Genomic DNA, 114,375 nt, shown 5'->3' on the forward strand with positions numbered 1-114,375 from the left:
GGATTTTTGTAGATGCTAAAGGACATGGAGAATAAGCCCCAAGACATTTCCCCTATCTGCAGCTGTTCCCCCTACCTGCCTCCCTGGGTACAAGGAGACATTGTGGTAAATTGGAGTTTTTGTCATTTAGAAGGCCAGTCCTCCGACAGAGGCAAAGCAGGAAACAAAGACATAGAGGGAACTCTCACCTGACCCCCACCTGCCGGAATCAGCTGGCCCCAGGACAATAGGCCCCAGGAACTTCCTTACTTGCCCTTCTGTCCCACCCGCAAAGAGCCTGCCAAAAGTAACCGACCAACTCATCCCATGACCTGGGCCTGCTGTAAAACTCATACCCTCCTGGTGGTGCCCTGCCCCCCGCCCCGCCCCAGATGTGCTTCTCCAGTGCTGAATAAAGCATCACTGGTCTGTTGAGGTCAGCCTCCATTTCTTTTTCTTTTTGTATTGTCTTTCATGTGCTTTCAGATGCTTTTTATAAAGTTGAAGAAATTCCCCCATCTCCCCAGTCTCCTGAGAGTTTTCTCATAATTATGTCAATTGATATATGATTTCTCTATTTTAGCCTATTGATATCATAGATCAAATCGATTATTTTCAAATGCTGAACCAGACTTTATATATCTGAAATACATCTCACTTGATCGTGGTGTATGTATTATCAATGTATGATCCTTTTTATGCAATGCTGGGTTTGATTTGCTAATATAAGTTTATAAGAGTGATTTTGTTTGTTTGTTTGTTTTCAGTACTGGAGATTGAACCCAGGGCCTCACATACATTAGGCAAACGCTCTGCTGAGCTACATTGAGCTACATCCCCAGGCTAACTGCTATGGATTTGTAGTGTGTCTGTTCCTTTCTATCCTTCAGAGCCTTCCTATGCTTATGTTATTTTCAGGGCTTTTTATTTGCAAGCAAGAGGACCTAAGAGAAATAGAGCTATTTCATCTTGATGGAACTAGAAGTCCCACAGGTTCTTTTTTTATGTCCATGTACTGTTATGTGAATGTTTTGCAATGTATTTAATCAATTTCCTGATGAACACTTAGATTCTAATCATAAGCCAGTATGAACAATGCCACAGTGAATAACTTTGTGCATTCCTTATTTTACACTGAATGGTATATATTGCTGTTGTAAATTCTCAGAAATGAAATTATTCTGTTAGAGAGCATATATGTTTAAATATTTTATATTTCCAAATTCCCCTGCATTTCCATAGTCCTCATTCTCTTCACTTGAGAGACATGAGACTGCTTTGACCTCCCCAGCACAGAGTGACATTAGGGTTTTTGTCAACCTGATAGTGAAAAGTGGTAGGTAGCTCGGTGTGCTTTAGTTTGCATTTTTGCCACAAGTCAAATTGAGTGTTTCTTCCTATATTTTATTTTCTGTGAATCATTTGTTTTTATCCCTCATCCATTTTTAGTTACTGTTTGTTTGTTTTAATTTTCGGAGCTCTTTACATATTAGATTAGCCCCTCATCTATGATGTGAATTTCAAGAAAAATTTCCTCCAATTTACTGTTTGTCTTTTAAATTCACTTATGGTATTTTTTACTATGCAGAAGATTTTTTTTTTTCATTTTTAGTCAATTATCTCTGGATTTTGAGCCGTAAGTTGGCCTTTTTCACACCCTGAAAAGATTTTCCCTGTTTTCTTGTAATATTTGTACTTTTAAAAATTTAATTATTTGATCCATATAGAAATCATGGATCTAAGGGCTGGGGTGTGTGGGGTGTGGCTCAGCAGTAGAACGCTCACCTGCTATAACCAAAAAAAAAAAAAAAAAAAAGAAGGAAACCATGGATCTAATTTTTCCCTTATATCTATCTGGTTATCCCTTCAACTCTCTTTAAAAAGTCTCTTGACGCTTCTGATGTGAAATGCCACCATTATCATATATTTATATCCTATATACATTTTGAGTGTATTCTGTGCTTTCTAGTATGTTCAGTTGGTCATCCAACTATTCATGCGTCATCACAACCCTATTTAAATTGTCATGGCCATGTAAGTTTGAATGCTTGATAGGGCTTTCTCACTATTTTTTCTTTTCAGAGTTTTCCCTGTCTCTCTCCACACTTCACCCAGAACCAGGGGTAGAACCCAGGGCTTCACATATGCTCTACCACTGAGCTACACCCCAAACCCTCTCTGTTATTCTTTTTTATTTGTCTCTTTAAAAAAAATATATTTTAAAATTGTAGATGGACATAATACAAGTTCAAAGCCAGCCTCAGCAAAAGTGAGGCACTAAGCAATTCAGTGAGATCCTATCTCTAAATAAAATACAAAATAGGGCTGGGGATGTGGCTCAGTGGTCAAGTGCCCCTGAGTTCAATTCCCAGTAAACGTCCCCCCACCAAAAAAAGGTCAAAAAAGGACTGGGCTCAGTGGTAGAGCACCACTGGTTTTAATCCCTAGTACTACCGAAAAGAAAAGAAATTAAAAATCACCTTGTTTCCTGGGCACAGTGATGCACACCTGTAATCCCAGCAGCTGGAGAGGCTGAGGCAGGAGGATCATAAGTTCCAAGCCAGCCTCAGCAACTTAATGAGGTCCTAAGCAATTTAGCAAGAACCTATCTCAAAATAAAAGATTTTAAAAAGGGCTGAGGACATGACTTAGGGGTAGAGCACCCCAGGTTCAATCCCCAGTACAAAAAAAAATTTTTTTATTTAATTAAATATTTAATTAAAAACTATAAGTCTGTTGGATTCTTAAAGGCATCAATTGAAACATATATTAAAAAGCAACCTCAGGGGCTGGGGTTAGTTAGTTCAGTGGTAGAGCGCTTGCCTAGCACATGTGAGGCCCTGGTTTGATCCTCCACACCACATAAAAATAAATAAAGTAAGGGTATAAAAACTACAAAATAAATAAATAAAAGCAACATCAATTCCCTCCCTACTCTTATACCTTTATAATCTTAACTGGGGTGTATGTGTGTCTGTGTGTGTGTGTGTGTGTGTGTGTGCATATATATATCTGGTATATGTGTATATATATACATACATACACACACAAACACAAATATACATGAAAAATGACGTCTTTGCATTATTTGGTTCTCTTATCCAGGAGCATGATATGTTTTCTTATTTGTTCAAATCTATTGCTGTTATAAATGAGATGTTTTCTTCCATTATGTTTTCTAGCTGGTTGCTGTTTGCACATATGAAAGCAGTAGTTGTTACTAATCCTTTACCATATTATTTTATTGAATTCTTTTTTTTTAAGAGAGAGAATTTTTTTAAAATATTTATTTATTTATTTATTTTAGTTTTCAGCAGACACAACATCTTTATTTTATTTTTATGTGGTGCTGAGGATCGAACCCAGCGCCCCGTGCATGCCAGGCAAGCGCGCTACTGCTTGAGCCACATCCCTAGCCCTGAATTCTTTTATTAATTGATTGTTTTAATATTTCCAGTTACATAATCCTTTCCTCCAAGTAGCAATATATTTGTCTTTTCCAAATTTATGCCTAATAAGATGATGACCTATTAAGAAGAAGCCTGGCAGCCAGGTACAGTGGCCCATACTTGTAATCTCAACAACTTGGGAGGCTGAGGTAAAAGGAGCACAAGTTCAACACCAATCTCAGCAACACAGGCCCTATCTCAAAATAAATCATAAAGAGGGTTGGGGATGCAGTTCAACAGTAAAACGGCCCTGGGTTCAATCCCTAGTACCAAAGAAAAAAATTAAAAAGTGACCTCAATTCCCTTTTTATTTTTTTGCTACTAGGGATTAAATCCAGGGGCAACTAGCCACTGAGCCAGATCCCCAGCCCATTTTAATATTTTATTTAGAGACAGGGTCTTGCTTAATTGCTGAAGCTGGCTTTCAACTCACAATCCTCCTGCCTTATCTCCCAGGAAGCTGGGATTATATGCATGCACCTTTGTCAGCTCAATTTCCTCTCTTGTATCCTTACAAGCTATCTGGAAAAGAGCTCTTTCAATACTTTATCCATAATAAAGGATGCAAAGGTCAGAGTCAAGATTAAGAGGTTTAGGTGTACAAAATTCCAGTCTTTGCGTGTACTGGGAAGCCTGGTCACACAAGGGCCTGTCTACCTTCAACCCCCATTACTGCTGCTCCTCAAGAAACTGAAACCGAAGTTTTGAACTGAAACTGGATTCTTGGCTTCTGCCGGCGGGTGAGGTCTGTGTCAGGCTGCAGAGCTCCGCCGCGGATCTGTGTTGCAGCTCTTAATAGCGGGCCATGCCCTCCTGCGTTGCCGCAGACCTCAGCAGCTCGCGGTCTACTGAATCCTTAGAGTGAAATTCACAGACCAGTGAGCCTAACAGTAGGGTTCATTGAAAACTAGAAACAGGAACAGGACTCCTGCAGTACAAATGGGGACCACACAGCCGATTTTCTACCTCTGAGTAGCTAGTCTAGCGGTTTCTGTACCACGTGGTTCAGTCTCATTGGTCCAAACTTATGCTAATTAGGACTTGCAAGCGACTAACAGTATTGGTCAATTCTTGAGTCCCAACTTTCATTCAAGTCTGTCCCACTTCCATTTTCCTGTGGCAGGTCAGGAAGTGGGAGGTTGAGGTCGTAGGATGGGACTGCAGGGATGCCCTCAGTGCGCTTCTGCAGCAGGCATCCCTACTGTGTGCAGGCCCCAGGGTGACTTGCCCTGGTGACTTGTCCTTGCCACCCAGGCTGACACTTCACCACTCCGCTGATCCACTGCCACTTCTAGGCACACACCAGTAGGCCAGCTGTGTGGTTTGCAGCTGGGGAGCCATGTCAAAACCAGCTCAGAACTCCTGTCAAATCCCAACCCTTACTAGTCCTGACTGAGCTGAACCAATTTAACTAGAAATCTAACCAAGACAGGAGAGGAGGAGAGGGAGGGTGGAAACGCTGGCTTTCCTGAGTTTACACAGTGGCTTCCCTCAAAATCTTCACACCAGAGCTTGCAGCATCTTCCCACAGTCTCAGGAGCTGGGAGAATCTACCAGAAAGAAATAAAACCTTTACTGCAAATGTCCAAGATACGATGCTAAATAAAATATTCCTGTTGCAAATAAATGCACCAAATGGGCCTGTTTTATTTTGAAAACCATTAATATATGCTAGTCCATGCCCAGAAAGAGAGATCTAGAGGGGTATTCATTAAGATTATGTTAATAGCAGATATCTCTAGAGGTTGTGGCTATAAGGAATATTTATTTTCTGTGTTTGTGTCTAAAATATTGTTTCTGTATAACAATCGGGTATTTGCTTTTATCATCTAAAAGGGAGAGAGAAAGGATCTCTAATACATACTAAAATGTTTACGAATGAAATGAGTCTAAGATTCACTTCAAAGTATTATAGGAGGAAAGGAAATGGGTGTGAGAGATGAAACTAGACTGGCCACAAGTTGATAATCACTGAAGTTGAGTGATGGGCCCATGGGTCTTTGTTACATGATTCCCTCTACTTTTGTATATGTTTGGAATTTTCTGCATTGAAAACATTTTTAAAAAGGGATGATTTTATAGCTATAGTTTTTTTTTTTGTTGTTGTTGTTGTTTTTGTTTTAGTTTAGTTTGTTTGTTTGTTTGTTAGTACTGGGGATGGAATCCAGGGATGCTTTATCACTGAACCACATCCCCAGCCCCTTCTTATTTTTTATTTTGAGATGGGATCTCACTAAGTTGCTGAGGCTGGTCTTGAACTTGCAATCCTCCTGTCTTAGCTTCCTAAATTACTCACATTATAAGCATGTGCCATCATGCCAAGCTCCACATTGCAGTTTTTTTTTAAATATTTATTTTTTAGTTGTAGTTGGACACAATACCTTTATTTTATTTATATTTATGTGGTGCTGAGGATTGAACCCAGGGCCTTGCATGTGCTAGGTGAGCCATCTGCCACTGAGCCACAACCCCAGCCCCACATTGCAGTTTTTTAAATTATAGAATTTTATAATATCTCATTGGTGTGCAATGATACTTAAATACCTATATATAGTACAATTCATGTGGGGAAAAATTTGGAAGGATCGAGTGATCATAACAAGCAATTTTCTGAGCACTTTAGAGTTAGTTTCAGGCAGCATCTCATGTATAGAAATCTAGAATCTTTTTTTAAAAAATGATATATTTAAAGCTATCTGCTCTAGGTCTTTTGGAAATTTAAGTCTTTGCTAGCCCTGTAAATTCTTTGATATACAGTTGACCTTCCATTTCTATGGGTTCCACATCCATGAATTCAACCAACATGGATGAAAACTATTTGGGGAAGAAAACGGTGTCTGTTCTGAATATGTAGGCTTTTTGTGTGTGTGTCATTATTCCCTAAGCAACACAACAACTGTTTACACAGCACTTACCTGGCATTAGGTATTATAAGTAAGCTAATAATTAAGGCTATATACCAATACTATGGCATTTTATGTATGGGACTTGAACATCTAAAGATTTTGGGGTTCTGGAACCAATCCCCATGGATACCAAGGGATCCCTGTACTTGCTATCAAAGGGTGGTATCTGTCTCCTCCTTATTTTTTTTTAGTTGTTGATAGACCTTTATTATATTTATTTACATGTGGTGCTGATAATCGAACCCAGTGCCTTACACATGCTAGGCAAGCGCTCTACCACTGAGCTACAACCCCAGCCCTGTCTCCTCCTTTTAAACATGGGCTTTTGACTGTTTTGATCAGTAGAGTATAGCAGCAGTGATACTGCATGATTTCAGAGACTGGATCACAAAAGAACATGTGACTGCCATCTTGCTCACTGGCATTCTTGCTCCTGGAGCTCTGAGCCACTGTGTAAGAATTTTGACTCCACTGTGGCTGCCATGCTAGGAGGAAACCCAGCCACCTGGAGAAGCTGTTAACAGGCTCCACTGAGCAAACAGCCTTTGAGTCACCTCAGCCCAGGCTCCAGACATATGAGGAAAAAAATTTCCAGGCGATTTCAACCTTCCGCCATGCAAGTCTCTTTTGATGAGGCCCCGAAACACCAAGAAGTTATCCCCACTGTGCCCCACCTGAATCCCTGATCCTCAGAACCTGTGAGCAGAATAAAATTGTCTTTGTTTTACATCACTGAAGTGAGTTGATTTGTTATGCAGAAATAGCTAGAACTTTCAGACTTTTCAATATGTGAGATTACTGCGTTTGGTTCTTGTGGTTTAATACATATTTGTAGTCTTATTTATTTATATCTTAAAGTCAACCTACTCTTTTCATTTAAACATGCCTTTAAAGGGGAAAATCTCTGGCTGGTGTACATTTGTAGCCCTAGCTATTTGAGAGGCTGAGGCAGGAGGATCCCTTCAGTCATGGAGTTCAAGGCCAGCCTGGACAACATAGTGAGACCCTGTCTAAATAGATAAATAAATGGGATATCTTTAAAATACTTTTATAACAAATATTAGAAAAAAATGCTACTAAAATCTAAAAATCATACTTTCCACATGTCAACTAAAATTATCTTGTGGCCCACCAGGGGCAAAACCCCTTCTAGGAATTACTGCACAACACTTTTCTTCTGATCACAAAAGTCTCTTTCTTCTAATTTTTACATTTGAGGATACATGAGATTCCCTTTCCAGCTTATCTCTGTGTGTCGCCCCAGAAGTCTCACTTCTCTGAAGAAGTTCACAAATTTCATTCCTCTGTAATGCATGCAGCAGTTTGGTAACCCATGTTAGGAGCTGTGAAGGGTCTGAGATTTCACTCTTCCTGCAAGTTCATCAATTAGGTTGTTTCTGGAATGCTGGCAAAAGACACAGACTCCTAGGTCAGAGACAAGGAAGTATATTCGTCACAGAGAAAGCGTAGGCAGAGCTTCAAGTTCTGCCTGATTCCTGGTGCTTCCCAAGTCCCTAGGAGGTAGTACAGGTGGACCTTCACACAAGGTGAGCTGTGTCATAGGAGAATACTGAGCTTGGGGAAGCTACCACTTTTACAGTAAGCAGTGCAAGCCTGATCTTTGAATGGAGGAAGACATGACTTCATTCTTCAAGGTTGCTTGCTGCAAATACAACCCTGAAAAATGACCTGAGTCAAGGGCAGCCAGGAACTTTTATTCCTGGCACATCCAGCAAGAACACACAGGGGGTGCTGGAGTTGTAGCTCCATGGCAGAGCGCTTTGAGGCACTAGGTTCCATCTTCAGCACCACATAAAAATAAATAAATAAATAAAAGGTATTGTGTCCATTTACAACTTAAAAAAAAAAAAACATACAGGGAGGCTTTGGAAGTATTACTGGGTTCATCTCAACTCTAATTGTTAATAATAAAAAGTGTACAGTTGGCTCACTTCAGTACTTTAACTTTTTTTTTAAAAAATATCTTTGTCTATTAATTTATTTTTATGTGGTGCTGAGGATCAAACCTAGTGCCTCACACTTGCAAGGCAAGTGCTCTACTGCTGAGCTCCAGCCCAAGTCCCAATACTTTAACTTTTATTGGTAAAATAACCCAAATGTTGCTGGGCTTCTCTAATTTGTACATTTGAGGGAAATCACACTAATGGCTGTGTCAATGTGTTATTGCTATCATAATGCCACATAACAACCAAATTCAAACTGTTGGTGGCATATGACAGTAAGCATTTCGTTTAGGGTCCTGAGTTTCTAGTCAGCTGGGTGACTCTTTTTCACTCCACAAGTTGGCTGGGGTGGTTCTGCTCTGTGTATCTCCCGTCCCCCTCCTGGGACCAGAACACACTTAGCTCTTGAAGAGGATAGAATTGCAAGAAAGCATGCCCAACTCTATAAGCCTAATTCAGGCCATTGGCTTTGTGTCTGGTGACATTCCATTGGCCAAAGCAAGTTTCATGGTCCAGCCCAAAGTCACAGGGTGAGGAAGTATGCTCCACTCATGGAAGTGGAAGGCAAGAGAGGTAATGCTCCTGTCATCCAGCTATTCTATCAAAAGCCTGTGGTTGGTCTTATCTTTTTTTATTCATATGGGACCTCAAGCCCTCTTTGTAAATTCTTCCTTGTGATCTACCTTTAACCCCAAAGTTCCAGAGTAGAGCCAGGAGTGGTGGCATACACCTGTGATTTCAATGACTCAGGGGGCTGAGGCAGGTGGATCACAAGTTCAAGGCCAGCCTCAACAACTTACTGAGGCCTTAAGCAACTTAGCAAAATCCTGTCTCAAACAAACAAACAAACAAAACTAATAATAATGATAAAAAAAAAGAAAAGCAAAGGGCTGGGAATGTGGCTCAGTGGTAAAGCACCCCTGGGTTCAATCCCCAGTACCAAAGGGGAAAAATAAGTACTGAAGTAGAATTAAAACTTGAATAATGAATATTCACATGATGGGTGCCTTCCTCATTTCCCAGAATAGGGCTTTAGAGCAATTTATAATCCTTTTTCTTAATTAACCAATGTTTTCCCCAATAATAAAGAAGAAATAAAATATGGCCTTAGAGTTTATGCTTCTGAGCTCCCTCCTTTGCCCATCGGGCTAGATCCTGCTCTTGAAGGACTTGATAGTAACTCCAGTGCTTTATACTCAGGCTTTCGCAGGCCCAGGAGACCTTCTGTTTGAGAGGAGATGTGTATTGAGCAATTCCTCATAAAGAGTGGCTTTGTTCTCGGTTTATGGTTATATAAGGTTATAAAAGGTAATAAATTAATTTAGAAATGATTCAGAAAGGAGAGCGAGAATAGGAACCAGAACATTCCTAAAACATCTATTTTCTTTGCTGCCTTGTATAACTGAAGAGAACAAACTTGGGGAATGGGCTTTACCAAGAGGTTATATAATAGAGCTCCTGACTTAAGTTGTTGTGTTATGGTGATAGGTTTTCCCTAAACTTTTTTCCCCTTATCCCTGGAATGTGTGTGTGTGTGTGTGTGTGTGTGTAAAGAAGAATTAAGCCTTAGATATGTGTATTCTTAGGAGTCGCTGCAAGGTATTTCTTACATGCCCCAAGACCAATTATTAGCAACTATCTCTGTATAGCCACCCTGTTCTTGTCAAGCCCCTGCCTATGTCTGGGAGGCCACCTGAAGGCTCCTCCTCTTTCAAGATTGGTCAAGGGTCCTTTGTTGGAAATGACATAAATCCAATAGCAACTAGTTAGGGCAAGAGAGGAGATTTATTGGTTCACATAACCAAACCATGGACAGTGCAAGGTGAACTGATTCCAGGGATGCCTGGATTCAAATATTCAAATTCCATCAAGGCTTTTCTTTTTTCTCTACTGCTCTTTGTTTGTTGTAGCAATTTGTGCCTATCACAGATGACCTTTCTTCTCAGGGAGAGGAGTATGAACTTTGGCAACTCTAGAACCACAGCTGTCTGGCTTTAGCAACTCCCAGAGCATAGAGAACATTTTCCCCTTAGCTTTGATGTAAAAAGCTACAAGCTCATTGGCCTGGCTGGAGTTAAATGCGCATGGCGTGAACCAACAATGTCCAAAGGTGGCAATCATCAATGTGGCCACAGGGAAATCACTGGGAACAATGAAACCACTTGATTTGTATGAATTATAGTGCTCCTATGAGAATCACCCAGAGGGTAGCAAGCCCTCTCCCCAGTCTGCACCTCAGAAGGCCCATCTGTACATTAGGGTAGGAGGGGGTGATCTGGAAGTCCCTCCCACAATGACAATCCATGACCGACCTTGCTATAAAATAGCATACTATTCAGGGAGGCAGTTCCCTTTCCCACTGTCTTTGGTGGCCCTCTGGCTTTGGTCCCTGTGGCTCAGTGGCTGGGGCAGATTAAATGCTACCAGGTAGCTGTCTAAAACCAGGCAGCAGCTGCCCAGCTTTCTGGGGAAGCATTGTTGGGAACACGATTGCCCCCTGTCCCTGAACTCACGGGAGGGCAGGTTCCTGGCCAGCTTTGCTGTAATTGTGACTCTGAGGCTTGGAGCATTTTGACCTTGACATGAGGGTTGGGACTTACCAGCCTGAGTTCCAGAGCTGGTTCTGCCATGCCACCAATCAACTCCCTTCTGTCATTCCCTTGCCTTTTCTTCAATCTGCCCCCAAGAGTATTTCTAATTGCCCAGAAGCCTAGGGAGTGATGTGGAGTTTTCTGAAGACTGGCCCTTTGTCAAAAGATTGTCACTTGCCAGGAGTAGTGTCGCACTCCTATAAACCCAGTAGCTCGGCAGCCTGAGTCAGGAGGATCGTGAGTTCAAAAAACCAGCCTCAGCAAAAGCAAGGCATTAAGCAACTCAGTGAGACCCTGTCTCTAAATAAAATTCAGAATAGGGCTGGGGGTGTGACTCAGGGGTCGAGTGCCCCTGAGTTCAATCCCTGGAACAAAAAAAAAAAAAAAAGATTTGTCATCTATGTTTATTTATTTTAAAGTAAGCTAAAATATATATGTGTGTGTGTGTGTGTATATATATATATATATATATATATCCTTGTATCCTTGTTATGAGTAATTCACATTTGAATTAATAATTTTCATTGACAGGCTAAATATGAGTGTGCGTGTGTGTGTGTGTGTGTGTGTGTGTGTGTGTGTGTTATAGAGAATTGAACTCAGGGTCTGGTGCTTGCTAGGGAAACACACTTTACCACTATCTACACCCCTAAAAGTCTGTCTTGATTATGTGGAATGAAGGAACTTCTACCATATATGTATATTGTATATCACCCCCTAATAGAATATATAATGGATGCAACATTTAAAAAATAGTAAATAAATGATGTCTCAGGGTTTCCTCAGATCCACATCTTGGGACAAAGATTTGAGACCAAGTAGTTTACTTGAGGGATGAGCCGAGGCAACAGAATTTGAGTGGAGAGTGAGAGACAGAGCTGCCAATAAGTCATGTGTGTCAAAGCAATTTACCACTGTGAGTAACTGGGACTTAATTCTCCTGGGACCTCTGGAAGACAGTCAGACACACACTCTCGGGAGTTATCCTGTATGATGGGGAAGAACAGCAGTGTCAGAGTCAGCTCTTCAGCTGTCATTGGCTAAAGGATATTTCTGCAGTTTTACATCTCTAGTGTTTCTACTGTGTCCAGTGAGTGGCCAAGCTTGCTCCTATGGCCCAGGAACCCTCAGGGTCATTGCTGTAGTAAATAGCTTTGGAGTGCTGAGAAGATATAGGTGGGACCTTGGCAGAATTTTTATTCCTCTAAACTATGACTTCCTGGGGTCTATCCAACCCTAACACTGAATCAGGGGAAGGGAGGGTGGTCTACATGTAGGTCCCTGTACTGTCTCTGTCCTCTCAGGGAACATTTCCAGATGATGGCATGACCTGTGTGGGGACTGCTGATACCCAGACACCAAATTGAGTAGAAGAAAGGGTAGAGAACACCAAAAGGGCTGAAGGCATAGCTCAGAAGTCGGGCATGGGCTTAGCTTACACAAGGCCCTGGGTTCAAATTCCAGCACCCAAAAGGAAAAGAAAGAAAGAATTGTCTACATGAGCGACACCATTTTAAACTGGAAGAGATTAGATTATAGTCAATAATCAGTTTTATGTTTTTCTTTCTCAGTAAAAGAAAAAAAAAGGAATAAGAAAAAAATTTAGTTACTTATAGAAAATAAAGAATCTTAACTTTGTGTTGTGTGTGTGTGTGCGTGCGTGTGTGTGTGTGTGTGTGTGTGTGTGCCTATGAGTTATAGAAGGTAAAGTTCAACATCCTCACAAATATGATCTCCATGAGGACAGGTGTCTTTCTCTTGGATCATTACCATGTTCGTGGCATGCAGCACTGTGCCAAGCACATCAAAGATGTGAAATAAATGTATGTTGAAAAAAACCCGCTCTAGGTTTTCTAACAGTGGCCTTTTTCCTACTGAGATCCAAGTCATCTAATTTCAATTAGTTTATTACAGCTTCATCCAGAGCTGGGCAAAAGGGCTGGTATTTTCTTTCAGACAATTAAGTGCTTTTAGTAGAGGGCCATGGGGTGAGGGGCTACTCTCTGAGCCCCACACAAGCCCAGCTGGCCTTTGCGGAAAATGGCTTGGTTGTCAGAGCACTGGCTGGTGACCGAAGGGCTGGTGTGTGTCCCTTTCACTGAATGCCCTCTTAATTTGTGTAAATCATAGCTGGGCCATCCCTTCCTGCTGCTGCTGCAACTGTGGCTGCCTGTCTTGAAGGTTCATTGTGATCAGGATGAAAAGGGCTCCTCCATCCCTTAGGAGTGTCTCCAGTCGTAGAGTGGGATCCCAGTCCCTGCAATGTCCCTTTCTAGTCCCGTGACCTTAGGCAAGTCACTTTCCTTTTCTGAGTCTTGGATTCTTTATCTGGATGGGGCAGCAGCCTAGAGTATGGCCTCAACACTGCAGGGCCACACATCTCTTCACCTACAAGGATCCCCTGGATGATGTGGCTCTGGAGTCAGCTGGATCTGGATTCAAATCCTGACACACCTCTCTCTGACTGTGTGTGACTATGTGGCTTTAAATAATTCACTTAACCTCTGTGATCTGCAGTCTCTTCTTTATAATTAACACACACACACACACACACACACACACACACACACACACACTCACCCCACATACTATCCTAAGCTGCTGAGTTTGAATCCTGGATCTGCAGCTGGCTAGTTGTATGACCTTGGGCAACATAACTTCTCTGTTTCCTCATGTAAGAGGGAGTAATGATAGCATTTTACTCCTGGTTTGCTCTGAGGATTAAGCAAGTTAATATATAGGAATCCTTTTTTTTTTTTTTTTTTGGTACCGGGGATTGAACTTGGGGTATTTGACCACTGAGCCACATCCCCAGCCCTTTTTTGTATTTTTGTATTTTACTTAGAGACAGGGACTCACTGAGTTGCTTAGTCCACACCTCACCATGGCTGGGGCTGGCTTTGAACTCGCAATTCTCCTGTGTTAGCCTCAAGCCTCTGGGATGACAAGTGTGCGCCGCTGTGTCCAGCTTATAGGAAGCATTTAGAACTGTACCAGTTCAGATAAGCGTTGCCTACCCATCTCAGTGAAATGTTAAAACCCACCTTGGGAAGAAATCCAATTTTTTTTTTTCTAAATTGAGGTTAATAATACACACAGCATAGGTGGTTATGATTATAAAAGGTAACGCAGGCAAAGTAACAATAGTTAATATTTATTGAGCACTACAGTGAACCAGATATTGTGCTGTGTGAGTCAGAAATGTGCTTGACAGAAAGAAGAAAAATCAAAAGTAACAGCAGCACAAACACAGGAGGCTTTATTTATCTCCTATAACAAAAAGTCTGAAAGAATCCAGGCTCTTTATTTGTGCTTTGCCATCCTCATCAAGTCAAGTCTTGTTCTCGAGTTTTCAAGATGGCTGCTGCGCCTCTGTGCATCACATTTGTGTTCCAGCTAGAACATGGAGATAGGGGGCAGAGAATGGAGGGTAGGGAGAGAGGGAATGCAAAAGGCTGAAGACTGCCAGTTGAGTACTTTCCTTCCTCCCTCCCTCCCTTCCTTTCTTCCTTGGAATTGAACCCAGGGATGCTTTGCCAGTGAGCTACATCTGTAGCCCTGTTTATTTGGAGACAGAATCTCACTAAGTTATTGATGGTGCACTAAATTGCCAAGGCTCAAACTCATGATCCTCCTGTTTCAGCCTCCTATGTTTCTTAAAACAAACGAACAGACAAACAAAAAACCAAAATACCTCTTCTGGTACACCAAGCAACTTCCACTCGAATATCATTGGCCAAAACTATGTCCCATGACCAACCCTACCTGCTAGAGTGCCTAAGAAACCAAGCCAGGAGAATGGCCAGGGAGGCTGGAAACAATTGGAGGCAGCTGATTTATGGTATCTACCACATAATGCATGCTCCTATCTAATCCCCACTAAATCCTTGAGAGACCAGAAACATGATTGCTGTTATAGATGAGTAAACTGAGACTGGGAGGCAAGGAAGTAGCCTAGGGATATTCACTTCACAAGTGGCAGAGCCAGGATTAGAACCCAGGTCTGTCTGACTGGATGGTCTGGGCCCTTCACTATTATAAGATGCAGCAAAGATTCTACTGTATGTCTAGCCCACAGTAGGTGCTTAATGGGTGTTAATTCCTTTCCACTCCTGGCCCTCCTAGGAGGCTCCAACTGTATTACAGAGTTGAGCCTGGGTCTCTGTGTACCTTTTCCCTGCAGACAGGGGATGGGAGGGCTGAAGATGAAAATCTGAGGAAGGAACAACGACAGTCACACCCAAGCCCTCCCTGATATTCAGGCCCCGTGATGGGGGTGGGATAGGCAGAAAGAACCATTCTCTGGGTGTAGGACAGGGGTGGGATGGTAGGCATCCTTTGATGCTGGCATAACCTTTGGCAAGACATTATGAAATAACGTAGTTAAAGGGTCTCAGATTAGTAGCCTGAAGGCTAATAGGTGTGTGTGTGTGTGTGTGTGTGTGTGTGTGTGTGTGTGTATTAATTTATCTCACACAATATTGTTTTAAATGCAAATGACTATTTTAATGTTGGGAAATTTCACTTCGTAACATATATTACTTGCCTTGCTCAGGAAAGACAAATCTGTTAATCTGGCCACACGGAGTCCAGATTCCATATGGTCATCCTTAGCTGGAGCTGGGCTGTATTCACCCACCACGGTCCCCCCTGGCCTGCCTCCCTGGTCTCTGCTATATGCCTGGTCCCTGTGACCACCTGAGCTTGTCTCTCCACTCACTGAACAATTGGAAAGGCTGGGGCTCACAGTGGGAGGTGATTTGAGTGGTGTCCGCTCATACAGCCACCAAAAGGGCAGCTTCAAACTAGGCCGCTGTGACTCCCAGCCCGGCGCTTCCACAGCCCGGCTGTTTCTGCTTCTTCATCTGGATGAGAGCTCCAGCAGTGGAAGGCAGCAGAAGGGGCTGGCTCAGACATGTGAGTTTGGCAGCTCTGCCTCTGCTTGGGTGGGACTCTGCTGCCTCCCTTCTTTAGGCCTCAGCTTCCCCACCTGTAAAATGGGGGAAATAACAATTCCATTCTCTTAGGAGAGAAAGGGCTTGAGGATTCTATGGAGCTACAAAATATAGTTGAACTTGACTGCTGTTTGGGTTGTTTACTGCTAGGTGACACCCTGAGACTCAGTGGTTTAAAATAATAACCATTTGATTTGCTGCAGATTATTCAGGCTGGGCCGGGCGCAGGTGGGCAGTGATCACTGTTGTGGCTTCATATAACTGGCAGGTTGATTGATGGCTGGGCTTCTGACTCCATGTAGTTTTTTGTCGTTGTTTTAATATTTTTTTAGTTGTCGATGGACCTTTATTTTAATTATTTATGTGTGGTGCTGAGAATGAAATCCAGTGCCTCACATGTGGTAGGCCAGCGCTCTACCACTGAGCTACAAGCCCAGGCCCCAAACTCCATGTAGTTTTAGGGCCCTTTCCCCCTACATAGTCTCTCTAGACTTCTTTTTTTTTAAATTCTTTTTTTTAATATTTATTTTTTAGGTGTAGATGGACACAACACAATGACTTTATTTTTATGTGGTGCTGAGGATCGAACCCGGGTCCCGCCTGTGCTAGGCGAGCGCTCTACCGCTGAGCCACAATCCTAGCCCCTAGACTTCTTAAATAGTTGTCCAGGGTTCCCAAGAATGAACATTCCAAGAAGACCAGACCCCAGTGGGGAGCATTTGTCAAGCTCCTGCTTGTATCCTGCTTGCTGATGGCCTGTTGGCCAGTGTACAACACTTGGCCAAGCCCCAAGTTCCTGTGGGAGAGGACTACATAAGGAGTGTGAATGTCCAGGAGCTTGGTTCATTGAAGGCCACCAAAATAATAGTTTTCTGCAATTATTCCTGGAGTCTAATGGCTTAAGTGAAGAGGTGGGCCTTTACCTGGAGTGTGGCAGAAGGAAGCAGCTCACATGGTGGTCAGGAAGCAGAGACAGAGTCCACTTGCCAGATATAAATATATACCTAATGCCACACCCCAATTCTCACCTTCCTCCAGCCACACCCTACCACTTCAGTTACCACTCATTTAATCCCTATCAGGGGATTAAATCATTGATTGGGTAAAGACTCTTACAACCTAGTCATTTCTCCTCTGAACCTTCTTGCACTGTCTCACACGTGAGCTTTTGGAGGACACCTCACATCCAAACCACAACATGTGTCCATGTGTGGAGAAGGACTCCATAGTGGGCAGGGTTGTGCAATGTCCTGATTGGCCAGATCTGGTTCAGGTGCCATCAGAATCCTTGATGGATTCAAAACCAAAAAGTTTTCAGGCCATCTGATCAAGAAGTCCTGAGTGAGGTACAACAAGTAAAAACATCTGGGTCCAACATCTGGCCATGAACTCTTAAAATAATATGAAGAGATTAGGCATGATAGAGATCCTCCTGTAGAGGCAGGAGAATCACAGATTTGAGGCAGCCTTAGCAACTTAGCAGGACTCTGTCTCAAAAAATTTTAAAAAGGGGCTGGGGTGTAGCTTCGTGGTAGGGTGCCTCTGTGTTCAATACCCAGCACAAATAAGTGAATGTAATAAAATAAAATAAAAATAAATACATAAAAGAGAAGTCAAAGCCAGGTGTGGTGGTGCACGCCTGTAATCCCAGCAACTCAGGAGGCGGAGGCAGGAGGATCCTAAGTGCAAAGCCAGCCTCAGCAATTTTGCAAGGTGCTAAGCAACTCAGCGAGATCCTGTCTCTAATAAAATACAAAATATGGTTAGGGTGTGGCTCAGTGGTTGAGTGCCCCTGAGTTCAATCCCCAATACCACCCCCACAAAAAATTAAATAAATAAATAGAAGAGAAGTCAATTTGGAGAAGCAGAGAATAAAAGATGGAGGGTGTCAGGTGTTACCTGAACAAATGCATCTGGGAGACCAGAACAAAGCAGAATTAATTGGGAAGTCTCTGGAAAAGTGTAAAGTGTGTGTGTGTGTGTGTGTGTGTGTGTGTGTAAGAGATTCTTCTGAACACTGGGAGTGTTGTGGGGGTGGAAGTCTATATGTATCTGTCATTTCCTGGGCATGCAATCCTTTTTGAATAAGATACTTCAGAAATGGTTTTTCTCATTAAAACAAATGCCAAAGATGCAATGCCTTCCTCATTTATATTTCTTCTAATATGCTTCTGCTTGAGCAAGTGAGCCCTTAATGTCAATTTCAATTAAAGCCGCTGCATCTGATCTCTGTGGTGCAGCTCATGGATGCAATGGGGGGGGGTGAGGGGGAAGGTCATTGGGAAGTGGGAGGAGGTGCCCCTCTTGTTAGGAGCTTGAAGGCACTGGTGAGGGAGGCATTGGGAGGGAAGATGTGGAATGATCTGCTTCCTACTTAATGGAGACCATAATTTAAAGATGCCAAGCTGTCTTTTGTTTGATTTAAAAACAAAACAAAACAAAACAAATATGGAGATGCAGCAGGAAGGCAGAAAATAAGGGTTCTGAGCCAGTGGGGAGTGAATGAGAGACATACCTTGCTTTGAGAGCTTCTTCCATAACTTTGAGTTCTCTAGCCACCAGTCACAGGGCAAGGGACAGTATGCTCTTCTATCTGCTGTTCTGGGGGGGTTCTCTGATTCTACCATATGCATCTTTTTTCTTCCCAGTCAAGATGGCTCAAAGATGGTAGTCTCTCATGAACACATCTGTGAATGGTCTGAGCTCAGCATGGAAATGGGATGACCCAGAGTTTGGCGTGGGGGTAGCAAAGCGAGGCTCAGGAAGAGCGTTTCTCTGTTGTCTATTTTCCTTTCTTCTTTTCCCTATCCTTGCTTTCCTTTCTTTCTTCCTAACAAGGGGATTTATTCAGGAAAAAGATATAGATTTATGTCATTCAAGAGATAAGCCTCAGGAATGATTCTCTCCTCTCTGAGAAATCAGAGCTCTTGCTTTCCATTCTCTTCATCATCAATAACTATCATTCTAAGAGCTTACTGTTTCCTGAGCACCTTCTATGTGTCAGGGGATACTACGTGCATTATTTCTAGACTTCACAATAACTTTCAAGGTAAATGTAATTTATGCCCATTTTACAGAGGAGAAAACTGGGGCATACAAAGCTTGAGGATCTTGTCCTGTAAGTAGCAGGATTGGGGTTTGAACAGAGTCCTATTCATCTGATTTCTGACTTTGGTGTCATCGATGACTGAACACAAGGAAGGGCCAGGATCCTGGCTAAGACTTGCTAATGGATGCACTTGAAATGAGAAATGTTTCCTATTCAGGTCCTAGACATCCACATTGACAAGAATTAAATAGATTTTAACCTGCTCTACATTAGGAGTCAAGATGCGAGGGCCTCACCTGTTCTGCAATTCTTTTGATCTGCAGCTTTCAGTGTACCTGATGTATGTTTCCCTCTGTAAGCTTTAGTTCTCTAGCTATAGAATGGGCAAATTGGACTCAGCATCTCCAAAGATTAATTCAGCTCAATCTAAACTGACAGCATTTATGGGGACTTCCAGAGTGACAAGGGTACAAAAAAATGGACAAGACAGGTTTCCGTCCAAGGTGAGCTGGATATATGCTCTAATAGTTATAAGTAAAGGACAAGCTTGGGAGGGCAGAGCATCTCACTTACACTTATCCAGACTCTGTGTTGGCTGGAGAGATGAGGTGGGCTTCATGGGGGAGGCATCAATGACTCATGGGATTGAAAAAGAAATACTGGAAAATATGGAGGTAGAGATGGGAGGAGGCTTTTCCCATCCAACGTCACAGTGGGCAGAAGAGTCACCTGGTTAACCAATAAATGTATAAGAAGTAACAAATCATTGTTTTGAGCTAGTTTAAGTTTTACGTTGGTTTAGTATAGAGCAATAGATAACAGAGACCTCAAAGGTGCCTGATGATAGACTTTATCCTAAAGACCAGAGAATGCCAATTTTCAGAGCACAGTCTACCATAATTGGCCTGCAGACAAAATTTATTTGGCTCTTATGGGGCAATTTGAAAATGTTTGAGCCAATATTTAAAAATTGGGAAATTTCAGATGAAAATTCAGATTTGGAGGGGCTCTCTTGAAAAATCCTGCATCTCACCACCTAAATCCTAGTAACGGCTGGCTAATTGGCCCATATCTGTATGGTGTGTGCTCTCCAGTTCACTATGTCCCTACTGTCCTGCTCCTAAACTGCTTTCTGCCCCCTGTAGGCATCTGTATTTTTCATCCATGTTGTTGGCATGGCAATGGGAAGCCATTAAAGGCTTCTGAGTAAAGGAAGGATGAGAGTTGCGCAATAAGGAACACAATAAGGTGACTCTGGGTAGGTTAAAATAAAAAACCTATTATTTAATCTACTCAGACCCATGCATCACATCTTATGGCAAATGCACCTTCCCCTTCTTTGACTGTATGGTTCTAGCTGAACTGCTAAGATCTCTTTATATGTCCCACCTCCCATTCACAATGATTGGTTAAAGAGTTGTAGTTGGCTTAATCTGGTCCAATCAAAGGGCCTAGCCCTCCAGTCATAGATGACTGGTCCAGGGATGGTTACCAATCAAAGTCCTTCCCTAAAATTTTGTACTTAGGACCAGAAGCAGAACACCTCGTTTGCTCTGATGGAGCAGCGGAGAGCTGTGAGTGGTGACAGCTGTTGCAGCTGAGTGTCCAATCTTGAGAATAGCTCACATGCAGAGATGAAAGACAAGATCTGGAAGAAAGAGTCACAGCAACATTCAAGTATTTGCTCCCATCCCCTTGGCTCATTTTCTGAGTTCTCCAGCCGTCCTATCAATTCTGGGAACTGCTCATATATACTCCTGATTAATTTCTCTTATGCTTCTGTTAGCCTGACTTCTTTTGAATTTGCAATGGAGAAACCTGGCTATACTCCGGGCTTTGAAGCAATACTGCAGGGGCTACTCTTTACTCCAATCAGGTAGGAGCAAAGAGAGGGTTTATTCCCAAATCTCAGAGCAGGAAAGAGATGGTGCCATCCACACTGGAAAGTGCATTATTGTCCTGGGAAGTATCTATCCATTATGGTTTGTATTGGGGATTTCTCCCTCTTCCCTTCCTTGCCCCAAAGTTCATTTTAGGCAAAATGATAGATAGCATTGTGAGGGCTGTAACCTTATCAGTGGATTAATCCATCTGATGGATTATTAATGTGAATGGACTACTGGGTGGGGCATAAGCAAAGTGGGACATGGCTGGAGGAAGTAGGTTGCTGGGGGCATGCATGGCCTGGGAACTCTGTCTGTCCCCATGGCTTTCCTGCCTCTTTCTCTCTGCTTCCTGGCTGCCATGAGTTGGTCAAAGGCAGATGAGGAAGACAAGGTGACTTTGCAGGTGACAAGCCTCTGTCTTTTTCTTTTTAACATTCCTCATCTCCACATGCTGATTCTCCTCTCCCGCTCTTCTCCCTCCTCCAGATGGGATTCAGCTTATAGGGATTCAGCTTGACCTGACTGCTGCCATCTTTTTTTTTTTTCCGACAGCAGAATTAATTTTGGGGGGGGTACCAAGGATTGAACTCAGGGGCACTCAATCACTGAGCCACACCCCCAGCCCTATTTTTTTTTTTTAAATTTTATTTACAGACAGGGTCTCATTGAGTTGCTTAGTGCCTCGCTTTTGCTGAGGCTGGCTTTGAGCTTATGATCCTCCTGCCTCAGCCTCCCAAGCTGCTGGGATTACAGGAGTGCACCATTATGACTGGCCGGCAGAATTAATTCTAATGATGGGGAGAGAAAAGCGGTTGAATGCATGGTTGGGGCTCAGACAGCCCTGGGTTCAAATCCTGGTTGCTACATGTGTTGAGACATTGGCTGTTACATTTCCTCATCTGTGACATGGGGACAAAGCTGGAAGTAACATTGTGGGATTGCTGGGAGGGTTAACAAGGCAGTTGAACCAGATTAGTTTGAAAGCACCTTCTGTGCAAACCTTCCAGTGATTCCCATTTTCTATCAAGCTGAGTATAAAACCAGTTCCCTGTATATTTAGTTTTCTCAACTCATACCTTCTTCTGCAGAAACCTCTAGCTTATAGTCCTGTCTTTTTTTTTTTTTTTTTTTTTTGGTGGTGCTGGAGATTGAACCCAGGGCTTTGTATATGTGAGGCAAGCACTCTACCAACTGAACTATATCCCCAGCCCTCATAGTCTTGTCTTTTTCTGTTTGCTGTTCCTTCTGTCTAGAATACCCCACAGCATTCTGTAAACACAATTCCTATAAAAAGTGAGGCACTAATATTTCTTTTCTTTTTTTTTTCAGAGAGAGAGAAATTTTTAATATTTATTTTTTAGTTTTCGGCGGATACATCTTTGTTTGTATGTGGTGCTGAGGATTGAACCCAGGCTGCATGCATGCCAGACGAGCGTGCTACCGCTTGAGCCACATCCCCAGCCCAGGCACTAATATTTCTACCTGTAGAACACTACACATTTTATTGGAACTAAAATTCAAATTCATGGCTTTTATTATTATTATTATTATTTGTGTGTGTGTGTGTGTGTGTGTTGCTGGGGATCAAATCCAGGGCTTGATGTGTGCTAGGCAAGCACTCTACCACTGAGCCACATTCCCAAACTCATCTGTTTTAGTTAGGGAGTTACAGTTCCCAGTACAAAAACCACAAATAAACTAATAAAGATGTGTTAGTTCCTGTTAAAATTCAGAGGTGGGTCAAGCTTCAGAATGGACTCTTTTTTTAAATTTTTAGATGGACACAATATCTTTATTTTTTTTTTATGTGGTGCTGAGGATCGAACCCAGTGTCTCACGCATGCCAGGCGAGCATGCTACCACTTGAGCCATATCCCGAGCCCCGCAGAATGGACTCTCTAGTTCAATTTTTCTGTAATGTTTTCTTAGTTCTGTCTTCCTCCAAAACTTCCATCAGGTTTTGTCTTCTGACTGGCTTTCCTCATGGTAACTAAAAAAAAAAAAGAAAAAAAAACAAACTTTGGCTGCAACTGTAGGCACACTGCACCACACTATGTAGAAAACAAAAGAATATTCTTTATTGACCAACAGCCCTGGGTCCTTAACAATTAGGTGGCAAGACAGTATAGAGATTTAGCATGCAGGTTCTAAAGTTGGACTTAATATTATCTCTTAAGTGTATGACCTTGGGAAAGTTAATCTGTGATACTGTTTCCTTTTCCATATAATAGCGATTATAATAGCATCTTCTTCAAGGCTGTTGTAGGAATTAAGTAAACTTGAAAAGCAGTTAACAGACTTCCTAGCAACTAATAAATGCCCCATACATATTGGCTTATGTTGCCACTGTATTTCCTTAGAAACATCTCCTTTCATACTGTAATCTTCAGAGATTCTTCTGGAAATACTAAGTCTTCCTGACATTTCTCTGTTGAATTTGTAGTTAATCATTCAACAAATATTAAAAGAAGGACTATTGTTTTGGGCTCTGAGGAATGAGCAAAACTGACAATATCCTGCCCTTGTGGAGATTACATCATAGTTGAAGGTGGGGATGGGAGAGAGACAATAAAGAAATACACACAATAGGGTTATGAAGAAAAATCCATCAGGAAAGGGTAGGAGGAAGTATGACATGGAATATTGCTATTTAATTTATTTATTTTTGTGGTACTGGGGATCAAACCCAAGGCCTTACACATACTCCAGGCAAGCATTCTACCACTGAGATACACCCCAGCCCTTTTAAAATTTTGAGAGTTGCCCAGGCTGGTCTTGAATTTGTGATCCTCCTGAGTAGTTGGCATTCTAGATGTGTACCACTATGCCCAGTGGGATGCTGCAAGTTTAAGTGTGAGCCATTTAAGGTAAGTGAGCCATATCAATGTCTTAGAAAAGAGAATTTGAGGCAGATACTTGCTATTGCAAGTGCAAAAGCCCTGGGGCAAAAAGCCTACATTGTTATAAAAAATGGGATAGAGGCCAAAGTGTGGCTGGAGCAGAGTAGGAAAGGGTAAGACTAATAGGGATAAAGTCAAAGAGTAGCAGGTCACACAGGATTTTGTAGAACATCAACATAATCTTCAGTGCCAGCTAGGGAAGGGCATCACCTGCACAGGCAAATTTTGTAACCAAGGCCATAAACTGAGCAAAGTGACAGCCTTAATTTTTCTGGTGGTAGGGCTGAAGGGAGGTCAGAGAACACTTCTCAGAGGAGGTAGTTCCTAAACTGAGTGCTGAAGGATGAATTAGAGGTATCTGGGCAGAAAGGGAGGAGAAATTCAAATACGGAAAATGCTTACAGTAGAGAATGCTGAAAGATTGTGATGTACTTAACTAAAAATGGTAAGGCTAGTGTGCAAGGGAAGAGCCAGGGAGTTACCAGAAAGTAGGCAGACTAGGCTGGCAGGGGCCAACTTTAATTGATTGTTTATTGAACACTAGGTATGTGCTAGACATTGCACTAGTTCTGGGAACACAGTGATGAAAATTCCTAGTCTCATAGAACTTATATTCTAAAGGTGGAGAGACAAAAATACATAAATAAACAATCGACAGAACAAAATGTCACACTAGAGAACACCTTTAGGAGGGGTATTTAAGAAAGACCTCTCTGAGGAAGAAATATTTAATCAAAGACTTGGGGAAAGAATATTCTGGGCCTTGCTCTTCTGTATCACCATCTCTCTAATTTGATTTCTCTTCCTTTTAAAATAGGACATGGAGGTCATCAAATAAAGGAAGGGCAGTTACTATTGCTGGTTTGCCAGAGTCAGGACTCTCAATTCAAACTGCTCTGTTCTCAGAAATTTCACATCTTAGGCAGGTTCTAAGAGAGGCAATGTAAAAATATAATCATGAAACTACAGATGGGAAGACGCATGGAGAAAATCACAGGTCAGAAGAGGTATGGTTCATTTCCAGCCCCCATGGAGGTCTATAGCTGGCAATGGTCCTTTTGTACTCTAAGAAGACCCCTCCAGCTGTTCTGAGATGTTAGAGTCTGGAACTGTTTCAAATGAGATTCCTATAGGGATAGGCTTAGGAGTGTTTAGGAAGAATCACTACCCACTCGGTCATACAAAACATCACCACCTCAGAAGAGGAAAGCTACTTGAACATAATTTTTTTTTTTTAAGTAAGTGGAATCTTCTCCCTGGACCATCCTCACCGCGGTCTCTCCGCCTAGCCCCAGCCTTGGCAGCGAGGAACGATCCTCACCCAGTCGGCGAACCGCTTCCTTGAAAGTGAGAGGACCTGGCGCTTCTCCCCACCAGTTCTTTTCCGGATTCCTCCCGCACCGCAGCCAGCCCACTGGTTAGGGCCTTATCTCCAAGCCTCGCCCACTTTAAGCACCACCCTCTCATCCCTCCTTTAGGGCCCGCCTCCTTCCGGCTCCTCCCCAGATTGGCCACCTCAGACCCCCTCCTCCCTGCTGTGCTTCCGGGCCCGCCTCCTCCAGGCCAGCTTCAATCCCCCCCAAAGCTTCTCTTCGGCTCCGCCCACACCCTCCTCCCTTCAGAAGGCCCCGCCCCCTTCCGGACTCTTCTTCTGGGCACTTTCTCTCCTTAGCCCCACCTACTGCTCCTCCTCCTGTGGAGCGCTGCTTTGGCTCCTCGGTCTCCCAGGAGATCTTCTACACCTATCTGGCACCCCAATTCCCGGGGCATCACCACGCTTTCGCCTGCCCCGCCTTCAGCTCCACACTGGTGTAAGCGACTCCCTTCCCCACCTAGCCCCGCCTCCCACCTCCGTTCCACCCCCGCCAGGCCCCGCCCCAGCCCCGCCTTTCTCCTCTTCCCCGCCGAAGCTCAGGACCTTTCCAAAGCCAGACTCAGAGGGTGGGGAGAGTTCTTGCGCCTGGGGAGCCGGGGTTTTTCAGGGGTTGCGGACTCCTAGTGTTTGTGTCACCGTGTCCTTTCCGGGAAACAGAAGCGAGAGGGAGGGAGAGCTCAGGGCTAGGATCGGAGCGGCAGGCAGGGCCGAGGAAGGGAAGCCGCTCTGGACGCCCCTATCTCCGCGCGCCTTAGTGGTGCGAGCCAAGGGAAGGACTCACGGCTGCGGTGCTCGCGCCGCTGTCAGTGCGGCGGGGCGCGCGAGCAGCGCGGGCGCAGGGCGCAGAGCCGGGAAGCTGAGGGGGCGGTCGCGGTGGAGACTCGCGTGCGTGTGCTCGGTCTCCTCGCGCGGCGGCTAGGGCCGCCTCCTTCCTCCCTCCCTTCCGCCCCCGAGTGCGGCGGCACCGCCTCCTTCCGCGCCGCGCGTCTTCCTCCAGACCTCTCGGCGCGGGTGAGTGGGGGCCCGCGGGCGTCTTCTTCAGCGTGCGGGGGATTGTTCCTTGTGCCTGTTCTGTCGCCCACCTCTTAAGACGCGCCGCTGCCTATTTTTAGAAACTCTTTTTTTCTGCCATTCGGGGAGTCCCGGGAGCCCGAGTAACTCCAGGCCCCCACCTCCCCTTCCCCCTCCCGGGTCTGCCACTCTGGATTGGCGGCCCCGGCCCACCAGTGCCGGCTCTTGGCCTCCGTGGCGCTCGCTGCCCGCTTCCTTCTCGCGGGCCGGGCCTGGGCCAGGAGTTGGCGGGGTGGGCCCGCGCCGCTCGGAAGTTGGAGTCTTTTGTGCTCGCGCCCCGCCCCGCCCGGCGAGGGGAGGAGGGAAGAGAGCGGAGGCCGCGTCGGGGAGGCCTCGGGCGGGGAAGGCCCTGGTCCCAACCCCTGCCCCGGGCTTCTTCCGGCTTTCCCGCCCGAGCTGGGTCAGCCAGCTCCCCAAGGCGCGCAAAACTGCCCCTGCTTGGTTCCCGAAGGATCTGAGCGTTTTGCCCCCCCCCACTTCTGCCTGTCCTGGGCACGTTGCACATCTCGGGATCTGAGAGGAACAACAGGCCCACGAGCTGGGGCGGTGATCGCACTTCACCTATTCCTCTTGGCGGGGAAGCCTCGGTTTGCTCCTCCGTGAAATGGAGTAAAGAGAGAAACTAGCCTCGCAGTGTTAGTGTATTCAGGCAGGGAAACTAACATGTGCGAGAAGTGTTTAATACCAACAGGTAACATTTAATGAGACTGACTCAGGAACTTCATAAACTTGTATCATTTAATGCTAATAGTGGCCTTTCAGGGTTGTTCCCAATTACAGAAACCGGCGCAGAGAAGTTAATTTCCTCCAACTCACCGTAGCCACAAAAGTGCAAAACAGTGGTGCTGTAACTGCTATTTCCTGGTGTATGTGTCATCTCTTAAGTACAAAGGATATTTTGACTTACTCTTAGGTCACATCATTTAGAGATACAACTCTGGGTTTTCTCTGACTCCTGGGCCGGTGTCCACTGTACTATAGATAAAATCCCAATTTGCTGCTACTAGAGCTTCAAGGGAAAGGAGGTGGGAATGGTTTCTTGCTGATATTGCTTGTATAATTTGACGGAGATTCCAGATCTCAGACACAGCTGAAGTTCTCCGGCATTTGGCTAAAGTCTGTAAACAGTGAAGTCCTTCCTTCATTTTGCTTAGGGCTTGTTTTTCTTCCCAAGCCTTGCATGTCATCTAGGTTTAGATTTGTAGATCCTAGTTGGGAGAAAGGGTTGGGTATAGCTCAAGTCTTCTTTTTTAAATTTCTCCTATTTTCAGATAAGGCCCAGAGGGGTTAAAGTGAACTAAAATTAGCTTTGGCAAGTGTTCCAGTTTTCCAGTGTATTTGATCCTGGTTGTGGGGAGTGTCTAAAAAGTAGGCTGAGAAGTTTTTCTGCCAGATCTTGAGGAATCTCCTGATGTTTGCATTATTTTTTTGCCACTGGTTGGTCTGCTACACGACACCCACCCCCTGCCTAAGATTTCTAGATTTAGGAGTGATGGTATATAGGAGGCGGCATATAGGAGTTTCTTCAACTCACAATAACCACAGAAGGGCAAACAGTGATGCTGTACTTTTTATTTCATGGTGTATAAGTCATTTCTTAGCAGAGAAGATATTTTGACTTAGTGTTAGGTCACATCATTTACTTACAGACAACTTCTTACAGACTGGTCCAACTTTCATCTTTCTCTTCTTCCTACCGATTAAACCTTGGAATGGGAAGTAAGTTGTCCAAATTCATAGCCTGCCTTAGGGACAGTCAGAACCAGAATCTCTAGTGGTCTTGCTCCCAGTCCAGTAATTTTCACATACCTTACCACCTCTTCAACCTAAGGCACTAAACTACTTATTAAGGGCTTAAGACCAGAAACCCTGAATATGGAAATACCAAGTAGTTACACCCACTTTCTGTGCCATATGTTAAAAGGCCAGGTTTTGTACAGGTGTACCAGTTCTCTTAAGTTGTGACTTTTACATTGTTTATAGTTTACAGTACTCTTTTGTTACCACTATCTGATTTCTAGTTTTGTGAGTTTGCAGAACATGGTTTATGTCTCCTTTTTAAAATTTTTATATTTATTTTGGTTATAGATGGACACAATACCTTTTTTTAAAAAATATTTATTTTTTGGTATAGATGGACACAACACAATGCATTATATATATATTTTTTTATGTGGTGCTGAGGATCGAATCCGGATCCTGCCTGTGCTAGGTGAGCGCTCTACCGCTGAGCCACAATCCCAGCCCATAATACCTTATTACCGCTGAGCCACAATCCCAGCCCATAATACCTTATTTTATTTATTTATTTTTATGTGGTGCTGAGTACCTCACACATGCTAGGCAAGTGCTCTACCACAGAACCACAACCCCAGCCCTTATGTCTCCTTTTAACTGTAACAGTGGAGACATACATAGCAAGGTTAGGGCTCTTGTCTTAGATAATGGAATTAACAAGTGTTGAAGATAGGATATTTTCATGGATGGAAGATGCATCGAACTTGCATCATGTACTGAGCCACTCATTGTGGCCCTCTGAGCTTCAGTTTCCATATGTGTAAACTCTCATAGGATTGTTGTGGGTCTATGAAAAAATGGATGTCAAAGGGCTTTGTTGAGTACTTAACATGTACTATCAGTCACCGGATTAAGGACTTTATGTGGAACATATCGTTTAATCCTTAGAGCAACCTATGAATTGGGTACAGAGGCTACATGACTTGCTTAGGACCCTGTAATCAATAAGTGTCTAAGCCAGGGTTCAGACTGCAGACAATGTAATTTTAAACTGGTATGCTGTAAAAATTGTGTGTGTGTGTAGGCATACTTAAATTTTTTTTTTTTTTTTTAGTTGTAGATGGACACAGTTTTGTTTATTTACTTTTATGTGGTGCTGAGGATCGAACCCAGTGTGTCACACTTGCTAAGCAAGCACTCCTGAACTGCAATTCTGGCCCCTACACATACTTTGTGTGTGTGTGTGTGTGTGTGTGTGTGTGTGTATGTGTGTGTTGCTGGGGTTTGAACCCAGGGCCTTGTGCATTCGAGGCAAGCACTCTACCAACTAAGCTATATCCCCAGCCCTACACACTTTTTTAATTTTACCATTTTAACCATTTTTTAAATGTGCTATTCTGTGATATTAAGTACATTCACTTTCTACAATCAATCACCATCATCCATCTCTAGAACTTCTTACATTCCCTAGCTGAAACACTCTACCCATTAAACACTCCCTAGTCCCTTTTCCTGCTAGCCTTTGGCAACAACCATTCTACTTTCTGTCTTTGAATTTGACTACTTTAGGAAACTTGCATAAATGGAATCATAGACTCCTTGTCCTTTGTGACTGGCAGAGCTGGTACTCTTAATGCCTTTTTTCATCTCTAGAGTATTTGTAAATGCAAAATGATTATTTTCATCTGCAGTGGGGTGTGGCATTAAGCCCTAGAGCAGGAATCCAGGCCTGGTTGTATGTTTTAACCCCTCCTCCTCTGGGGTTGAAGTTCCTTATTGCTGAAGCCTTTTTGGATCTGCTAGTTCCTTCTGTATCTTCAAAGAGATCTACCCTTGAAACAACTCAGATAACTTCCTATCTTTGGTCTTGTTTGCACCTGCTTTTTGACCACTCAGGATCAGAAAAGCAGCCATGGGGCTGCAGTGATCAGGAATAGCAGTGCTATCTATGACAGCAGCATGAATCAAAAACTATTCAGAGGCTGATTAGTGGATTACTTTTATGATGTGCTCCTTCTCTGTGTCCCCTTCTTTCTATAAAGGTGCATAGGAGGGATTAACATTTGGGTTCTTAAGAGGGTATCAGTGGATTCGTACTGCTTGCAGGTGGTTAAGGTGAAGTTAGATGCTGCATTTAACCTTTTAAAATTCCCTTGTTGAGATTCTATTTCAATGGATGCCTCATTTGTTACTGGAAAGTTTTCCATTCATCAAATAATTTTAAAGCATCTATCAGGCATGGTATTAAGTTGGGGATTTAGATGCATACGGCCTTGTGGGGAAGACAGGCAAGGAAAACATGCATATGAGAAGTGTTGTGGAAAGGACCAGCATCATGAGAGCACAGAGAAATGATATTTAACCCAGTATTGGGGGACCAGGGAAGTTTTCCTTGGAGAAGTTGGCTAAACCTAGATGCTGAGAAGAAAGTTGGTGTAAGCCAGGAAAAGAGGTGGGGAGGCAGCAATAAGACTTTTCTGATAGGGGCTGTGGCCGTGGCTCAGCTGTATTGCACTTGCCTGGCATGTGTGAGGCATTGGTTTGACTCTCTGAACCGCATATAAATAAATAAAATAAAGGTCTGCAACAACTTAAAAAAAAATGTTCTGATAGAAGGAACCTCAAGTCCAGAGATAGTGAAGATAATAGGTGAGATTTTTGGCTATTCATTATATTTAATAAGTACTATACTAAACATCTTTTCTTGGGGGAGGTTTACTGGAGATTGAACTCAGGGGTGCTCAGCCACTGAACCACATCCTCAGCCCTATTTTGTATTTTATTTAGAGATAGGGTCTCAGTTGCTTAGGGCCTTGTTTTTGCTAAGACTGGCTTTGAACTCTCCATCCTCCTGCCTCAGCCGCAGGTATTACAGAGGTGGGCCACCATGCTCCACTCTAAACATCTAACAGGTTAATTTACTTCTTTCCATAACCACCCTGAGAGGTAGGTACATTTATTCCTATTCCTGCACAACCCCAAAGACTGCTTATATTAAGCCTAGAAAAGCTTAGATTTTCTCCAGATAATGTCGCCTACATGTACTACTGTATCCCTCTCTTTTGTTCTGTTTTGCCTTATTGGGGATGGAACCTAAGACCTTGTATATGCTGGGCAAGTACTTTATTACTGAGTCATATCCCCGGCCCCTCTCTGTAAGTCTTAAGGTACTTCTCCGCTAGGAATTGGGAAAACAAATATGAGTATAACAGCCTGAGGGACCTTATGTTCCAAAGGGGTGCTAGATACGGTAGCTAGGAGTTGAGGAGAGGAGTCAGGGAGAGGATAGTGGCAGAGCAGGACAGAATGGGGATTCTTTATTAGTAATAGGAGTCCGGAGACCCTGCCCTGGGCTCCAGGCTTTTTGTCAGGTGGCAAATGTCCAGGTTTATTCATCTGAATAAGAAGGGAAATAATGACTAGATGACCCCCAAGGTTCCTTCTAGCAATAACATTTTATGATTCTAGATGATGATTTAGACAATATATCTCTAAGAGAGGTAGGTATTTCTCCCTCCTTTCTTAGTGTTGGTGGGTAGGGGTAGGGATGGAGATAGCAAGCAGGTTTTCACATGAGTGTAAAAGCCTGGTTTTGTTCATTTTTTTTTTCTTTTCTTTCTTTTTTTGGTACCTGGGATTGAACCCAGGGGCACTCAATCACTGAGCCACATCCCCAGCCCTATTTTGTAATTTATTTAGAGACAGGATCTCACTGAGTTGCTTAGTACCTTGCTTTTGCTAAAGCTGGCTTTGAACTCACTATTCCTCCTGCTTCAGACTTGGGCTAGATAATCTTGGATGATATTTCTATCTTTTAGTAGTCTGAATCTCTCTCTTTTTTTTTTTGGAAGTAGTAATAATTCATCTTTGGAAGGAGAAAGGACTTTTACTAGGACATTGAGAGTATCTCAGAGGGTTAAATTCCAGGTTCATGGACAATACCTTTCAGTATATAAACAGATAGATATTGCTTTTTTATAGTGGGAAGATTGCTAAAAAATTGCCTGTGAGAAAAATTTATCAAATTGTCTGTTGAGTTCCTTTATAAACTTGGAGCTGTGGTCCCATGGGACAAACTTTGGAGTCTTAAGACTTATAACATATTTAAATATATAGCAAACTGTTTAAAATCACATGAAGAAGGAGAGAGAAAAAAAAAAAAAACAAACACACAATAAGATTCTTCTCAACTGTAGTAGGCCTGGAACAACACTAGACCAGGAACTTGGATTTCCTTAAAGCATTTATTTGTTTGTTTGTTTGTTGGGGCATAATAGTTTTATTTTGTTTATTTTTATGTGGTCCTGAGGGCCTCAAATGTGCTGGGTGAGCGCTTTACAACTGAGCCACAACCCCAGCCCTCCTTAAAGCTTTTGCCTTATATGAAGTAGATTACCTGACTCTTGAAATGCCATATGTAGAATCTGAATAGTTTTGTTTATTTTCCAAGCTAAGAATCATTGCTTTATTCCAAATAAGTATTCTCTTTTAGAAGGCCAAGTTTAGAGGCTTAATGTTGTTGGCTAGGTTTTCTTCATTCCAGAGGCATTTATCTGGTATTTAGCTGTCTCTTGTTTATTTGTTATATTAATGATTTTAGTTAGCTTGTTAAAGGTGCTGTTTACATGGTTTCTTTTGGTCTGTTTGTTTAGTTTCCTTAGTAATTCTTTGTGCTAGTGAAAGCAGACTCAGCAGTAGATTTAAAAGGGTCGTTTTGGTAACTCATCATTTCTATAGGTCTGGGTTTTCTTTGTGTAAGACATGATCGTGCTGTAGTGAAAAGTCAAATGTTCCCTGCTTCTACAAGACCACTATGAGACTTTTGGACTTTAATCTTGTAGTTAGCTTTAAGCTGGCACTGAGGAATGATGCCGTCAGTATCATAATGAGAGCAGTGGTGCTGTCATAATTAGGGCTGTGCATGAATCAGTTGAATACAAGAATAACTTTTCTTTAAACCTTAAAGATTTATCCTAAATTGATTTTCACACCAATTAAAATCAGTCCTTACTACACTTAGGGTTTGGGGTAGAGTTACCATGCTGAGTAGGTCACTTAGCTAGTGTGCCAGGATTACTGACACTTGGAAATCCAACAATCTATCATCCCTAAACTCACCATTCTTTCCAGTAATTTTGAGTTCCTACTATGTGTTCTCCCTATGGGGAACATAAAAATCAATCAGGACATGAATCCTGCCCTCAAATTTATTTGAGCATTGAGAGGGAAACAGATAAATCCTAGTCCCTCTCTATCTTTGCTGCTATGGCACAGATATTTGGGTTGTCTGACTTCTAGTACTAAGACTTATTTTTGGTATTGTTCCTGTTTCCTTTTCTTCTCCCTGATATAATAGCTGCTTACCTTTTATTATTAAGGTATCCAGTTCCCAATATGTACAGTCAAGAATGTTAGGATAGGGACCAACCTTGTCCTCCAGGTTTAAATGTTCATATCTGTTTATTGCCTTCCTATTCTCATGTTAGTTCTGTGACTGGTTTCCAGAAAGATTTGGTATTATCTAGCTGCTTATTTGGGAATGAATAAAATTAAGTTTTATACTGAATTATTTTAAATTTTATTATACAGTTTTAATACAAAATACCTATTTTGTTTGCAAGTAGAATTATTCACAGTGTGGTTTTTGGCATTTGACCAATTTGCAACTTACTAATGGTGGTTATACTGTGGTTCTCAAAGCCTGTTGTTACTGCCCATGCCATCCTTCTTTGAACAGGTGGCTGCATGAAGCCCTAGGAAATGAAAGTGGAGGGAACATTGACAATGCCCTAATCTTGAAAGACTTTTCCCTTCTTTGTATCCTTAAAGGAGAAGTGTTATTTGTTGAGAAGCTATGTTGTGTTCATGATTTCTTCCAATAATTTAGCATTGCTTATGGGGTCTAAAAGAAGAGAAAGGAAGTATGCCTATGTTATTTCCTGAAAAGGTTGGTTAATGTTGAAATCAGTTGATCAAACTATTTAGAGCCCACTGTGCCTTACTTGGGGCTGGGGGACAGGGATATAAATAAGTGAGTTAGGCACACTCTAGTCTTCAAGGACCTTATAGTGTCTTTGGGGAGATAAGATAATAACACCATGGAGATATAGCTGATAAATCAGTTTGTAGGGCTTAGTTCAGGTGACTAAGGTCTATCCTGGCATTAAGAAGGCCAAGTAGGGGCTCGGATTGTGGCTCAGCAGTAGAGCGCTCTCCTAGCACGGGCGGGACCTGGGTTCGATCCTCAGCACCACATAAAAATAAAGGCATTGTGTTGTGTCCATCTACACCCCCCCCCCAAAAAAAAAAAACTTTAAAAAAAAAAGAAGGCCAAGTAAACTGGAGAAGTAATTTTTTCTCTTTCAACCTGCATTTTCTAATGTGTAAAATGGAATTAATACCTCATGTCTTGCCTTCCTCACAATGTAGTAAGGGATAAATAAGATAATGTTTTTAAAAGCATATGGGAAATAAGGTGATGGGTCAGTGGCAGGGTTTCTCATAGGTGGGGAGATCTCTTTGGGCTTTAGTGATCAGGAATAGTTATAAGATCTGGTCTATGGAATTGAGAAAAAGAATAAGGGAGTGGGAATGGAGTTGTAGCTCAGTGGTAGAGTGCTTGCCTAGCATGTGTGCAGCATGGGTTCAATCCTCAGCACCACATAAAAATAAATAAGATAAAGGTATTGTGTCCATCTACAACTTAAAAAAAAAAAAAGAATAAGATAGTGATTGTTTGAGCTGGGTAGGCTTTGTAGCATAAGGATAGTGACTATATGTTGTCTAGGACCACCCTAATTTCTAATATTCTGTCTGGTTGAGCTTATAAATTATGAAATGCCAGTTTTCCATTTCTGTATTTTATCTCAAAACTACCCAGAAGCACCCCATCTTTGCTCAGTTAATGTTCTTCCTTGTCTCCTCTCCCTTTTCCACAAAGTCACAGGAAATTTGGGCTACAGAGATAGAAGACATTTTGTGTAATGGGCACAACTTGAGCAGAGATATATAGATGACCAGACAGAGTAGCATCTATATTTCTGCTAATGATCAGGGGCTAAAGAGGTGTCCCTTACTTTGTGGGAGGGTGATGCCTTCTTATACTGTCCAAGAACAACTGCAGAAGATCTTACTGCAGTGAATCAAGTTTGTATTTAAATGATCAGTGCTTATAATTACATGATCTTGGGAAGAAATTAATCCAGCAGTCATACTTGAAGTATGTGGAAAGAATTTGTTTTCATTAACATGGAGAAGGGAGGGAAACACCAAAACCTAAAGAGCTTAGTCTCTCACAGCTCACCGATTACTAGTATATTTACTCAGGGAAAAATTGCCATTTCTTGCTTAGCTTTTATCCTGCTGGTGGACCTAGCTGGGTGTTTATTTTCTGTAGTTTTACCAAATCACTTTGAAGGCTGGCATGAACATTGATCATGTCTTAGAGCCTTTCTCTTTGTTCTCTCAGCAAATATTAGAAAATGTACCTTAAATTACCTAGTGGGAGAAATAAGATGGCCCTGGATGCTCCCAGGGAGCAGCACTTTCATGTTAAATAGTCAGCTCCTGATCCTGTGCCAGGTCCTGGGGAGTTTGTTCAGAGACTGAGGGTGCTTGAGCTGTCACTGGAAACAGTCATCAGAGGGTGTCTAGGCCCCTTGTCAAGTTGAGTACTTGATTAAAAATCTGACCTGGGTTCTAAACCTGTCTTTTATATTAATAATAGCTCTCCTGAGTTGGTTGCCCATTTTGTCAAGATACCATTCTTAGTATCTTGTGTTCATGCTAATTAACCTAATATTTACTGAAGATTACTATGTGCTAAATTCTTTATACATGAAAAATCTTACTTAATTCTCACCTCAACCCTGATAGGTCTGTTGATACTTTTAGGTGCCTTTTCTAAAAACTGTGTGTGTGTGTGTGTGTGTGTGTGTGTGTGTGTGTGTGTATTCCCTGCTCATGCATCTAACTGGGGAGACTTGGTAAATAAAAAACAAAAATTTTTCCCCCAGCAATAAACATTTTCTCCTTGTATTGAGTTACTATTTCAAGGGCAACTAGTCTTTTTTCTCTTCTGTGTGGCAAAGTTGGTATGGCTTTTATGGAATGGATGAAGGAATCTGGAGAGGAGAATAATGATGGAGTGAAGCATAGAATGCCATCCTGCTTTAAGGGTGAGCAAACATTTAGCATTGGTACTACTATTTGCTCCCAATGGCATCTGACTGTAATGGAGGCAATTTTGCTTTTTTGCAATGAAAAGAAATTTTTAGTTGTAAAGTTCAGGGGAGAAGAGTTTTAAAGGTAACTTTTTTTTGGGGAGCCAAGCTGCTCAAACTTTATCTCACATGGGGATTCCTAATGCTTTTTGTTCCAGATCTGTTCAGATTGTCTTACCTACTAGAACTGGCAGCCCCTTGGGATTTGTTAGGCCTATGTACATATTTTGTTTGGCCTGTAGTATTTTTATTTTCAATTGGACCCTAGCCTGGGAAGATTGGGACTACTTTAGTGGAGATAGCCCTGGAATGTGTGCTATGAGGTTACTGATATTCATGTAAAGAGGGAGGAGAATATTTAAAGAAGTAATGGAGGCTAGAACCTGATGTTGACCATGAGCAATTTTTCTAGTCACAGGAGTGGGAATAGGCAACTTCTAGTTGTTCCCTTTCAGAAAGCTTCACCCTCAAGCCCTTTACTGGGGCTCCTTATATTATGACTCTTGGTACACTGGCTTAACCTATTTTAAATCAGCTTGTAGCCTGGCTTTTTTTTTTTTTTTTTTTTGTAGTGGTGGTAATGGTGGAGGGGGGACTCTGAGGCAAAGAGACATGTCTGGAATCTTTGGGCAACCCTTTGGAGCATCAGCTCAACTTAGCAGAAGCTTTGAATTTACAACCTCACGTTCTTCATTTCTTCCATTTATTGCTTGCTTATTGTCAGGCTCCTCTAGATAGGAAGATATTTGTTCTCAAGTTTAGTCAAAGCCACACCATTTCTATTATCTCTTTCATACCCCTACCCATTGCCAGTTGCTGTTTATCACCAGATGAGCACTTTTTTCTTGACATACTTGATCACTTTGTTTTCCTACTTGCTTAGCCTCCAGACCAACCCAGCTCTAGATGGAACTCTCTAGTTACAGTGCTGGTAAATCCCCTGGAACTAAGTGAATGCATTTTGGTGCCACTCTTGGCTATTTGGTCTGTGTCTGGGTTTGTTTTAGGACTCAACATGGACAGCAAACTAGCCAAGACTTAATGGACCTTATCTTTGTCAAGTTGTTCCCCTACCTCTCTTTCCTCAAAGAATGGGTTTTGCTGTATTGCTCAGGTGAATCCTGGCTCAGTGTCCCAAATAACTGGGATTATAAGTGTGTGCCAGTGTATCTTGCTAAGTGTGGTGTTGTGTGTCCGTCCCCCCCCCCCCCATCCCTGATACTTGAAAACTAGATGTAGGGATGGGAATTGATTTAAGGTGGAAGAAATCACAACATCTAATTAAAATCAAAGCTATTGTTCTACTTAGGAGTTAGTTCCTGGTCTTATTTTCCCTCTAGCTGCAGTGAGCAGTATCTACTATGTATTGAAAGTAGGTAACTTTTGAGTAAGTGACTTTTCTTACTGCCTCTTCCCTTTGACTTCTTACAATTACTATAACATTGACATCCAGTATGTGGAGCACCATGGTAATTTCCATGACAACTGATCATGATTTCCCAAATAAAGAGAGGAAGCTAGCTAATAAGTCTTAGAACCTCAGAAGGTTCTTGTGACTCTACTAGAGTTTTGAACTTGAAGAACTTTTCAGCAGCAGCTGCCTAACTAAACTTCTTCTTTGTGGGAAGCCATTCTCTCAAGTGATTGGGCACCTCCCTGAGTGGGTGTGAGGAGTTCCAGCCAAGCTGTGTCAGAACCTATCCCCCACCCTTTTTAGGTGCGAAAGCCCATCTGTGGGGGTGTGACTGACCATTGACCCTGAGACCAATCACTGACCCTGTCCTTGGAATGCTGTCCCCCTCAACCTTCATTGGATGGAATTTCCCCCTGAATTTCTTATTCCCCAATAAAAGGCCACTTTCTGGCGTGCCCTTCCTCTCTCCTGCTAGTCTCTTGTGTAAACCTCGCTACCGCACTGGGTGGCTCGAGGCAGGAACCAGGGAGGGCTGTCTCAGACCTGGTCAAGAAAAAGGTAAATTGAGTTTAGTGTGTTTATTTTGATCTCACTAGTTAACTTCTATGCTTAGGACCTCTAGTATGAAGCTAGCGTGCTGGTTGCGAGGCCGACTTCTTTTTTTTTTTTTTTTTTAAACTGGAAGAAACAGGTTCAAAGGGGTTAAGCAATTTGCCTAGGTTGTTGTGAAATAAATTCTATATCCTGTTTAGTTTCTTTCTGTGCCTCCTATTTTGTATGACTTTCCTTTTTTTTTTTTTTTTTTTGGTACCAGGGATTAAACTCAGGGGTACTCAACTACTGAGTCATATCCCCAGCCCTATTTTGTATTTTATTTAGAGATAGGATCTCACTGAGTTGTTTAGTTCTTGCCATTGCTGAGGCTGGCTTTGAACTAGTGATCCTCCTGCCTCAGCCTCCCAAGCTGCTGGGATTACAGGTGTGTACCACCACACCTGACTTCCATTATGTTTTGCTGAACTGTGAGTTCCATGAAGGTAGGAACCATGTCTGTCTTGTTAACAATGTCTTCTCAGTGCCTGCTTATAGGATTTAAGTAATTTTGATGTGAATGAGTAAACTTGTATTGTATTTCTCAAGGTGGGACATATGGCTCCATATTGGACGACATGTGAAATCACAGGATAAACATATTTTCTTGAAGTATTAGTGTATTCATTATTTTTGGAGTTAGATTAGTTTAAATATTATAACTGATAATTTAAAAGTTTGCTCTTAACACTAATTATATTATGAAATGGATGGTAAATTAGCATGGATTTTTGAGGTAAAATGAGAAGGCATCAAATTAGGATTGTAGCAGGCCCTTTGACTTCTACCCTAGAGGGTTGAGTGGTACCATATCTCAACTTTTTTTAAGAGCAGCTGGACATCTAATTATTAATATCTTTATTTATTTTTTGGTATCAGGGGTTGAATTCAGGGATGCTTAACCACTGGGCCACATCCCTAGCCCTCATTATTTTTTATTTTGAGACAGGGACTTACTAAGTTGCTGAGCCTGGCTTTGACTTTGTGATCCTCTTGCCTCAGCTTCTCAAGTTGCTGGGGTTACAGGCATGTGTCACTGTACCCAGCACTGGGAATCTAACTTTTTATTTTTTTTTATTTTTTATTTTTAAAGAGAGAGTGAGAGAGGAGAGAGAGAGAGAGAGAGAATTTTTAATATTTATTTTTTAGTTCTCGGTGGACATAGCATCTTTGTTGGTATGTAGTGCTGAGGATTGAACCCGGGTCGCACGCATACAAGGCGAGCACGCTACTGCTTGAGCCACATCCCCAGCCCGGGAATCTAACTTTTTAAAAAGCAAGATTTGATTTTGAATATTGGCAATGAACTTTAAAGTCTTTAAGCAAATCAGTGTAGATCAGATAAGACCCATCCTTGGGTCTGAATATCTGTTTTTTGCCTATGAAATAAATACAGGTCTGGGCAGGAACTAGACTTTCCTTGGGGGTGGTAGTGGCAGGAATGGCTGCTGTTCTGAGTCTGGCTTCTTCTTGACTTCAAATAGGCCTTCGCTCAGAGTAGAAAGAATGAAGCTAAGATACTTGGTAGGGTAGGACAAATTCCCATATTAAACATTCCCCTCTGGGAAGCAACTTCTGTAGTCTCACATGCTGTCTCAGGCCTTATTTATTCCTACCTTATTTTGTACACGAAACTAAGGTCTAGAGAGTGAACTGGAGTTTTCTTCTGGGACCTTAAGCAGCACTATAAAACCTGAGCAGGTTGAACAGGACCCATTTCAAACTCCAGATCTCTGATGCTCCTGTCTCCCACATTCTTTTTTAAAAAAATTTTTTTAGTTGTAGTTAGACACAATATCTTTATTTTATTTATTATTTTTTATGTGGTGCTAAGGATTGAACCCAGGGCTTTGCATGTGCTAGGCGAGTTCTCTACTGCTGAGCCACAACCCCAGCCTCCTTTCTCACACATTCTTTTTTTTTTTGAGAGAGAGAATTTTTTAAATATTTTATTAATTTTTTTAGTTTTCGGCGGACACAACATCTTTGTTTGTATGTGGTGCTGAGGGTTGAACCCGGGCCGCACGCATGCCAGGTGAGCGCGCTAACCCTTGAGCCACATCCCCAGCCCTCTCACACATTCCTTAAGGCATAGGGCAGAAGACTTTCCGGCACACTTTGGGAATAAGTGGTAAAGCTGGGCTGACACTACTTATATGGTCTTGTTACCTTGGGGAGGAGGGTTAAGGTGGTAGTTGGTAACTTGCTCAGCCTTTCCTTGGTGCAAAGGGTTTGTTTTCTGTCACTATTGACTTTTTTTCCCCTTTTGTTGTTTTTGTTGTTTTACTTAGAAAGGTGTAGAAAACAGCTCAGCAACAAGGAGCCCCAGTGCTGACAACAATCTGTCTCCTTGTGTCTTTCTTGCCTCTTCTGTTTCTTTTCTTCATCTTTACTTTTTGAGCCCTACTGCCTTTCCTTCTTCATCCTTTTCCCTCTCCTACTCTCTCACTGTTGCCCTTCTTGCTGAGAATTTCTTCTAATGCCACTGCAATAGGCGGAGTGTGGGATTAGAGTTATTTTCTGTGTTTTTGAGGGTTCTGTGTAAAGTAGGGTAATTAAATAGGGGAGATTGAGACTCCTTGAAACTGTCTTCTTTTCTACCTGCTTTCCCAGGTTGAAAAGGATAACATCTAAACTCTGGCCTTGACTGCAAGGCTCATAGAGTCTGGTACCACCTCTCTTTGCTGCCTGTGTCAATGGTGTGGTGCTTACCAGCCATAGTTTCCCTGTATTTCTGCTCTCGGAGAAAATTCCTTGGATGTGACAGCCTCTGTCATGACTTTGTTTTGACTTTTTCCTCTAAGCCCTCTCATCTTAATGCCCCCTTCACTTGACAAACTTATGTTCATCTTTTTATCCTAACTCCAGGCATCTTCTCTGAAGCTTTCCCTGATCACTGCACAAACAGATTTAATTTTAATCCTTTGTGTACTTTGCTTGATCTTCTATAGTTGCTCTTTAGTGCTGTATCATCCTTGAGCTCTTTTCATTAATGAGATTGAGATCTTATAGGGCAAGGGTCTGTGTGTTGGTTATATCTGTTTCCTTTATGTCTTTATAGTAGGCCTGGCACAATAGTACTTGTAGAAAGAATGATAGAAATATATGTGTACTGATAACCCATGGCATAAAGCTGAATGTTAAGTGCTATAGATAAAATACAACAAAGTGCTTTTAGAGTGACTGGAGTTCTTGAGAGATAACTTTTGTTTGTTTTGTTTTGTTTTTGTGATACTGGTGATTGAACTTTACCATTGAGCTATTTCCCAGCCCTTTAAAAAATATTCTATTTTGAGACAGGATCTTGGCCAGCTTCACACTTGGGATCCTGTTGCCTTATCCTCCCAAGTAACTGCTTTCGTACATGGCAAGAGATAACTTGTTGGTGGTGGGGTGGGTTGGGGGGTTACTGGTGATTGAACTCAGGGGCACTCAACCACTGAGCCACATCCCCATCTCGATTTTGTATTTTATTTAGAGACAGGGTTTCACTGAGTTGCTTAGCACCTTGCTTTTGCTGAGGCTGGTTTTCAACTTGCAATCTTCCTGTCTCAGCCTCCCAAGCTGCTGGCATTACAGGTGTACACCACCAAGCCTGGCGAGATAACTTTTAACTGGGAGAAGTTTTGGAAGCTTCTGGAGGCTCATAGCATTTTATATGTCTTTGAAGTTTCTGAAGTTCAGCTGGCAGAGAGGTGGGAAGTAATTCCAGAGGGAGGGCATGGTTGAAATAAAACCAGTGAGGAAGTAGAGAGGTCAGGCCGCACTTACTAATCTATGCATCCTCTCATCCACAATTCCTGCTAGAGTGTGTGCTAAATATCCCTACACGAGCATAAGGGAAATCCTCTCTTTACTCTTGTCATTTCTATCTTTTTTCTTCCTTTTCTTTTCCCTACTTTTTATAACTCTATTTCTTGCTCTTTATTTTTGTTTTTTTTTTCTAACTCTTTCTTTCATCTTCCCAATTCTTTTTTTAAAAAAATACTTTATTGTTTACCTTCTTTCTTTTTTCTTATCCTCTTCCTAGGAAATCCAGGCCTATGGGTAGGGATGTGAATCAACCATATAATATAACACCATATATATATAACCATATAATATAACACCTCCCCTTGTGAAACTGAGAAGTAATTGTGGCATAATTGCTTCTCATGTATCTCTCATGTTTTATTGGCATTGACTTTTTTTTAACTTCCCATGATGCTGAGGATGTCGTTATTTTATTTTTTAGTAGTTGTCAAAATGTCAGTTTTAATGAGAAATTTCTGCAGACAGGCCTGCCCTTGAGTGGTACAAGCCTTCAGGCAAAGCAAGGACTGGATGAGTCAGAAATGCTCCTAGATTCTCTGTTTGCTCTTTTCTCACACATATAGGCCATACATATACATATACATATACATATACATATACATATATCTCTTTCAGGCTTATATTCCTGAGAGAGAGAGAGAGAGAGATAGAGAGAGACTCTCACACTCCCACACTCCCACACTCATACTCTTGAGGCACTGATGAATACGTGTCTCCTCTTCCATATACATGCATACTATCTCTTTTACATTTTCAAGTCATCTATATTCCCCTTCCATATATGCACATATTTACCTCCTTATACCCCAATCAGTCTTCTATCCAGATACCTGGAATTGTCTGTCTATAAAAGCCTGCAAGCCTATCTCAGACACCACACTGTTCACATCCCCTTACATATATAATACAAATCCTTCCCTCTGCACACGCCTACACATGCACTGACACCCCTGCCCATGCCCTAGATACCACTTGCTTTATACAATAGCATTTCCCAGATACTGCTTCCATCCAGATGCTACACTACCCTCTACCTTAAGTTCATCTGTCTTTGTAACAGACATGTATAACAGATAAGTTTCAAACTAGTTTTGCTTGAATTCCCTTTAATATATTTTCCTTACTTTTTTATAGACTCATACATATATGATGTTAGGTACATAGCCAAGTTGGTGAACTGTTAGGCAGTCTGAACCATTTATGACAAATCCTTTGGTCTTGCATCACTACAATGTCAGGGAGAGGGAGGGTTGGATCAGACAATAGTGGGTTGCTTCAAAATGGCATTCTTATGACCTATGGTGAATTTGAACGTAGGTCCAAACCAGATGCATTGATTTCAGAGTATATTTATGTTGGAAGATGATCACATACTTAGCAAAAGAGAGTCAGAGTCACTGAATGTGTTCCAAACAGCGTCTTTGGGATATAATCTACAAACAAATATTTTTAACACATTTCCTATGTCCTTCTGTTATGTAACTAGGTTGGGAAATACTTATCTAGAGGAAAGAATTAGAAGAAGATCTGCATTATTTTTCTCTAGCACCTTGGACAAGTGTCTTTTCTGGACCTCAGCTTTCTCTACTGTAATATAACAAAGCCCATGCTCATAAAGTTAGTTCTAAAATTTCATGCTGTTTTATGAAGAGTTAGTCTGGGATGTTTTTCTACATCACTGGGGAGTCTGATATCTACCTCACAGGGCAGGGCATTTCAGGGCATTTGGACAGAGGCCAGGAGAGGCAGTCTGGGCTCTGACCTTCTGTCAGAAGCATTGACATATCTCCTAATTAGAAATGGATCAATATGGGCCTACAGCCAGGCCTGGGGAACCTGGGAGGAGGCCTGAGGAATGCTCATAGCCGGGGAGAGTCTGATTACCATGAAATGGGTCTGGTTACACTTGTCAGCACAACAGTTTTGCTGGTATAGCCCTCTTCTGGGAACAGCAGGCAGGGCTGCTCTGAGCAAGTGGGGGAAATGGTTAGCTTGAATTCCCTTTAACATATTCTCCTTACTTTTTTATAGACTCATACATATATGATGTTAGGTATATAGTATAAGCCCCTTCCTCATGGAACAGTCACTAATTTAATGCCTACTAAGCATTAAATACTGAGTCAAGCCCCTTTGTATGTTTATTTGGAGTAGGTGGGAAAAGGAAAGTGAAGCTGAGAGAAGTCAAAGTGAAATGACTTGGCTGCCCAGTGTTACATAGCATATTCTCTATGGTACTATATTATAACATTTGCAACACTAGTTCTAACTGATGAATTGTTTTATGCCAGGACTCTCCCTTACCTTCCTTTAGACTGAAGTGGAGGTCAGGCCCTCTCCCTGGAGCCCTGCAAAGACTGGAGGAAATCTTTAAAACCAGTGGTGAGAGAGGTGCTGGGAGTAGGGAGGGAAAGATTCTCTTTTGCTTTTGCTTTCTCATCTCCTTTCCAAAGTCCCTAAGGAATGAGCAGGCTCTAATGGGAGAGATCAATCATCATTTGGAATCAATGGGAGGGCTTTCTCCTATGTGGAGTGCAGAATCAGTTTTCTGAACTGGCCCTGTGCAAGGAGGGGGAAGGGACTCATGATGGTATTTTTAGGTATTGGAGAACCTGAATACTTAATATGCCCAGAGGCTAGTGTAGTCAGACCAAATTCCTCCTATAGTTGACGAACAAATATTTGCTGAGCAACTTGTATGTGTCAGGGCTTGTGCTAAGGATTCCTAGATGATCTCACAATCTAACATCAAAGTTAAGACAAGGATACAAACCACAGTATGTTATGTGTGCCTTAATAGAATTGTGTACAAGGGACTCTGGGATTAGAGCACTGAAGGAGAAGTAAGAGTTAAGGCAGGGACAGATATCCCAGACCAGGGAATAGCACAAACAAAAGCATGAAACCTTAAAACTATCACTAACATGTAGCACATTGAAATGTCTGCCTGAGTCCTTGCCCTTTGCCAGATTTTAGACTGTAGTAGTAGCCATTGGATGGTAGTAATGCAAAAGCAGCAGGTAGGAAGGAGGAGGTAGTTTTATTAGCAGATGTCATTTGAAACAGAATTCTGTGGGGAAGAGGAGAGGAAAGAACAGCAGACCTCTGTCCTCTGGGCCAAGCTGCAGAAGTTTGATGGGTTCTTGGTAGTGTTTTGAAAGTTGTTCTGGCCTGGGCAGATGGGTTGGCATCTCTGATGTTTGTTTCACACAGCCTGCCCCTTCTTTGCCCGACCCCCCCCCAAAAAAAAAATTTAATGGAATTTGTTCAAAATACTCCTGAAATGAAATTACATTTTTAACTCTAATTACCCTAATTAAAACTTGACAGCCGCAATCTTGGAATGGCAGATATGCTAAATACCCCACGCTTGTGACAAGCTTGCTTACCCAGATGGAATGTTGTTCTGTTCTGGGTTTAGGGGAAAAATTCTTTTGATTGTTTTTGTTTTCCCCATGAGCCTCTTAGTCTTTGGTCCCATAGATTCACAAAGCTAGGATAGCTATATTTGTGGGCTACAGATTTACCCAGGACCCCTAATCTCTAAAAAGTTCTCTTTGTACCAGAAGTGATACTCCGATTCTTAGCACATACCTCTGAGTTTTCTATTGGGATTAGGCTCCAGCTTTCCCTTCAGTGAAAGTCCCTGCCTTGGGGAACCAAGGATATGCATTTGTTAGAAGACTGTCTTGCTGGTCTAGGGCTAACTCTGTATCTATGGTTAGTTTACAGCTAATGTTAAGAGTGGGACAAGGAGGTCTGAAAATAACCCTATTCTCTTTTTTTTTTTTTTTTTTTTAAAGAGAGAGTGAGAGAGGAGAGAGAGAGAGAGAGAGAGAGAGAATTTTTAATATTTATTTATTTTTTTTAGTTCTTGGCGGACACAACATCTTTGTTGGTATGTGGTGCTGAGGATCGAACCTGGGCCGCATGCATGCCAGGCGAGCGCGCTACCGCTTGAGCCACATCCCCAGCCCCCTATTCTCTTAATATATATCCAGTTCCTTTAACTCAGTATAGACTAGAAAGAACCATCTTGAGAGATAACTGATCTTGGCCCTTTTGCTTTCCTGACTAGCCTTGATGGGTTGGATTCTTCCTTTTGGAACAGAGCTCATATTCTAGCCTTGAGGAACCTGATAGGGTGGGAGGTGGAGTCAAGCCCGTTGACATGAACTGAAGATCTGTTGATGCCGTGAATCATCTCGTGAATCTCCTAGAACCAAAGATACTATGTTCTAGCTAGAAGCCTCTTTAAGTTGGCAGACACACTGGCTGCTGTGTTAGGTACTGCAAGGAATACAGTTGAATAAGACAAAGTCCCTGCTTCTGAGAAACTTTTAGAATTGTGGGGAGTCGGGAGGCAGGTAAGTGAGGGACAAATTATGTAAGGCAGAACAAACTTTATTCGGTGGATGGAAAGCTTGAGTGCCTACTGTGTATCAGGTACTGAAAATAGTACGTAAATGTATCAGACATAGTACCTACTTTCAAGGGCTTACATTCGGACAGGCAGGCGTGTGAAAGTTTGCTGTAACAAGAACATATGGAGGATGTGTTAGATGAAGTTTTACCTGGGAACCAATCTTGGTGTCCATCTACAGATGAATGGATAAGGACAATGTGTATGTACGCAGTGGAATTTTATTTGGCCATGAATAAAAATGAAATTATGACATTTGTAGGAAAGTGGATGGACCTAGAGACTGTCATGTTAAGTGAAATAAGTCAAACTCAGAAGGTTGTATGGTTTTCTCATGTGGATGCTAGAGAGGAAAAAGAAAGGAGGGGGTGGATTTCAAAAAAATCAAAGGGAGGGGCTGGGGATATAGCTCAGTTGGTAGAGTGTTTGCTTTGCATGCACAATGCCCTGGGTTCAATCCCCAGCATCACCCAAAACAAACAAACAAAAAAAGGGAGAAATCAGTAGAGAAAAGGGACCTAGTGGTGAGAGGCAGGGAGGGAAGGAGGAAGTGCTGGGGAGTTATTGACCAACTCATATTGTTATATTGTATGCATGTACAAATATGTAATTACAAAATCCCATCATTACATACAACTATAATGCACCAGTAAAAAAAAGTGGGGGGAGAAAGTTTTACCTGGGGAGGAGGGGGATCAGGAAGAGTGAAGAAGGATACCTCCTGGGGAACAGCATGGCCAAAGGTAGGAACTACTAGGTGATAACTTAGTGTGGTTTGAGTATTATAGGCAGGGAAGGGATATGGTAGAGGATGAGATACAATTTAAACTTTATCCTGCAGGCAAGAGGGATCTATTGAGAATGCAGAGTTGTGGTACATTGTATATAGTGGAGACAGTAGATTAGTTAGAACAGATGTCAGCAAACTATGGGTCATGAACTGAAGGTAGCCCCTACCTTTTTGTAGTTTTTACTGGTACACAACTATAGACCCAAGGAACTTATTTGTTTGTCCATGGTTGCTTTGGCACTGCAGTGGTAAAGTTTACTACAGAACCTACTGTAGCACACCAAGCCTAAACTACTATCTGGCCCTATACAAAAAAGTTTGTTGTAGTGGGGAGCTACTGTATGCCTCTTCTACCACATCACTGAGTCCCTGTACCTCACTCCCTTTTTTCCTATAGCATTGTACATTTGCCATGTAGGATGGAACAAAGTATTAGGTGGTAAGACCACAGTGGTGAATTCCAACGTTAATTTTGCCTTTGGCTTACTGTGTGATTTCAATTAATTCATTTTGTACTCTGGCCCTTGTAGGGCCTCTCACATGAATTTGGCCCATTTGTAGAATGAAGCACCTGTTTTTTGTGCCCTTTAGACAGACATGTAAACATGTAAGGATGACTTTGGCTGCTTTTTGGAATTTTTTCCACTAAGACCTCAATTTTAGAGCATAGCCTTTTCCCTTTTATTTTCCCCCAAAGCTCCCCACTATTTTCATTCTAAGATTTTACTGTATGTCTACACATTTGCTTGAAATTTACTGCTATTCACTGTGAAGAGAGTAATCATGATTATCTCTAGTTGTTTTTATTGGCAGGGGTCTAGGCACTTGTAGTCGATCTGATTACTAGAAAGGAATAGACCCTGGGAGCCACGTCCTGCTGACCTTAGTTTCAACAAAGCATGATATCTCCAGGATGGGCAGTCTGGTTCAATATAGGCAAACACTTGGCCCTGGGCATCCAACATCCTTAGAAGAAGGACCAGATACTGATTTAGGCAGTTTACAAACTTTCAATCCCACCCCCCTTTTGTCCTCATAACCCTGTGATTTTTTTTGGGGGGGGTACTTGGGATTGAACTCGGGGGCACTTGACCACCGAGTCACATCCCCAACCTTATTTTGTATTTAGAAACAGGATCTCACTGAGTTGCTTAGCGCCTTGATTTTTGCTGAGGCTGGCTTTGAACTTGCGATCCTCCTGTCAGACTCCTGAGCTGCTGAGATTATAGGCATGTGCCATCTCACCCAGTTTAGAGTGATTTTATCACCATTTCACACACATGAGATCTTTCAAAGTATTATTTTTTTTTAATATTTATTTTTTAGTTGTAGTTGGACACAATACCTTTATTTCACTTATTTATTTCTATGTGGTGCTGAGGATAGAACCCAGGGTCTTGCACGTGCAAGACGAGCACTCTATCGCTCTACCGCTGAGTCATAACCTCAGCCCCTCAGAGTATTATTAAGTAAACAGTGACTGTTAGTGCCTGGCTCATTGAGGATACAAGGGAACAACTAAATATTTCTGGCTTCTGGGTAAGGAAGAACTAACGAAGCTGGCCTGTTATAAAAAGAGACAGACATGTAAACAGAGTGATCCAAGTACTAATGTTACCCAGGTTGGATGACTAAGTCAGAGCTCAACTACAGGTGTTTTTGCATGCTGTTTCTACCACACCATGCTCGCAGGAGGGTGGAAGTCCTGACTGGCAGGCAATCTCTGGAGAATGACTGTTGGTTGAGAAGCATGGCCTTGGAGTAGTCCTAGGAGGGGTCAGAAATCTTAGGCAGCTGACCAAGGATAGGGCCTCTCACATGGACCTGGGCCCATTTGTAGAATGAAGCACCTGTTTTTTGTTCCCTCTAGAAGGTGAAGTCTGGTGGTCAGCACTGACCATATGCTAGAGTACCACAAGAGCCCCAGTCAGTCTGAGAGATGGCAAGGAGGAAGGGTTGGCTTATATATGGGTAGGGGATGGGATTTAAGGCTAAGACTGTTTTAAATTTTTTCCACCTGGAGTTATAATTAGTCTGAAAACAATTTGAGTTGCTGAATCCCACTGAAATGTTAGAGTTGGGGTAGTCATTGAGAGGCAAGGCAAGAGACTATAGGAGCCTGTCTTCAGGTTGAAAAAACAAAACTTGTTAAATTTTATAAATTATTCCAACTTAAAAAACCATTTTTTTCTCAGCACAGCAAGTGCAAATGCTGGCTCCTTTTTCTAGAGATCATATCTTCCTTTTTCTTTGACCATATTAGGCAGGACATGGCTAGCTCTCATTTTAATGTCTTTCAGTCTCCCTGCTTCATCTTGGGCCCTTGTCTGAATCCCCTGAGAGTGTTGGGTTCAATTTTTTTTTTATCTATATACTGAGGGGAATAGCGGACTGAGGTCCTAGTGGTCTGTACTCCAGAGTACCTTTATCCACCAGACCTGAAGTTCGTTCCTAAGGATAAATCCGGACCTCATTCTTGTGCACGTAGTCTTTATGTAACTGAGCTGAATCTCACCTAAAAATCAGATTTTTTTTTTTTTTGGGGGGGTGGGCACAGTAGTACACTTGTGATTTTAATTTTGGGGATAAGATTGGAATCATATCTTACACCCTGGCCTTCCACCTCAGACCTGGTTTCTTGGGCTGAGTCTGCATCTGCAGAATTTTGTCATTGCTTTAAATACCTGTTCAGAAGTTGTTATGTGAACTTGAAACTTACAATGCCAGACTGCACATTGAGAATAACTTCAAAGTCATTCTATATTGTAGGGTGATTTGGGAAGTACCCTGGTTGGGAGTAAGGAGATTGGTTTTGGTCCTTGCCATTGACTTCCCTCTGACTTGAAAGATCTCCCTGCCCTAGTCTAACTCCCTTTCTATAAATTGTAGGAACTTTTCAGCTCTAGCCTCATCAGGGACAGAATGCTATCTTCCAACACAGTTTCAGTTGCACAGAGCATTGTCTGGTTTCAGCTTTGGTGTGTTGTTACTGATTATAAAGCTTTAGATTCTCCCTTCCAGCTCAAGAGGGGGATGGGGAACCATCCAACTGTCTCATTAGCATGGAGAAAAGAAAACAGTAATTACTTGTGCCTCCCTTGATAATTCCTGCAGGGTTGGTTCTTCTAGAGAAGGAGGAGGGGAAAACTGGAGATAGCTTTAGCTGAGGAAGGAGAAATGCTGTTAGTGCTCAGAATTTGCAGAGGCAAGAATGATTGTCTTAACACATCTGTTGTATTCTCTGGACGTTCCTCCAGGCAGCCTGGAGACTGTCTGGATTGAGTTTCATCTGTTTATGGCATGCATTATGTTCTCGTATGTGGACATGAGTTGGGGCTCAAGAGTTTTAACATCTCCTGTCATTAAGAAACCAGCTGCCCTTTTGGGTCTCCTTTTATGATGTGCTGGACATCCTGACACCTGTCTTTATTGGGGAGTAGGGTAGCGTTTTACTGAGCCATTTTGTGACCTGGCTGCATTTTTATTATGTTGTGAGGTCATGTTTTTAACCCCCACGACAACACAGCCAGTTGGTATATTACTCTAGACACAAAAGTCAAGGTCAGGTGTCCTTATGAGTGGGAGGAGTCTGGTAGAATGGCAAGATCAGAGGGTTTGGTCAATTCTGGGAAAAGAAGGCCTCATAGAAGGGTTGAGGCAGTTTTGAGACTTAAAGAGGTTAGGACACTTGGTATAGTACTAGCAAATTGAATGGCAAGCTTGGTTGGGACAAGCAAGGACTGTTTGCTCTGTGTCATTCTTTTACTCCTTGCATCTGGGCAGTTGTGAGCCCGCAGAGCTGATTATAGCAAAAATGTCTGTGGTGAGCCCCTACCTGTGGGAGCCTGGAGCTGTTAGGTTATGATGATTTCCAGCGATTGTTCACCCTTGCCTTGGTTACCACCACAAGGGCTAGAAAACATAACTTCCCCTTTCCTTCCCCTTCCTGAGGAAGATGCCACTCCAGTAACACCTCTTTCATCCAGTCTTTCTGCAGGCCCTAGAACGGCAAGGGTTTTTTTGTTTTTGTTTTTTTAATCTTCATTTTCTTTTCTTTTTTAAACAAAGTTTTATAAATGTAGATGATATTTTTTTTTTTTTCTGTCAAAGTCTTTCCTCTTCTCTCCCCTGAAGTGCTCCCTTTTTCTTGTCCCTGACCTTTTGCTTGATTCCCTACCCTTTGAAGTCTTAAGTCCTCCTGTCTTCCCATAATTTTCTCTTTATGTTCACTTCCTGGCTTTCTTCCTCTAACCTCTAACTATAGATTCCTGTTTCCTTGTATTCTTGTAGAACCTGTTCCTATTATTTTTTTAGATGGAATGCTTGAATATAATAACCTGGCCATGGGAGAACATTTGTCTTTAGACTAAATTGGCATTTATCTGGGCCATAGTAGAGTGCTTCCCAGAAATGTGGATAGAGTGCATACCTAGGACACAGTATTTGCTCATGCTTGGAAAGTTGTCCATATTGGTGTATAAAGTGTTTTGATCAGGTATTTTGGTTCAGAATAGGCCTACTTGTAACATTTCTTTAGGTTGTGGTAAAAGCCTCTGTAAGCTCTCAATAAGAGAGACCTTAGGAGTCCTCCTAAGGAGGACCTGATTTATCAAGCCCTATCTGTTGGTGTACTTGGATTTCGTCCCTGCCCATCTTTGTTCCAGGCATGCAAAACCAAGTACAAAATGAGAGAATTTGATCTAACACTTTGTCATTGGCACCTATTTTGATATGAAAGGAGGTCTTTGGGAATAAGAAAGTGCAATATATATAGGGAAAGGACACTTTGGAGCAGATCTGGGTGCCAGTCATTTCTACTTTCCAGCTGTGTAGTTTTTAGACAAGGTATTTCTATTTCTCTGAGGCTTGGCTTCCTCTTCTGTAAGATGGGGATAATTTTTGTGGCATTAAAAGGTCATTAGGAATAAATGAGAATAATTAAGGCTTTGGGCGCAAGGCATTATACATAGGTAGTAGTAGCAAATTACATTTTTCTCCCTTAGAACTTTTTTATTGCTTTGTATTTATCCTTTTGTGTTACTTGAATGGAATAACAGTATTTATCATTGAGTACTTATTGCTGGGCTCTGATATAGGGCTTTCCCACGGCATATCATTTCTTTCTTGGTAACACATTTCTGAAGCAGAAACCTTTTAAATCAAATGTAGGGAACTGAGGCATGGAAATAAGTGTATTGCCTAAGGTTACAAAGCCAGTGAAGCAGAGCTGATATTCAAACCCAGATGTCTCTTAATCTAGAGCATAGGCTCTTTACCACTAAGTTGGTTATTTTTACCTTTCTGACACTTTTCCCTGAATAATCTGTGACTTCTACTGGTTCTTAATTTTCTGTCTGCTTGTACCTATTGGGATTGTGTGCATATAGTTTTTGGACTTTTTCTAGTCTTGAGGGTGCCTAATTTTGATGGTGGTATAGACAGTGAGTCTGTCTGCCCTAGTGTTTCCTGATTCTTTTCACTCAGAAGATTCTTTTCACTCAGAAGATTCTTTTAACTGAAAAGGTTATTATAGAGGTCATTCCTGTCTTCCTTCATTACCACTTCATATCTTGCCATAGATGTCAACAGTTAACTTGTTCTTGTAAATCATCTTTGGTCCTTCAGAAGAGCAAATACGATCACCCTAATTTTACAGATCTGATAACTAGGGTTCAAGAAGGTGAAATTATTTGTTCAGTCACAGTGAATTAGAAAAAGAATTGGAGCTAGATTGTAGGGTTTCTGATTCTCAGCCCAGTATCCTCTTGACTGATTTAGGCAGAAGAGATACCTGTATATAAGGCGAAGATCAGGCCTAAAAAGTATTGAACTGGCTGGGCGCAGTGGCTTGTAAGATTGAGGCAGGAGGATTGTGAGTTCAAAACCAACCTCAGCAACAATGAGGAGCTAAGCAACTTAGTGAGACCCTTTCTCTAAATAAAATACAAAATAGGGCTGAGGATGTGGCTTAGTGGTGGAGTGCTCCTGAGTTCAATTCCCTGTAAAAGCCCGCCCCCCCCCCCCCCCAAAAAAAAAAAAAAAGAGATTTAGGTCTAGGCCCAGGACCTAGACAGTTCTGAAGGGACTTTGCCAGTTTACTTGTATACTTTTGAAGAACTAATCAGAAAGAAACACCTTTCTTTCCCAAAGAAAGTATTTATCACATGGAACTGTGGGGAAGCCTCCAGATCACGTCAGTGTCTGCGTATCCTTAAGAAAAGATAGACTCCCAGGTCTTACTAGTCTGAGATAAACTTGGTAAAGAAGGAAGCAGTGGACTATAGAGGAAGAACTTTCTGGTCTTTTGACTTCTATCTTCAGCCTAAACCAGATTGTGGTTGGCTGGGACAGTTAGTGAGGATTGGGGATGGGAATCCTGGGAAGCTTAAGTGTTTCACTTTACCTCTTGCTGACAGATTTGATCTGGGATTTAGATAGGCAAGTTCCCTTCATTTAAAATTTATAAAAAGGAATTTTCTACTACTACTCTAAAAACAATCTAAAAACAGAACAAAACCTTGATTTTAGAACCAGAAAGTAAAGGAAACCTTTTTCAATCTTGAGGCCTCAGACATTTCAATCCTGCCCAACATTTTCTTTCATTTTGTCTCTTTCCTTACCTTCTTTCCTTTCACCACTTTTTTCTTCCTCTCTTTTTTTTCTACTCCTGCCCAACCTCCCTTATCTTTTTCTTTCCTCACTTTCCCCCTTACTCTTGAAAATAAGAAAAGGATACCTCCAATCAATAGACTGTTAGGTACTTGAGATTGGTGTAGATTCTGAGGCTGACAGAACATGGAAGTTGAGTTTTTGGACCTTTCTTTTAGTCTTCAGAACAAAAGTTGATGGGGCAGGGTTTGTCCAAACATATGTTCCTCAAATACTTAATATCTTCTATCTGCTAGGCTATGGCAGGTGCTTGAGCTGTTACATTTAATAAGACCCTAATCCTGCCATAAGAAAAGTCTTGCAGAGAATACATAGCGAAAGGCACCTAAGACAAATAATTTGAATTTTAAGGTAGAAGGAACTTTAGAGTTTTATTTGGTCCTACTTTCATGTTGCTCTGTAATGAAGTAAGATGGACCTATATAAAGTAAGAGAAAACACATAGGCTTTGGCAAAGCCTCAGTTCACATCCTAGCTCTGCAAATTTCTGGCTGGTTGATTGCGAATGACACACTTACTTAACCTCACCTATCTTCAGTTACTTTGGCTGTAAAATGGGCGTGTTATAAGATATTATGAGGATTAATAGTTTAACTTCTAGCCCAGTGCCTGGACATAGTAGTGTCTTTCCCTGTTCTAAGACCTTGTTTAAATCTTCACTTCTGTGAAACTTGAGAGACCTGGTCAGACTGATTTCTTTATCCACTTTCAAATATATGAGTTCTTTCAATTTTAGATCCTGCCTAATATTCTTAGCAGTCATTTGTGGGGGTTTGATACACTGGAACTGCAAGATGCCTGAGGATGAGGACTATTCACAATCATCCTTGCATTCTCCATAAGCCCTAACTCAGAACCATGTATATATAGTAAGGCCATAGAGTGGTGAGAAAATATTCAGAATAACTTTATAGCTTTGCAGACTTTGAAAATTAAGAAGTATTTGAATATGTACAAATGAACAACAGCATGGACAAAAGTATGGGAGCTGGGGGGTATGCTCACTAGAGGTTAAGGCAGATGATGACCAGATCATGGCATACCTAGAGAGAGCAAGGTTGAGGTGATAGGGAACCTTGACTTTTTTTTATTTATTTTATTTTTTTTAGCAGGGGAGTGGCATTAGGACCATTTCACAGTGTGGATGCAGTGGGTTGGAGTAGGATGGGAGATTACTATGATAGTCTGTCCTTGTAATGCTAGTAATTTTTAAGAAATATTCCAATAGTGGAGGAGATAATGTGATCCTTTTTTTTTTTTTTTGGTGGTAGGGATTGACCGCAGGGCCTCACGTGTGCCACATACAAGGGAAGTGCCTTACCTCTCAGTTATACCACCAGCCCTGCTGATTCGATCCTTAATCAAGAGGAAGTTGAAGGCTGATGGGGATGTGGCTTAGTGGTAGAGTGCTTGCCTGGCATGCATGAGGCCTTGGGTTTGATACCCACTGAGCACTTGATAGGTAAGTATGTAGGTAGGTAGATAGGCAAGAAGAAAAAGAAGTTAACACAGTAGGTAATAAAGGAAAAAACATGTGAATATACAGCCCTTAGAGGGAAAACCAAAATAAAACACAAGGACTTGGCAGTTGTGGAAAAGGGAAAGGTGGGATTGACAGTAAGAACATTTGGAGTCCTAAGAATGAAGAGAAGGAGTTGTGGCTCAGTGATAGAGCACTTGCCTGGCATGTATGAGGCCCTGGGTTTGATCTTCAGCATCGCATATAAATAAATAAAATAAAAGATCCATTTACAACTAAAAAATAAAAAAAATAAAAACATGAGGAAATGATTATACCACTTGCTAAACCTTGGAGGCTGGGAAATAGAAGACAAGTTCACCTTGTTGACATGTGGAGTTGGAGGTGCTGCTGCTAGTTCAGTCCGTGCGCTCACCTGCCCTCCTTTGACCTGGGCCTATAGATATCTTTCAGGTCTTTGTTTTTGCCGTTTTGTTCCAGATGTGGAGTCCCCCCTTACCAGATCTCTGTTTATATCTTGAAATAATTCTCACTCCTTCTCTGAAACAAGATAGTGCATATAAGGTGCTTAGCTTAGAACCTAATCTATTTCCAAGTGTGAGGTAAATGATAGTGGCTATTCTAAATGGCTCTTTTCATTGTGGTTTGGTCCTCGCAGAAGCTACAGATTATAGACTAGAGAAGTCTTTGGAACCACCTGGCTCAAAGACTAAAGAGTCCTTTAACTTGTATTCCTTAAAAACACAAGTTAAAGGACTCTTTAGTCTTTATACTGGATTGCAGGTAAATGGAGAGGATATCAGGCTAGCTTGTAAATGGGTAGGGAGCTCTGAGCCATATCACCTAGAGCCTAGAGAACATGTTTTCTGCCACCTTCTGTTTTTTTTTTTTGTGGTACCGGGGATTGAACTTGGTGACACTCAACAACTGAGCCGCATTCCCAGCCCCACTTTGTATTTTATTTAGAACATTCTTACTGAGTTATTTTAGCACCTCATTTTTGCTGAGGCTGACTTTGAACTCACTATCCTCCTATCTCAGCCTCCCAAAGCGCTGGGATTACAGGCATGTGCCACCATGCCCAGCTCCTGACTATTTTATGTGAAATAGAATTCTACTCTTTCTCCTTGTTATTTCTTTCCTTCCTTACCCTGCTTTGATTTTTTTTTTTTTTTTTAAATAGCACTTAGCACTGTCTGGAAAAAAAAAAGTGCAAAATGTATGAGGGTAGGAACTTTAATGCCCATACTATCCTAAGTTAACGTCTATTTTGAACAGGACCCCTAATGGACTTCTCTCTCTGTTATAGGTGAGGACTGTTCCCAGAGGCAGTTGCTGCTAACCCTGTAACCCAAAGGAGGAAATAACTGGCTAAATCCAGCCTCAATACTGGTGAGTGAGAGTTCTTGGTCAGACTTTGGGCAAGCTAGGGCTAAGATACAGGCTAACAAGTTTGGGGATTATTTTTACCCTTAGTACAGATAACTTACAGGTGATTACTTTCCTACGGCATGACTAAAAGATTGGATATTGGGATAGGTAGCCTCCTGGTCTGGGAGTAGTGTTGAGATAACTTTCTTGGAGCTGCGATGAGAATGTCTGGTATCATTTTTATTTACTATAAGTAAGGCAAAGCAGGCTTACTTCTTTCTTGCTTCTGCCAGTTGCTTTCTGCTGGGGGGTATCCTGGGACCTGGCAGTTTTGCCTGTATTCCCATAAGCTCTTTCAATATGACCTCCACAACTCTGAGGCTTTCTTGACTTCAGTCTCTGCCATGACCTACCTAGACCCTAGGTTAGCCTTAGGAAATCCTATAATTCTTTTAGTCCTGAAAAGTGTGATAGTAGTGGTGGTGATTGAGTTATATAGTAAGGCTATATGAATGGGAAGTCAGGAAAGAAGGAGGAGGACCACAGCTAGTGAAGGGAAGGAAATCAACATACTAAGAACTTATTTTGTTAGATTTCCTTTAATCTATTTAGACAATTCCATTTTAAAGATAAGGAAGTTGAGGCTTAGGAAGCCTGAAAAATTTTTCAGGCTTTATGCCTGACACCCCATAAAGCTGATTGTAGTACCTAGTTCAGTCTAAATGTAAATAATACCCTTGTTTTTCCTGATTTGATGGCTTTTCCTGCACTGCTAATCTTTCTAGTATCCTAGTTTTTCTTAGAAAATTCATAAAGATAGACCTCTTTAAGGATTCTATATTTGAGAGGTTCAGAAGGGCAGTCAGGAATTAGTGATCCCTTCTGAGCAACAGTTTTTAGAGGAAAGGTGTTCAAAGACTGAGATAGGAAAAACCTTTATGTAGGCAGAAACCCAGCTAAATAGGACTGGAAGGAGAAGAAAATGTCCAACACATGGATCCCATAAACATTTGACTGACACAAATTGGGAACTTGGAGAGTTGGGTTGAAGTTGGAAAACCTGGGTTTTTATCTATTTCAGTGTGTGCCCTTCGACAACTTTTATTTCCCTATTTGTAAAATTGGAATGCCTGCCTGCCCCCCAACCTTTGTGTGTTTGACAACCATGCGGGGATGTTGTAGAGAAACTAATGAGAAATGCCACATTGTGAACCATAAAGCAGCATGAAAGAAACAAGAAAGAAGAAAATGAGATGAAAGCATTATAACTATCTGTAGGATCTCAGCCCCTGACTTGTTTGCCACTCTACTACTCACCAAAGTAAAAGGGAAGGTTTTCCTTTGGGAATTTCTGTTGTAGAACATCTCCCATACCTTCTCTTCCTTCCTTTCTCCTGACCCTTCCCACAGCAGCTCAGTTTTTCCATAAGGAAAAGGATTCCAGAGCACAGATGACAAAGCCAGACAGCATTCACAGCTGCAGTTTACAGCATGCAGGTTGCAGAATGTGGCTTTAAATGCATTTATGCCCTGGCTGCAAGGCCACTGCTGGCATAGATATTAAAGCAGTTTTCAAGAGTCTATCCTAGTGTAAGTCTGTTCTCACGGAATGGTTTTTCTGAGAAGTTGCCTTGTTTCCTTAGTGTCATCTCAGGAGAAAGCTATTCCTATTTTGATCAGATTTCTTGTCCCCTTCCCTCACTTACCCAAATTATAGTGAAAAAGGCATTTATACTGTAGTTGCATATCTTATTGAAAACCATAGTCATTCCAGTTTCCTGTCATCTTGCTCTTTCCCTAATGGACATTTTGTCTCTCTGCCTGAGGGGCCATGGAGGAGTCTCATCCGCACCTGGTGCTCTTGGATTTCACATAGCCAACTCCAACCTTTTCTTCATACTATGAGTTTCCAGGCTCTTGTTGACACCTCTTTTTATCTTGGTAGTCTAAACTTCTACAGTTTCTGGCCTTTCCATGGCCTGGGTAGATCATATTTTTCCTAAAACAGTTTGACTACTATTTTAAAATATGAATGGTTTCAAGGTGAGTGTGGTGGCACATAATTCCAGCTATTTGGGAGGCTGAGGCAGGAGGATTGCAACTTGGAGGTGAGCCATTAGTGAGATCCTCAGCAACTTAGTGAGATCCTGTCTCAAAATAAAAAGAAAAGGACTAGAGATGTCTCTCAGTGGTGAAGCACCCCTGGGTTCAATTCCCAGTACAAAAAGTTTCTATATAAATAAATGTATAATGTAGAGTTATCCTTATAATAGATTCAGCTAACAGCCTCATTTTTCCAGAACCTAAATAAAAAACAAGAGGGAAGCAAAGGGTTGTCATCCTTAAGCCGGTGCTAATTCTTGTTTTTATGTGTTGTTAATAATAAATTTAGCATTCTAGTTTCTAACCCCCAGTATGATTAAAAGCAACATATTAAGGGCTGGGGATGTGGCTCAAGCGGTAGCGCGCTCGCCTGGTATGCGTGCGACCCGGGTTCGATCCTCAGCACCACATACCAACAAAGATGTTGTGTCCGCCGAGAACTAAAAAATAAATATTAAAAATTCTTTAAAAAAAAAAAAAAAAGCAACATATTAAAAAAGGGAGAGGAGGTACTATATTAATAGCTGCTGGAGGTGATACCTGAAAGCTGTTAGTAATGGGAAGGGTGAAAGAAAATGATAAGAAAGAGAAGTTAAAACAGCAGACTGGAGGGCAGTAGTCTATGTGCATCAGTAAGATACGGGTGGAGCTATATAATTTCTACCATTGTTTTAAATTCTTTTTTGAAGGCCAGAATTTTCAGAAAATGTTGCATTAATTAATTATAGCATCTATTATATTATCACTAATATAATGAATACTATACATGAATTTCATTTTCATAGCAACTTAGGAGGTAGGTGGTGATATTCTTGCTTTATAAATGACTGAGACTTAGGGACCTGTAGGCAGAAGAGCTAAGCTTAGAACCCAAAAGAATTTAGCTCCAGAGAACTAAGTTTTTAATGTTATCCTATATTGGCTCTTTTTTTATGACCTAAAAACCCTGTCCTTCTCAACCTAGTGGGCCAGGAGTTTCCAAACCTTTTCTCGTCATTTTCCAATATAAATTTTTCTTTTTGAAGATACTTGTTCATGATTCATTTATTGAGTATTTGATGAACTTCTACTATGAACCAGGTTCTATTTTAAGTATTTGAGATGTACCAGTGAATAAAAAAGTTTTCTCTTGTGGGGGCGGGAGAAGTATGCAGTCTTTCATCATTGGGGTTTTTTTGTGGATGGCTTTTATCAGGCTAAGAAAGTTCCCTTGTATTTCTAATTCATGGAGTTTATATTCTAGTGGAAGAAAGTATATAAATGAAGCTGGGCGTGATGGCACATGCTTGTAATCCCAGTGATTAGGGAGGCTGAGGCAGGAGGATTATGAGTTCAAAGCCAGTCTCAGCAAAAGTCAGGCACTAAGCAACTCAGTGAGACCCTGTGTCTAAATAAAATATAAAAAAGGACTGGGGGGCTGGGGTTATAGCTGGTAGAGCACTTGCTTAGCATGTGTGAGGCACTGAGTTTGATCCTCAGTACCACATAAAAATAAATGAATGAATTAAATCTACAACTAAAAAAAAAATATTTAAAACAACAACCAAAACTTAAAAAAAAAAAAAAAAGTGTGGTGGGAGGGCTGGGGATGTGGTTCAGTGGTCGAGTGCCCCTGAGTTCAATCCCTGTTACTGGGGAAAAAAACAGAAGAAGAAAAAAGAAGTGTATAAATGAATAAATGTGAAGAAAAATAAAGCAGGATAAGGAAATAGTGAGCAGCTTGATTATCAAAGAAGGCCTCCCTGAGAAAAGATCTACCCAGGAATCTGCTGGGACTGTAGTAGTGATCTATATGTGTATCTTGGGAAATAACATTCTGGCAGTTTGGAGTTCAGGAAGTTCAGAGATCCTGAAACAGGAGCATGCTTATTGTATTTTAGGAGTAAAAGGAAACCAGTGAGACTAGAGAGTAAGTGAGCAAGGGGGAGAGTGGAATATCGAAAAGAAGTCACAAGGGTAGACAGGGCAAATCATGTAGTGCTTTATCCTGAGTGAAGTAAGACGCCATTGGAGAATTTTGAGTAGAGAAGTGATATAATCAGACATCCATTTTTTTTTTTTTTAAATCTACTTATTCATCTAAGTCTGCCTGATTGCACCAAATGGTACCTCTAGTCCTCAATCTGATACAATGTTGAATAGAAGTGGTCAGAAGAGACAACTTTACCTTGTTTCTAGTTCAGGGGGTAAGGGAAGAATTGAGTTTTTCATCATTAAGATTGTGTGTGTGTGTGTGTGTGTGTGTGTGTGTGTGTGTGTGAGAGAGAGAGAGAGAGAGAGAGAGAGAGAGAGAGAGAAAATGAACACGCCTTATACCAGGCTAAGAGAGTTTTATAATGGATAGGTATTAGATTTTGCATTCTATGTTTTTGTTCTACTAACATGGTATATAAATTTTATTTTTAGTTATTAAACCAACTTTGCATTCCTAGAATTTGGTTGTAGCATATAATTGATTTTAAATTTTAAAAATGAATTAAATTCTTTTAAAATTTGCTGAGGGACACTGATCTGTAGTATCTTCCCTCCTCCCTCTCCGCCCCCTTCTCCCCAATTACTGGGGATTGACCCCCAGCTCTTTTTATTTATTTTGAGACGAACTCTTACTAAGTTTCCCAGGATGGACTTGAACTTGTTGGTTCTGCTTCAGTTTCTTAAGTTAGCTGGGATTGCAGGCATGTACCACCAGGTCAGGCTTAGTCCATAGTATTTTGTATCTTTGTCTGGTTTCAGTATCAGGGTAATAGTGACCTCAGAGAATGAATTACAGTGTTTCCTCCTGAGTTTGTAATGGCTTGTTATTATTTCTTCTTGAAATATTTGATAGAATTCACCATGCAGCCATGTGGGCCTGGGCTTTTTTTGGGGGGGAGGGGAGGATTTTTAAATTACTAATTAAGTTTTTTCCCCCCTTATAATAGATCAACTTAGATTTCCTGTTTCATTTTTAGTCACTTTGGGTAATTTTTATCTTTCTAGGAATTTGTCCACTTCATCTAAGTTGTTTAATTTGTTGGTTTAAAATTATTCATAGTATTTACTTATAATTTATTTAACTTCTATAAGATTGTGGTAATATTCCCCTTTTCATTTCTGGTTTTGGTAATTTGTGTTTTCTTTCTTCATTAGCTTAGTTACAGGTTTGTTAGTTTTGTTGATGTTTTCAAAGAACCTATTTTTTATTTCATTGTTCTCTTCCATCTATTTCCTCTTTGTTATTTTCTAACTTCTTTTTTTTTTTTTTTTAAATATTTTTTAGTTGTAGGTGAACATAATACCTTTATTTGTATGTGGTACCAAGGATTGAACAGTGCCTCATGTGTGCTAGGCGAATGCTGTACCACTGAGACCCAGCCCCAGCCCCTAACTTCTACTTATATTTTGGGTTTAATTTGCTTTTCTTTCTCTGGTTAAGGGTTAGGCTATTGATTTCTGAGGCCCTGTGCAGCCCAAATCAAATTCTTCTTCAGACTTGACTAGACCCGTTGGCTGTCAGATTGCTCCCTCTAATGTAGTAGTAGCCTCTGGAGCCTCAAAGAGGGTCTACTTCAGAAATAATGAGGGGAGATAAGTGGTCCATGGTGTATGTTACCCACAGAGATGGGGTAAAGGCTAGACCCATAGTGCTTAGCAGCCTGGCTCCTGCCTGCCCCAAGTCAGAAGTGGGCAGGCCTGAGCTTTAAATTGAAGTTATGAGTTGGTGGCATACGGCAAACCAGAGATCTGAGGAAAATTAACTGATACAGAGGCTTCAGGATGACTTTGGGGCCTTGCCTAAATACTTCTGTTACCTATTATGAATGAGATTCTAAGTAGATATTAGATTGCATTATACAAATAAGGTTTAAAATGCAGATCCTCTAGATAACATTGAGGTAGAGAGAGTTGTGAGCAATGCCTGGGCTTGCTAGTTACTTACCTGTGGTCTTTAGTTTCCTCTTCTATAAACAAGAAATAATAGTTTCTGCCCAGCCTTGTGTAAGGCACATTTCCAATAAGTCCTGTATAAAGCCATTATACTGTACAAATGTAAGGGACTATTAATGTTAGTAATTCTAGTGATGTGACTTGAAAACAGAATCTAGGAAGATCCAGGAGCAGTAGCAGTGCATCATCATCTTTCAAGGTGTAGAGATGAATGTTTGATCAAAGTGGCATTAGTACCTTAAAAGGCAGGAGGCCCACTGTCTGCCAGTATAAGCATCATGGTGACTAGAGAATTCTGTCGGGAGGAATATGAGGGAGACTGCCAGAGCAACTCATAAGAAACAGCTGTCTGTATTCATTCCACACCCAGGGATTTGAGCCATATTTTATTACTTTGGTTTGAGAAACAGCTGGCTTTCTTGAAGGTTGCTGTCACAGCAAAGCAATAAGGTCCAGCTTGTTTCTTAGAAAGGAATAGCATGCCAAAAAAAAAAAAAAAAAGCTCTGTGCCCCATTGGGTCCTGAGTTGCCCTGTTTTCATTAAAACTAAGGGGATCTTTCTTGCTTTTCACTGGAAAAACAGAAGATCAATCAAATATTGAAGTGACTGACAGATCCTCTAGGTCAGATCAGCTAGAAGGCAGTTCTAGGGATGTTGGCTGTGGCAGAGAGACAGAGTCCTGAATTTAAGAATATAGCAAGAGATCAAAAACCAAGTTAGGAGAATGGGAAACTATAATTCAGGAAACCAAGGTCCATCAGCAACTGTGGTGCTAGAATCCTGAGATGAGTAAGAGATAAATGAAGGAGACTTGTCTAATTGGGCAAATGCAGGGGGAAAAGTATATTCTATAAAGTACCCAATTAACATAAAACAAATTGCTTCTTTGGGAATTATCTGTGTTATCTGCATCTCTATTCTCCACTCCTATATTCATCATGACCCACTTCCATCTCTTCAGTTAGAATCATCTGTCGAGTTAACTGAACTAAATGTATAGGGCAAGAGACAAGATACCTATGGAACAGCTGGTCTTTGGGAAGATTATTTAGCTGCATCTTCCTCACCATTATGTATATTCTTTAAAACCTTAGGCCATATGATGTTGGGAGAAAGAGGGGGGCTTTAGAGCCAGATTTACCAAGATCTGGCTTGTTCTTGTATTTCCCACTAATTTCTCTGAGCTGTAGTCTACAACTGCAAGATGAGAACAATTCTACTTTCTGTGGATATTTTGATGCTAATATTTTTTAAATCAGAAAACAAAAACAAAAACCTGGCCAGGTGGCACATGCCTGTAATCCCATTAGTTCAGGAGGTGGGGCAGGAGGATTGCAAGTTCAAGCCAGCCTTAGCAATGTAGGGAGACCCTGTCTCAAAATAAAAATGGCTAGGGATGTGGCTTAATGGTTAAGCACCCCTAGGTTTAATCCCCAGTGCCAAAACAAACAAGCAAAAAAACTTAACCTGGATTGGTGTTCAAGTACCAGTGATTGAAATAAATTGTGAAACCATGTGTTTAGTGTTAGATTGAAAAAGGAGAATGTCAGACTCTGAAATTTATTCTACTAATTCAACCTTGGGAAAGTATTTATTCCTGGGCCTCAGCTTTTTTTTATTTTGTGGTGCTGGGAATTGAACCCAGGACCTCATACATACTAGGCAAACACTTCATCACTGAGCTATCCTTCCCACCTATTTCCTCAGCTTTTCAAGGATGGAATGAAATGAAAGTGTTGATCTGTAATTGCTGATGTCCCTTCCAGTTCTAGCCTCCAAAGGCACACTGTTGTCCTAAGACATCATCAGGAGAGGCAAAAGAAGAAACCTCAACTTCAGTCCTGCTAAAGGATATACCAGGGGCAGTTACAAAGAAGGAGCCATTATTTATAGTAAAAAGGTGTTGGCAGAGTCTGGTAATCTGCTCTAGGGGCAGTGACTGCCACCCACCATTTGGAAAAGAAATATCAAAGTGAAGGTCAAAATGGCTTGAAAGATTGAAGACCAAGTGGCTAGCAACTGTGAGGAAAACCATGAGCATAGGACCCAGTTTGTGCTCCATTACTTACTTACTGGCTGTTTCCAGCCAAGCTATTTCTCTTTTTGTGGCCTCCCTATCTCCATCTGTAAGTTAAGTTAGAGTTTTCTCCGAGAGCCTATCCAGGGATAACTTTATGAATTTCATTTTCTATCAGGACCCTCAAGTTATATTTGTACTCCAGCTTTTGCCCTGAGTGTGGAGAATTATTTGAGAAGGTTTTTCATCCAGCTAGGCTTTGCCTATTATGAATGAGATTCTAAGTAGATAGGCTTTGTCTAGTGCTGAGTATTTAGAATACTTTTGAAACTCCAGTTTTAAGCCACCAAGAATCATTTAGTTTTCAACTCTAGAAATGCTTTGGTTCACCTGATCCACCCCCCTCATTTAATACTGAGAGACAATATAGTAGACTCTGAATTCCAGTTCCTGCCAGTACTACCTAAATCTTTGTGAACCATAGTACAATTGATTGAAAGTGGGGATAGTGATAATTGAGTAGGCACATAGAGAATTATTGTTTAGAACACGAAAGAAAAAACTGAGGCCTGAGAAATATGAAGTATCTTGCTCAGGTTCGAGCTCGGACTAGAACCCAAGTTTCCACAATTTTTTTTCTCTAGGGCCAAGGTCAATTGCACCCATATGTATGCAGTAGCAAAGATTAGAACTGAAAGCATGTCAGCTTTCTTAACATCCCCACCAACAGCCTTCTCAAATCCCCTGTGGCGTGTGTCAATAACACAGCCCATACTTGTTTTAGAAACAAGTGCTCCATAAGCACTCATGTTTGATTTGCTTTGGCTGGTACAAGATCCATATGCTTTTAGAATAGCACAACATATTCTCCCAATCAACTCTTTCCCATTCTGATCAACTTACAACTCTGATCTGTTGCTAACTAGGGTTTGTCCCTAAGTCTTCCTTACCTGATGTGTGATTCACTTTCAGTCTTTTGTACTAGTTTGCTCTTTTTCCCCTTGAGTAACATTTATTTTGTGCCTATTGTGTGCCAGGTTTATGATAAGTCTTCAATCTTGCTAACTCTCTAAGTACCAATAGCTCCAGAGTGAACTAAATAAATTTACTGTCTAAATGTCTAGTCTGTCAAAGAGCTGGAATTTGAACTCAGGCCCTCCTGACCTATAGGCTGAACTCGTTCTTGAGTATTGTACTGCCTCCCTGACCTTTGGCTGCAGTCTTTCTGGGCTGTATTCAGAAGTACCCAAAAAGGAACAATTGGTGATCCAGGCATAATAAAAATATCTTCCATGCCTTTAGTACATTTTCCCAAGTTTCTGCTTTACCTTGTCTCAAACCACCTTCTCTAGAACCTAGGTATGGGGCCTAGAGATCCAAGAGCTGAGAGACCAGTTTTTCATCTTCAACATGAAAACAGATTTCCTAGTAAAAAGCAAATTCTATTTGTCATTTTTAAGTTGAATGGATGGAATACTTCAAGCATTAAGCCCACTATTTCTGTACCCACTTCTGAAATACAGGGAAAGAAAAAGAAAAAGAAGTCTGTACATTTTAACCTGATGAATGTCCTCTAGGGACTGGGCAGAAGATGAGACATATGAGACATACACATGTAAAAGATTTAAGGAATAAAATTGTTCTGTTCATACTCACTTTTCAATTTACAAAGCACTTTACCTTCAGAGATCATAGTATGAAGAAACAGAAGGAAACTGCCTTTATGTGCTAGAACCAGGGCTAGAGTACAAAACTTCAATCTTGATAATGAGGAAGAGTTTTTAAGTCCTCCCTAAGAGGATTCTCTTTTTGGTATTGAGCCTACCCACTTCAATTGCAAAAGGGGCAGTCCCTTATTCTCTTCCCTTTTCCAAGCCCTCCTCTGTGCTCTAGGTATTTCTTTTTCTTTTTTTTTTTTTTGTACCAGGGATTGCACCCAAGAGCCCTTAACTACTGAGCCACATCCCCGGCCCTTTTTAATATTTTGTTTAGGGACAGGGTCTCACCAAGTTGCTTAGGGTCTTGCTAAATTGCTGAGGCTGGCTTAGAGCTTGAAATCCTCCTGCCTCTGCCTCCAGAGTTGCTGGGATCATAGTCACGCACCATTGCACCTGGCTTTGCTAGGGATTTCTTAATGAGCCTTCTTTAGATGATGTCTTTTGAGGCATAGGGTGAGAGGAGATATTTTTGTGTTTAAATTTTTCTCAACATCATTTGCCATAAATTTTGGAACTTTAGGATATCAAATATGGATCTTACTTGACAATCATCAGGTTTACAGAGGAACCTTTTATTTAAATGTGTAACAATAGAGCATCTCTGGTTGAAGCAACAGCAGTAGGCCTTAATGGGTCAGCCTCCCCACTACTCTTCCCAAAGACAGCCCCTGAGGCATATCCCTTAAACCTGCAGAGTTCCCAGGAATACAGTTTGTAAACCACCATTGTGACCAACTTTCCTATTTTGTAATTGTGAAATTGAGGCCCAGCAAAAGGCAGTAATGTGCCCAGGATCATACCATGAACAAATGGCAGATGTTCTGACCCTCAGCCTAGAGCACTTTCTTCTACATTGGGGTTTCTGTCATTGTGTCATTTCCTAAGTGACCATCTGTAACACTTCATGGCATCTTCTGCCTGGGTTTCAGGTTTCTCTTGCCTCCTATCTTCTTGTTCTGTGACATTTGCAAGCCTGTGGGTTTGGTACCCTTGTCAAGGCATAATTTTCGTACACCCAATGACCATGCATCAAGTTTTAATTAATAGGGAAACCAGGAGAAAAAGAATAGCTGAGAAACTGGATATAGGTTGTTAGTGAAAAAAGGATTACTGTAATAAAATTGCTAAACTAGATCCAAAATTGTTTAATGTCCTGAAAATGTAACCTGTACAGTTACCCTCAAAAAAAAAAAGTCTATCTTCTCAGTTTTCTACATATTAACCTCTAACTTTGCAGAATTTTAAAACATTTGGGCCCTATTGGTTTGTGAGTAAGTCAAACAAAATTCCCTTTTCCAAGTGTCAGATGGCTCTTAGATGCATAATAAAGAATGTCCCAAAAGGCCATACAATCATCTTTTTGCCTTACATTCAAGTTTTGAATAATTTTCCTTAATATGGAACCACTTGAACTATCAAAGCCTCTTGTATTAAACCTGGCTAAAGCTGTCTCAACCTAGGAAGATACCTTTCTGCCTAGGACACAGACTGGCCTCTTTTGGGAAGTTTCTGCAGGTAATAGCCATCAGCAATATCTTGAGTTCTCTTCCCTGTAACTCTACTCAGTCGCCTGCAGGCTGCTCTTTTTTTTTTTTTTTTTAATATTTACTTTTTAGTTATAGGTGGACACAATGTTTTTATTTTACTTTATTTGGTACTGAGGATTGAACCCAGTGCCTCAGCATGCTAGGCAAGTGCTCTACCTCTGAGTCACAACCCCAGCCCCTGGGGGCTGCTGCTCTTTCCTAATCCTTGACTTCTTCCCCTTTCCCTGGCCAGAAAGGCTTTTTATTTGCTCATGGTTGCCCTTGGGGCCATATTGGGTGCAAAAAGTTAGAGTTCATTTGGAGGAAGTTTATCTTGTGCACAGAGACAGTTCACTCATTGGTAAAGTAGGCACCTGCTTTCATTATGTTGTTTTATCTCTGAACATATTTTGCCCATCTTCTCATCTCCACTGCTGCTACCAATTCCATATCTTAAATCATTTTTCACTGGGACTGTTTTAAATTATTCACTCCCATCTTTGCCCCTGAAATATAACTCATTTCTCTTTCCTGGGTTTTAAGAGATCTTACTCCTATCACTTCCCTGCTTGTGAAAACTGTTAAGATCATTCCCATCTCCTCAGCATGACATTCAAAATTCTGCAAAGTCTCTTTCTCTCCTTTCTGTCCAGCCTCTTCAGCCCCCTTCCTCTCATGCTATCTGTTCTATGGCAGTTCATAGGGAAACTTAGATAATATGAAGGACAAGTTCCCGATCAAGTCTGCCAGTGACAGTTAGGAAACATTCTTAATTGTGGGGCTATATTAACATAAAATTTTGTGAACATTTGTGCCAGTCACAGGAATAAGTCCTTGGTAAGGAGGAGCCAAATATACCATTAAGGCCTTTGGAATGCATGAACAGTTAAGGAGGACAATCAGGTAAAGTAAGTAGATCATAGTGATGATTGGTATAATAGAAGCATGAATAGTGTTTTAGGAGCTTGGAGGAGGGGATACTTCCCACCAGGCGACCAGCACACTGGTTTCATTAAAGAGGTTCGTGGCATAGAAGTTAACTAGTGAGATCAAAATAAAACACACAGACTCAATTATCTTTTTCTATGACCAGGTCCGAGACGGCTCTCACCTCTCTGGCTCTCACCTCGAACCACCCGGTGGGGCAGCAAGGCTTACTCAGGGCTAGCAGGAGAGAGAGAGAGCATGCCAGGGAGTGGCCTTTTATTGGGGAACAAGAAATTCAGGGAAAAATTCCATCCAATGAAGGTCGAGGGGGGCAGCATTCCAAGGTCAGGGTCAGTGATTGGCCTCAGGGTCAGTGGTCAGTCACACCCCCACACGGTCAGGCTCTCGCATCTGGAGAGGGTGGGGAAAGGTCCGTCACAGTTTGGCCAGAACGCCTCACACCCAATCCGGGAGGTGCCCAATCACGTGCGAGAATGGCTTCCCACAGATACTAAGTGTATAAGAGACTTAAGTGTATGTTTCAGAGAAGGGAAAACAGTTCAATGTAGCCAGAGTATAGGATTTCAGAAATAGGAGTATGAAGTTACCAAAGTAAGCCAGACTTTAAGCCAGACCTAGTATTCCAGATTATTGTGTTTACAGTTTACACTTAGCATATGACGTTGAATTCATGAATTACATGATATGTATTCATGAGTTCATGATTCATGAATTAATGTTATTTGTCTACTTGTGCACTTAACTGTGTATTAGGCTGTTTGTTTTAAATTTGAAGTACTCCTGAGATAAAGCAAATCTCAAAAATTGGAGCCAGAAGGATAGGTTAAACCTAAGCTCACTCTAGGCCTGGAACTTTTGAAGTGTTCCTCAGTTCCACAAACCTATAAGTTAGTCACAGCATGTAAGAATCAAAAAGAACCTTAGAACACCACTAGTTTACATGCATATTCATTCAATAAAATGCTTGATATAGCTCTTAGAGATGTGATACAATAGTGAACAAAACAAAGACTGAATTTTTATGGAATTTATTTTAGTGGGGGAGATAGAAAATGAAGAAATGTAAATAAGAAGATAAAAGGAGGAGGAAGATCATTTCCACCTGAGAGAAGAACAGGTGAAAAGATCCTGAAGTAAAAGTGTGTAGAATAACTAGAAGGCAGGCAGTGTGACTAGAGCAGCACTGGCAAGGGGAAAGAGACAGGAAGAGGGGGCAGCTGTGACCAGAACAAAGCCCTGAGGTCCATTTGGGCAGTGAGGAAATGATGCCAACATGTAGTCAGAACCACAAAGCAAGTTAATAGCAAGGGCAGGATTGATACTTTCGTGGTTGAGCCTTCCCTTGCTTCCTGCCATCTTCTGGCTTTTGCCCAGTCTTAACTTGAATCCCATTTAATATCTTTATTCTCATGTCTCACACTCAGCTTTCTTTACCAGCATTTCTCTCACCCACATTTGCTCACATAACCTGGTAATAGAGTATTTCCTGGAAGATCAAAGCTAGAGGGGTCTGCAGACATCTGTTAGTTCAATCTCTGAAAAATCCAAAGGCAATGACTTGCCCAATACCATTTATCTAGTTATTGGCAGAACTTAATTTCCTTTCTCCAGTTCTCTTGCCTTCTAGTCTCTGGGTCATAATTTTCTGCATGCTACATCTCTTTCATTAGTCTCCAGTAAAACAAAGTTGTTACCTATTTCGTTGGCAAGAGCAGCTAGGGCCTCCTGCAATCTGCCTTTTCTTCACCTTTTTATTTGGGCTTTGTCATGTGAATTTACTGTCTTATTCTGACTATTGTCTTTATTTAACTACATCCTCTGCAAAGATAGCATGTTGCTAATTTCCCACCCTCATTCTTGCTACCTTCATATCTGAACTAGCAGTCTGTTCTTAACCACCTGTCAGTATTAAGACTTTGAAGCCCAGCCCCAGTCTTTTTTTTGTTGTTGTTGTTGTTTTTTTGGTTCTTTTTAATTATATATGACAGTAGATGTATTTTGACATCATACACACATGGAGTATAACTTCCCATTTTTGTGGTTATATGTGATGTGGAGTTAACACTGGTCATGTGTTCATATATGAACATAGGAATGTTATGTCTGATTCATTGTACTGTCTTGCCTTTGGTTTTGGGATTGGCTTATTTCACTTAGCATTATAGTCTCCAGTTCTATCCATTTGCCAGCAAATACCATGATTTCATTCTTCTTTATGCCAGCTCATCTTAACCTCCAGAGAAGAAATATGGAAGAAGAATTAGGTTTGAAGTTGGCTATATCTAGATTTAAATTCCAGCTTTGGCACATAATGGGACAAAGTAATCTCAAACAGGTTACTTATGTTCAGAGAGCACTTTTCTCATCTATAAAATGGGGCTGTTAATACCTGCTACCTAGGGTTACTGGAAGGATTATTTAAGGTATTATGTGTGTGTGTATTTATTAAGTATTCTGTAAAGGGAAACTCTACTTCACTCAAAGGCCCTTCCTGAAAGCCCTCTCCCTTTTTTCTAATTATCTAATAGCTAACATTTCTTGGGTAGGTTTCTCTGTGCTAGACACTGTGTTAAGTGCTTTAGCTTGTGAATCTACAGCAGGATATTATGGCAAGATAAAAGTTAATTTTTTTTTTTTTTTAGCACAGATCTCATTATTTATAGGTTTGGTTATTCTTATATTTATCTGAGGCCAGGTTAGGATTTAGTATGTACCTATGTTCCAGTTGTTGCTTTGTGAATTTTTAGCTATGTAAACTGGACTTTATTCTATTGTATTTTTCCTTCCGAGAGAATTTCCCTAAAATTCAACCTCATAACCATTTGGAAACATGACTTGCTTACCTACTCACCTTGGGAAATGTTTCTGATGACTGAGCAGTAGCAACTGGTCTGGCCCTACATGCTGGGAGCCATTAGATCAAGGATTGGAATTCCTTACAAATCAACAAAATCAGAAGATTTCTTGGGTAGGATTGAAAGTAGTGTTGATGGTAACACTGAATTATCTTCTGGGGTGGTGATTGCTAACTCCACCTAATGGAAGGACTAGCAATACACAGCCACCTTTACTTGTACCTGGATAGACTATATGTGTTGCCAAGTGTCCAAGGTTGCTGTGGCTGCCTGTGGGCCATCTTTGCCATTCAGGACATCACTGCTGACCTCTGGATAAGGCAGCTGTCGCTTTGATAGAGCCAAGTCTTTGGAATTGAATAGACATCAGTTCAGATGTTCAGATCCCTGTCAGATTGTTACTACTTGTGTTATTATTATTATTATTTAACTAGGGAATAAACCCCAGAGTGCTTAACTGCTGAGCCTCATCCCTGGCCCTTTTAATTTTTTGAGACAGGGTCTAAGTTTCTGAGGCTGGCTTTGAATTTGTGATACATCAGCCTCCTGAGCAACTTGGAAAACAGGCATGTGCCACTGTGCTTGGCTCCCTAACCTAATTCTTACTATTTCTCCCAGAGCCTCGGTTTACCTGTTTAAAATAATGCTGTTGCTAACTGCTTTTGAGGTTGTTGTGAGAACTCAAAATACTGTAGGTAAATCGATATTGTACAGTGCCTGAAACTTTGGCAAGTTTATCTGTTGCTATTAGCTCCTTGAAGACTAGTATCTCTAGGAGGTGGCAGTAAAGTCAGGGCTGTTCTACCCTCACCCTAAAAAATGCCCTGGATTTCTCCTCTCCTTCTTCAAGTTCAGACCCCAGAAATACTGAGCAAAAAGGAAACTTCCAGTTCAGCCTCTATCCCAACAACCATCATACCTGATTAAGAAGAATTGTTATCTAGCAGATATACAGGGGGCAGGGCAGGTAACTCAGGCAACAGCTGATGAACAAAAGGCTTCTCTCCTGTTCCCAATAAATTGGTCCTTGGAGATCTTAGCTTTGAATTTCTAATTGACACAGGAAGGAAAAGATTCATTAGTCTCTGGACTCATTAAAATGCTCTGCTGCTCCCCTACAATTTATTCTTGGTACTTCATCAGGAGGAATTAAATACATCAGTGGGTTGGGAGGCTACTAACAGCAGAGTCCTATGTGCCTAGGGCTGCTAAGGGCTGCAGGTGTTTAGCTTCCTATTCTGTGGAACATACAGCTTGCATCAGAGGCACTTCACGTGAATCTTAAGTCTTACCATCACCACTGGAAGGACCTTCTGAAATCATTGATGAATGATAACTCATTTGTGGATGATCCAAACAAGAATTGGGATTTGTTTAAGATTACCCCAAGTATGTTAATGGTGGAGTCAGAATTAGAATCAGTCAGGCCATCTGATATCCAGATCAGGAATATTTCTACTTTAGATTTCTAGACTCAATATTTCATCCATTCAACTTTCAACAGATAATTTTGGCATATTTTGTGTACTAGGATTCTGTAATAAAACAAAACAGACCTGGAGTAAGAGAATATTTGACCCCAATATCAGGGGAGGTTAGAAAGTCCTCCAAGTTTTGGGCACTGGATAAGAATTAACTCAGCAGAGTGGTAGATGAAGAATGTTAAAGCTGAGGAACTCGAGACTTTCCAGGAATGTTGAGTCTTGCTAGCATGGAAGAATTGAAGAAAAGATGAAAAGTTAAGTCAGTTCATATCTATGAGGTTTTAGTAATTTTCTCTTTAGTTATAAGGAACTGAGGTTCTGGGATTAAGAATCCTGGGTTCCAGAAGTGTTTCTGCTATCAATATGTTGTTAATCATTCTGTTAATATTTATTTAATGTTTTTTAAGTGAGCTATGACAGACATTGGGGTACAAAAAATGAATAAGATCTGTGTAGTTCCCTTCCTCAGAGATCTTCAGTACAATGAGCCAAACAAATCAATGAATATATAAATCAAAGGAATAGTTACCTCTGGAAGAGTCAAGATTAAGCAATATGTGCTGGGGCTCAGTGGTAGAGTGCTTGCCTTGTACATAGGAGAATTGGGTTCGATCTCAGCACCACATAAAAATAAATAAATAAATAAATGAATAAAATAAAAATACTATGTCCATCTACAGTTTAAGAAAATTAGAAAAAAAAAAGATTAAGCAATGTGTCACTTTTAACATTTCCTCTGGGCTTTGATATCACCTGTCAGGTGGGAAATAGCCGTTGTCTTGTGTAGCTCAGGAGCTGGTGAGGAAACAACTTTGTAATGACTGATGTTGGTGTGGCATTCTTTGGGTTTGAGACACTTCATATCATTAATTCATTGAATCTTAAGTATAGTCTTATGATTTAGGAAATTTCCCCCCTGTTTACAGATGAGAAAATTAAGACTCAGAGGTTAAGACTTATTCATGGTTTTACAGGTTTTTTTGATTACCAAAAGTTAGGATTAAAAATCCAAATCCTGAGCTGTTTTGCAGTACAGTGGAGCTAAACAAACTTTGAAAAGTAAAAAGATGACCTTACTGTCCCCAACCTAGGCAGCAAATTGTTCCCTCCCACCCCTTTCAAGGTCATTAAAATGTAAAGAATGTCTACAGTGTGAAAAGCAGGGGAGAAAGAAAGGGAACTTATTTCAGATCTTGTCTAGGCTGGACCCTGAACGTTTAAGACTATGTGCACCGTGCCCTGCTGTTCCATCTTATGCCCTTTACAGAGTGCTATCTCAATCATTATCTCATTGTCTGCTCATAGTAGTGAGTGGTGTAAAGAGCCGGCTTTATAGATGGGCACATTGAGGTTCACAGAACTTAAGCAGTCCAGAGTTAATCACTTGTTCATTCCAGAACCAGGACTACAGTCTTGGGCTCTTAACACCAAACAGGTACTCTTAAATCATAGAATATAGTCTTCGATTCAGTTTAGTTCAGACATTTCTTGAGTATACCCTATGTGCCAGGGAATTAGCTATACAAGAGAACCTCTAGTTAGACTCAAACCATCTTGGTGCAGCACCTTCCTTTTCTGAGAACACAGACTTGGGTTACTTATTTTTTGGTCCCCAGCCAGGGCCTAGATCCAAGAATTCTTTGCTGTTGTTTTTGGCTTTAGTCTGTCAGAAGCTTGGGAAAGCAGATGGCCACAGCAGCATGGATGATGAGGCAGAGCTAGAGGATGAGTTGAGAGCCTTATACCGAACTACTGCTGTTTTTGTGCCTAGGTCACTTACCAGAGTATTCTGCATCCCAGAGCAAAGTGAAGCTGACTAATCTGGTCGCATTTCCCATCTCTAGTCCCCCTGTGCCTATCTTCTCTTCCTGGACACACCTCATACAAGAGCTTCTAAGATCTCCTGTCCCAAAAGACCTCTTGTACCTATTTCCTAGGCATATTCTAAGATAAGGCTAATGAATCAGGCCCCATAGCCAGTCTGGCATCTCCTTTGTGTTGATCACTTGGGCTGTAGGCCTCCCAGCAGGTTCCCACCCATTCTTCTGTTTTTATTCCCTGACTCCTTAACCTGATTTTTTGCTTGGTTTGATTCTGCCAAACATCCTAAAGAGTAATCAATACTGAGAGAAATTGGTATTTCCTATTTATCAAAATCCTAACTGGCAAATTGAGGCAGAATGGCTGGGAACCCAGCAAGGACCTTATAAATCATGAAAGGTAATAGCAACATTTATTCATAATGTTTTGAATATTTTTGATATTCATATCTTTACACATTATAGAACTCTTTTGTAACTGTTACTGCTATAAACTACAGAGCAGCTCTGTGAGAGAAATAGTGCAAGGATTTCTGTTCCCACTTGACAATTGAGGAGACTAAAGCTCAGGGAAGATTAGGGTAGGCTTGTTAACCATCTGATAATTGTGGTGGTGGAGCTCAAAACATAATCAAGGTCTGAGATACGTAGTTGTGAGTTTGAAACGTGGAGCTTACCACTTTCTAGCTGTGCAGCTCTGGGCAAGTTACTCTCTGAGCCTCAATTTCTTTCTCTACAATGTGAAAATAATAACATCTATTTGTGGTTGTCCAAGGATTAAGTGGTATATGTAAAACATCATATCATTTCTACTTCTGACACAGTATAGAAAAAGTATTAGGAGGTCACTGTATGTTCCCTTCTCAATGTTTTAAACTCTGAACCTTTGAAAATCAGTAAAATGAACTACACATAATTTCTATTAACCCGAGTATGGTTTATGTGTCTCACTGGGTTAAGAGAACTATATTGGAGGGAAATAGGGATGTTCTGGAACTGGCTAAATACTTCTGATGCAAATCATAGTAGGTTAGAGTTGATAGGGACTCTAGAAATCTGTGTATTTCTCAAGCTGTATATTCCACAGAAGATATGTTAATAATTTGGAAAAAGTGAGGTTGAATAATATTATTTCTTTATTGCTGACTTCTCAGAGCCTAACTGGGCAAGTGGCTTTGGGAGTGGTTGGGAGGCACTGTCAGTGAATAGAGTATGCTAAATGTTCTGTTCTTATTTGACCTTGGAGTCTCTTTTCTGAGGAATTCCCCTTAATATTTTGAAGAACAGTGACCTTCCATGGAAGAGTTCATACGAGACTAATGTGCTCCAGTTCTTTCATCATCCAGGGGAGGAAGGTGAGACCTATAATGGATCTCAGAACCAAGCGTAAAGCTCAAGGTGCCTCACTCCCTTTTGGACCACACCACTTATTTGTACTTGACCATTCTTTCTTTTCTAACTAACAAATCCAGTGGTTTCTGTAAACCACTAATCAACATTGTTTTAGCATCTAGTTTTCTGTTTTGATGTGTTTGTTCCAGTAAGCAGAAAAATGAGTGTTATGCCAGATTCATGGGACCCCAACAGACCTCCAGGAGCCGAATCCGATGCAATCACACAAGAGTCTTTATTGCAAACTCGAGCCTGGACTCACAACCGTTTCCGATGCAGAGGTCCCAGGAAGTGAGCCCCAGTCCTTTGTTCAGTGAGATTTTATAGGTTTTGGGGGGATACTCTATGCGTCACAACATCACACAGCAAATCATTCCATTCCATACCGCAGGAAAATCAAACAACAACCCTTAACATTGATTAGCACATTCAATGGCGGGAACAAGTTGCCTAGGGGTGATTGGTTAGTACAAGAGGGGGATTCCTTTGAACTGATTGGTTTAGGCCACGAGGGGCGTGTGTGCTAAACTACATGGTTTCCCAACGTGTTATCAACCACCATAAACTACTTGGGGGTCATCTGGCATTCCAGGTATTTTCCCTGTCTCATGCTGATTGGAGGTTGCTAGGGGGGTTGCTATGGGTCCTCACCTAGCCTAACTGAGTCAGGGACACCTGGCACCACAGACCCCGCCTGTTATTTACTGACAAACAACTCAGCAGGGTGGGTATGTGCTTAGGAGTGCTCTGTGGGTTTTTCCAAGGACAAGGGTCACACCCCCTTCTTTGGACAGGCTTTGCTCTGAGGTAGAGGCTGGTTTCTCAAAAATGGAGTCACATTAGTTTCCCATGAGGAAACAGCTTAATGGTGATCAAGTGTTTCCAAACAGTTAAAGGACCAGGGGTCAGATAATTGGCTTAGTGTTTGTAAAGGCACCTGTAACCCACAAAACTGAACTCTATTCTTGCTGTGAGAAATTTGGGTTGTATCAGGGGAACTCGATCTAGGAGGTCCACAGTGTAGCTCCCAATGAGAACCACTCTGACTTGACACCAGTAATCAAAGATCTCTAGAGGCATTTGAAGAGAAATGTCAAATTTTATGTGTCTCACTGATACTCTTCTATTATTATCTTCACTACAATGTTCTGAGGGTAGGAATATGTTGTGAGATTTCTATCCAGACCCTGGCAGAGGGAGGTCCCCTTGGCATTTAGTGGGGGCTATCCTTGCACTTTACTTAAGCCTCCTTTATATTTGCAAAGTTGTATGGTAGACTCTTCAACACATATTGAAAACAGTCCTGTGATATTGAGGTTATCTTTCACATGGCACATGAGGATATTAACACTAGGAGAGGGGTAGTTACTTATCCAAGGGTCTGACAGCAAATTGGGGATAGGTTCTTTTGTTAGCTCACAGGTACTAGTATGTTCAAGAATATTTATTGATTGAAAAATTAGTTAAGACTCAGGAATGAACTTTAGCTTTTAAAAAACACTCTGTTCAGTATTTGTTCTAGAAAACTGGTATGGTGGAACTCAATTGTTGGGTTTATCTCTGAGACACTAGATTATACAGAGATGGAAGGCTGGGTTTCCCTCTCTATGTTGGTGGCTGACAAGGATAACATTATTTGACTTTTACTGCTCTCTGCTTGGTGAGAACCTTGTATATTTTGCTCACCACAGGAATCCCAGGTTCAGCAGTCTGGACTGCAGACTCAACCTCTCATAGCCTCTGTTCCTGGTAGCATATTGAATAAAGACACCAGTCACCCCCAGCTTTTACTCTCCCTATCTAGGATTCTTTCACCTGTTTTTTAGCAGAAATTCACTAAACATCTACTGGTTGCAGCACAGTGCTAGAGGGAGGGATTGCAGAGATGAATAAATCAGTCTCGCCTTCAAAAAGTTCAGAATCTAATGGAGAGGCACAGGTAGGCAAACACAAAAGTGCAGCAGATGTTCTCACAGCAGAGTTTTTTGGAGGATATCAGAATTCTGGTGAAGGAATGGCTAGGTCTCTGCCTGGGGGTAGGAAACAAAATCTTTGCTGAGGAATTTTCTTATTTATTTATTAATCTATTTTTGGTACTGGGAATTAAACCCAGGGCATTTTACCATTGAGCTACATCCCTCACACTTTTTATTTTTTAAATTTTGAGACAGATTCTTGCTAAGTTGCTCAGATTGGCCTTGAACTTGAGATCCTCCTGCCTCAGCCTTTCAAGTCCTGAGGAATTTTCATCAGGGCATCACATCAACAGATTTCTGCTCAGAAAAATCCTTTGTCTGTTATCAAATCAGAAATTGGGTTCCAGTCCTGCTTTATTGATGAAACAGCATCTCTCAATCTTACTGTTAAGATTTTGATATTTGGGACTGGGTTTATAGCTCAGTAATAGAGCACTTGCCTAGCACTTGTGAGGAACTGGGTTTGATTCTCAGTACCACATATAAATAAATAAAATAAACGTCCTTCAACAACTAAAAATTTTTTTTAAAAGATTGTGGTATTTGAAGTCATCTATTAAATGGGGGCAGAGTAGTAATGCCATTTTCATTTAGAAAATTCCTGAGTGAATAACTTGCTAGTACATTACCTTATTGAATTCTCTTAACAGCCTGTGGGAGGGGCCTATAATATTTCCATTTTACAAATAAGAACAGTATGACCCAGGGAGGTTCAATCATTTGCCCAGGGTTATACAGCTCATAACATGGTAGAGCTGAGATTTGAACCAAGTGGTCTGACTCTAGAATCATTCTAAGAAAAGGGACCTAAGCTATGTGTGGTGGCACACACCTGCAGTCCCAGGTGTTCGGGAGGCTGAAGTAGGAGGGTCACTTAAAGCCTCAAGTTCAAGACCAGCATGGGTAACAAAGCAAGACCCTGCCTCAGGGAAAGAAAGAGGAAGAGAGAGGGAGGAGTCAGAGGGAGAAAGGAAGGAGAGAGGCAGAAATTAAAAGAGGCCCTAAAAGGATCATTGAGTCCTTGATAAAATTTGTTGTGATGATAAGAAGTGTGATAAAAGAGTTATAACATGGGGCTGGGGATGTGGCTCAAGTGGTAGCTTGCTTGCCTGGCATGCGTGCGGCCGAAGGCTGGGAAATAGATATTAAGGAGTTTCTCTCTCTCTCTCTCTCTCTCTTTAAAAAAAAAAAAAAAAAAAAGAGTTGTAACAGTGAGAAATGTGATGCTTAGTAATGCATCTACCACATAATCAATTACTAAATCAAAGAAATCATTTATGTTATAAAACTTCCTTTCCTCAGGGCTAGAATGGATTGAGCCCCTGTAAAGATGTTTATTTTCAGGTTTTGCTTACTCTTTCCTGATTCTTTTCTTAAAAAGCATGCATGGGGAAGGGGTTGGGGTGGGTACAGTGATACATTGTTCAGCTAAACTCAGTTCAGTAGATACTCCCTGAGTACCTACTGTGGACTTTTCTTAAAGGCAGTGAGGATGCTGAGATGAAATAGATTGTAGTCCCTGCTGTCCAAGAATTGAATCAGCCTTGGAGAGATGACATTGAAACAGATCATTTTAATATAGTCTCCTTAGATGAATTTCAGCCAGCACATCAGACCCTGCTGCCCACATCTCATACCACAACTAGCAAGGCAAGAATGCCTTGCTATTATATTAATTGTTAATGTAATCATTCTCCTAATATCTTTGTTACCATTAAGTCAGTTATCATTAATGTAGAAAGTACTAATACCTTAGAGAAGGTCTTGAGCTCCTCAAAAGAGACTTTAACTATGCTCAATTGAAAAAGCCCATTTTATTTTTATGGTGGGGGAGGTGGAAGTGTTTGAAACTGCTGGTAGGCTGAGGGAGTCCTTGGCTTGAGGAATATACTGTGGGGAAGGATTTATGTTCCACCAAGTCTCCTTCCTGGCCACCTGATATGCTCCTTAGTTATCACATACTTTATAGCTTCTTGTACCCAGGCCCATTATTTTATTTGGCAGAATAAGCAAGAAGCGGGAGATAGCTTTAGAGGCAAGACATCTGCCAAGAGAAGCAGTGGCTGAGTGTCTGCTCAGAGTGATAAAGACAATGCCAAAGCTTTGTGAGTATACATATTTGTACATGAGCCACCTCTGATAAATAAGTCCACGAGTGTTATTGGAGCCCCTGCCAAGTGCCTAGCAATGTGTTAGATGATGTAGAAAATATCTGTAAACCTCATATATAGCTTGGTAAGAGAAGACTACTAGTACCTGAAACAAAGAGGAATTGACACTAGACAGGTTATTTTGCTTAGAGGTTGAACTGGTGGTTTAAACTCTCGAGCTATAGGGACTTGTGTGTACTACCTTACTAAACACTGTACAGCATATGACATAGGAATGGTTATTGGTTCCCATAATGACCAGACTCTTCAGTGGCCACAAATTTCTCCCTATCGGACATCATTCAGGCTTTCTGGTATCATATCTTGCAACATGCATTCTTGCATCCTAGACTGGTCAAACCATAGTACATATAATGGAACATATACATATCACTAAATAATGGAAACTTTGTCATGTTTCCATAACTTTGCATATGCTGTTTCCTCTTTCCTAAATAATCTCTCTCTCACCTTCATATTTTGTCCCTCAAAACAAGATCTGAACTTCTTGAAGCCCCTTCCTCTTTGGTTTTCTCTTTTCCCTTCCCTTCTGTTTCTTAGGTAAGTGATGAGTCTCTGAGTTCTCAGTTGCTCCTTTTATATCTCTTACCAACATGAAACATAGGTTCTGGTTTTCCTGGGCAGATTATTCTCTATTCACCACTGTACTTTATAAGTGTTTGACAGTAATAGGTGCTCAATAAATGATTTTCAAATAAATGAGTCAATAAATCTTTTCAACATGTTATCTCTCTGCTTAATTGCCTACAATAACTTCTTTGTGGCATCCAAAACTCTGTAGAGGGACTGTGGATGTGGCTCAGTGGTAGAACACTTGCCTAGCATGCTTGAGGCACTGGGTTTGATTCTCAGCACCAAATAAAAATAAATAAATAAAATAAAGCTATTGTGTCCATCTACAACTTAAAACAAAATAAAACAAAAACAAAACACCTATATAGTCAAATGCTAGTAAAGATCTTCACATATTAGTAAGAACCACAATTTGTGGATTTTGTCTAATTCAGTCCCTCCACCCCCACACATAGTTTGATAATAATACATGACCACCTAATGGTTGTCAAGTTCATTGGAGATAGCAGTGTAAATTGGTATAGCCCTTTTGGAAAGCAATTAGGCAGTGTATCTCAAGAACCATAAACATGTTCATACATTCTGACTGGTGATTCCACTTCTGAGAATCTGTCCTAAGGAAATAATCTAGTATAGAATAAACTTCCCTTTAGATGCTATCATTTATAGAAGTGAGAAACTGGAAAAAGCTGAAATGCCCACCAGTCTAAAACTATGGATAAATCCACTTAGGGAAAATTATAAGCTATTAAATAGTAGTTATTAAAAAAAAAAAGTGCGGGCTGGGGATGTGGCTCAAGCAGTAGCGCACTCGCTTGGCATGCGTGCAGCCCGGGTTCGATCCTCAGCACCACATACAAACAAAGATGTTGTGTCCGCCGAAAACTAAAAATAAATAAATAAATAAATATTAAAACTAACTCTCTCTCTCTCTCTCTCTCTCTCTCTCTCTCGTGCGCGCGCATGCTCTTTCTCTCTCTCTCTCTCTCTCTCTCTCTTAAGAAAGGTGCTTATTGAAAACTGCCCTGCAATAAAAATAAAGTTAAATATGACAGGTATAATAAATGTCTTATAACATGGGGCCAGGGTTGTGGTTCAGAGGGCAGAGTGCTTGCCAAGCGTGTATGAGACACTGATTTTGATCCCCGGCACCATAAAAATACACAAATAAAATAAATGTATTAAAAAAATAAATGTCTTATAACATTAGTTGGAAAAAATGGGGTATCAAATTGAATAGTCCAACTCTGTAACACAAGAAAACGATAAGAAGGAAATAATGACAATATGCCAAGAGTAGTTATGGCCTGTGGAGGGATAGAAGGTTTAGGTGATTTATATATGGCAATTTAAAATAATAAACATACTAAATAATATTTAACTTCTTACCCATTTTGTTGGTTAAACATTTTAAAATAATAAAGCAAAACTCTGATCTTGATTTCACTTTTAAGCAAGGGAGTAATTGGTGATATTATTCTAGTGACAACAGAGGATGAATTTAAAGAGTGATGGTAAGAATGAAGAGGTTGTGCCACATTCTACATACATGAGGCCAACAAATCAGCAGAGCTGAGTGAATGACTCAGTATGATCAACATTGGGTATGTTTTGCTGTCATGTTGGGTACTAACTGGTTTTGTTTTTGCTAAGTTGTAGTGGTTCATTAGGTTGGCCTTATTAAGGGGCTTTTCAAAACTTAGGTATATTTGCCACATAATATGCAAATGAACATTTTGGTCTTTAAACCAAGTCTATTATTGATGCTGCAACTATGGGAGTGGGAAGAGTCAAGTTGGCAGCTTGAAGCAAGGGATAGTGTCTAAGTTGCTCCCCAAAGGAAAGATTCCGCTGCACCATACAGTGCCCCATCCAAATACCTGCTTCACATAGATTAATCCATGTGAAGGTAGTTTTGGACTTGAATCTATACTTTGGAGTATGATATCCATCCCTTCAGGAGGAACCCAGTTCATACTGACTTATTTCCTTTATGACTTGGGGCAACTGATTTTGCCTTTGCAAAGGAGCCTAATAGCTGCGCTCTAGGGCTTACTCATTTATAAAGTGAATATGAATTACAGTTTCTCAGAGGATTGTTGTAAATGAATTTGGTAGCCTTAAGTCACAAAGGGACTTGTGCACTCTTTTTAAAGGGCTTAGACTTGTTCTTGGTGGTGGGAAGCCCCTCACAGGAGGTGGCAGGGGAATATTTGTCTGATCACATAAGAGACAGAAGCTTAAAAGTATTTGTAGAGTTGTTACCAAAGAGACAAAGACTGAGTGGTTGTGACTATGGCATCATTCTCAGTGGTCCCCTTTGCACCAAACATGTGGCGCCATGGGATGATGCTTATAGTCTATGCTCTAAGTATTTACAGGTTCTCGGGAACAATTATATATAAAGTCATATTTGATGGGAACACAGGAATGTCTAAATACCCTGGTAACTCAGTTTTCCATGACAATAATGAAGAACCTAAAATAATTAACTTATAAAAGGAAAAGATTTATTTTGGCTCCCAGATTTAGAAGTTCCAGTCTATAATCAGTTGTACCTATTGCGTTGGGCCTGTGGCAAGGCAGCACATCATGACAAAAGTGTGTGGGTAAAGCAAAATAACACAGCACAGGCCAGCGAGCAAAGTGGAGGAGAAATACCTAAGATAATTAACTTATAGAGAAGAGGTTTATTTGGGTTCCACAATCCTTTTTTGAGGGCACACCTTCAGTGACCTAAGGACCTCCCACTAGGCCTACCTTTCAGAAGTTCTACCATCTCCCTGTAGTACTGTGCTGGGACCAAGCTTATGTTTGGATCAACACACTGGAGAGAGGTCCTCTTTACTCTTGCCTAAAGGTGAGGGGAAAAATATATAGGCCAATACTTATACTGTCTTTGGGATCATGCCTTATGGAACTGTGAGGAGTGGTGTTAGGTATTTCCAATGAGGAGGATTATTGTAATGAAGAATGTTGATTCTATATGAAAGGGTTTTAATTAACTGTCCTTACCCCCAAGGGGCACAGCATCTGGTTGCACTGCCAGCTTTTGTACCATTGAGCCCCTGCTTCTAACCTCTGTCTAGGAAGACCTGCAGCAACTTTCCATCTCAGGGAATATTTCTGCCTACATCCATGTGGCACATTTCCAGTAACAGCATGCTATCTTCTTTGATCTTCACAACAATCTGTGCTGCAAATGGGCAGGACAAGAATTTTTATTCCTGTTTTACAGATAGCGAATCTTGACCTTCAGAGGAGTGAAGTGCCTTCCCAGGATCACATAGGTAGTACAGGTAGGAATCAGGAGGTTCCACCTGCAAGAGAAATCCAAGGCTAATAAGTTCCCAAATACTATTTCAACTCAGGGCTAAGCCTACTGTGGGCTTTCCTTTTTGTCTTCCTCAGAGAGTCACTTACTTCCTCTAATATAATGTACTGAGACATGTACACTACCATAACATAGTCTTATGTATCCTTAATCAGAATAGAGCAGCCACAGAACGTAGAGTTCCAACAGAGACAGAATAGTGAGCAAGTAGGGGTTTCATGCACTATGAGCCTCCCGGGCACTGTTAAACATAGAAGGGAAATCCAGTTTGCCTTCATGCTCCTCAAGGTACATGGAAGCCTTTTGTGGAACTTTGGTTTAAGGGCTTCTTCCTATCTTGCTTCTTAGCCCGTATTCTTTGGGGACTCTAATTTATTTATATATCAAATATTTAATGAGCATATACTTGTGTGGTCACCATTGTGTTCAAGGCATGTTTCCAAATACTAGCATTTTGGTGACACACTTGAAAATGAGTGCACAGTAAATAGCACCCTTTTCTCCATTGTAACCTAGTTCAGCTCTAGGTTAAAGTTACAGTAGCTCTTGACTCAGAAGGAAAAGTTCTTGTAGGCTTCAACATCAGTAATAATAGTGATGGTGGGAGGTAGTATTTGCATAGTTTCTAATGTGCCAGACATTGTTGTGAATGCTTATGTGAATTAAACATATTTTATCTTGTAAAAACTCTAGTGATATATTATTACTATCCCCATTTTACAGGCAAGATAACTGAAGTACAATGATTTTAAGATACTTTCAGAAAGTCACATCATACATCTAGTTTAGTAGCAAGATAAAGGTATTTTGGTTTCAAAGTTACTCTTGACTGCATTCCATGGCCTCTCATATGGGAATAATGATTTAGGCTTTAGCTCCTGCTTGATAGAAAGGCCATGTGTTCAACTTACACTCACAGGAAGTTGTATCCCTGTCTATATTGTGTCACATGACCACTCAGCTCTGATTGTGCTAAAAGATAACACCTTTTAAGTTCAATTAGAGCAAAAAGGTTTTGTACACTGACAGAAATTTAACCATGCCCCTGGAAGAGTCAAGGTACATTATCGTGCCTTTGAATGCTAGTTAAGAAGAACTACTTATCTGCCCAGCTACTCAGCTGTTAGTGTACAGTTTTATTTGGGAATAAATCTGTTATCCCTTTTACTCTAGCCTCCTAGATGAAAATCGAGAAGGCTATTTTACAAACAGCCATGATATAATACCAGAAAAGTATCGGGTGTGGTGTCACATGCCTATAACCCCAGCGACTTGGAAGGCTGAGGCAGAAGGATTGCAAGTATGAGGCTAACCTCAGCAACTTAATGAGACTGTGTCTCAAAATAAAAATTAGAAAAAAGACTGGAGGCATAACTCAGTGGTAAAGGACCCTTGGGTTCAATCTCCAGTAATCCCCCACACAAACAAAAAGAGAGAGAGAGAGAGAGAGAGAGGAAGGAAGAAAGGAAGGAAAAGAAAAGAAAAGAAAAATACGAGAGAGAGAGAGAGAGAGAGAGAGAGAGAGAGAAAGGAAGAAAGGAAGGAAGGAAGGAAGGAAAAGAAAAGAAAAGAAAAATACCAGAAGTTAAACAACATGCCTTTCTCCTTCTTGGCTATTTCCTCATGTCTTCTGTTCTAGAGAAAGATGACCTGTGAGTACCAGCTTCTTCAGCAATGTGCATGCCCTCTTGTCAGATGCCTGGGCCCCAGGAAGGTTATTCCAGTCTTCATTAAGTCTACACCATCTTATCTTGTAGGATATAACATGACCTAGAGCCGATGACCAAGGTTCTGGATAAACTCACCCTTGGCCTGCCTACCTTCTCTTTTGATAGAGAGGGAAAAAAAGGAGATGGGGATTATTTTAGAAATTTTGAACACCAAGTTTAAAAAATAAATCAAGCTAAGGGACTTGAAAGAAATGAAATTAACTCTCTTCTTTTTGCTTTAGTTTTGCAGAGGTTGACAGGGTGGATGGAGCAAGAGTGGTTTACAGCCATGCCATTCAAAAATATAGCCTACTGAATGGGTGCCAGTTCATGAACTTTTGCTAGTTCACTTTAAGGATAGAAATTGAGAGTTAGTACTTAGCAACTTTTGGAAACTTGTGTAGTAGTTTATATTTTTATTGTATTTTACCAGTATTTATGTGTAATAAATTAGGAATTTTAAGAAACAAAAAACTGGTCCTTCACCACAAATGATTTTGAGAGGTACTATTTTAAGTATGATGAAGTGGAAAAGAACCTCAATCTTCTTGTCTGTAAAATGAAATTAATAGTATCTGCCTCAAAGAGTTGTTTTAGAAATTATTTAATCATAAATAATACTTTGGGCACTTAATGTGTGCCTACCACTCCACTCTGTATGTATATTGTTTTATATACTTCTCACTGTACCTCTGAAGTAAGTATTATCTTCCTCATTTTTATGAGATTTTGTATAGGTTGTACAACGAGCTTGCCAGAAGATAACATGTAGTCAGTAGGCAGGTGGGATTTGAATATATACCATATGCTATATAAAGAGCCTACCTAGCACATAGGAGGTCCATCTCCCTACTTCTCTGTATCATCAGAAGTAGAAATCTATTTTCTAACTCCATCACTGACCCTAACTTATTTTGTTACCTTGAGCAAGTCCCTTTATCTGGACCTTAATTTTCTCATCCACCTTCTGTGACAGGAACTATATTTTATTCATCTTCAGTTATATAGCATCTGAGTTAACAGAGCCTGGCATATAATGGGTATTGAGCTCTGAAACCATTGATGCCATTAGAGGATCTCTGGTGGTTCTTTCAGTGTCTGCTTTCTCTGAACATCCTAGATACTTAATCCTCTGCCCTCCCTCTGGAGCATCATATTTCCCACATAATCCATCTGGCAGCATCTTATTTCCTCATGACTGTCTCAGACAGTCTTGAGACAGCCCACATGGTGCTGTGAAATATATCTAGGGAAAACCACCAGGGATAACACAAGAGGTAGAAGAGCTTGTTCAGAGTCAGGAAAGTGCTCTTATTCTATTCCTATTCAGCGGGGCCTAGGTCTAGGGCAGCCCTGCTGGTATCCCTGCCAGGCCTGAGTAATGGCCACAGCCTGGAGCAGGGTTTTCCATGAGCTGCGTCGGGGTCTCCAGTAATTGGAACATGGCACCTTCCGACTTATAATGGATGGCAGCATGAGAGGGGCATTTGTCACTGCCTGACTTCCCTGTGGGAAAGAGGCTCATAAGTCACAGCTGACAAACCCTTTGATGACTTTTAAACTTCATTTACAGAAAAGAATAGCTATAATCAACCAACAGCAAGTAGTGACTAATCTTGCCACATTATCACTGTGAGGAGCCAGGCCAGTAGGGCTTGAGAAGGGGGAGTGAGCCATCCCTAGGCTCACAGCACATGCTGATTGGCTCTTGGATTTGAGAGTGTACCCTCAGCAAGGCCCTATGAGTCTGTGCCTAAAGCCTGCAGGTACAGGGCTTGCCTAGCATTGAAGCCATTTTTGGGCCAAGGTTAAAATGATCAGTTCTGGACTCAAAACAGATTTGTCTCAGCTCTGCCATTTCCTGGGTTAAGTAGGACTAAGCACCAAGCCTTACTTTCCTCATGTGAATGGTCATAGCACATATCATCACCTGTGTCATAGCAAAAGGCTTAGTACAAATAGTAAGTACTCTTATTATGTTTATTCATTCAGCCCTCAAAGGACCTTTTGTAGGCATAGGGTCTAAAACCCAAGGTCATATGGCACATCTGCAAAGCCAGGAACCATTCTTCTTGGTTGGAGGGTATGGGAGTGGGGGTGGCATTGGAAGCATTTTGTGGAACAGGAAGAGCACAGGCTTTAAAATCAGAAAAGTTGGGTCTTTTGATCCTAATCATGCCACTTAATGTGAATGTGGATAAACTATTTGAGCTTTCTCTGAGCCTTAGTTTCTTTATCTCTAGAATGAAGGTGACACCATTTATCTCATTAGGATATGATCTGGATTATGAAGAATTATACTTCTAAAGCTTCCAACAGGTACCTGGTGTAAAGTTGTTGCATATTAGATTGTGTGCTCCCTTTTTGTACTCCCTTAAGAAAAGAATAAGTATGTATCTCTCAAAGAAATGGGAAATAACAATGATGGCATTTTTGTATTCTTTTTCCAGCCCTCTACCTCTGTGTTCTCTTTCAGGAGAAAGGAGGTGAATAGGGGGTCAAAAAAAGAAAGGGACACATTTTGTACATTGTTTCTGCAGTTCCTCCTGCCTGGCATAGCGTCTCCCTTTGTCAATATCCTGTGAGAATTCATCTTAGACACTGGGGGATCGGTATAATTTCTTTTATGCAGTTGGGGTATCTGAGGCTGCCCAGGTTAGGAGACATGGCCAGGGTGACAGCTTTTAAGTGGTAGGTCTGGATTTGGAAGTCAGTCGTATCTGACTCCAGAGCCTGTGCTGTTTTTGCTATTTTTTGTGTAATTTTCCTTTATTAGGAAACAGTCAAAAAACAGATTCCTGAAGAGAGGGCTTCTTAACAAGTGCACAAAGCCTATAAGCACTGTTTCCCAGGATCTCCATAGGGCCAGCACAAAGGAGAACACTTTAAGGAATGCTTATTGAATGAGTGAAGGGGATAGGAATTGGGCAATAATAGGAATAGGTATGATCTTATATCCTTTTGTAGCATTTTGCAGATGCATTAGCACTTTCACATTGATTAGCCTGTTTGATTCTTGCATCAGGTAAGAAAGGTAATTGGGGAGAAAAGGTGATGTCTGTTCTTTAGAATAATGACAATAAGACCCAGAGAAGTTACATGATATGAGGTCACATAACTTAGAACAGCAGAGCCAAGACTTCTAGGACTGTAGCCTGTACCCTTTACATTTCTACTTATTCAGGAACCCTCTGTGTGTGGCAAGCTGGGAGCTGGGGTTTCAGGAGCCAAAGAGCACTCCTGAGAAAATTAGTCCTTTTTGGCCAGTGATGATCATTTGGGCAATGCTAATGAGTAGGGGACTGGCAAGTTTAATGAGATTAATAGATGTTATGTCATCTCTGGCTGCCTGGTAACCAGGAATTTGTGAACCAAGGAGGGCCTGGACACTGATCTGTAAAATTACTTGGCTTTCTCCAGAAATAGGCTTCCCATTACTGATATCTGTTTTCCTTCAAAACTAATCAAATGTCCCTTGGGTTATCTGAGGGCAGAGGACTGGCCACAGGCTTCTGTGACTCTCATCTCCTTGCAAGAGAACAAAGCTAGAGTGTCAAGTAAGACTAAGAGAGAGGTTCTAAACAACCCTGGAGGCCAAGAGCAACAGTTTCTCCTTTGGGATCAGCATTGTGGGAGGGAGTCCAGTGCTGGGCAGTGTTTAAAGCCTGTGTTTGATCTGAAGGGAGGAATGGAAAGCACAGGAGAGACATAACAGAGACAAAGGCTTAGACATCTATTGAAACAGTGGCCGGTAGAGAGTTAGACAAATCACCTAGCTACTCTCACTAGGCGGTTGACCTTTAAGTAAGTCACTTAAATTTGCTGATCATCAGCTTCTTCTTCTTCTTCTTTTTTTTGATCCATAAAATAGGACTAATAATGTCAAGATAAAGGATATTGTCCTAGTCCTTTTATGCTGCTATAACACAATTGTGTGTTTATAAACAACAGAAATTTATTTCTCATGGTTCTAGAGACTGAGAAGTCCAATATTAAGGCACCAGCAAATTTACTGTCTGGTGAAGCCCTGCATACCAGTTTAGGAATAGCTGTCTTTTCACTCTGTTCTCACATGGTGGAAAAGGCAAGGCATCACTCTGGGGCCTCTTTTGTAAGGGACTTGGCCCTCATGACCTAATCACCTCCCTCCCCAAAGACCCCATTCTTTTTCCCTTAGATAACCCTGAGGACACCTGGGTGATTTAGAGGGAAAAAATCACCCATCAATGAATGATGGGAAGCCTATTTCTGGAGAAAGCCAAGCAGTTAGCAGATCAATGTCCAGAGCTTCCTTGGTTCAGAGGCTTCTGGTTACCAGGCAGCCAGGGATGACAGAACATCTATTAATCTCATTAAACTTGCCAGGCCCTGGCTCTTGTATATTATCACATTGGGGATTAGGTTTCAACAAAGAACTTGAGGAAGAAGGTGTGCATATTCAGACTATAGTAGACATAAACTGGCTTTGTTTATGAAAATCTTGTGCAAATATAAGGAATTGTAGAAATGGGGAAGAACTAACTCAGGGTAAGTATTCTAACCATTGAAATTAGTACCCAAATGAGCGTCTATGCATATGTAATTTTGCCCTTATATATCTTGTCAAAAAACAGACCTGAGTTCCAGTTCTGGCTTTGTTCTGTTAATCAGCTAGCTACCTCTCTTGAGTCTTGAGTTATCTAAAACACCTCCTCAGAAGCTGTTGTGAGGATTAAATGAGGTGGGATGTGTAAAGTCTCTGACACAGCATTGGCACTTGGAATTAGACGTTCTTTTTACTGTGATGGCTCCTCCAGGTCTCATTTACCCAAAGTTTAGTGGTAGAGGTGCCTTTTGGGGCTTTTCTACCTTTGTAAAACTGTCACATTTCTACATGTTGAGGCTTGGCTCCTGACTTCTGAAACATAGTTTCCATCTCAAATGTTTCAATTGGGAAAAATGATTAGTTTTTGCCAAATTTCTTATGTTCTTACTAGCCTGGAAAAGCCAGTCCTTCCTTTTTGAGTTGTAAATTGCATTTCAAAATCTTTGCCCCTGGTGGGTTTTAATTAGCTTTAGGCTCCAACTTTTATGCAGCAGTTGTTTCTTCAGCAGTAAGGGTAAGGACATGTACCTGGCTGGTGGCCCCTAGTTTTCTTCAGCAGTTTTTTGAGATGCTCTGCCTTTTTCAATCTCCTCACTATCCTGGGGGCTCTCTCTAACTAGCCTAAAAGGAAAAATGGAATATAAGAACCCTAGGCTTGGAATCAGGACCCCTCAGGATACTCTTGGCCTTGCTACTCACTAGCTGTGGTATCCTGGCCAAGTACCTTTCCTTCTGTTCCTCAGAGTGAGGGCATATGAACTCCATGCTCGCTAAGTCTCTCTTTATCTGACATTATAAAAATCTCTAGGAACAAATCTGGTTTTTCCCTTCCTCCCTTCCTTCCCTACTAATACCAAGAACAATCTTGTCATCCATCTGTCTTCTCTCATTTCTAAGCAGAGGGCCTCCATTGTTCTACACAACTTACTCTCAATTACACAGTTAATCTCTGTGACAAGAGATTGGCTCATAGAGTGGGAAATAGCTTACAAAAGTTAAGCAGCTTTTGCTCAATAGGATATCAATATTATTTTAGGGTTTATACCCACCTCTAAACATAGGAAGAATTAGGGGAGTGTATCAAGTTGGGAGGGCTTGGTTTTGTAGAGGTGGGTATTTGAGTCAGAGGAAGAATGTGCCTGGGACCCCTGCCCCAGTGGTCCTAACCATTTAAGGCGCGCCACAACAAACCCTTCTTCCTCCCTAGTATTAATTGAGTACTTGCTGTCTCCATGCTCTGTCAAGTCTGCCTCTTACAAACTGATATTTATATTTATAACTACCTAGAAGTCATATATGGATTTAAACTTATTGGACCCTTAGGAATTCTGCATTAAACCTGACAGGGAGACCCAGTATTGGGCCTACCTCCTTTTTATTTCCTACTCCCAGCTCCATCTCTCATTTGAGATGCCTCATGGACATGTTTTTCTGCAATCCCAGAGAAATCTATACTTTCAGGCTTAGGGAGTCTATTTAGCAGCAGCATAGCCTGCCCTCCAAGGGTTTTTGCCTTTAAAAATGAGGGCTATTTAAATGGGAGACTCAGGGGTTGGGTACCTACAGCATGCTCCAGGTGGGCATTTCTCCTTGGCCCTGCAAATTTCTCACCTAGAGCAGCCACATGTGCAAGATAAGATAGAGAATGTGCTCCTATCTGACCTTGATCTCCTAATCAAGAATGAGCCCACAAGTAGCAGCATTAGAATAAAGTACCTGTAGTCAGAATATTTACTAGATCTTATAAAGGACTTGACAGCTTGCAGAGTTCTTTTATGTACATTGCCCAAACCCCAGGTGTAAGAGAAAAGACTGAGTAGGGACCAAACCTGAAAGATTGCTCAACAGTGAATGTGTAAGTACTGAACCCTCCATAGTACCTAACACGGGTGTGCAGCAGATGCTTCCTGCTCAGTGATGTTAGAGAGTTCTGGCAGAGGTCTGAGGAAATCCACAGCCGTTATATCCTTGCCAGGTCAATGGCAGTCAGCAGTCATCAACAGATCTCTGTACTATCATGTCTCTCTCTCCCTCTCCCTCATTGCTTTATGAATGTTGATGATTGGATGTAAAAGTACACTGAGAAACAAGATTCTGTCTTTTCCATGTCAATTCCAAAACTGGCACTAGCTCCTTTATATCAGTAGCAGTGATGGCACTGCCTCACCTCATCTCCATCGTCCCTGTCACTTGCTTAAGAATGGTACACCCCAACCCCAGTGTATTCATTTGAGTTTGCAATAGCAAACCTACCACTGGGCATATTTCTTCCTCAGAATGAAATTCTGTTAGATTTTCTTGTAAACAGAGCCACCTGCTGGTCAGAACATGCTAATTTCTAGGCGGGGAACATTTAGGAGAAATAAGGGGTCTCTTACTGGAGTAGGATACAAGATAAACATATTTTCCCAGCTTACATTCTTTTCTAATTCATTGAAAAGAAAACCCCTCCTCTCTGCCCCAAATATTAGGTAATAGGCTGGTAGGTTGACGAGAATTTTTACACATTCTGCGTGGGTGCTCTAACACCTTCTGAAATGGCCTTAGGAGAGATTGAGAATAAGTTGAAACTACTCGTGCCAGTGAACAGAAGTCAAATGCCGAGGCTTAACTCTAGGCTTTTCCTGCTGAAATTGAACCTCCTCCTCTTCTCCCTGGAGCCCATGCTGAATGACCCTTTGGGGTAAAAGACATGCCAAAATCTAGAAAATATTTACAAACTTATCTCTAAGCCAAATGGAACACAATTTGAATAAAAAAGTATCAATATTTAAAACAGTTTTAGGTAAATATGCCACTTTACTATGGTATTTGAATTGCCTTTACTCTGGGAAACAAAGTGATGAAGCTGACAGAAATGAGCTTAATGGGCCAACTGATCTGGGTTTGAGCACCTGTTATTGTCAAGTTAATGATCTCAGCAGCATCTCCATTTATGGTAAAGTTGTCATCATCGTCACTACGTCCATGTCTGGATCAGAGAGCATATGATATTGTTCTAGAGAAAATATTATTTGTAATTACCTCTTTGCTATGGTTTTACATTGAAGGAACGGAGGGGAGAAACCTGTGGAACATCTTTAAATTTAGATTCCAAAAGGGGTTACATTTGAGATGAGTATTAAACAAGGTGTGGGCTTAAAAGAATTTGCATCAGGTATACTTGTCAATCTCAGCCCTACTGAAGTGCATGATGACTTCTGAAGGTTAGGTTCCTCCCATGTACAATATTGTGGTTCTACTTAGGAGAGTACCAAATGAGGGAACATTTTAAAGCACCCATCATAAGATCAGCAGCCAGTATGTGGTAATTCTTGGTAATATAACAAGAAAACAAGATAACAGAAACAGGGAGGCTGGTTGCAATAGGGGTGGAACTGTGTAGGAAGGCAAGGAGCAGTCCAGTTTAGTCTGGATGTGTCCATAAGCAGCCCTTGAGCCCAGCCCTGGGACTCAGTCTCATAGTTGCTCTCTTTCTCTCTCTCCAGGTTGGCATCATGTCCTTGAAAATCCAGACAAGCAATGTAACCAACAAGAATGACCCCAAGTCCATCAACTCTCGGGTCTTCATTGGAAACCTCAACACAGCTGTGGTGAAGAAGTCTGATGTGGAGACCATCTTCTCCAAGTATGGCCGTGTGGCCGGCTGTTCGGTGCACAAGGGCTATGCCTTTGTCCAGTATGCCAATGAGCGCCATGCCCGGGCAGCTGTGCTGGGAGAGAATGGGAGGGTGCTGGCTGGGCAGACCCTGGGTAAGTTAAGCCTCTCTGCACAGGGCTCAGTTTATAACTCCAGAGTAGTTACTGTCTTTTGCCTTCCCTTTGTCCTCTTTCCCATCCCCTACCACACTTTCATTGCTCTGAGGTTTTATAATTCAATAGTTATAAATTATATTTAAGTAGTTATATTTAAGTTATAAATGAAGTAATTATATAATTGATGCCCACAGGAAAGAATTTTAGAAGCCTCTGGAAAAAACCACTTATGTCCTGTCCCTGCTTTCTGGTGCTTCTTTTTTTTTTTTTTAATGGCTTTATTTTTAAACTATTATCCCTACTACAAATGAGGCTTTTTTTTTTTTTTTTTTTTGGTGGTGGTGGTGTTGGGGATTGAACCCAGGGCCTTGTGCATGCAAGGCAAGCACTCTGCTAACTGAGCTATATTCTCAATAACAAACTTTATGGTTCCAATAAAAATGCATATTCTCCAAAGAAGGGGACATATTGGACTAGCATAGTCTATTATTTTGATCTGTAGATGACTCAGACTAGAACTTTGAAAGCCAAGAGGAGGGATCGAAACAAAAAATCAAAGCGGGGCAGGTTCCCTTGGCCTTGGTACTACATACATGTGATAATATGACCATGCTGATAGTCTATCTTGGAGTATCTAATGTGTGTGTACATACTTCTATTTATATATGTGTGTATGATATATATATCCCATTGTGTTCATGAATACTAAGTATACAGATGTAATTGAACATGTGGAGAATATGTGGACACATACCTTTGAATGTATAGGTCCTAGTGTGTGTGTGTGAAAATATACTTGAATATGTAAGCACTTATGCATATATTCATTTACCAAATATTTGTTGAGTTCTTATGTATTATGTACTGCTCTAACCATAAAGATATTTGATGGGATGTTCATGAGAATATGCATTGGCTCCTTTGCATATGAGCAGTTACATGTATGATATTGGGGTCAAGTCTGCGTGTACTTGAGAGGGCACATTTTATCTGTGACTTTCTTAGATATGTAAATGTATGTTAGGATTTGTCTGTGTTTCCATATACCTGATTTATATGTTTATGTAACTATACTTGAGAATGCACGTGTATGATGTACATGTGATTTGTGAATATGAATGTGTGTCTGAAATGTATATGAATATGTAAACAGGCATATTCATATGATACAAATATGCATCTAATATGCACCTAGTTTGAGGACTAAATATGTGAAGACTTTTGTTAGATGCCTCAGTACATTGTAAACATCATATAACCACATGAATACCTGTGTATCTACATGTATGGATACACTGCTATTAAGCCAATATTTTGACCTTGCCTTCTCCTTTTTCACAGACATCAACATGGCTGGAGAACCTAAGCCCAATAGACCCAAAGGGCTAAAGAGAGCAGCATCTGCCATATACAGGTGGGGCACTCTGTCTATCTGGATGGGGTGGGTCCCTCTTTCCACAGAGGGAGCAGATGCTGATAGTGTTGGAATGCTGAACCTAGAGCTTGGGAGACATTTGGAGATGAGGGCCTGTGAAGAGTAGGCTGAGTGGCCATTCCTAAGTTCTGGCCCTCTCCCCTTTGTTTCCCCAGTGGCTACAGCTTTGGCTATGATTACTACCGGGACGACTTCTACGACAGGTGAGCAGGGGAGGGGCGTGCCCAGGCATAAAACCAAGCTGGAAGGGTCCTGAAAGATTGCTGGTACAGCCCCACCAAAGTCCAGAAGTGTGGACAGGCATTTGCCCAAAGTTACTCCACAAATCAGTGGTAGAACTGGGACTAGGGTCCAATTCTTCAGGTGCCCAGGCCAGAGCTCCCACCGTCACATCACACTGGGTCACACTGTGATTGCTTTTCCTCCTCCTAGTCCTGCAGTGTGACTTGAAGGGACTGTAAAACCAAGGGACATAAAAATATAACTAGTTGGAATATAAACATAGTATAGGCCAGTTGCAGGGAGTTGTAGCCCTTGTAATTTGCTTTTTAGTCTCTACCTCTATGAGGTGCCTAACCAGCCAGAAGGAAATCCAGAGCTTAGTCTGAGTCTTTTGGTTTTATATTTATAGCCAAGAGGATAGGACCCATCTGGAGGTCTGAAATTTAGTCCCCTGTGGCTCACCCACCTTTTACTCCAAGCCTACCCAAACACCAGCTTTGAAGCTGTAGGCTCCCACTTCAGTGGCACCAGCCACATTTGAATAGAAGTTATGGTAAAGTGTAGCCCAATCTCTTTTCTTCCGTGCTTCCCTCCCTGTCTCCAATTTGCCGACCTCAGGCAGCCCAGGAAGAACACAACCCCTCTGAGCCTTGTTTTTTTCCATTTGTGAGTGATTTCAGGTTACACTGTGGTGTTGTAAAGTGCCATAACCTATAAGTCAGAAGGCTTAGGTGCTAATTCCAGCTCTGCCACTGAATGGATTATGGGATTTGGGGCAAATCTTCCCAGTCTGTGAAATGGGCTGTGCCAAGTGATCTCTTAGGGTTCTTCTAGTTTGGGGATTCTGTGGTTCAGTGATTCTGACCGAGGCCAGAGCCGCCCCCTCCCCTTGGGGGTAGACATGCAGGGTTCAGAAGTGGGTCCATTTCCATAGATTCTTCATTTCCAGCCATCACTATCCCCAGAGCAGATATTCCCTAAACAAAGGAGTGCTAAGGAATGGGGTATTGAATTGCCTAATGATGGTAAGTATCATGGCTGTCTTTAGGAAAATAGTACCAAAGAGTACCCTGGACCAAGGCTATTTGTGTTTACTACACAACAGTGTTAGTAGATGTAATAGGAAAGACTCCTACCCATCCTACTGTTTCTGCCTGGTGGGCAGGAAAAGAAGCCCTCCTAGAAAGGGCCAGATGATGGTGCTTGTGGGAACAGCATAGTCTAGGGCCCTAGCATCTGATTGAACTGTCCATATTTGATATGCTGTTGAGCCCCTGGTCTCCCTACTCTGAAATGGAGCAAGAAAGATATTATAGAGGCCCAGAAACAGAAAAGAACTTATGAGTCTAGCCTCATGTCTGAGTCTTGAGCTGGGGGACTCCTATCCTGGCTTTTGCCTATAACACTTTCTAATATGTGTTTTTAACCAGGTTCTCTTTATCCTGTACCCTCACAGCAGATTTGGATAGACACCGAAGTTGTATAGCCTTCCCCTCTAGGCAGGTGGAAAAACTGAGGCTAGGAAAGCTCTCAAGCCCTCACTTCCATGCCTTTCTGTCCCCACTGGGGATTTGTGCTGCTTTGAGATTTATAAGCTTTGACTAGAGGTTGGGGTGGCAGTTGACTGAGGAGAAGCCATGTAGTAGGGAAGATATGGGTGTCAGAGTCTAGGGAAGGCTTGTTTCTGGAGCTGTTTTTTCCTTTTTGGGGTGGGATATGAACATTTTCACCTGCTGCTTCTTCACCCTAACTTGGCCTGGCTGGCAGGACAGGTAGTTACAGTGAGGATCCCAGCAAATGTCAAGCCCTTCTCTTTACCCCAGGGCTTGTTGGGAGCAGTAGAGGTGTGTAGCACAGGCCTCCCAGACTCTCACCAGCCACTCCTGATAGTCTCAGGCTATATGCTGCAGCCTCTGTCCTGTTTGCCCTCACAGGCTTTTTGACTACCGTGGCCGCCTGTCACCTGTGCCAGTACCCAGGGCAGTCCCTGTGAAGCGACCCCGGGTCACAGTACCTTTGGTCCGTCGTGTCAAAACTACCATACCTGTCAAGCTCTTTGCTCGTTCTACAGCCATCACCACTGGCTCAGCCAAGATCAAGTGTGAGTAACTAAATTTTCTTCCTAGATATTTTATATATTTATCATTAGCAAAATAATAGAATCACATTTTTTTACATTGGAAAATAGATAAAGGAACAAATCTCCCACAGTTCTGCTGCTCTAACACAACGAAGTGAGTATTTTCATGCATTTCTCAGAGAAAAGGTTAACAATTAAGAAGGGGGCTTGGGTTGGGCACAGAGAGTCTAGTGCTGTGGCATGGAGCTCAGTGAGGAGATGGTGTTTTTTCTGCTAGTAAAAACAAGGACAGGTGTACACAGGCTTATTATTTCGCATTCACTTTTGATATTTACTTACTGTAATCAGGCACCCAGGAAATCTGATAGCAAAAGACTCTGCTTTCACACCTTGAAAGACAGGCTCCATCATCTAACACAACAAGGGGACATGTTTTTGCTCAGGTGTACAGGAGCATACCACAGACTTGCATTCCTGTTCATCCCCAGTCCCTTTCAAATTAAGAGGTCTGAGGGGAAGACAGCCAGGATGAGAAATGTGGGCTGATCACTCTAGGGATAGCCTGCAGTCAGCCTCAGGAAGAGCCCTTTTTCCTGGGCAGGAAAAGAACCAAAAAAGGAATTACTTTCCTAGCTGATAGAATGGGGCTGGGGTTTTGTTAGGGTCAAGCCCCCAGGTGACAGCCCTGTCCACCTTCCACTCCTAGTAAAGAGCAGTGAGCTGCAGACCATCAAGACAGAGCTGACGCAGATCAAGTCCAACATCGATGCCCTTTTGGGCCGCTTGGAGCAAATTGCTGAGGAGCAAAAGGCCAACCCAGGTCAGTCTCTGAGGTTTCTCACCCAGCTCAGTGACCAGGTGCACAGGACAAAGCATGAGGAATATAGTGCACGGGGGGGGGGGGGGGGGGGGGGGGGGGTGGAGGGAGGAGAGGCTAGGGTGGCCTCCTTTCCCATACCCCTGCAGGTCCTAGTCCACCTGGACCTACTATGCAGAGGCATTTCTTGCAGGTTGAATTTTAGTCCTTCTTCCTCTACCCTTAACCCCCAAGATGGCAAGAAGAAGAATGACAGTAGCAGCGGCAGTGGTGGTGGTGGTGGTGGTGGCGGCGGCGGCGGCGGTGGTGGTGGTGGCGGCGGCAGCGGTGGCAGCGGCAGTGGCGGCAGTGGCAGTAGCAGTGGCAATAGTGGCAACAGCAGCCGGCCACCAGTCCCCCAAGAGGATGCAGTTTCTGAGGCAGGCACGCCTCAGGGAGAAATCCAGACTCGAGATGATGGCGACGAGGAGGGCCTGCTGACACACAGTGAGGAAGAATTGGTGAGGTCTTGGACAGGGGCATGGCTAGGAGGGGCTGGGACTGAACTTGCACTCCTGGTGGCAGAAGGGCAATGGGGATGGGGAACCTCTGAGCTGGCTGACCCTCCTCTTCTTCCTAGGAGGTTCTAGTCCTTTGGGGAGGAGGAAAGAATGAGCCAGAGGCAATTATCTGTTTCAACTGTCCTAAGTTCTGCTGAGGACAGAGGCACATTTCAGCTAAGCCTAAAGCCTGTTCTGGTCTTCATTCTCCTTGTGGGTTAGAGAAAGGGAGAATTTGGCTCAAGGGGCACATACATGGCCTTCAGAATTCCAGAGAGAGAGCATTACTGGGGTTGCCTGGGGAAGCCACAGGGAGGTGGGTATCAGTTCCACATGAGGATTTTCCATAAGCCTTTGCTGCTTGAGCATAAAATAGGCTGTCTCATAAGGGAGTTAGTTCCTATCTACACTGGAAATATTCAGGCTAGGGAGCCATTGACAAGGATCTTACATTGAGTGGGAGGGTAGATCAGACTCAGAGGATATAAGATACCTGCTATATACTTGTTGCTCATTAACTTAATGATTGCCCATTAAGCACCACACCCTATAGTCCATACTTTCTAACTTGATTACTCTTAACAACAATTCTGTACTGTACAAAGTATTACTGTTCCCCTGTTTTACCTTTGAGGAAACTGTGGCTCAGGGGGGTCAGGTAACTTCCTCAGGGCCCTGGAGTTAATAAGGAGTAAAAGCCAGGCTTGGAGCCCAAACTTTTTTTTTGTATTAGGAATTGAACTCAGGGATACTTGACCATTGAGCCGCACCCCCAGCCCTATTTTGTATTTTATTTAGAGACAGGGTCTCTACTGAGTTGCTTAGCAACTTGTTCTTGCTGGGGCTTGCCATGAATCCATAGTCCTTTTGCCTCAGCCTCCCAACCCGCTTGGATTACAGGTGTGCGCCACCGGGCCCTGCTTGGAGGCCAAACTTACTCACTGGGTCTGGAGCTTCTTTTTATCACTGCTGGGCTCTTGCATGAGGACAGATGGGCTCGTAACCATAACAGTCAAGAGCTCCTCCTCATGCCTGACTTGTTTTTCTTTGAATCTAGCCTGATACTTCATGTTTTTTTCTTGGGTTTAGTAGTCTCCTTAAGGATCCTAATGAAAATTTAGATGCCTTCAAAGATGAGGTCCCACCAATCTTCAAAGCTCTCGGCTCGCTCTAGTCAAAGGTCTTTCTATGTAGAGAAGTTGCCCCCTGCCACTTCTACAGCTCCCATGACTGGTTTCTTTTTTTTCCTGAGGGGCTCTCATATTGTCCTTCCAGAATCATCAGCCTTATTGGCTGGTTCCATAGTCATTCCCCTTGGCTGCCCCTCCTCCTTTCTGACTATTCTCCAAATGTGCTCTGGGCCCCAGGATCTTATGGATAGGTAGAATCAGGGCAGAACTTAGATCTTGCCTTCAGTAATATGTGGTCTCTGCTTGCCTTCTCCCTATCAGGAGCACAGCCAGGACACAGATGCGGAGGATGGGGCCTTGCAGTAAGCAGGTATGGGGACCATGAAGGTGGGAGAGGGAGGGGAACAGTGAAGTGGAGGGCATGCCTTTTCCCTGGAGCTGGCCTAGAAGGGTAGCACTATGTTGAGGAATGAAAGCCCCTTCACATCCAGCATCTTGCCATACCACTCTGTGGTGGGAGCTTGGCAGGCTGAGGAAGCAGGATGTCATGCATAGCCACACCCATTCAGCAAGGGTTCCCTCAGCACACTCTGAGCCATGTTTCCTGTCTCCACCCTTGAGGAACTTCTAGTCTGGTGGAGGAAGATACAGACTAGATTAATTGCCACCCAGTATGAGCAGGATGACAATGAGGGAAGTCTAGCTGGAGGAAGAAACAATGTGTAGCTGAGCCTGCTCCTGATTAAGGGAGAAGCATTCCACTCCAAGGGAATAGCCTTAGCAGAAGTGCAGCACTGTGACAGTCCTTAGAGTGTGATGAAGCCAACGGACTCTCTCATGTTGCAGTCCAGTTCTACATAGTAGGGAAAGAACACTGTTCATCATCATAGGGTGATGACTGTGAAGCATCCTATGTGCTAGATTTAGGGGCTTAGGCTTGATCTTGTTGTGTGGGGGGGAATGGCCCTGTGGGACAGTAGGTGCACCTGCTTTGTCTGATTACATCTTTGGCCCTGCAGGGTTGAGATGTGGAAACTTAGTTACTGAAGGGTGCAGGCAGATACTATATATCTTATAAGATCCCAAGATAGTAATTAATGTATCTTAGCTTGGAACCCAGTGGATGTAACTTTAAAGCCTGCTCGCTGACCACTATCCACTGCCCTGCTCTGCCTTATCCTACAGGAAAACTAGGTCACATCCAGCTATCTGACACATTTCTTAAGGGGCCATGTTCAGAATAAGACAGGCTTAGGGTAAAGGGAGACCTCGAACTGTAATGCTCCCAGGGAGGTGTCTTGATAGATAACACATTCATGTTTTAGGATACTTCCACCACAAGGACTTCCAGAACAGTTAAGCTTAGAAAAGGCCTCATGTGCAGCCTTTCTTCTTGGAATTCCATAACTTGTTTAAAAGGAGGCTAAATTTTGCCTTGTGAAGCTATTTCACAGGTTAGGTAAGGAAATGGAAGCACAGAGAGTGGGTAGGACTTGCCCATATAACTATATGGCCAGAAAATTAAATGAGGTCAGAACCAAAGTGCAGGTATCTCTTGGTCTGCAGATATCATTCCACCCGTTCGTTTTCCCTACCCCTGTGATCAAGAGTGCTAGGGTCCCTTCCTCTCAGCCTTGGTGTCTTCTTTGTCTCTTTCTCAGCCTGACAGGAGCAGCGGCCACCAGCAGAAGGGCATCATTGTCCCAGACCTCAAGCTGGGCACCCACCCATGGATGCCAACCTGTAGTGGGTGCCAGAGGAAAGCTGGCAGCAGGCACTTCTCCCCCCACATCCCAGCCAGTGTCATATCCTCTGCAGGTGGAGTTACCAGTCTACCCATTCCCCATGCACCTTCCCTGTCTGCACTGCCCAGGCTAGGTGGCAGAGCAAAGGGGGTTCCCTACACTCTGCCTTCTCTCCCTAGGACAAGCCCAGGCTTGGGTTTTTTCTATAGTTTTGGAGGGGTGGGTGGTACAAGGAGGGGGACCCTGATAATAAAGAGATTGGATCCAAACCTTTTGTAAGATGGGCTGGTTTGTGTTTTCTCATCACAGTATCCTGGCCCTTCTGCTCACTAGAAAGGGTCTGATTCACTCTTCTTCACTTATCCCTCCCAGGGAACATTGTCTAGGGTGTCTAATACTGATTCATCTGGGCCTTAGTTTCCTCAATTAAAATGGTGATATGAATGGCCAGTAGGGCTGCTGGAGAGGGTTGGATGTGCTAGTACCCAGGAGTACTCTTTGCTAGCTAAAGTGCCAAGTAATTGTGACCCATTTGCTACCCAGTAGTACATCATGGCCTCATCTTTTCCTCATTTTCTCATTATCTGGTCTTTCCCAGCTCTAAAATGATTCTAGAATCTACTACCAACTTTGCCTTCTCTATCCTGCCTTAGCATATCATGGTTTTTTCACTTGGACTTTGCCTTCTCACTAGCTTCCCAATCTCCAGCTTCTCTCCTGAGCAATTTCCCACCACCCATCATAGTGTTTTTTTTTTCAATAATCTTAATTGGCTTTATTTTGATTTCGAATTAGGCAATAATTCATTCCATAAAATAGAATGTTTCCATAAACAGAGTTGGTTACATGGACAGAGAAAGCCTGTGAAGAAAGCAAAAACAAAGAACCAAAGGTGGACTGGTCATTTCAGAGTTGTTTCCCCTCTTTTGGTCAGGCTCTCCCTTAGGTGAGAGTGTACCAAACCTTTAGGGTATTCTTGTTGCTTAAGTCACCATTATTTTGGGCTTCTGATCTCAGTACATCCTCATAGGTTATAGGGTCCTCATAGTCAGACATTTCTTTTGTTTTCACCATTCCAGCCCAAAAGAGACCATTGAAATTCGTCAGATGACTGTATGCAGTTAAAACTCCTTGGGAAGCTACAACCAGGATGACTACTATTATGACTAGAGAATAATATCAAAAGTTTGGAATTATGCTCCTTAGCCAGTCTCCATAAACCAAACCAGCTACATCGAATAGATCAGAGACAGATGAGAAATCTGTTTTAACGAAGTAGAGTCTGTTTATTCATTTTTGCAGTACCCAATGTATTTATCTATATGGAATGAGAAGTGTCAGCAACTGATCCCTTCCCTGTTCAGCTAGGTACTATCATCTAGCATCCCAGCAGTGGGTTAGGGCTGGGGGTGTAGCTTAGTGGTAAGATGCCTGCCTATGCTTCTATCCTAAGCACCAATTAGAAAAGAAAAAAAAAAAAAAGAGGAATGGGATAAATTAAAGCAGGGCATGCTAACCCTATAAAATTATAAGACCATAGTATAGTTTTGAACAGGTGGTTGCACTATGGATGTTGCTAAACTTAACCCGGTCCATACGAGAGGTGGACTAAAGGATCTCTTAGGACCATAAAGATCTGGGTTTGACGTGACAGATCCAACACTCCATCAGGTCACCCATAGAAATTACTTATTGGGAAATTCTTGGCATACTGCAAAGCTAGAGAGGTAAGCATCAGCAAAGAAAAATTAAGAGGGTGGGGTCAGAGTCTTATGGTAGGGATTCTTGTTCCATGAGCTCCGGAGAAGTTGCTCACAGTGTGAAATCATTTTCTCATCTGGTGTGTAGTTTAATATCCCTGGCTGTGATCAGGCATTTTAGATGTCACCCACTAGGCACTTGGGGGTTCAAAGGGTAGCTTCAGGTGCCTTCACCCAGTGCCAGTTCAGCTTACCTGAAATGGCCTGCACAAAAGGCACGAGACTAATCTCTTGAAATGTACATTGAGTTGTCCGGCTTCAGTTTATAGGGCTTAAGGAACTGAGCAGTTTTTGTTCTTAATTGGAGAGTTATAGCCAGATATTATAGAAAACTAGATGAATCCAGAAACTAGTGCAGTCTATGCTAATCATAAAAACTTAAAAGCTGGGCTAGGGCTGTAGCTCAGTGGCAGAGCTCTTGCCTAGCATGCTTGTGGCACTGGGTTTGATCCTCAGCACCACATAAAAATAAACAAATAAAATAAAGGCATGCTGTCCATGTACAGCTACAAAACAATAACAACAACAAAAAAAACTCCAAAAGCAATGAACAGGGCTACAATCATTAGTAAGTGTACTGTATTTTTTTTTTCTGAAACATTTTTCTGTCTATAATCACCCCAGTTTTTTTTCCAAGTAATCACATTAAGATCAATTTGTTTGCACAATAGGTCTATTATATGCATAATAGACAGTAGGTCTGATAATATGCATAAGAATAGCCAGAATAACCACGGCTCTTTTTAAATTAGTTTGGTTGGAAATTTGACAAGAAACTTCAGATTGGACTTTTAAAACACCTTGAGACTAGAAAGCCAAACCAAGGCAGACTTCAGACTTATAATACCCTGTAATCTTTTAAAAATATCTTTAAAAAAATAAACACACACACACAGTTGTAGCTGGACACAATACCTTTTATTTTTATTTATTTTTATGTGGTGCTGAGGATTGAACCCAGTGCCTCGAATGCGCTAGGTGAGTGCTCTACTGCTGAGCCACAAACCCAGCCCCTTAACCTGTAATCTTGAGGGTTTTGGGCCTCCCAGGATGTGATGATTTTTACTCACTTGTTATAAAGCTGGGAACCCTTGAGGGCAGGGTTTCTATGGATATTCTTAAATATGGCATCCTAGTGACAACCAGTATTTTCAATTGTATCCTGTTATAAAAATAATTTTTTGAAGTTATGCAAATAACCATATTGCCATATAAATAAGTATACTCAAATATAGCTTCCAGATTCTGGAGGGGTCAGATAAGGAGAAAAAGTGAATGTTTGAATTTTCATTTACAAAAGCATATTTTATGAAATTATAGTAAACTATAGTTTGAAAGAAACTTTCCATAAATCTGGAAAGTGAACTACAAAAAGCAATGTTAAAAAGTAAAAACCTATAATTATTTTTCATCAGTTCATCAGTCTTGTTTAATTATACTGTTTGATTGTAGTCAGCAGTTTTATAACCCCATCAAAACTTGTGAGTTCTTACCAGATCCAAAGTTAGAAATCTGTGCTTGTTAGAGTTCTTTTCATCCTTTTCATGAACTCCTTGACAAAGATATAGCACTTCAATTTAACTATGAACAACAAAACTTAAGGTATCCATGACTCATGATCTGGTTAAAGTTTATCTCTGTGGTATATAGTAATTTAACATAACTAGAATCATGACTAATAGGACATACCAAGACACGTCAGATTTCTAGGAATCATACAATTTTCGGAGCACACATTAACAAATCCATACATCTGAAAAAGGTAAAGATCATTTTTTATTTGACAATGCTGCCTATATGATTTAGCAAATCGAAGTAAGCCTAATTCATCTCTATTGTACTTTCCCTCTGGAAATCCCAAAATAGTTCAAGTTCAAAAAGGTGTAGTTTTAGAATTTGAAGTGGGGAAGTTTGTCAAAAAACATCACAGGGATTAAATAGGATCAAAGAATCATTGTGAAATCAAAGTGACAAAAGATTTCAAGGGCACAAAGCACAATAAATTCTCATAGAATAGTAGGTCAGTTATCTAAAAAACTTGTAATTCTTAAGAGTAGATCTACACCTTAAGAAAATCTTGTTAGCATAGTTTTGCATCTGTGTACTTTTATATTAATGCCTAATTTTTGCAAAAACTTGTAATTCCCTTCTAACTTAGCCAACTGGATCTTACATAAAATTTCTTTTACAAGACTGATCTTCCACAGACAGACCTTCCAGAGTTTCCTTCAACCACTAGTCATTTTTCCCATACTTTTCTTCTCATACTGGAAGAACCACTCTTTTTTTTTCCCCCTGAAAAGCATCTTCATGGTCTATAATCTTCATGTGTTAACGGCCTGGTATATGGAGTTGTTTCCCACCTTATTTTTAGTTACCACCCATTAGAATTTAAGTCCTTAGCAAATTATGAATCAGTATTCTCTAGAATTTTCATAATTTCTAGAAAAAAGGTGCTCAGTCCTAACATTTTAAAAATATGGAATGGGACACATTTACTAAAAGACCCAAATATATTTAGCTTCTTTGTACTATATAAAAACCACGTGCCAAAAATACAAATTTTAAATGCTTAACAATTGATGTTTCAGTGTTTTAATTTTATTGAGAAATGACCCAGAACTTAATTTCCTTTTAAGGTTTCAAATTACCACCACTACCCTGACCAAAAAGAAAAGAAAAAAAGAAACTGGAGAGTTTATGCCATTTACATTTACCTGTTTTACTCTATTTGAAATGCTTTGGAAAACAAAACTAGCCATTGTCTTTATTACTATTTTTTGTTCTAACCAAAGCATATTCTGAGCACCCACATGGAACATAGAACAGTTACTAAGGGCAATGCCCATCTGGAACATTGGCTCACACACCAGATACAGAGGCTAGGTAGCTATGAACACAGTGCCTGAAGGCTCCAACCCTCCTGGCTTAGCCCAGGAGGCAGGACTAAGAAAATAGATGGGACCTTGCTGAGCCTGGCCCCACTCTTGAGGCTGGCAGTCCAGGTGCCATAGAAACATTCTTGTCTCCAAATTTCACCATGGCCACCTGTCCAGACCTCAGGGCCTTAAAAGCAAAAACATAATCTCAAAGCAAGATGGCTCCCACAGGGAACATAGCAGCTGCTCTTCACATTCTCAGCTCAACAACATGTCAGGCAAATATCAAAAATATCACAGAGGAGAGAGACTTAAAAAAACAAAAGGTTAAGTCAACATGTTTCCGTTTTACTCTTTTCTCTCAACTAACATCCATCAAGCACCTCATTCTCGTTCTGCTTGTCTGCGTCTGGACTGACCCTATAGCCTCATACATGTATACATGTGTATACACACACACACACACACACAAACACACACACACACAACGTCCAATTAATTATTGTTTTAAACTTTTCCTTAAGTCAAATAGTTGTATCATGTATTTTGGTAGAAGTCTATCTTGTGGATATGGACAACACTGATAACACAGAAACAGACTAAAGCATGTGTGTGTGTGCATATGTGTGTACACGTGAGTGTACGTGCATACATGCTGGGGATGGAACCCAGGACCTTAAGGCAAATACTGGACAGGCCAGGATTCTTCATTTGCCTATTTTAATATTGTTCCCTCCTTCACAGAGCCAGTTCTTTAATCACTTGTTTATCATCACTCTGAACAAAATTAGCTAGACAATCCTAAATTTGAAAGTGTTTCAAAATAGTTCTATTAATTTAGTTCATTTCTTAATTAGATTATTGACTTAAGGGTGCAGCTCATTTTCAAATAGGGCAAAGGAAATATTTTCTATGCCTGCTGGATCTGAGGATTTTGTACTTTACCTAGCTTTCTTCATCTTTGGGGTAATAAAGCAAAAAAGTTGGTAGTTTTTAGTAGCTTAAGCTTTTCATATGGTCTTTGGTAAAAGTCTTCTCAAAGTGGCAAAAAAAAAAAAAAAATTGAGGGGTTGAGGGGGTAGCTCAGTGGTAGAGCATTCACCTAGCACATGCAAGGCCCTGGGTTCAATCCTCAGCACCACATAAAAATAAATAAAATAAAGGTATTAAAAATAAATAAAATGACTCCTTAGTAAGATTTGCCAGTTTTGCAAGCATGTGTACCTTCTAGGGCCAAATACCTACACCTAATACAAGTGAAAATAGACATTAACTGGAAAGCAGGAGTACTCAGATGGTTAGCAATTAGGTACCACTTTTATTTTGGATCTTAGATGTCTCAGAGATAAAAGCCTAAGCCAGTTAGGATGTGTCAAGCCATGGGGTTAGGATGTGTTGGTGGCAAGTGACCTAGTGGCTTTTAAGTGCTCAACTGCCAGAAACTGGCTTTGGCTCTAGAACCCCTCAGCCAATTTAACCAATGACTTTTCCCAGCTCAGTGTATAAAAAAGGAAGAGGGATAGAATCCACATATCTGCAGATTCTGAGAAGTTGCTCATACCTCCTGCAATATGGCCATCACTGCTGATTATCTTTAAGACTAATTTTTGCCATTGACTCAACTACAACAAACCAAAAGTGAAGACCTCTCTCACTATGCAGGCTAATCCAGGTACCCCAGATGGCAAAAGGAATGCAACACCCAATTCAAAAAGCAGAATCTGGCCCAAGAGGGATTGACTTAGACCTTCAGTGCTCCATGAGGAAGATAGGAGACAATGGAGTCAGCAGTACCTCTTCAGCTATGTTCTGAAAGGGGTCTTGGGAGTTACCAAGCAGCCTCCTTCAGGTTCCTTCACAGGATCTCCAGATCACATTATTACTGAAACATGCCCATTCCCTGTGTAAAAGCTTTTACTGCCTGACTCATCATCAGGACAAAAATCCCAATTCCTGAATGTGAGGTGTGTGCTCCTGCTTGCTCTGGCCTCCTTCTCACCACCGCTTTCCTGCCTCCATCCACTTCAGCCTCACAATACATCCAAGTGCTTCATGCTCTAGGTAGTTTTGGTGGCAAGGAATGGAGCCCCCACTGGTTACCTCAGGTCAAGAGTTGGGGCCCCCGTGGTGGGCCACCAGTCTGGCATTTGCTCTTAATACCTGGCCAAGTTCCTTCAAACTTCTGTTGCTTCATAGATTACATATAGTCCACCATGCCCTAATTTATCCTCTTTCCCTTTTATTTCCCACAAGGTATTAATTTCCCCCACTTCAGGTTCCCAAAAGAATTAATTGCCACAGCAGATCCTTTTGAATTCAGTCATAGGTTATCAATACCCACCTCAGCCAGCAAAGTGAATGATACAGATGTGGCTGTTCTCATTAGTATGAGGCAGCAGAGGGCGGCACCAGAGACATGCCTTACCTGGGAAATGTCTGCTCACCTTAAGCTGCTGCTCAAGGATCATCACTCTGAGTCTCAGACCAACCCATTGCTCTTCTGCATTTTTCCTCCTCTAGAGACCTTCCCCAACTCAGGAAACCCAGGTCCATCATCAGAAAGTGGGTGGTCTGGGTTCTTTCCTTCCATCTTTACATGTTTCTCAAAGTTTTTCAGGCTACTGAAATTCTTATTGAAAAATTTTTAGTCACCAATTCTATAGCATAGCTTCCACCTAGGCCTTGGCTATAGGTTTTGGTGGAGAATGAAGGCCGGGCTTGGGACAATGCTCAGTCTCCCCTGGTTATGAAAACCTCCAGGAGTCTGTTATCTGATATGTCCAACATCTGCTTTTGTGTGTTATTTTTAAACCTTTACTTTATGTGGTGCTGAGGATCAAACCCAGTTTCTCACAGGTACTAGGCAAGTGCTCTGCCACTGAGCTACAGCCACAGCTGCTGCTTAATTATACTCCTTGGCTCCTTGGCTTTTTAGGAGAGGGAGGGAGGGAGGGAGGGAGAGAGAGAGAGAGAGAGAGAGAGAGAGAGAGAGAGTGTGTGTGTGTGTGTGTGTGTGTGTGTATATGTGTGTGTAAGCATTCCCTGGGTGCTCTGCTAAGTTCTTTACATATATCACATTATGTCTCTTCACAACAATCCCCCAGGGATAGAGATACTTAACCCATGTAATAGGTTGAGAAGTTGAATAATTATCTAAACTCATGTCACCTGAAGGAGGAGGAAGCATGATATAAATTCCCACTTTCATCATAAGTGACTCTTTGAAATACTGCTCTTGATTTCTGCAACACTCTTTCCTGGTTCTCTACTGTGCAATCCTTGGTGTTCTTTGTTGATTACCTCTTGTGCCATCCCTTCTCCACTCACTTTTTCATGGTACACATTTCTCTACCTCCATCTTTTTAATTCCATTCTTCCCCATGGGCCATCAGACAACTGCACTTGGATGTCCATAAGGACCTCATTGGAGCTCTGCTGTATCCAGCCCATCTTTGCTTTTCTTTATGAATCCCTATTTTGAGGAATGGCACTACTTTCTACCTGTCGCTCATGCCTACATCCTTTACTCCTTGCTTCCCAACTATTCAATTCTTCCATGATATATCTTGGGTCTAACCTTGTTCACCCCACTGCCCATTTCCTATCTTACTTTTGCAATACTTCTCTAGTTTCCCCTTCTCTCTAGCTTAGTACCTCCCTTTCCAAAATCTACCTCCTAATCTCAAGCCACATGGAACTATTGAAAAGACTTGTGCTCTTTGGCTTCTGTGCCTCTACACATGCTGTTTCCTCTCCCTTAAATGCTCGTGTCTTCTCCCCCTGGATAACCCCCATTATCCTTCATAGCTCTGCGCCGAAATAACCTGCTCAGACTCATTCCTGGCCTGAATTAGAACTGCCCCTCCTGGGTGCTACTCTCCTCATGCTAATAGCAGACAATTTACTCTCATTTCCACTAAAGTATAAGCTCTGGAGGACAGGGACTGCCCTTTACTATGGGTACTCAGATGACACTTTTGAACATGACACTGAGAGGCAGCACTCCAGAGTGGTTAAGAGCATATTCTAAAGCCCAAATGCCTGGAGGTACATCCTGGCTCCACCATTTACCAGCTGTGACCTTGGGTGAGTGGCTTGACTTGTCCCAATTTCCTCATCTGGAAAAGAGAGATAACATATACCTATTTCAAAGGGTTTCTGTGAAATGTAAATGAGTTAATATAAAGTGCCTAGAACAGGGCCTGGCAAACAGTGAGGACTAATGTATGTAAGAATAGCTCAGATTCTGGGCCATAAAAAAACAACAACAAAAAAATAAAAATAAAAAACACCTGTCTTGGTGCACTGGTACACTTGAAACTGAAAAAAAAGGGAGTTTTAATTCTCAGGTACCAAAATAGTTGATACATAATCTGTTGTCACCTATGGCATAATTAGGTTTGGTCAGTTTCCCATTGGATATTTTGGCTTTCATTTGGCTTCTGATACCTTTAAAAGTACCTGAAAATCTATAGCTGGTAAATATAACTTTTGAAGATTCCCATTAAAGGGGTTGGGGTTGTGGCTCAGTGGTGGAGTGCTTGCTTGGCGTGAGAGGTGCTAGATTCAATCCTCAGCACCACATAAAACTGTATGTATAAATAAAATAGGGGTATTATGTTCATCTACAGCTAGAAAAATTAAGGGAAAAAAAAGATGCCCATTAAAACTTTGTTATTTATAAGGAGGACGAGGCAGGAGGATCACCAAGTTCAAAGCCAGCCTCAGCAACTTAGACCCTGTCTCAAAAAATATAAAGGGCCAGGGATGTAGGTTCACTCCTTGGTACCAAAAGAAGTTGTCATTTAATATGAATATCCATTTTTCCCTTAAAACAGCTGGTCCTCCAATGGCTTCAAATGTATTCATAAAGTAAGCCAACTTTAAATGAAGGAGCAGTGAGTTTTACAGTTTCTGGAGTATCTTACGTTATCATCCAAGGAACATTTGAAAGTACAGTTACAAAGGCCCAAATTGGGTATTTGGTCCTTTATTCTCTCAAGAATATATCCATTAATGTGACAAAACTCCAAGCACTAAGCCTTTGTTGCAAATCCTTGCAAGAGTTTGGTTTCCAAGGGTGGGCAAGGGTGGAGAGTTCATTTGGAACCCTGAGACAGGCAACCATCCCAAGATTAGTCTTTAACAGAAAGCCAAATAATCCCATTCTCACCATAAAACAGAAGCAGTGTCTACAGTCCCCAAGATTTAGTGTGAAAAGCACACACTTGGCAGGGCCAACTGGTACCACCCTTTGGGAAAAGGGATATGGTTACAAGTGCTACCAGCCACTGAAATCTCATTCTCTGACCCTGAAATTCAACCCTGGGAATTCAGCCTAAGTAAAATGTTCAAAGAAGGAAAGTAGTTATATGTGCCAGGCAGGCCTAGGTTTAGTTAAGCACTTTACATATACTGTCTCACTTGTGACTTAGAGATAGGCATTTCCCATTTTATAGGATGAGAATACAAGATGTGGGGCTGGGGATGTGGCTCAAGCGGTAGCACGCTCACCTGGCATGCGTGCGGCCCGGGTTCGATCCTCAGCACCACATACCAACAAAGATGTTGTGTCCGCCGAGAACTAAAAAATAAATATTAAAAATTCTCTCTCTCTCTCTTAAAAAAAAAAAAAGAGAATACAAGATGTAATCAATGGCTGAAGAGGACTGCCATTCTGGACTCTCCAAAACACATACTTATAGCATTATTAAGAATTAGCAAGACTGGGCATATAGCTCAGTTGGCAGAGCGCTTGCCTCACACGCACAAGGCCCTTGTTGGTTCAATCCCCCAACACCACACACAAAAAAGTAAACTGAAAAATAAATGATCTAAGAGTAAACTATATTTGAAAAAAAAGAATTAGCAAGCACCTACCATTAAAGTATTTATTTAATAAACTATGGCATAAAATGGGAAAGAAGATCTGGACACTAAAAGGTTGTAAGGTGGTAGGACTGCTACAAAGCCTAACTTCTAGAAATGAGTTACAGGGCTGGGGATATAGCTCAGTTTTGGTAAAGAGCTTGCCTAGCATGCACAGGGCCCCCAACACAGTAAAAAAAAAAAAATATATATATATATATATATATATATTACAAAATTGAAATCTTATCCCTGACAGAGCAAGGGAGCTGGATGGAGAGTCTAGGTACAGAGCAGGAGCCTCAGATGCTACCTAGTAGCATGTCTTCCAGGTTATTCGCCCAGCATTTTTTCTGCAGAACACTCACCCTCCAAAAGATTTGGCAGGGGAAGACAGAGTGGCTGTCTGTATATCTTATACTTCTTTTAAAGAAATACACTCAAGGGCTGGGGATGTGGCTCAAGCGGTAGCACGCTCACCTGGCATGCGTGCGGCCCGGGTTCGATCCTCAGCACCACATACCAACAAAGTTGTTGTGTCCGCCAAGAACTAAAAAATAAATATTAAAAAAAAATTCTCTCTCTCCTCTCTCACTCTCTCTTTAAAAAAAAAAAAATACACTCAAGTATTTAATAATGATTTATTTTTCTGTGGTGCTGAGGATCTAACCCAGTCCTCACATGCTAGGCAAGTGCTCTGCCACTGGGCCCTCCCTGGCCCCAGCCCCAGCCATCTATAGCTTTTTTGGTACTGTTCTTCTCTTAATGCTGGGTATATATAAGTTAAGCTTGCTCTCAAAGCTTAACTTCATGGTGGGCCAGCGGGTGGGCAGTATCTTGTCCACAGGAGGCTGGGACCTGAAGTGTAAAGAGAACCTGGTGGATACCCTTGCAAAGCTTTAAGCTTTTCTGTAGGTGGGGGTGAAGGATATGGAATTAACAGGATTTTCCAAAGAGTAGAACTATGACTTCATGTTTATATGCAGATAAAAATGTGTATCAGCACATTGAAGTTTCCTTAGGAAATTATGAAACCTATTCTCAAGCTGTTTTTTACCACGGAACCCCTTTTCCTTTTTTGGTCTGCCTAATTAGGAACAGTTCTTAACACTGTTTTTAATATAATTTGAATTGTAAATGATGGTCTGGTCTCAAACATAGCTCTTGATAACAAACCCTCAATTGCCTTTGTTTTCTTCATTTCATGGCAAGGTTCCTTCCAACTAAGCTCAGGGTGTTAAGAAGTAGAAGTAGGCTGATGCTACTGTGTATGAGCAGTCTAGGGCAACTTATCATTTTTGGCATATAGTCAATTCAATTTTAACCAAACAGTATGTCAACTGGAATATCTTAAAGGGGCAGAATCAATC

The 114,375-nt window shown here is 41.5% G+C and overlaps 1 protein-coding gene and 1 non-coding gene across 4 annotated transcripts; both read left to right on the top strand.

Annotated features, from left to right (window-relative positions):
• Window positions 1-25,854: 25,854 nt before the first annotated feature.
• Window positions 25,855-102,772, top strand: Raly (RALY heterogeneous nuclear ribonucleoprotein). 3 transcript variants are annotated; one of them, XM_026383308.2, is made up of 11 exons: window positions 25,855-26,065; window positions 56,574-56,656; window positions 88,433-88,508; window positions 94,263-94,527; window positions 95,872-95,944; window positions 96,121-96,168; window positions 98,122-98,288; window positions 98,974-99,087; window positions 99,319-99,584; window positions 101,075-101,123; window positions 102,415-102,772. In XM_026383308.2, the coding sequence occupies exons 4-10, from the start codon at window positions 94,272-94,274 to the stop codon at window positions 101,117-101,119; spliced, it is 969 nt and encodes a 322-aa protein (XP_026239093.2). In that variant the 5' UTR covers window positions 25,855-26,065; window positions 56,574-56,656; window positions 88,433-88,508; window positions 94,263-94,271; the 3' UTR covers window positions 101,120-101,123; window positions 102,415-102,772. The 3 variants fall into 3 exon arrangements, with proteins under 3 accessions (XP_026239093.2, XP_026239092.2, XP_026239094.2); XM_026383307.2 differs by lacking the exon at window positions 88,433-88,508 and having other exon boundaries at window positions 25,856-26,065; XM_026383309.2 differs by lacking the exons at window positions 88,433-88,508; window positions 96,121-96,168 and having other exon boundaries at window positions 25,858-26,065.
• Trnaa-ugc (transfer RNA alanine (anticodon UGC)) lies at window positions 46,725-46,798 on the top strand. The gene has a single exon. It is a non-coding gene; the product is annotated as a tRNA-Ala (tRNA).
• Window positions 102,773-114,375: the final 11,603 nt, after the last annotated feature.

The sequence above is a fragment of the Urocitellus parryii genome, chromosome 6 (genome assembly GCF_045843805.1).
Source record: "Urocitellus parryii isolate mUroPar1 chromosome 6, mUroPar1.hap1, whole genome shotgun sequence".
NCBI classification, from domain to species: Eukaryota; Metazoa; Chordata; class Mammalia; order Rodentia; family Sciuridae; genus Urocitellus; species Urocitellus parryii.

Excerpts from the sequence above, each read along its gene's own strand:
- Raly (XM_026383308.2), top strand. The coding sequence starts at position 94,272 with ATGTCCTTGAAAATCCAGACAAGCAATGTAACCAACAAGAATGACCCC. Across the intron at positions 96,169-98,121 it reads CGGGACGACTTCTACGACAG|GCTTTTTGACTACCGTGGCC; the intron begins GTGAGCAGGGGA and ends TTGCCCTCACAG. Across the intron at positions 99,088-99,318 it reads GGAGCAAAAGGCCAACCCAG|ATGGCAAGAAGAAGAATGAC; the intron begins GTCAGTCTCTGA and ends TTAACCCCCAAG.